Consider the following 144,179-nt stretch of genomic DNA (forward strand, 5'->3'; position numbering starts at 1 on the left):
CCGCTATGCAATCTGGTTTCAGAGCTGGTCATCGGTGCACCTCAGCCACGCTCAAGATCATAGACGATGTCATAACCGCCATCGATAAGAGACAATACTGTGCAGCCATATGCATCGACCTGGCTAAGGCTTTCGACTCTGTCAATCACCACATTCTTATCGGCAGACTCAACAAACAGCCTTGGTTTCCCAAATGACTGCCTCGCCTGGTTCACCAATTACTTCTCTGACAGAGTTCAGTGTGTCAAATCGGAGGGCCTGTTGTCCGGACCTCTGGAAGTCTCTATGGGGGTGCCACAGGGTTCAATTCTTGGGCCGACTCTTCTCTGTATACATCCATGATGTCGCTCTTGCTGCTGGTGATTCTCTGATCCACCTCTAAGCAGATGACACCATTCTGTATACCTCTGGTCCTTCTTTGGACACTGTGTTAACTAACCTCCAGACTGTAACGTGTGTCGTCGGGAGACGAGGAAGCGGACCAAAACGCAGCTGGGAGCGAATACATGTTTATTTAACACACTAGAATTAAACATGTACACAAAATCAAGTAAGAACTGCCAATACGTTACGTGCTCAAATAACAGAGGCAACAACCCACAAACATCGTGGGGGAAAAGGAACTTAAATGTGATTCCCAATCAGACTTCACAAGCGACAGCTGTCTGATTGGGAAATCACCCCCGAGCCCAACATAGAAATAAAACAAAGAAAGGCTATAACCAAAACATAGAAAATAAAGCATAGAAATGCCACACCCTGACCAAAATAGCAGAGTTCACCTGGTCAGGGCGTGACAGTACCCCCCCTCCAACGGTGCGTACTCCCGGCGCACCAAACTAAAGTCTATTAGGGGGGGACCCGGGTGGGCGCCTCACCCTCGGTGGAGGCTCTGGCCCCGGGCGTGTTTCTCCCCCTGCCTCCACCCTAGCCCTACCCCTCTGGCCCGGACTGGACCACTGTGGAGCGGCATGCTCAGGCTCCGGAGCGGAGCCGTCGACCGGAACATGATTGGGCACCGGTGGACCAGACACGGGCCGTGCCGGACTGTGGACACGCACCGTGGGCTTGGTGCGGGGAACAGGAACGGGCCGGACAGGACTGTGGACACGCACCGTGGGCTTGGTGCGGGGAACAGGGACGGGCCGGACAGGACTGGGGACACGCACCACTAACCTGGTGCGGGGAGCAGGGACGGGCCGGACAGGACTGGGGACACGCACCACTAAACTGGTGCGGGGAGCAGGGACGGGCCGGACAGGACTGGGGACACGCACCACTAACCTGGTGCGGGGAGCAGGGACGGGCCGGACAGGACTGGGGACACGCACCACTAACCTGGTGCGGGGAGCAGGGACGGGCCGGACAGGACTGGGGACACGCACCACTGACTTGGTGCGGGGAGCAGGGACGGGCCGGACAGGACTGGGGACACGCACCACTGACTTGGTGCGGGGAGCAGGGACGGGCCGGACAGGACTGGGGACACGCACCACTGACTTGGTGCGGGGAGCAGGGACGGGCCGGACAGGACTGGGGACACGCACCACTAACCTGGTGCGGGGAGCAGGGACGGGCCGGGCCGGACTGGGGACACGCACCACTAACCTGGTGCGGGGAGCAGGGACGGGCCGGACAGGACTGGGGACACGCACCACTGACTTGGTGCGGGGAGCAGGGACGGGCCGGACCGGACTGGGGACACGCACCACTGACTTGGTGCGGGGAGCAGGGACGGGCCAGACAGGACTGGGGACACGCACCACTAACCTGGTGCGGGGAGCAGGGACGGGCCGGACAGGACTGGGGACACGCACCACTAACCTGGTGCGGGGAGCAGGGACGGGCCAGACAGGACTGTGAACACGTACTGGTGACCTGAAGCGTGGAGCCGGTTTAGCCACTCGTCCTGGCTGGATGCCCATCCTAGCACGGCATGTGCTGGGCATGTCCACCGGACGCACTGGGCTGTGCGGGCGCACTGGCGACACAGCGCGCAACTCTGCATACCATGGCTTGGTGCGGGGAGCAGGGACGGGCCGGACAGGACTGGGGACACGCACCGTGGGCTTGGTGCGGGGAACAGGAACGGGCCAGACAGGACTGTGAACACGCACTGGTGACCTGAAGCGTGGAGCCGGTTTAGCCACTCGTCCTGGCTGGATGCCCATCCTAGCACGGCATGTGCTGGGCATGTCCACCGGACGCACCGGGCTGTGCGGGCGCACTGGCGACACAGCGCGCAACTCAGCATACCATGGCTCCTCCTCCAGATCTTCCCTCTGCAGGTCCTCAATCAAACGCCTCATCTCCTTCTCTTCCTCCGCCGTCATTCCCCATGAGAGCAGTGGTCTGGGCTCTTCCTCTGCCCTTCCGGACCACCCCATTAGCCCCCCCAAAAAAAATTCTTGGGGCTGTTTTCCGGGCCTCCTCGACCGCCGCCTGCGACTCCGTCTACCAGCTGGCTTTTCCTCCTCGACCTGGGAGTCCGTCCGCCAGGGTCCTTTCCCCGACATGATCTCCTCCCAGGTCCAGAACTCCTTTCCCTCGCGAGCCCATCTCTCGCGCTCCTTTTCCTCCCGCTGCTTGGTCCTGGTTCGGTGGGTTGTTCTGTAACGTGTGTCGTCGGGAGACGAGGAAGCGGACCAAAACGCAGCTGGGAGCGAATACATGTTTATTTAACACACTAGAATTAAACATGTACACAAAATCAAGTAAGAACTGCCAATACGTTACGTGCTCAAATAACAGAGGCAACAACCCACAAACATCGTGGGGGAAAAGGAACTTAAATGTGATTCCCAATCAGACTTCACAAGCGACAGCTGTCTGATTGGGAAATCACCCCCGAGCCCAACATAGAAATAAAACAAAGAAAGGCTATAACCAAAACATAGAAAATAAAGCATAGAAATGCCACACCCTGACCAAAATAGCAGAGTTCACCTGGTCAGGGCGTGACACAGACGACCTTCAATGCCATACAACTCTCCTTCCTTGGCCTCCAACTGCTCTTAAATGCAAGTAAAACTAAGTGCATGCTCTTCAACCGATCGCTGCCCACACCTACTCACCTGTCCAGCATCACGACTCTGGACGGTTCTGACTTAGAATATGTGGACAATTACAAATACCTAGGTGTCTGGTTAGACTGTAAACTCTCCTTCCAGACTCACATTAAGCATCTCCAATCCAAAATTAAATCTAGAATCGGCTTCCTATTTTGCAACAAAGCATCCTTCACTCATGCTGCCAAACATACCCTCATAAAATTGACCATCCTATCGGTCCTCGACTTCGGTGATGTCATTTACAAAATAGCCTCCAACACTCTACTCAACAAATTGGATGCAGTCTATCACTGTGCTATTCATTTTGTCACCAACGCCCCATATACTACCCACCACTGCGACCTGTACATTCTCGTTGGCTGGCCCTCGCTTCATACTCGTTGCCAAGCCCACTGGCTCCAGGTCATCTACAAGTCTTTGCTAGGTAAAGTCCCGCCTTATCTCAGCTCACTGGTCACCACAGCAGCACCCACCCAAAGCACGCGCTCCAGCAGGTATATCTCACTGGTCACCCCCAAAGCCAATTCCTCCTTCAGCCTCCTTTCCTTCCAGTTCTCTGCTGCCAATGACTGGAACGAATCGTAAAAATCACTGAAGCTGGAGACACATATCTCCCTCACTAGGTTTAAGCACCAGCTGTCAGAGCAGCTCACAGATCACTGCACCTGTACATAGCCCATCTGTAAATAGCCCATCCAACTATCTCATCCCCATACTGTATTTATTTATTTATTTATTTATCTTGCTCCTTTGCACCCCAATATCTCTACTTGCACATTCATCTTCTGCACATTTGCCGTTCCAATGTTCAATTGCTATATTGTTATTACTTCGCCATCATGGCCTATTTATTGCCTTACCTCCCTAATCTTACCTCATTTGCACACACTGTATATAGACTTTTTGTACTGTATTATTGACTGTATATTTGTTTATTCCATGTGTAACTCTGTGTTGTTGTGTGTCGAACTGCTTTGCTTTATCTTGGCCAGGTCACAGTTGTAAATGAGAACTTGTTCTCAACTAGCCTACCTGGTTAAATAAAGGTGAAATAAAAAATAAAAAATAATAATACAATTACAAAAAGGTTGGTGTGTCTGTGAAAGGCTTTGTCATGAGGAAAAAAGCTTATTTTTCGGTCGCAAACTCAATTTCCTCGGTGCACTGGAGAGACCACACTTTAAAACCCAGGTCATGAAGCTCTTTTAATTTGTCCCATGTTATCCCTACTGAACCTCTCACTCTGGTTTAGGGAGGGTGAGCCCAGATTGAAGGATCTTGACATCCCAAATAGATGGAATGGAATCTGTGTGAAGTATATAACCCTGCCTGTCTGTCCTACTGTGGACCCCTTTCAACAATTCCCTGTCAGGTTCTGTCTCATGTTCTTCTGTCATGTTATCTAGTTTCCATTTAAGAGCAAGGGAACTAGTTAGACCACACTGCTTTAGCCTCTCAATCATCAATCATCTTCTGCAAATGTTATTTCATGACTGACTGAACATGACATGTCAAAAATTGTAGATATCCATAAAAATAACTGGTGTGTATTACAGATGGTCAAGTTCCCTAAGTACTGGAAAGTCCTGAAGCAAAGAGTGAGGGCCTCAGGTTGAGGCCAGGCATTTGTGGAGGTCAAAAATAAGTCCATACAGGGCCCCATACTGTTCTCTGCACAACAATACTCAAGGCTCCTGTTTCCATGGAGCAGACCAACCCCAACACAGACTTTCCCAAGACACCTACTGTGTAGGAATGACACGGGGCTGACCTTGACCTCAGTCTAACACAGGTCTGACCTTGACCTCAGTCTAACACAGTGCTGACCTTGACCTCAGTCTAAACCTCTGGGTTGGCCCTATTTGTTGCCTTTTGGTCTAGGGAAACCCATTGCGGAAGCCTGGTGTTGAAGCCTGTTGTGGAAGCCTAGTGTGGAAGTCCGGTGTGGAAGCCGTGTGTGGAAGCCCATTGTGGATGCCCGTTGTGGAAGCCTGGTGTGGAAGCCCAGTGTGGAAGCCTGGTGTGGAAGTCCGGTGTGGAAGCCCGGTGTGGAAGCCTGGTGTAGCCTCGGCTCTGCAGCGTCATTTGTCATGGTAGTGAGGGGCCTGGCAGTACTGAGTATGTTAGCTGTATAGAGGTCCACTGTCGGGGAGAGAGAGTGATGCTTCAGGCAGGCAGACAGGCCAGGTTAGTCAGACTTCCGCTGTTGAAAGAAACTTCAGCATGTTGTTGGTTATGACAAGCTGGCCCTGTAATATGGCCCAGATAGAGTGGCTAAGTAACCCCAGACTAAGGGGGTCGATGTCTGTGGGGCGCTCCAAAAGGAACTACAACTCCTATTCATTCATATTTGGCCCGATCATGGCTTCTATGGCCCAGGTTCTAGATTTCTTAAACACTTCACATTTCATCAACGAAGAAGCCGGTGTGGTAGTTGGTTGTAAGTATCTTTGTCTACCAGGTCATTGTTTAACCTATTCTGTCAAATGATCAGTTATCATAGTACCTGAATGGCTGTACTGTAAGTCCTGTGACAGGGACATACACCTCTCCCTCATCCATCTCTCCCTCATCATCACTGGAGCGAGGGAGGCCTTCATCCATTGCCCGCTAATTAAAAGAGCTCCACTGTCACGTGGACAAGCTACTGCTCTCCTCTGTGTGGCAGCTCAGATCAGATGACTGTGATGACAGGTGATGGTGGAGTGGAGCTATAGAGCCAGGGGGCAGTGGGGTGACTTCGGGAGGGAGGGGGAGGGGGGGGTTCTACGCTCAACACCTGTTTTCTGAAACCAGAAACCCTCACGATCCACCTGGATCACCTGGACTCACCTGCACACATACACAGCACCGCCCCTCCTGACTACAAAGGTCATGTCCTAAACAGACATTTTACAGTGTCTTGAAAAATGTTTTAGTTAAAGAATGCGATAAATTCATTGGATTCACATTCTCATACTGCATATACTAGCAACATAGTCTAGCAATACACTCTTACTGATTACTACTTCAGTCACTTTCAGAAAAATATTCATCGCTGGTCACATACTAAGAGCTAAAGAAACACACTCCTTTGGAAAGAAATAACAAAGTGCCGTACCTGTGGTATTTCTGAGTCTGAGGCCTGAGTTTAAAACAGTCACAGCTAGTACATGCTTCCCAGAAAGACCCCTCGGGACACTCATCTGTCATTATAACAAGCCCTAGCTTAACATAGAACAGGGGAGTGGGGGAACGGAAGAATGAAAGAGTGGAGAACCCCCACAGGGTGAGTGTAGTGGGTGATCTGAAAGTGATGTTGGATAAACAGACAGATATGTTACGGTGTGTGTGTGTGTGTGTGTGTGTGTGTGTGTGTGTGTACGTCGTTGGATAAACACACACAGAGCTACATGTTACGGCTGTATCAGGTTGCCTGACATATTCAGTATTAAACCCCAACAGGTTGACACACACACACACACACACACACACACACACACACCACAACTTCAGAAGGCACAAAGACAGAAGTCAGGGCTAGCTTCAACCACACCTGCTTTCCCCCCATTTGGCTTAGTTCAGATTTATCATGGCATTGACTCCAGTCATACATACAGTTCTTTCGGAAAGTATTCAGACCCATTGACTTTTTCCACATTTTGATAGTTTACAGGCGTATTCTAAAATGGATAACAAAAGATAAACTTCAGCAATCTAAACACAATACACCATAATGACAAAGCGAAAACAGGTTGGTAGAATATTTTAGCAAATGTACTACAAATAAACAACATAAATACCGTATTTACATAAGTATTCAGACCCTTTGCTATGAGAAATTGAGCGGAGGTGCATCCTGTTTCCATTGATCATCATTGAGATGTTTCTACAACTTGATTGGAGTCCAGCTGTGGTAATTTCTATTTATTTGTCATGATTTGGAAAGGCACACGGCTTTCTATATAAGATCCCACAGTTGATAGTGCATGTCAGAACGAAAACCAAGCCATGAGGTCGAAGGAATTGTCCGTAGAGATCCAAGACAGGATTGTGCCTCGGCACAGATCTGGGGAAGGCTACCAAAAAAAATATTTAGAAATTATTGAAGGTCCCCAAGAACACATTGGCCTCTATAATTTTTATATGGAAGAAGTTTGGAATCACCAAGACTCTTCCTAGAGCTAGCAACCCGGCCAAAATGAGCAATTGTGGGAGAAGGGACTTGGTCAGGGAGGTGACCAAGAACCCGATGGTTACTCTGACAGAGGTCTAGAGTTCCTCTGTGGAGATGGGAGACCCTTCCATAAGGACAACCATCTCTGAAGTACTCCACCAATTAGGCCTTTATGGTAGAGTGGCCAGAGGGATGCCACTCCTCAGTAAAAGGCACATGACAGCCCGCTTGGAGTTTGCCAAAAGGCACCTAAAGATGAGAGGAAAAAACAATTTAATACATTTTGGAATAAGGCTGTGACCTAACAAAAGGTGGAAAAAGTCAGGGGTCTGAATACTTTCCGAAGGCACCATCGTATTGTACCATGTATTCATCACTCCATATGGTATGTATGGTTATGTAATGTTGCCTCCTTCTTGAGCCGCTTTATAAGTATTTCTGTTTATCAAATAAATTGATTCATTTCATATTGATTAGTTTTATTTATGCTCCAACTCCACCAATGTCCAGTGTACATGTCTGGAGTCACGTATTGAGGCCACCTTACAGTAAACAACTTATAGTATTCCCAATAACCGTACTCTGCCATGTCGACTCTGTAACATATTACCTCGACCCACCTGCCACACTTCTAAACTAACACATTACCCCCGACCCACCTGCCCCCATGGCCCACCTGCCCCCACAGCCAGCTCAGCTAATGAATAATTACTAATTGAGGCACTGACTTTTCTTCTGGCCTGTTTTTATGTTGCCCCTTTGTGCAGCACTTTGGCGTTCTGATGGCAGTAAATATTGATAACCTCCAATGCCTTGGGGAACTTTCTGTGTGTTTGGAGTTTAGCTGTTTACAGAGTGGAAGTTGGTGGTTTGTTTGGAGTCTAGCTGTGTACAGAGTGGAAGTCGGGGGTATGTTTAGGGTCTCGATGTGTACAGAGTGGGAGTCTGGGGTTTGATTGGGGTCTAGCTGTGTACAGAGTGGGAGTCTGGGGTTTGTTTGGGGTCTAGCTGTGTACAGAGTGGGAGTCTGGGGTTTGTTTGGAGTCTAGCTGTGTACAGAGTGGGAGTCGGGGGGTATGTTTGGAGTCTCGATGTGTACAGAGTGGGAGTATGGGGTTTGTTTGGAGTCTAGCTGTGTACAGAGTGGGAGTCGGGGGGTATGTTTGGAGTCTCGATGTGTACAGAGTGGGAGTCTGGGGTTTGTTTGGAGTCTAGCTGTGTATAGAGTGGGAGTCTGGGGTTTGGTGGTAGTCTAACTGTGTGCAGAGTGGGAGTCTGGGGTTTGTTTGGAGTCTAGCTGTGTACAGAGTGGGAGTGCAGCTGTGAGTGCAGATGTACATGTGAGGACAGCTGTGAGTGAGTGTTTGAGATAGAGAGAGTGGGTAAGAGACGGGCTGGATATAAAGCACAGTGGTTGGTGAAATAGTGTGTGTGTGTGTGTGTGTGTGTGTGTGTGTGTGTGTGTGTGTGTGTGTGTGTGTGTGTGTGTGTGTGTGTGTGTGTACCTCATTACACAGTCTGTAATGAGGGGGAGGGGCACATATAAACTGCTCACTGAATAGGAAAAATTGTTGTTGATTTCTTTACAGCTATTCGTTTCAGACCACCAAGGATGACTTTTTCCGGAGAAATAATACAACTATAATGTTTCTATCTGTGGATCTCTATCACCTCGTCGTTCTCTGTTGTCATACTTTCAATATATCAAACAAAACTAGGGTACAGTCAAATAACATATATTTTCAGTCTATGTTTGTCCTGAGCTATGGTATTGTATTGTACTTTCACTCTAATAGAAATACACAAGAAATCAACTAAGATGACAGTCAACAATTTGAAAAGATGTCTAGTCAAAGGTAACTCATGAGAAAAGGAGAAAGAATAACATTAGCAGACCCTTACTGTGCTGTCACCAGGGCCAGTGGGATGTCATGTCAGTCAGGACCACAGAGGATTCAGGGAGAGAGTGGCAGGGCTACACAAGGCCTGACAGAGCCTTCAGCTGACTGAGCAGGGCCCCTCTGGGGAGCCTTCCACTACCCCAGGCCACTCCAGCCTACCTGTTTAGACTACTGTCCCCCTGGTTTTCATCCCAGGGAAGGAACATGTCAGTTTAACATGAATACGGCTTTCATCAAGTGTCAGGACAAATTAAGCCTCTTCTGAAGAGGAGTTGTTTCTTCTCCTTAGGAAGGATGCGTGAAAACTACTGCAGAAGTCGAAACGCATATGTTTGGAAAGTGTCCTGCTCTCCAGATTAATTTAATTGCCCAATGTTTTGGTGTGCTGTCTAGTAGGCACAGAAGTGCCCATTGAAAAGGAGACCAGAGATATTTTTTTCCCCGAGTTGCATGCAAAACATTAGTGAAATGTTCTTTTGATCATACACAAACAATTGGGCATTTCATGAGAACCACCAATGCATCTTTAAATGCTAAACCAACAATTATTTTGACAGGGAGAGAGACACATATTTCCAATGTATTTCACAGCAGGCCAATGTCCTTCTCTGCTGTCACGATAGGGAACATATGCATGTGGTGGTGTTTGCTGCTCGGGTCCTTCAGACAGAGGCTGCATCCCAAATGGCAGCCTGTTCCCTTTATAGTGAACTACTTTTGACCAGGGCAGTGCGCTATATAGGTAATAGGCTGCTATTTGGGACAGGAGAAACACCAAAGAGAACAGAACAGAGAAAACAGAACCCTGTAGGTAGTGTAGGGCCCTCAGTCTCTTCCTGTTTTATTAATGCAGGGTCTGGAGCATGCCTCACACAGATATTTTCTCAGACGATTAAAGGGATTAACCCTTAAGAGTCTAAGCCCTGTCTAAGGTCATACCAAGGATAATTTTACAATTTGATTTAGAATTGTAAGACCAATTGAAGTAAAAGAAAATGTGAATATACATTTAATTAAGCATTTTATTTGGGCTTAGTGCTATTAGCCCATACAAATGCAATGAATAACAGATTCACTACATGGAACAACAAATAGTCCTCCAAAGAAAAATCTAAAGGAAGTTTGCTCTGAAGTGTCTATCCTACATCTGAGAGATCTAAGAAAGATTAGGAAACATTTGTTATTTCTTTCTAAATGTATTTAACCTCTTAAGATGAGTCTTGTGAGGCCTGTGGGCATCCTAGAGCTACAGACAGAAGTTGGCAGATCGGCTGTACCGACTTCAGACGAGTCCCAAGACATTTGTGGGGGTTGTAGAGAAAAACAGAGAACACGATTGTGTTTGTGAGAGTCTCATCGACCTTAGGGGGTTAAAGGGCTCTTTCCTGACATCCAGAGAAAACACAGGCTGATCTCCTCCATGTTCCTCTGCGGGGCAGGACCAAGCTGTGTGGTGGTGAGTTTGGCGCTCTGTGTGTGTGTGTGTGCGTGCGTGAATGCGTGTGTGTCTGTGTGTGAGTGTGTGTGTTTCTGTGTGTTTATGTGTGTGTGTGTACATTTCTCTGTGTGCGTCCCTCTCCGACTCAGGCCACCACAACAGTCTCTCCTCCATCCTTCAAAAGGGCTGTTCTCTGATCTGCCCGTCTCATCAGATTACTGGTGGCGGAGTGACATATCTGGAGCCCCGGCAGGTACTTCAATGGAGCGCCACATGCAGGACCCAGTTTTCTGGGGAGCCGCCTGGACTGTTTCTGCTCTGCTGTGTGGAAAACGAGAGGCAGTGTGCGTGTGGAGAGTGGAGGGTCTGTGTGATCAGAGAGGCTGAGAGGGGCTGGTGGCTTACTCAGGGCTCTGGGGGCTCTGGGGAAGAAGGGAGGGTTAATTGTGCACAGGTGACTCTGTGCAGGTGCTTCAGCACACCAGATGCTGCCCTGGCAGGCACAGACACAAACAGATGGAGGGGAGAAGAGAGACGATTTGTTTGTGTGTGTGTGTGTGTGTAAGAGAGAGAGAGAAAATAAAGACAGAGGGATAGAGACCCAGCTGAAAAAACAGCATAGACCTGCATACATTTCAGGCTGGTCCATGCTGGTCTATGCTGGTCCATGCTGGTCTATGCTGGTCCATGTTGGTCTATGCTGATCCATGTTGGTCCATGCTGGTGTATGCTGATCCATGTTGGTCCATGCTGATCCATGCCGGTCCATGCTGGTCCATGCTGGTCTATGCTGGTCCATGCTGATCCATGCTGGTCCATGGTGGTCCATGCTGGTCCATGCTGATCCATGCCGGTCCATGCTGCTCTATGCTGGTCTGTGCTGGTCCATGCTGGTCGGATGCTGGTCAAGCTGGTCGGATGCTGGTCAAGCTGGTCGGATGCTGGTCAAGCTAGTCCATGCTGGTCAGATGCTGGTCAGATGTCACCCTATTCCCTTATGTTTTTCACTCTCAGTTGCCCGTAGACAAACAAAGAAATGTGATATTCTGAGTCCATGTCAAGGCATAAATCACATTAGAAAAACTTTTTTTTAAGCCTTGAAGAAAACAATTGTCATTTTTTGTGTAATTCCCCTTTAACTGCACATCTGGCCCTTTAATTGCACATCTAGTGAGGAACGTGCCATCTAATGTGCTGTCTAATGTGTCAGTCTAGTGATGGTTCTGTACTGCTGCTACTCATTTCAAGTTAAGGTTTGTAAATAACAAATAATAGATGCACATGATATACTCACTCATGATAAACTTCTGCCAGGTAAGCCTACTTGAAGGTAACATTTAATTGAGTAGGTTTTGGAGAAAATATTTCTGGCAGCTCACAAGAAGCTTATCACTTCAACTGGCTACACACGGAGTGATGGACAAACGTGAACACCACAGAGACATACAGGGGCAATATTGCTGGAAATTAATTGGCAGATATTGCGTTATGTTTGGCTTTTTAAGCCAATGGTGGCTAACCAGGGTTGGGACAATGTTACCCTGATTAGATAGTAGCTGGGGGCTTGCTGTGTCTGATACTTGTGAGATTTGATTATGACAGTTTACAGTGGAACATGTGAAATGAATGGTCCAGCTGGTTATGCTGGCAGACCAGCCTTCATTGTGTTTTTGCTAGTGACCAGCATTCGAAAGCACAACAAAGGCTGTTCACGAAGGCTGGTCACCAGTGAAAGCACAAAGAAGGCTGGTCACCAGCCTATGCTGGTATGTGCTGTTTTTTTCAGCAGGGGAGAAGAATAGCAAAACATTAATGCCTTTCTTTCAGACTGTTTAAAATCAACCACATGCAGTCAAGCTCATTGAACAAATAGTGGTCTTGTTTTCTCTCTGTTCGTGCTGCTATTGATATTGAGCTGAATATTCTCTGACAGTGGTGGTCTGTCTCTGTCTGTCTGTACAGAACATAGCTATATCCCAAATAGCATCTTATTCCCTATGTAGTGCACTACTTTAAAGCAGGGCCCATAGGTCTTTGGTCAGAATAAGTGCACTATGAAGGAAATAAGGTTTAGGACACAAGCCCATATCACACAGTAGATGTTACGCTTTCATTTCCTCCTTCTTGCTTCGTTAACCGTTAACCTCTCCCTCCTTCAGAGAGTTAGACAAGAACATATAGCATGCATCCCAAATGGCACCCTATTCGCTATAGAGTGCACTATGTAGGGAATCGGGTGCTATTTGGGATTCAGTCTCTGTTTATGTCCCTGACAGATTTCTCTGAAGAGTCTCGCTGTCCCAGTCAGAGAGGAGTAAGAAACAGCATCCAGAATGCTAATGATTCTGACTCAACAAATGAACACACGCCTTTAGGTCTGGCTCGTGTAGTCTCCATCTCCATGACGATCAACACGGTTTAGCTTCACAGCTGTATTCATACACTTCGATGTTCAACAGACTTCTTTCTGTCTACTAAGGGCTTCCCACAGTGTCAGACAGTGACAGGCTTTCATTATGTATTCAACTCAACCGTAAGTGATTTGAAAGTGCGGGTGTTAAAACTTCTTGGGGCTATGTGGGACGTTAGCGTGCCACCCGTGGCGCACCCTATCAACAGCAGGTGCATTTCAAGAGCGGCAAATTTGAAACCAAATAAATGTCAAAATTCAAATTTCTCAAACATACAACTAACTTACAGCCTTTGAAAGATAAACATCTTCTTAATCTAACCACGTTGTCCGATTTCAAAAAGGTTTTACGGGGAAAGCATAAAGTTAGGTTATGTTAGGAGAGTACATTGATAATAGCTGTGTGTAATGCATTGTCGATTCAAAGACAGGCGTCACCAAAACCATAAAATCAGCTAAAATTATGCACTAACCTTTTACAATCTCCATCAGATGACACTCCTAGGACATTATGTTAGACAATGCATGCATTTTTAGTTCTATCAAGTTCATATTTATATCTAAAAACAGCGTTTTACTATGGCGTTGATGTTCAGGAAATCGTTTCCCTCCAATACCGGCAGTCAAGTCATGACAACAAAATAATTAATTAATATTAGAAAACATTGGTAAAATATTATATTGTCATTCAAAGAATTATAGATTTACATCTCTTGAACGCAATGGACTTGCCAGATTTAAAATTAACCTTACTGGGTAAATCACACTTTGCAATAATCTGAGCACTGCGCCCAGAAAAATACGCATTGCGATACAGACTAACCGCCATGTTGGAGAGATCTAAAATCGAAAATACTATGTAAATAATCCATTACCTTTGATTCTCTTCATCAGATGTCACTTCCAAAGAATCCCAGGTCCATAACGAATGTAGTTTTGTTCAAAAAAGCTCATCATTTATGTCCAAAAACCTCCGTGTTGTTAGCACATGATCTAAGCCAGCCGGACTTCACTTCACATCACGAACGGAAAAAATATATTTACGTTCGTTCAAACATGTCAAACGTTGTATCGCATAAATCATTAGGGCCTTTTTTAACCAGAACATGAATAAAATTCAAGGCGGACCATTGGGTTCTCTTTTAAAACGTTTCGGAATGAGAGTACCCACCATCAACTCGCGTGCAAGGTGTCTAATGGGCCATCACCGTTCCAAGGCTCTTCTTCAGTCAGATCTCACTGTAGAAGACTCAAAACACTTTGTAAAGGCTTGGGACATCTTGTGGAAGCAATAGGAAGTGCCAAAACATTCCTCACCCCCTTTGTTTTTCAATGGTATAGGCTTAAAGTCAATTCAACACATCAGGTATCCACTTCCTGTCAGAATCTGTCTCAGGGTTTTGCCTGCCAAATGAGTTCTGTTATACTCACAGACACCATTCAAACAGTTTTAGAAACTTTAGGGTGTTTTCTATCCATATATAATAAGTATATGCATATTGTAGTTACTGGGTAGGATTAGTAACCAGATTAAATCGGGTACATTTTTTTATCCAGCCGTGAAAATACTGCCCCCTATACGCTAACAGGGTGTAATTAATGTAACATCTTCTAAATTTAGGGCAGAAGAAGAGGTGGAAATGATATGATGCTGGGATTCCTTGTGCATATGAAAACCAAATTGAGAGAGAGCGAGAGATAGATTCAATCCTCACACTGTATAGCGTGATTGAAATTTAAAGGCAACGTTCCTGGGTTCACGGAGACTGCATTCACGGTAAACGCTGTGTCCTTTGTGTCCTATGTCCTTTACAAGATGGCGCCAATAGAGACGGCAGCTTCTCTTCAAGTTCTTAGGAAACTGTGCAGTATTTAGTTTTTTTTTATGTATTATTATTTCTTACATTGTTAACCCAGAAAACCTTAAGTGTTATTACATATCGCCGGGAAGAACAATTGGATATCAGAGAGACGTTACCTTAATTAACAGCACAACCAGAACTACGATCAGGAGTACGACTTTCCCAAAGCGAATTCTTTGTCCTCCCAGGGCATTTTAACTGATTCCAGAGGCCGACCCAAAACAACGCCGTCGGAGGAGAGGGTGCCGGAGCGGTCTTCTAGTGAGGCTGCTGATGCGCACACACCACCCACCGCTTCTGAGTATATTATTCAATAATGTACAGTCACTAGTTAACAAAGTCGACAAAATTAGGGCCAGAGTTGCTGTCCAAAGATATATCCGGGATTGTAACCTACTCTATTTCACGGAGACATGGCTAGTTGGGGACATGCTGTCAGAGTCCGTACTGCCAACGGGATTTTCAGTGCTTCGTGCCGACAGGAACAAACATCTCTCTGGTAAGAAGAAGGGCAGGGGTGTATGTTTCATGATTAACGACTTATGGTGCAATTGTAACAACATACAATAACTCAAGTCCTTTTGTTCACCTGACATAGAATTCCTCACAAGCAAATGCTGACCGTATTATCTCCCAAGAGAACTCTCCTCGGTTATCGTCACAGCCGTGTAAATCCCCCTGCAAGCGGATACCAAGATGGCCATCAAGGAACTCCACTGGACTTTATGCAAACTGGAAACCATATATCCTGAGGCTGCATTGATTGTAGATGGTAATTTTAACAAAGCTAATCTGAAAACAAGGCTACCTAAATGCTATCAGCATATCGATTGCAGTACACAAGCGAGTAACACACTCGACCACAGCTACTCTAACTTCTGCGATGCATACAAGGCCCTCCCCTGCCCTCCTTTTGGCAAATCTGACCATGACTCCATCTTGTTGCTCCACTCCTATAGGCAGAAACTAAAACAGGAAGCCCGTGCTTAGGTCTATCCAACGTTTATCTGACCAATCGGATTCCACACTTAAAGATTGCTTTGATCACGTGGACTGGGATATGTTGCGGGTAGCCTCAGACAATAACATTGATTTATACGCTGACTCGGTGAGCGCGTTTACAAGGAAGTGTATAGGAGATGTTGTACCCACTGTGAATATTAAAACCTTCCCTAACCAGAAACCAGGGATTGATGGCAGCATTCACGCAAAACTGAAAGCATGTACCATTGTATTTAATCATGGCAAGGTGACTGGAAATATGGCCGAATACAAATAGTGTAGTTATGCCCTCATAATGCAATAAAACAAGCAAAGCAACAAGGCAGTTAACCCACTGTTCCTAAGCCGTCATTGAAAATAAGAATTTGTTCTTAACTGACTTGCCTAGTTAAATAAAGGTAAAATAAAATAAAAATAAAAAAGCGTCAATATAGAGACAAAGTGGAGTCGCAATTCAACGGCTCAAACACGAAACAAATGTGGCAGGGTCTACAGACAATCATGGATTACAAAAGGAAAACCAGCCCTATCGCGGACATTGACGTCTTGCTCCCAGACAAATTAAACAACTTCTTTGGTTGCTACTGACATGGCGCATTACCAAAGACTTAAATATGACCTGTTAGTTACTGCTGTACTGTCGGATCTAGAAGCATAAGCATTTCGCTACACTCACAATAACATCTGCTAACTGTGTCTTTGTTGATTTGATTTGATGTCAGCTTAATAAAAAATGTCCTTCACATTTCAATAGGGTCTCTGCAACCTCTTAACCATACACATTAGCAACCAGTTCCACACAGTGTTTCAGAGCCAGGGGACATGAGGAGTGCTGTTACCAACTTCCTAATCAAATCAAATCAAATGTATTTATATAGCCCTTCTTACATCAGCTGATATCTCAAAGTGCTGTACAGAAACCCAGCCTAAAACCCTCTTAAGGCTGTGCTCTACAAGCCTCCTGGACTAGGTCCTCACCCCACAAGGGATAGCAGCAGTCCAAAAATAAGCCTTTTAGATAGAAAGCATATTTTAGCATGGTTGGAGCCTCCTTTGACATCCTGTAAGCTTGGTAGAGATGAGCAGAGACAACTAGAGAAGGTGTAGTGGGGAGATGGGAGAGGGTTTATAATTGAGGGGCTGCACACAGATCTTTGCTACGCAGGATCACCATTTTGCCTAGCTAGTTGTAGTTCTTTGCTGTGTAAATAAGCCTTTACTCAAAATCACTTTGACGCAACAGTACCTTAACACTGTAACCTCATAGGAATACATCTGCTGTACTGTTTTCCATTGAGTGACTGTTCTGAAGCTTACCAACAGGCCCACTGGTGAGGATGATAAGGCAGGATCAGGACTTCACAAATGTCATTCACCATATGTTTATAGAACTGTTTATAAAGTGTGATTAGAAATCCAACATGACTTCAAATGAAATAGACAAAATTTTAACGTACGTATGTTAAAGAGCGATGTCAAATTGATATGTTTCCCCCTGAACTCATATTGAAAACACTGAGCATGATGAAGTTTCCCTTTGAGGAACATTTGAAAGGGGAGAGGCTCTTTGGAAGCTCACAACCAGGCAGATACAAATCAAAAACACAACTTCACAATTGTTCTCTGGCTCCTTTATAAAGACACAGAGAGACACCTCCATCCACGGATGCCTCCGAGGCAAGGAAAGGCTGGATGACAGCAACTGTTTTCAGTTCACAAGGAGGCATGTTAAAGAGGAAATCTGAGAAATTGTTTGGTTAGGCCCACTAGAGGTCTCATTATAACATTAGTTGAGGAGTTGCTGTTACTGATACAACAGTTGACTCACTATGCATCCCAAATAGCACCCTATTCCCTATGGGCCCTGGTCAAATGGCACCCTATTCCCTATGGATGCTGGTCAAATGGCACCCTATTCCCATGGGCCCTGGTCAAAAGTAGTGCATTATATAGAGAATAGGGTGCCACTGGACACTTCCATTGAGTGCTATCTTTACTCTGTCTCGCTCTCTACACTGTAATTCAATCAACTCCATTAACTCAGAGTGGGGAAACTGCCCTCAGAATAACAAACCCTCGCAGGATTATAATTACAAACTCAGCAGGAAAAGAGTGCGGGAATCGCATATACAGATTCAAATGAATAACCTAAATAAACATGATAAAGAAAAAAATGTGTACAGTATAAAACAACATTCTATAAGCACAGAAAACATAAAGCATATCAACATGTATATTATATACTGCATGTGTACACCATCTTAAATAAATTAAATGTATTTTTAACTTTTCAAAATGTTTCTAGAAAAATGCAAATCTTTGAATAGCATCTGGGTTTGCTTTAAAATATGGTATAGAATCACTCAGACTTTTTATCCAAAGTCTGTGTGATTTCATATAACCTCCTATACAGTAACAACATATTTGTCTTTTGCAACACTGAAAGGTTCCAAAACAGAAAGCCCTCTGACAGGAACTACAGGGAGAGGTAGAGATGCAGTATCTCTCTGTATTAGAACCACCACATGCACTATAAGTGATAATCCGGCTCCATTTCCTTCAACCAGCCTCAGCTGATATTGGTTCTGAGACACAGTAAACACGTTAAGTATCTGGATTGCCAGTAAGAGCAGATAAGGCTTTTTCCCCGCTCTCACAGACACATAATGCCTCTAGGCTTAGTGTTGTTGCTGTCCCACGGTTATACTGCAGTGTCAACAGTCATCTGTGTTCTCTGGTCATCTGTATTCTGGGGTGGCAGGTAGCTTAGCGGTTAAGAGTGTTGGACCAGTAACTGAAAGATTGCTGGTTTGAATCCCTGAGCCGACTAGGTGGACAATCTGTTGACCAAGGCACTTAACTATAATTGCTCCTGTAAGTCACTCAATATGAGTATCTGCTAAATGACTAAAATGTAAATCCACCAACACAAAATCAGTCATCCCAACCAAACATACGTCCCGTCATCTGGTAGAACTTCATGTTGAAAGGCCTGTAGAAGTCCCGTAGCCTCTGCACCACCTCTGGGTGGATGTTGGGGTGGATCCGCCCTTTGGTTTTTCCCAGGCAGTGGGGCTTGCTGCTGCCCTCAGCCTTCTTGAGGCAGGAGAAGCCCTTGGTCTGGTTGAAGTAAAAGTGTTTGTCTGTGATGATCCTCTTGAGTCCCAGGAAGTCCTGCACCCGGCCCAGCTCTCCGGCCGGGTCGCTGATCAGACGCTCCCCGCTCACAAACAGGATCTGGCCCATGGGGAAGTACTGCAGCCAGTTGTCCAGGTGCTTGGCATAGATGCCGATCTGAATGGCGCTCCAGGACGTGTCGATGAGCCCCGTAGTCCTGTTTTTGAAGGTCAAGCTCTCGAAGGTGGGAATTTTTGGGTTCTTGGACAGCGTCTGTGTGTAGTCAGAGATGGCCCTGGTGATGGGGTCCCTCACAACCACAATCAGCTTGGTGTCCCGGGACATGGCGGAGATCCGGGCCGGGGCCTCTCTGGTCACAAAGTAGCTGGGGGTCTTCTCCATGGTGATCTGGCCCTCCAGGGTCTTGGGCATCAACTCCCTGAAGAGAGGAGAGGGATACGTTGAGAAGACAATGATTGACTGACTGTCAGACCTACGTATAAACTTTGACAAGAACAACTCTAAGTACAACAAACATGTGAGACTGAGAAAACACAAAACAAACACATCTAACACTTTATTTTCATTGGATTTGACTTGAATTTTCTTTATCATGCAGCTACAGAGTCTGCAAGCTTTAAAACCAGCCAGAAAAGCAGGGCCAAATGTACAGTATCACATCTACACTTGTTGATAGTTGTGTAGTGCGTCTGAGAGTATTGATAGATGTGTAGTGTGTCAGAGTATTGATAGCTGTGTAGTGCATCAGAGCATTGACAGTTGTGAAGTGAGTCAGAGTTTTGATAGGTGTGTAGTGCATCAGAGTATTGACAGTTGTGTAGTGCGTCAGATTATTGATAGTTGTGTAGTGCGTCTGAGAGCATTGATAGATGTGTAGTTCATTGCGACTGGACTACGATGACCACGACTGGGCTACGACGTAATCTGCTCGAGGGGGTACTTAACTGGCCTCTGCTAGCTTGCTAGCCCCGGTCTGCTAGCTTGCTAGTGACGGCCTGCTAGCTGTCTGAATCGGTGTGTCTCCTGCCAGCCCAACCACTCACTGGACCCCTGTTGATCACTCGGCTACGCATGCCTCTCCCTAATATCAATATGCCTTGTACATTACAATCATGGTTAGTGATTATTGTCTTATTTCACTGTAGAGACTCTAGCCCTGCTCAATATGCCTTAACCTACCACTTAGTTCCACCTCCCACATATGCAGTGACATCACGTGGTTTAAACGTCTCTAGAGACAATATCTCTCTCATCATTACTCAATGCCTAGGGTTACCTCCAATGTACTCACAGCCTACCATACCTCTGCCTGTACATTATGCCTTGAATCTATTCTCTCACACCCAGAAACCTGCTCCTTATACTCTCTGCTCTGAACGCACTAAACGACCAGTCCTGATAGCCTTTAGCCGTACCCTCATCCTAGTCCTCCTCTGCTCCTCTGGTGATGTAGAGGTTAATCCAGGCACTGCAGTGCCTAGCTCCACTCCTACTCCCCAGGTGCATGTTAACATTAGAAGCCTCCTCCCTAAGGTTGATTTATTCACTGCTTTAGCACACTCTGCCAACCCGGATGTCCTGGCTTAGGAAGTCCACCAAAAATCCTGACATTTTCATCCCTAACTATAACATTTTCCGACAAGATAGAACTGCCAAAGGGGGCGGTGTTGCAATCTACTGCAGAGATAGCCTGCAGAGTTCTGTCTTACTATCCAGGTCTGTTCCCAAACAATTTGAACTACTACTTTTAAAAACACATCTTTCCAGAAACAAGTCTCTGTCTACTGTTGCCGCAAGTCTACTGTTGCCGCTTGCTATAGACCACCCTCTGCCCCCAGCTATGACCTAGACATCATATGTGAATTGATTGCCCCCCATCTATCTTCAGAGCTCGTGCTACTAGGTGACCTAATTTAATTTAATTTTAATTTCACCTTTATTTAACCAGGTAGGCAAGTTGAGAACAAGTTCTCATTTACAATTGCGACCTGGCCAAGATAAAGCAAAGCAGTTCGACAACATACAAAAACACAGAGTTACACATGGAGTAAAACAACATACAATCAATGATGCAGTAGAAAAAAATAAGACTATATACAATGTGAGCAAATGATGTGAGATAATGGAGGTAAAGGCAAAAAAATGCCATGGTGGCAAAGTAAATAAAGTATGGCAAGAAAAAACACTGGAATGGTAGATTTGTAGTTTGAAGAAAGTTAAAAGTTAAAATATAAATAATATGGTGCAAAGGAGCAAAATAAATAAAATAAATAAATACAGTAGGGGAAAAGGTAGTAGTTTGGGCTCAATTAAAGATGGGCTATGTACAGGTGCAGAGATCTGTGAGCTGCTCTGACAGCTGGTGCTTAAAGCTAGTGAGGGAGATAAGTGTTTCCAGTTTTAGAGATTTTTGTAGTTCGTTCCAATCATTGGCAGCTGAGAACTGGAAGGAGAGACGACCAAAGGAGGAGTTGGCTTTAGGGGTGACCAGAGAGATATACCTGCTGGAGCGCGTGCTACAGGTGGGTGCTGCTATGGTGACCAGTGAGCGGAGATAAGGGGGGACTTTACCTAGCATCACCTAAACTGTGACATGCTTAACACGCTGGCCATCCCACAATCTAAGCTTGATGCCCTCAATTTCACACAAATTATCAATGAACCACCAGGTACAACCCCAAATCCGTAAACACGGGCACCCTCATAGATATCATCCTAATCAACTAGCCCTCCAAATACACCTCTGCTGTTTTCAACCAAGATCTCAGAGATCACTGCCTCATTGCCTGCATTCGTAATGGGTCTGCGGTCAAGCGACCACACCTCATCACTGTCAAACAGTCCCTAAAACACTTCAGCGAGCAGGCCTTTCTAAACGACCTGGCCCGGGTATCCTGGAAGGATATTGACCTCATCCCGTCAGTAGAGGATGCCTGGAAATTCTTTAAAAGTGCCTTCCTCACCATCTTAAATAAGCATGCTCCATTCAAAAAATGTAGGACCAGGAACAGAGATAGCCCTTGGTTCTCTCCAGACCTGACTGCCCTTGACTAGCACAAAAACATCCTTTGGCGTTCTGCATTAGCATCAAACAGCCCCCATGATATGCAACTTTTCAGGGAAGTTAGGAGTAAATAGATACAAGCAGTTAGGAAAGCTAAGGCTAGCTTTTTCAAACAGAAATTTGCATCATGTAGCACAAACTCAAAAAAATTCTGGGACACTGTAAAGTCCATGGAGAATAAGAGCACCTCCTCCCAGCTGCCCACTGCACTGAGGTTAGGAAACACTGTCACCACCGATAAATCCACTATAATTTAGTATTTCAATAAGCATTTTTCTACGGCTGGCCATGCTTTCCACCTGGCTACCCCTACCCCGGTCAACAGCCCTGCGCTCCCCACAGCAACTCGCCCAAACCTCACCCACTTCTCCTTCACCCAAATCCAGATAGCTGATGTTCTGAAAGAGCTGCAAAATCTGGACCCCAACAAATCAGCCAGGCTAGACAATCTGGACCCTCTCTTTCTAAAATTATCTGCCGAAATTGTTGCAAGCCCTATTACTAGCCTGTTCAACCTCTCTTTCGTATCGTCTGAGATTCCCATAGATTCGAAAGCTGCCGCGGTCATCCCCCTCTTCAAAGGGGGAGACACTCTAGACCCAAACTGCTACAGACCGATATCTATTCTACCCTGCCTTTCTAAGTTTTTCGAAAGCCAAGTTAATAAACAGATTACCAACCATTTCGAATCCCAACGTACCTTCTCCGCTATTCAATCTGGTTTCAGAGCTGGTCATCGGTGCACCTCAGCCATGCTCAAGATCCTAAACAATATCATAACCGCAATCGATAAGAGACAATACTGTGCAGCCGTATTCATCGACCTGGCTAAGGCTTTCGACTCTGTCAATCACAACATTCTTATTGGCAGACTCAACAGCCTTGGTTTCTCAAATGATTGCCTCACCTATTTCACCAATTACTTCTCTGATAGAGTTCAGTGTGTGAAATTGGAGGGCCTGTTGTCCGGACCTCTCGTAGTCTCTATGGGGGTGCCACAGGGTTCAATTCTCGGGCCGACTCTCTTCTCTGTATACATCATTGATGTCGCTCTTGCCACTGGTGATTCTTTGATCCAGCTCTACGCAGACGACACCATTCTGTATACCTCTAGCCCTTCGTTGGACACTGTGTTAACTAACCTCCAGATGAGCTTCAATGCCATACAACTCTCCTTCCGTGGCCTCCAACTGCTCTTAAATGCAAGTAAAACTAAATGCATGCTCTTCAACCGATTGCTGCCCGCACCCGCCCGCCCGTCTAGCATCACTACTCTGGACGGTTCTGAGTTAGAATATGTGGACAACGACAAATACCTAGGTGTCTGGTTAGACTGTAAACTCTCCTTCCAGACTCACTTTAAAAATCTCCAATCCAAAATTAAATCTAGAATCGCGCTTCTAAGGCACAACAAAGCATCATTCACTCATGCTGCCAAACATACCCTCGTAAAACTGACCATCCTACCGATCCTCGACTTCGGAGATGTCATTTACAAAATAGCCTCCAACACTCTACTCAACAAATTGGATGCAGTCTATCACAGTGCCATCCTTTCTGTCACCAAAGCTCCATATACTACCCACCACTGTGACCTGTACGTTCTCGTTGGCTGGCCCTGGCTTCATACTCATCGCCAAACCCACTGGCTCCAGGTCATCTACAAATCTCTGCTAGGTAAAGCCCCGCCTTATCTCAGCTCACTGGTCACCATAGCAGCACCCACCCGCTCCAGCAGGTATATCTCACTGGTCACCCCCAAAGCCAATTACTCCTTCAGCCGCCTCTCCTTTCAGTTCTCTGCTGCCAATGACTGGAACGAACTGAAAAATCACTAAAGCTGGAGACACTTACCTCCCTCACTAGCTTTAAGCACTAGCTGTCAGAGCAGCTCACAGATTACATTTACATTTACATTTAAATCATTTAGCAGACGCTCTTATCCAGAGCAACTTACAAATTGGTGCATTCACCTTATGATATCCAGTGGAACAACCACTTTACAATAGTGCATCTAAATCTTTTAAGGGGGGGTTAGAAGGATTACTTTATCCTATCCCAGGTATTCCTTAAAGAGGTGGGGTTTCAGGTGTCTCCGGAAGGTGGTGATTGACTCTGCTGTCCTGGCGTCGTGAGGGAGCTTGTTCCACCATTGGGGTGCCAGAGCAGCGAACAGTTTTGACTGGGCTGAGCGGGAACTGTGCTTCCTCAGAGGTAGGGAGGCGAGCAGGCCAGAGGTGGATGAACGCAGTGCCCTTGTTTGGGTGTAGGGCCTGATCAGAGCCTGAAGGTACGGAGGTGCCGTTCCCTCACACGGCTCCGTAGGCAAGCACCATGGTCTTGTAGTGGATGCGAGCTTCAACTGGAAGCCAGTGGAGAGAGCGGAGGAGCGGGGTGACGTGAGAGAACTTGGGAAGGTTGAACACCAGACGGGCTGCGGCGTTCTGGATGAGTTGTAGGGGTTTAATGGCACAGGCAGGGAGCCCAGCCAACAGCGAGTTGCAGTAATCCAGACGGGAGATGACAAGTGCCTGGATTAGGACCTGCGCCGCTTCCTGTGTGAGGCAGGGTCGTACTCTGCGAATGTTGTAGAGCATGAACCTACAGGATTGGGTCACCGCCTTGATGTTAGTGGAGAACGACAGGGTGTTGTCCAGGGTCACGCCAAGGTTCTTAGCACTCTGGGAGGAGGACACAAGGGAGTTGTCAACCGTGATGGCGAGATCATGGAACGGGCAGTCCTTCCCCGGGAGGAAGAGCAGCTCCGTCTTGCCGAGGTTCAGCTTGAGGTGGTGATCCGTCATCCACACTGATATGTCTGCCAGGCATGCAGAGATGCGATTCTCCACCTGGTTATCAGAAGGGGGAAAGGAGAAGATTAATTGTGTGTCGTCTGCATAGCAATGATAGGAGAGACCATGTGAGGATATGACAGAGCCAAGTGACTTGGTGTATAGCGAGAATAGGAGAGGGCCTAGAACAGAGCCCTGGGGGACACCAGTGGTGAGAGCACGTGGTGCGGAGACAGATTCTCGCCACGCCACCTGGTAGGAGCGACCTGTCAGGTAGGACGCAATCCAAGCGTGGGCCGCGCCGGAGATGCCCAGCTCGGAGAGGGTGGAGAGGATCTGATGGTTCACAGTATCAAAGGCAGCAGATAGGTCTAGAAGGATGAGAGCAGAGGAGAGAGAGTTAGCTTTAGCAGTGCGGAGAGCCTCCGTGACACAGAGAAGAGCAGTCTCAGTTGAATGCCCAGTCTTGAAACCTGACTGATTAGGATCAAGAAGGTCATTCTGAGAGAGATAGCAGGAGAGCTGGCCAAGGACGGCACGTTCAAGAGTTTTGGAGAGAAAAGAAAGAAGGGATACTGGTCTGTAGTTGTTGACATCGGAGGGATCGAGTGTAGGTTTTTTCAGAAGGGGTGCAACTCTCGCTCTCTTGAAGACGGAAGGGACGTAACCAGCGGTCAAGGATGAGTTGATGAGCGAGGTGAGGTAGGGGAGAAGGTCTCCGGAAATGGTCTGGAGAAGAGAGGAGGGGATAGGGTCAAGTGGGCAGGTTGTTGGGCGGCCGGCCATCACAAGACGCGAGATTTCATCTGGAGAGAGAGGGGAGAAAGAGGTCAAAGCACAGGGTAGGGCAGTGGGAGCAGGACCAGCGGTGTCGTTTGACTTAGCAAATGAGGATCGGATGTCGTCAACCTTCTTTTCAAAATGGTTGACGAAGTCATCCGCAGAGAGGGAGGAGGGGGGGGAGGGGGAGGAGGATTCAGGAGGGAGGAGAAGGTAGCAAAGAGCTTCTTAGGGTTAGAGGCAGATGCTTGGAATTTAGAGTGGTAGAAAGTGGCTTTAGCAACATAGACAGAAGAGGCAAATGTAGAGAGGAGGGAGTGAAAGGATGCCAGGTCCGCAGGGAGGCGAGTTTTCCTCCATTTCCGCTCGGCTGTCCGGAGCCCTGTTCTGTGAGCTCGCAGTGAGTCGTCGAGCCACGGAGCAGGAGGGGAGGACCGAGCCGGCCTGGAGGATAGGGGACAGAGAAAATCAAAGGATGCAGAAAGGGAGGAGAGGAGGGTTGAGGAGGCAGAATCAGGAGATAGGTTGGAGAAGGTTTGAGCAGAGGGAAGAGATGATAGGATGGAAGAGGAGAGAGTAGCGGGAGAGAGAGAGCGAAGGTTGGGACGGCGCAATACCATCCGAGTAGGGGCAGAGTGAGAAGTGTTGGATGAGAGTGAGAGGGAAAAGGATACAAGGTAGTGGTCGGAGACTTGGAGGGGAGTTGCAATGAGATTAGTGGAAGAACAGCATCTAGTAAAGATGAGGTCAAGCATATTGCCTGCCTTGTGAGTAGGGGGGGAAGGTGAGAGGGTGAGGTCAAAAGAGGAGACGAGTGGAAAGAAGGAGGCAGAGAGGAATGAGTCAAAGGTAGACGTGGGGAGGTTAAAGTCACCCAGAACTGTGAGAGGTGAGCCATCCTCAGGAAAGGAACTTATCAAGGCGTCAAGCTCATTGATGAACTCTCCAAGGGAACCTGGAGGGCGATAAATGATAAGGATGTTAAGCTTGAAAGGGCTGGTAACTGTGACAGCATGGAATTCAAATGAGGAGATAGACAGATGGGTCAGGGGAGAAATAGAGAATGTCCACTTGGGAGAGATGAGGATTCCAGTGCCACCACCCCGCTGGCTCGATGCTCTAGGGGTATGCGAGAACACGTGGGCAGACGAGGAGAGAGCAGTTGGAGTAGCAATGTTATCTGTGGTAATCCATGTTTCCGTCAGCACCAGGAAGTCTAGGGACTGGAGGGTAGCATAGGCTGAGATGAACTCAGCCTTGTTGGCCGCAGACCGGCAGTTCCAGAGGCTGCCGGAGACCTGGAACTCCACGTGGGTCGTGTGTGCTGGGACCACCAGGTTAGAGTGGCAGCGGCCACGCTGTGAGAAGCGTTTGTATGGCCTGTGCAGAGGGGAGAGAACAGGGATAGACAGACACATAGTTGACAAGCTACAGAAGAGGCTACGCTAATGCAAAGGAGATTGGGATGACAAGTGGACTACACGTCTTGAATGTTCAGAAAGTTAAGCTTACGTTGCAAAAATCTTATTGACGAAAATGACGAAAATGATACAGTACTGCTGGCTGGTGGAGTAGGCTAGCTAGCAGTGGCTGCGTTGTTGACTTTGTTAGAACGTGTAGCTGGCTAGGTAACCTCGATAGTTTCAGTACTACACCTTGTCATGATACAAAAGCAACTTTGTAGCTAGCTAACATAACACTAATCAAGACGTTCCTTTGTAATGTATTTAGTTTGTACAATGCTGCTCGTCGGTAATAGTTGGCTAGGTTTGGAAAAATGGCGTCGCGGGGGACGGAAATAGCTGGCTAGCTAACCTCGATAATTACCAAACTACACAATTATCAAGCTATGACAAAGACAACTATGTAGCTAGCTAGCTAACACTGCACTAGTCAAATCGTTCCGTTGTAATGTATTAGTATCTACAGCGCTGCTAGTCGGTAACGGTTGGCTAGCTAGCAGTGGGTTTGATGATGACTAGGTGTGTTGACTAAGTCTGGAGTCTGGACAACGGCGTCGCGTCGCGGCTGGCTAGCTAACCTCGATAATTACTCTAAACTACACAATTATCTTAGATACAAAGACAGCAAAGACAACTATGTAGCTAGCTAACTAACACTAACACTAACACTACACTAATCAAGTCGTTCCGTTGTAATGTAATAGTTTCTACAGTGCTGCTAGTCGGTAGAAGTTGGCTAGTTGGCTAGCTAGCAGTGTTGACTAGCTAGCTAGCAGTGTTGACTACGTTAGGAGGACGAAAATAGCTAACCTCGATAATTACTCTAATTACTCTAAACTACACAATTATCTTTGATACAAAGACGGCTATGTAGCTAGCTAAGAAAAATTGCTCAGATCAAACAAATCAAACCGTTGTAATGTAATGAAGTGTAATATTACCTGTGGAGCGAAGCGAAGTGCGACTGCTCGCTCCAAACCCTGCTAGTCTGTTCACTGAACCTGTACATAGCTCATCTGTAAATAGCCCATCCAATCTACCTCATCCCCATACTGTATTTATTTATTTATCTTGCTCCTTTGCACCCCAATATCTCTACTTGCACATTCATCTTCTGCACACTCTACCATTCCAGTGTTTAATTGCTATATTGTAATTACTTCACCACCATGGCCTATGTATTGCCTTACCTCTCTTATCCTACCTCATTTGCACATGCTGTATATAGATTTTCCTACTGTATTATTGATTGTATGTTTGTTTATTCCATGTGTAATTCTGTGTTGTTGTATGTGTCTAACCGCTTTGCTTTATCTTGGCCAGGTCGCAGTTGCAAATGAGAACTTGCTCTCAACCAGCCTACCTGGTTAAATAAAGGTGAAATAAAAAATAAATAATAAAGTATTGATAGTTGTGTAGTGCATCAGAGTATTGATAATTGTGCAGTGCGTCAGAGTATTGATAGCTGTGTAGTGTGTGGGAGTATTGATAGGTGTGTAGTGCATCAGAGTATTGATAGCTGTGTAGTGTGTGGGAGTATTGATAGGTGTGTAGTGCATCAGAGTATTGATAATTGTGCAGTGCGTCAGAGTATTGATAGCTGTGTAGTGTGTGGGAGTATTGATAGGTGTGTAGTGCATCAGAGTATTGATAGTTGTGTAGTGTGTGGGAGCGATGTCTGTTCTACGGTAGTGTTTCCTAATGCAGCCTATTCCCTGATTACATAGTGCACTACTTTTGACCAGGGCGCATCACAAGTAAAATATTGCAGTTTTCAGCTAAATTCCTTCAGTTCTACACATTTAGGCATGATTTTTGTCATGTTAATCTGATATCTGAGTGAGAATGACTAACAAAATCAATGGTGGCCCACTGGAGGTCAGGGCCCAGGGGACGTGCCTGGTCAGCATTTGGTCATGTTTACAACACGTTTAGATACCTGGCTAGACTAACTACCATTGTTAGCTGACATGTTTAATAATACAATATGGCATCTAACAAATTATAGGTAGTCAGTGAGTGACTGTCTGTGACTGACATAACAAGAGAAAACCTGCCGAATGATGAACAACCACATTTCTAAATTGCATCTGATGTATTCTACTATTCTTACTCTCAACAGTAGTTGAGACCCCGACTGAGTTCCCCAAAAAGCTTTTGTCTCTTATGCTTGGAGCCGGCCCTGAATGCCCTGTACCACTAGAAAAATACAACAGCGTTAACAACCTTTCCAAAGCAGAAAAAAACTCATCCTTCGTTCGTGACACGCAGCAGTGGAACAACATGTTTCTAAGCTTATCTGAATCTGGATCTGGAACATCATCAAATAGACTATTTTAGAACCACAATTTGATTAATTGCTGCATGGACATATTCGCTGTTTCTTGTTCAGTAGATATTAAAAATGAAAAGTGTTCGTATCAGGCCGCATAATATTGTGATTAGAGATTTTTTTTTTCTGTTTTAATATCACATTTATTGGACTCTTGATTTGGAAAAGAGAAACCCTATGTTTCGGGGCGCCTTCTAAACAGCTGCAGATGAGTGAACAGACCATAGCAGAGACATAGTAGTCACAGCAAAAGTAGTCCTGTTGGACTCAAATGCTGTTTCCACAATGGCATCACATTCCCTATATAGTACACTACTTTAGACTTCTGGTCAAAACCAGTGTACTATGTAGGGAATAGGGTGCCATTTGGGACAAACCTAGGAAATTAAATCCTGGTGATGAAAGAATACCCATAAATCCCACCTCAAATATTTACAGCAAAAAAGTTAAAGTGGGAAGGCCGCTCAGCCTTAATATTTGCTTTAACATTTTCTTTGGCAATATTTCTTAATCTGTGCGGGCCCATTTTTCACACAATCTATTCGGCCATGACACCCCACCTTTCCAGCTTCTCTCCCCTGTCTCCCCTTCCTTCTCCACCCTCGCCTCTCCTCCGCTGCCCCGAGTGCCTTCAGGACAGTGACCTGAACCAAAGCAGATAAAAGCAGCCCATGAATCATTAACGTCTCCTTCTCCCAGCCATTTAGAGCCTCTGCAGAATCCACACTTCAATTATTCATCGTAGCTCTCTCTATCACTCTGCTGGTGTGGCTCTGCTTAAAGCCCAGGGTGTGTGTGTGTGTGTGTGTGTGCTGACAAAGTGGCCTGCCTGCGCTGCTCCCATGGCAGATGCATTTTACTGTCCATGACGGAACTACTGAGCTGTGCTAGGGGAAGGAGGCGGGCCCAGCCTCTGTCAGGTCCCCTGGCTGGTCAAAATGGGGAGGAAGAAAAGATGAGAGGAGAGGAGGGTCAGGCCTACTCATCTTTTCAATCTCAGGGCCTTTATAAAGCGACACACAGCAGCAGATAGGCCTCGGCTCCCCACAGCCAATCTCCGCCACCAAACTTGCTACTTTCCTAATGTGATGGCAGCACCATTTTTCTGTCTCACAAACAGGCAGGTAAAAGATCATGCTCAGTTTAACCTCCATGCAGCTAAAGAAGACGAGGCATCTGAGATGCCACTAAAGAGATGTGTTTATCAGAGTGAGAGTGCTTCTGAGAGATTCCAGCTGTCAGACTGTGAAGTGGATGACTTCACTATGCCCTTAAGCTTCTCTCCAAGATTTTCCTCTTGCTCTGATGCTGGGAAAGTCAAGATATTTGAATAAATGTCAATATCCAGCCTGAAAACAGAGGATTTGGTTTCACCCAAAAAATGACCACGTTCGATTTGGCCAGTGTCTTTTTGGTTCCAATATCACACCTAAATGTGTTTAAAATCGTTTATGTTTTGCCAAGATTTATCCACCACAGGAGGCTACTGAGGGGAGGACTGGAAGTCAAGAATGGAGTGAATGGAACTGTATCAAACACATGGACACCATGTGTTTGATATATGTGAGACCCGTACTCCCCAATTAAGGTGCCACCAACCACCTGTGTGTTACACAGAGAGCTTTCACTTTGAAGTGTCCCTCCATGGTTTATGTGCCTCTCCTGTCCTTCAGGGTGCAGATGCTTCCAAGGTATAAAAGGCTTAGCATCCTGAGTGACTCTAACCGGGCAGCCTCATGTCACAAGATCAGGGTGAGGCAGCACACTTACACACAGTTAGTTCTCCAGTTTTAAAATATATATTTACACTAAGAGTGTTAAATCAACACTGAAAGTTTTGAGTCTGTGGACCCATTTTGACACCGGAACAGTGTTAAATTAACACACAGCCTTATTCAAATATTTCACAGAGTGTCTTGCCTTTCGAGTTTACTGTAACAGTTACCGCCCATGACTGTACTTGTTAGTGACAGAGACATGGTTGTTGCACTAATTTTCAGTCTTATGGACTTCACCAAGTGAGATCCTAAGCGAATATGTTATTGTAAAAAATATATTTACTGTATTTAACATAATACCGTACATATTTTGTGAGGACTTATTTTGAGGGCCTAGTTTTACCTTAATACTGGGGCCTAAAACTAATACACATCACTTTGAATCAAAACCACACCCATCATCATACCCATCACTATCATATTTCCCAGCATGCTCTATTGCATGCTGTATTGCAGAGAGATTTTTGAAATAGTTTGTTTCAACATCTATGTTTCTGCCTGGAATTCTTTGCCCCATCACCTCCGTGGCCTGGCTATCACCCTGGTTCATGGTCTGCTCTCCTATGTGCAGTGCAGAGTTACAACATTCTGGTAACTTTCAAAAAATTCCAGGGTTTTTCAGATATCCTGTTTGGATGAATTCAGATTTCCTGCTTATTCCCTCCTGATTCCAAGAATATTCCAATCAGGATCTCTGGAAAAACTGGGAGTTTTGGGAAAGGGGGGTACTGAAGGAGGTGCAGAGTACAGGAATGGGACTGTGGTTCTTTGAGGTTATCCACCAGCCCCTGAACATAAGCATCAGATATAAGTTGTGTTGCAAATGGCACACTGAGCCCTATGGGCCCTGGTCAAGTGTAGTGCACAGTGCACAATAAAGGAAATAGGGTGCAGTTTGGAATCCAACCACTGAGGTTAATGCAACCTGATTACAGTAAGAACAGAATCAGAATAGAATCAGTACAGTTTCAGGACAGTATCAGGATAGTATCAAGATAGTATCGGGTTAGTAACAGAATAGTATGGGTATAGTATCATGAGAGTATCTAGATAGTTTTAGGAGAGTATCAGGACAGTATCAGGACTGAATCAGATCAGTATCAGGATAGAATTAGGATAGTTTCATGAACATATCAGGAATGTATGAGAATAGTATGAGAATAGTATGAGAAAAGTATCAGAATAGTATCAGGATAGTATCAGAATAGTATCAGGATAGCATCAGAATAGTATGAGGATAATATCATGATAGTATCGGGATACTATCAGGATAGTATAAGGATAGTAGCAGGACAATAATAGAATAGTATCATGATCGTATCAGGATAGAATCAGAAGAGTATCCGGATAGTATCGGGTAAGTACCAGAATGGTATGAGGATAGTATCATGATAGTAACATGATACTATCTGGAGAGTATCAGGACATAATCAGAACAGTATCAGGATAGTATTAGGATAGTATCATGATAGTATCAGGATAGTATCAGGATACCATGATAATAGTATCTTGATAGCATCAGGATAGTAACATGACGGCATCAGGATAGTATCAGAATATTATGAGGATAGTATTATGATAGTATCGGGATACTATCAGGATAGTATAAGGATAGTATCAGGACAGTATCAGAAAAGTACGAGGATAGTATCAGGATAGAATCAGAAGAGTATCAGGATAGTATCGGGTTAGTATCAGAATGGTATGAGGATAGTATCATGATAGTATCATGTATCATGATCATGATAGTATCGGGATAGTATAAGGATAGTAATAGAAAAGTATCAAGATAGTTTCAGAATAGTATCAGGATATAATCAAAATAGTTTTAGAAAAGTATCAAGATAGTATCAGGATAGTGTCAGAAGAGAATCAGGATTGTTTCTGAATAGTATCAGGATAGTATCAGGATACTATCAGAATAGTATCAAGATAGTATCAAGATAGTATCAGAATAGAATCAGAAGAGTATCAGGATAGCATCAGGTTAGTATCAGAATGGTATGAGGATAGTATCATGATGGTATCATGTATCATGATCATGATAGTATCGGGATAGTATAAGGATAGTAATAGAAAAGTATCAAGATAGTTTCAGAATAGTATCAGGATATAATCAAAATAGTTTTAGGATAGTATCAAGATAGTATCAGGATAGTGTCAGAAGAGAATCAGGATTGTTTCTGAATAGTATCAGGATAGTATCAGGATCAGTATTATATCAGTATCAGGATAGTATAAGATAAGTTTCAAGATAGTATCATAATCGTATCAGGATAGAATCAGAAGAGTTTGAGGATAGTATCATGATAGTATCATGATAGTATCATGATACTATCAGGAGAGTATCAGGATAGAATCAGAACAATATCCGGATACCATAAGGATAGTATCATGATAGTATCAGGATAGTAACAGGATAGATAGTATGATAATATTATCAGGATCGTATGAGAAAAGTATCAGGATAGTATCAGGATAGTATCAGGATACTATCAGGATACTATCAGAATAATATCAGAATAGTATCAGGATAAAATCAGAAGAGCATTAGGATAGTATCGGGTTAGTATCAGAATGGTATGAGGATAGTATCATGATACAATCAGGAGAGTATCAAGACAGAGTCAGAACAGTATCAGGATAGTATTAGGATAGTATCATGATAGTATTAGGATAGTATCAGGATAGTATGAGAATATTATCAGGATAGTATTAGAATAGTATCATGATAGTATCAGGATAGTATGAGAATTGTATCAGGATAGTATGAGAATAGTATCAGGATAGTATCAGGATAGTATCAGAATAGTATCAAGATAGTATCAAGATAGTATCAGGGTGGTATAAGGACAGTGTCAGAAAAGTATCAATATAGTTTTAGAATAGTATCAGGATATTATCAAAATAGTTTTAGGATAATATCGAGATAGTATCATGATACTATCAGGAGAGTATCAGGACAGAATCAGAACAGTATCAGGATAGTATTAGGATAGTATCATGATAGTATCAGGATAGTATGAGAATTGTATCAGGATAGTATGAGAATAGTATCAGGATAGTGTCAGGACAGTATCAGGATACTATCGGAATAGTATCAAGATAGTATCAAGATAGTATCAGGGTAGTATCAGGGTGTATCAGAATAGAAACAGGATAGTATTGGGATAGTATAAGGATAGTATCAGAAACGTATCAAGATAGTTTTAGAATAGTATCAGGATATAATCAAAACAGTTTTAGGATAGTATCAAGATAGTGTCAGGATAGTGTCAGAAGAGTATCAGGATTGTATCTGAATAATATCAGGATAGTATCAGGATCAGTATCAGGATAGTATCAGGATAGTATCAGAAATGTATCAAGATAGTATCAGCTTAGTATCAGGATATTATCAAAATAGTTTTAGGATAGTTTCAAGATACTGTCAGAATAGTATCAGGATGGTATCTGAATAGTATCAGGATAGTATTAGGATAGTATCAGGATAGTATCAGGATAACATCAGGATAACATCAGGGTACTCTCAGGATAGTATCAGGATAGTATCAGGACAGTATCAGAAGAGTGTCAGGATAGTATCGGGTTAGTATCAGAATAGTATGAGGACAGCATCATGATAGTATCAGGATATTATCAGGATAGTATCAGGATAGTATCAAGACAGTATCAGAACAGAATCAGAACAGAATCAGAACAGTGTTAGGATAGTATCAGGATAGTATCAGAATAGTATATTAATAAACATAATAATATTCATAGCCATTAAAGTAATAAAATAAAGAACTTAATAATAACCATAACCATTACAGTAATATAATAATAAACATAGTAATAACCATAACCATTATAGTAATATAATAACGAACATGATAATTACCATAATTGTTATATAATACACATAATAATACTAACCAGAACCATTATAGTAATATATGAATATTCGGAACCATTATAGTAATATAATAATAAACATAATAATAAACATAACCATTATAGTAATATAATAATACACATAATAATAACCATAACCATTATAGCAATATAATAATATACATAATAATAACCATAACCAGTATAGTAATATAATAATACACATAATTATAACCATAACCATTATAGTAATAATTAACAGCCATAACAGTTATAGTAGTATAATAATACACATAATAATAATCATAACCATTATTGTAATACATTAATAACCATAACCAGTATAGTAATATAATAATGCACATACTAATAACCATAGACATTACAGTAACACAATAATAACCATAATAATAACCATCACCTTTATGGTAATATATTAATAACCATAACCGTTATTGTAATATAATAATAACCATAACCATTATAGTAATATAATAATAACTATAACCATGGTCTTCTACAAAGCAGAACTTTCCAGATGTTTGGCTCCCATGCATATTTCAGTATATGGAGGATTTGTAGTTTGAATAAACTCTGCAATGCTAAAGAAAGACAATCATCTCTAAATGTCTTCCCAAGGAATAAAGACTGGGGATTGAGTGGGGATAGAGTTTGAAGTTGATCCATGATAGATTCATTCACAGGTCTGGGATGACTATACATGGAAGAGAAAAGAGAGTGGCTGTTGTTCATGTAGGCTACACAAGAGCATTTATTTCAATTCCAACAGGAACAGCATGCAGTCTAATTAAACTTTATTGGCAGCGTAGGTGATGTAACGAACGAGGTACCTTCCAAGTGCCTGAGATTTACTGCATCTCCAAAGAGCTGCTTTGATGTCTTCTTTGCACTGCTAAAATATGACTCCCCATACACACTGATGCATGAAATACAGACAGCAGGCGTCAACTCATGAAACAACGTGACTACAGAGCAGAATGGAGTAAGGATATACAGTATGTAAGTCTAAGCAGTTTTTATATTAACATTTTGATGCTGAAACTCACTTCAAGATATGGCGGAAAGTGGAAAGTGAATTGACGATTTATGGTGTCAGATTTTCATTAGAAAATGAACATGACAGGTTGAGTGGGAAATTTATGAGAGCACAAACAAATAACCAACATCATTTTTATGGAGAAAGTATGTGCGACAGAACATGGCATAAATTGTACTCTGTGAGAATACCCTCATATGGTTCTACTAACTAGGCAATGTAGCCTGCCAAAACTCATTGGGGGTTACTCTATTCCCTGTTTGAACACATTCTGAAGGACAAGGTAATGCTAGAGGAGATCAGTCAATGAGTCCTTTGTAAGGTTGTCTATAAAAAGAGTACTTTGGCACAAGTGGTCTGATGCATCACGGCTTTCGTTTCCCCTGCCTCCCTCCATCCATGTTACTTCGCTTACAAAACCCATACAGCCTATATATATGTAGTGGTAAAAAGGAGGAGGAGGAGGAAGAGTGGGTAGTGGTACTGTATGATGGTGGATCCCTATTAAATACAAATATATACACTACCAATACCCATTCCTCCTCCTTCTACTCCTCATCTTCCTCTTCATTCTCCCTCCCTCCCTCCCTCCCACTACATACAATTTTTTCAGGCTGCATAGAGTACATATTGAGGTATAGCACAAATTATGAACAGAAACAAATATATAACAAACAAAACACAACTAGCAAGTAAGCAAATCCCTCCTGCTTTACTCACAGATCAATCAGAAAGGGTCTGGGGTTTGACTGGGGCTGGGTTTGGATTGGGTCTCTGGTTATACTGGGTCTGATGTTGGACTGGGTCTGTGGTTGGACTGGGGCTGGGGCTGGGTTGGACTGGGGCTGGAGTTGGACTGGGGTGGAGTTGGACTGGGTCTGGGGCTGGAGTTGGACTGGGTCTGGTGTTGGACTGGGGCTGGGGTTGGCTTGGGTCTGGGGTTGGACTGGGGCTGGAGGGTGACTGGGGCTGGGGTTGGATTGGGTCTGGGGTTGGACTGGGGCTGGAGTTGGACTGGGTCTGGAGTTGGACTGGGTCTGGAGTTAGACTGGGGCTGGGGTTGGATTGGGTCTGTGGTTGGACTGGGGCTGGGGTTGGATTGGGGCTGGGGTTGGACTGGGGCTGGGTTTGGATGATGGCTGCGTCTGGGTCTGGGTCTGGGTCTTGGGCTGGGTCTGGGGTTGGACTGGGTCTAATGTCTGGCCCAATTAATGTGTGTCTGGTGACCTGCAGAGAAGGGGGTCCCTCATTTACGTGTACAGATGTAGGATCTTAATTTGATCGTTAAATGAAAAACTGCACTAACACACGGTTAAATTAACAGTACTCCACTTTTCATTTAGCCTCATTTTGACCAGCTAATAGCCTAACCACCAATCCCGCAACGTTATGAACTAAATGTTCAAATCCTGTAGGATTATTTTTGTTGTAACAATACAGGTCATATTAAAGACCTCTCTAGGCTAGGTGGGACAGTAGCGTCCCACCTGACCAACATCCAGTGAAAGTGCAGGGCGCCAAATTCAAACTACAGAATTGTAAATATTTAACATTCTTGAAAATACACATTCAATATGTCAAAATAAAGCTTACCTTCTTGTTAATCCAGCCGCGGTGTCAGATTTCAAAAGGGCATTATGGCAAAAGCAAACCATGTGATTATCTGAGGACAGCACCCCACCATACAAATGCATAACAATAATTTTCAACCAGGCAGGTGGCAACACAAAAGTCAGAAATGACGATATAATTCATTCCTTACCTTTGAAGATCTTCTTCTGTTGGCACTCCAATATGTCCCAGAAACATCACAAATGGTCCTTTTGTTCGATAAACTCCTTTTTTTATATCCCCAAAATGTCCATTTATTTGGCGAGTTTGATTCAGAAAAACGCCGGTTACAACTCGCCCAACATGACTACAAATTATCGAATAAGTTACCTGTAAACTTTGTCCAAACATTTCAAACAACTTTCCTAATCCATCCTTAGGTATCCTAAAACGTAAATAATCGATACAATTTAAGACGGAATATACTGTGTTCAATAGCGGATAAAATCAAAGTGGAGCGAGCTACAGGTTGCGCGCCTCAAACAAAAGAGTTAACTTGGCTTGACTCTCATTCTGAATAGCCATACTTTTTCATTTCTCAAAGGAAAAACATCAACCAATTTCTAAAGACTATTGACATCTAGTGGAAGCCATAGGAAGTTTACCATAGAAACCCAATTGAAAACACAGTGAACTAAAAAAAAAAGATATTGGATGGTTTGTCCTCGGGGTTTTGCCTGCCAAATAAGTTTTGTTATACTCACGGACATAATTGTAACAGTTTTAGAAACTTTTGACTGTTTTCTATCCAAATCTACCAATTATATGCATATCCTAGCTTCTGGGCCTGAGTAGCAGGCAGTTTACTTTGGGCATGCTTTTCATCCAGACGTCAAAATGCCGCCCCCTATCCCAAATAAGTTTTAAGATCCTACATCTGTACATGTCTGTCAATGGAGGTATAGAGGCCAAAAGGCTAGTGGAATGGTCACTAAGAGCCATCCCGGTCCACTTGTCCCCATGTAGAAGCATTTGATTCTTTCTTCTATTCCAGTGTGAAGCATACTGTACATCCACTCATCCACTCCCAGAGTGTTTTCCACATGGCCGCCATGAACGGTGTTGTGACCAGATAATCATCTGGTAAGTGTCTCAGTATTTCTGCTGTTTGCAGGGGAGGGAAGGGGAGGGAGAGAATAGCTCTGCTCAGCAGACATTTTCCAGGTCACTGGTTTCTAGCTGAAGTCATGAGGAGGATGGAGCTGGGGAGAGGAGGGTTGGTCAGTGATTTAGAGTAATGACTGCTGTGTGTGGTGGTATGTCTGCCTGCGCCTGTTCTGTTGGTTCTGTTGGGCGTGCTGCTTTACTGCTCTGTCAACCTCTCTGGTAACAGTGTAGCACCTCAACTGACCCTGGAGGCAGCAAATGCCCCAGGCACTGGAACTGGGCCGGGCTGGCATAGGAGCTGTGATGTGAGAGGGGAGTATGCTATGGTGGGAGAAACACCTGTTTTCTCTAACCTCTTATGTATGTCACTAAATATCAGGGATTCCAACTGTAAAATCCAACGAATGACAAAATAAAAGGACAGGTGAGCTAGCTATAAAATTAAATGTATCTTCTTTTCATTCCAGCCCACGGTTATTTAGATATAGCTGTGCTAGTAGTTGGTGTATAAGCTATGGTACTGGGCAATGGTAGTCCAACAGCTCCGGTGGTGAGAGATCCATCCGTTTATCATGGTGGTAGGGGTCAGGGGATTACAGGTGTGAGCCTAACCCCAAATCCTACTCTCCATTTGGGTTTAGTGTCGCTCCTTGTGCCCCTGTCAGCTGTGACACACCTTGAAGGGGCTTCATTGCCAAAATCCCAAAGTATCCATTTAATATATTGTTGAACATAATATACTCTACGGGTATATCAAAGTTCAGGAGTGGGATCTCTGCTACTTTTAGAGTTATGATCCAATGTCTAAGCATTATGATTTGCTCAGCTATACCAGATATGGTCCTTATATTGCCAATTTGAAATGTCTTTCTTATGCAATTTTTTTATTTTTTTTTATTTAACTTTTATTTAACTAGGCAAGTCAGTTAAGAACAAATTGTTATTTACAACGACGGCCTAGGAACAGTGGGTTAACTGCCTTATTCAGGGACAGAAAGACATATTTTTACCTTGTCAGCTCGGGGATTCAATCTAGCAACCTTTCAGTTACTGGCCCAACACTCTAACCGCTAGGCTACCTGCCACCCCTAGACTGAGTCTAGTTGACTGGCACTTTGAAGAAAACAACATTTGACTAAAAAAATTACCTACAAACACATGAGTGATTCCATTTCTAACGAGTACAAAAAAAGATCCATAAAATGGCCTTTAGATTGACATACTAAATGGCACACTGTATATCTAAAAGCATAAAAGCATAATTGAGAAATAATGTAACAAAGTTGGCATATTTGTGACATTTTGGCCTTACCCAAGCCTACTTTAATACTCCATAGTGTTGCATCTGTAGCTACTTTAATACACCATAGTGTTTCATCTGTAGCTACTTTAATACTCCATAGTGTTTCATCTGTAGCTACTTTAATACTCTGTAGTGTTTCATCTGTACCTACTTTAATACACCATAGTGTTTCATCTGTAGCTACTTTAATACCCCATAGTGTTTCATCGGTAGCTACTTTAATACTCCATATTGTTTCATCTGTATCTACTTTAATACTTCATAGTGTTTAATCTGTAGCTACTTTAATACTCCGTAGTGTTTCATCTGTAGCTACTTTAATACTCCGTAGTGTTTCATCTGTAGCTACTTTAATACGCAATAATGTTTCACCTGTAGGTGATGTCATATGAAGCTTTACCACTGGCTCTGTAATTTGAGTAGTATTTTGAGTTCAATAAAATTATTTTCTAATATTGAAAAATATAATCAGTAATATTATGCTGAGGCATGTCAAAGCTCCGCTAGTTGTAAAGTTTTACACATAGAAATTGGCACAGTAGGCAATGTAACCGATCACAGCCCTCCTTTTAGTTCTAGCGTTGCACATCCTGCAAATCACCAGGGCGACCATTTTGAATCCATTTTCACATTCACTCTGTTAGTAATGCTTAGACATTGGATCATAACTATTAAAGTAGCAGATCCCACTTTGGAACGTTGATATGCACAGTCTATATTATGTTCAACAATATATTAAAGGGATACTTTGGGATTTTGGCAATGAAGCCCCTTCAAACTGCACGCAGAGGGATACAAATGGCATCCATGAGTTCATCTGACTCTGGGGAAGTAGGCTTAGATAAAGGGTTACATTGCCAAAAATGTGTCAAATCTCAAATTTAGTTTTTTTAATATTCAAGTTTATATTTTTCCATATGAATAAATTATTGTAATTTTGGTGGATTTAAATCTAAATACCTCTCATGTAACAGAGCAAGCAGTAAAGCTTCATAGGAGACAAATTGTTCATACATGTCACATCCTGACCATAGTAAGTGGTTATTTTCTATGGTAGAGTAGGTCAGGGCGTGACAGGGGGTGTTTGTCTATGTTTTGTATTTCTATGTTCAGTTTCTAGTTTTGTATTTCTATGTTGGTTTTGTTTGGTATGATCTCCAATTAGAGGCAGCTGGTCGTCGTTGTCTCTAATTGGAGGTCATATTTAAGTTGATGTTTGTCCCACCTGTTTTTGTGGGTGATTATTTGTGAGTAGTGTTTGTTTCTCCTCTGCGTCACGGTTTGTTATTTTGTAGATTTCAGTTATTTGATGTATTGCATAGTTTTCACAGATTAAATAAATATGTGGAACGAAACACACTCTGCACTTTGGTCCGATCCTTTCGACAACCGTGACAGAATCACCCACCACCAAAGGACCACGCAGCGTAGTATGGATCAGCAGGACAAATGGACTTGGGAGGAGATATTGGACGGGAAAGGACCATGGAGGCAGGCTGGGGAGTATCGCCATCCTAAGGAGGAGATCGAGGCAGCAAGAGCGGAGTGGCGATACTACGAGGCACTATATCCACCAAGACGCAAGTGCGAGAGGCACCCTCAAAAATTGTTTTGGGGGGGGGGGGCACACGGTGAGATTGGCAGAGTCAGGTTAGTGACCTGAGCCAACTCCCCGTGCTTACCGTGGGGAGCGAGTGACCGAGCAAGCACAGTGTTATGCGGTGATGCGCACTGTGTCGCCAGTACGCACTCACAGCCTGGTGCGCTCGGTGCAAGCTCCTCACCGTTGCCGTGCTCGAGTTGGCCGTCAGCCAGGAAGAAGTGTGCTGGCTCAGCGTATTTGGTCTCCAGTGCGTCTCTTCGGCCCAGGTTATCCTGCGCCTGCTCTACGCACGGTACCCCCCGTTCACCAGCACAGCCCAGTTCGTCCTGTACCAGCGCTCCTCCCTTGCAGGGCTCAAATAACCATCCAGCCAGGACGGGGTGTGCCAGCCCTAAGCTTCAGACCTCCAGGGCGCCTCCACGGCCCAGTATACCCTGTGCCTGCTCTGCGCACCCAGTCTCCTGTGTGTCTCCCCAGTCCGGTGAGACCGGTTCTAGCTCCATGTAGGAAGCCTCCAGTGATGATCAATGGTCCGAAGCCTCCAGTGATAATCCATGGCACGAAGCCTCCAGTGATGATCTATGGCCCGGAGCCTGTAGTGATAATCCATGGCACGAAGCCTCCTGGCAGATCTCCAAGGCATTCGTAGTCGATCACCAAACATTTCTGAAATAACCCAAAGATAATGCCTTGTGTTCCTATTTTTTTTATTCATTTCGCGTTATTGGCGGTAGGTGCACTTGATTCAGCTGCCCTGCGCGCCGGGTAGGTGAAGTGTTCCCATTTTGAACGGCATAACAAAAAGCTAAAGCAAAGTTGATACTGTGAGATTTCAAAACTTTTAAAAGCATGACTAGAGAGACTGTCTGTCATGCCTACTTCCGCTCCAGCGCTCGACGTCGCCGGTCTACTTACCACTTGTCACGCCTGACCTTGGAGATCCTTTAGTCTCTATTTTGGTTAGGTCGGGATGTGACTAGGGTGGTTTCTTTATTTCTATTTTGGCCTGGTATGGTTCCCAATCAGAGGCAGCTGTTTATCGTTGTCTCTGATTGGGGATCATATTTAAGTAGCCATTTCCCCACTGGTTTTTGTGGGATCTTATTTTGAGTAAGTGCATGCAGCACCTCTGTCATCACGGTTTGTTGTTTGTTTATTTTGGTTGTTTCTAAAGTTTCACAAAATAAATATGTGGAACTCAGAGCACGCTGCGCCTTGGTCCGTCTCTACACACAAACGTGACACCACCGGTCCTGGCAACCATTATTACCCCCAACTGCTCCCCATCGTTACACACACCTGGACCTCATCATCACCTTGATTACTCTCCATTTATTTAGCCCTCAGTAGCCTCAGTGATCAGGCAGTCTTGGTTTTGGTCACGTTCAGTACGCTTCCCCTGTTTTGTTAATCTGCCTTATTCATTAAACTCTCCTTCTTCACCTCCTTCCTGACTCAGCATATACGTTACATTGTCAAAAAATACAACAAAGAGCTGCTATTTTTATGAGTGTTTAAGTTTTTACTCAGCACTGTCCAAACTTTTTATTCAACACTTTTACGAACCATAAAACGCACATTCTATTTCCACTCACGCTACAACCAGCACTGCAGCTGTAATGAATGAGTAGGAAAGTGTATCTACTGTATAGGCTTCTGTTGTTATTATTAGTGGCTTGGGTCTTTTTTATTATCAAGGAATATTTCACTTTCTCAACATGAATTTGTGCATGAAGCAGAAATAATGTGGTGCGACTCACGTTTCACCATCAGCTGGAAGCGGAGGAAAGGTAGGGCTGAGGGATGTTGAGAGGCGGACCCTTAGTCTGCTGCTCTCTCCCTCCGCTGAGACTGTCCATCAGAGGCAGGCACCATCAGCCCAGTAAAATAAAAATAAAAATAAAATGATTTAAATGCATGCTCATTCAGCTGTGCCTCACAAGTAATACAACATCTAATATATTATAGGTGTGATCATATAGCCAACCTCAAATACTGAAATATAATAAAAAAATGGCCCGAACAATAATGCATTGGCAGGGCAATTCAAGCAAAGCCAATATGCGGTGGTATAAGGAGCACACACCCATTTTCATGGACGGTGCTGTAGTGGACCAGGTTGAGAGCTTCAAGTTCCTTGGTGTCAACATCACCAACAAACTATCATGGTCCAAACACACCAAGAAAGTCCAGAAGAGGGCACGACTAAGCCTATTCCCCCTCAGGAGAGTGAAAATATTTGGCATGGTTCCTCAGATCCTACAACTGCACCATCGAGAGCATCCTGACTGGTTGCATCACTGCCTGGTATGGCAACTGCTCGGCCTCTGACTGCAAGCACTACAGAGGGTAGTGCGTCCGGCCTAGTACATCACTGGGGCCAAGCTTCCTGCCATCCAGGACCTCTATACCAGGTGGTGTCAGAGGAAGGCCCTAAAAATTGTCAAAGACTCCAGCAACCCTAGTCATAGACTGTTCTCTTTGCTACCACACGGCAAGCGGTACCGGAGCCCCAAGTCTAGATCCAAAAGGCTTCTTAACAGCTTCTAACCCCAAGCCATAAGTCTCCTGAACAGCTAATCAAATGACCGCCAAGACTATTTGCATTGCCCCCCCCTTTTTACACTGCTGCTACTCACTGTTTATTATCTATGCATAGTCACTTTAACTCTACCTATATGTACTGTACATATTACCTCAATTACCTCGACTACTGGTGCCCCCGCACATTGACTCTGCACCAGTACCCCCTGTGTATAGCCTCGCTATTGTTATTTTACTGCTGCTATTTAATTATTTGTTACTTTTATTTGAGATTTTTTACTTATCTACTTTTTACTTAACACTTATTTGTCTTAGAACTGCATTGTTGGTTAAGGGCTTGTAAGTAAGCCTTTCACTCTACACCTGTTGTATTCGACACATTCGACATATAAAATTTGATTTGATTTGAATGTATTGGGCCTATAGCTTTCTGCACAAACTTCATTGCTACAATAATGTTTTAATTGGTTAATGTTGCAGGGGCTTACGGTTTTTATGTCATGTTAAAGAAAAATCTGAGCGGTAGATCTCGGCTTGCATTTTGAAATTGATCTTGACTCAGAAAAGGTTGGTGACAACTTGACTAATCGTTCAAGTCCTGTTGCTGCAGGATTATTTTGTTGTGACAATATAGGTCAAGTGATCTGTAGGATGTATGAAAAAACTGTCTGAGCAGAGTCAAGGGAACTTTACTTCCATCACTTAAAAACTAAAGCTGAACAAAGCACACACACACACACACACACACACACACACACACTCCACACACACACACACACACACACACACACACACACACACACACACACACACACACACTCCAAGGCTCCAAACTACCTTCTGGTGTCTATTCCCTCAAACTAATGCCTAATGCTGTACTAATTGGAGAATTCAAGCAAAGGTTCCAAACCTAACACACTATTCAAACCACACCAGAGCAGAGAAAAGCACCATTGTCTGCACAGGTTTGATTTATTCATCCTGCTCCAACAGCTTTTCATACTGCACCCGCTGGCTTTCTGTCCGACTCCCACCCGCTAGGCTTTCTGTCTGACTCTGCAAGAACTGGTCCCGGAACCGAACGCAGTCCAGCAATGTTATTTTAGGTGTATGTGATGACGCAACTCACTTGCCAGTCATGGTCGCAGAAATTTTGCGCCCTATAAGCAATATCAAAATTAGCAAATATAACCTAAGAAATAGGTTAAATTTCCAGTGATTATTACATGGCCCATTATTTTAAGCTGTCAGTATGTCACGCCCTGACCTTAGAGTTCCTTTTTATGTCTCTATTTTGGTTTGGTTAGGGCGTGAGTTGGGGTGGGCATTCTATGTTCCCTATCTATGTTTTGTATTTCTTTGGTTTTTGGCCTGGTATGGTTCTCAATCAGGGACAGCTGTCTATCGTTGTCTCTGATTGGGAGCCATACTTAGGTAGCCCTTTTTCCAACTGTCATTTGTGGGAAGTTGTCTTTGCATTGCATGTGTTTGCACGCATAGCTTTTCGTTCGTTGTATTGTTTATTGTTTTGCTGGTTCACATTTAAAATAAAGTAAGGTGAACCCAACTCACGCTGCACCTTGGTCTACCTTTAACGACGGACGTTCCAGAACTTCCCACCAAAAGAAGACCAAGCAGCGGGGTAAGGAGCTGGAGAGGAGTTATCTCAAGTCATGGACTTGGGAGGAGATTTTGGACGGACAGGGACCCTGGAGACAAGCTGGGCGATATGAGGCAAGGCAACAAAGCAGGCACGAGAGGCACACGGGGAGATTGGCGGAGTCAGGTGCTGGACCTGAGCCAACTCCCCGTGCTTACCGGCGGCAGCGTGGTACTGGTCAGGCACCGTGTTATGCGGTAAAGCGCACGCGATCTCCAGTACGCGCTCATAGCCCAGTACGTTACATCCCAGCCCCCCGCAGTGCCATGTGAGAGTGGGCATCCAGACAGGGCGGAGTGTGCCAGCCCAGCGCATCTGGTCTCCAGCACGCCGTTTCGGCCCAGGGTATCCTGCGCCGGCTCTGCGTGCTGTGTCTCCGGGGCGCTGGGAGGGCTCAGTTCGTCCTATGCCTGTGCTCCGATCGTGCTGGGCGAAAGTGGGCATTCAGCCTGGAAGACTGGTGGCAAGCCTACGCACCAGATCTCCAGTGCTCCCCCACAGCCCGGTCTATCCTGTGCCTCCTCCACGGATCAGCCCTCCAGTACGTCCTGTTCCTGCTCTCCGCACTAGCCTGGGGGTGCGTGTTACTAGTCTCGTGCCTCCAAAGCCAGTCCCACGCATCAGGCCTTCAGTGCCCTTTTTCCACCTGTCTTTTGTGGGAAGTTGTCTTTGCGTTGCATGTGTTTGCACGCATAGCTTTTCGTTCGTTGTATTGTTTATTGTTTTGCTGATTCACGTTTAAAATAAAGTAAGATGAACCCAACACACGCTGCGCCTTGGTCTTTAACAATGGACGTTACACATTATTACTAGGCTATATCATCCAAATGCTAGATGTAGTTTCAAGAGAGTTGGAAGCACTTGCACTTTTGCTTGAGCTATTTTTATAGCTTACCTTTTAGGAGTGGGACAATTTTTTAGACGGAGACATATAAGGGTGATCAATATTTATTTCTAGGCAATGTAGTAAACTATAGCCTAATCATACTTAGGAAGTACATTTCCTTGGAAGAATAAATGTCCCGTGCTTCTCTGTCCATGCATAGGCAGCAGTGGAGGCTCCTCAGACGAGCAAGGGGAGTACCATCCTCCTCAGTGAATTTCATAAAAATAGTGAAACATTAAAAAATGTTATCCTTTTTAGATAAAACTTTAATAAATATATTCAAATAAATAAGAATAATTGATTGACAATTAATTGATTAAAACAATGTTTTACAATAATGGTCTACAGTAGCCTCAGCAGCACTCTGTAGGGTAGCACCGTGGTGTAGCTGTAGGACAGCTAGTTTCCATCATCCTCTGGGTACATTGACTTCAATACAAAACCTAGGAGGCTCATGGTTCTCACCCCCTTCCATAGACTTACACTGTAATTATGACAACTTCCGGAGGAAGTCCTCCAACCTATCAGGGCTCTTGCAGCATGAACTGACATGTTATCCTGTTACGACTTCCTCCGGTCCCTCTCCTTGTTCGGGAGACGTTCGGCGGTTGACGTCACCGGTCTTCTAGCCATCGCCGATCCACCTTTCAATTTCCATTTGTTTTGTCTTGTCTTCCCACACACCTGGTTCCAATTCCATTCATTACATGTTGTGTATTAACCCTCTGTTCCCCCCATGTCCTTGTCCGGAATTGTTTATTGTAAGTGCTTATACACGTTATGTCTGGTGTGCATCAGGTTTTGTGCCCATTTATTGATTGTTCTGTTTTCCGGTGGGTTTTTACTATTAAACTGCGCTGTTAGAAACACCGTTTTTGCTCTCCTGCGTCTGACTTCTCTGTCGCCAGTACACACCCCTTACATATCCACCCAATCAAAGGATCAGAGAATGAATCTAGAGCTCTGTTCGAATACTCAAAGTTACCTCACCAACCATACCATTTGTGACGTAAATTGAGTATGTAGTATGCTTACTGGTCATAGTATGAATACAGTATATACTCATTCAGTATGTAGTATACAGTATGTTAGTATGGGTATTTGAACACCTTAGTACTGAAAGCATAATCTACATCTAGCTATCACTGCAGTGCATAACACGTGGTGAGTAGTTGACTCAAAGAGAGAGAAAGACAATAGCTGAACAGTTTTTAACAAATTAATTTATTCAAAAATGTACGAGAAGCGAGAGAGAGACAGAGAGAAAGAGAAACAGTTGAAGTCAGAAGTTTACATACACCTTAGCCAAATACATTTAAACTCTGTTTTTCAAAATTCCTGACATTTAATCCAAGTAAAAATCCTCTGTCTTAGGTCTGTTAGGATCACCAATTTATTTTAAGAATGTCAAATGTCAGAATAATAATAAGGATGAACCAGAGTTGTGGAGGTCTACAATTTTTTTTCTGAGGTCTTGGCTGATTTCTTTTGATTTTCCTATGATGTCAAGCAAAGAGGCACTGAGTTTGAAGTTATGCCTTGAAATACATCCACAAGTACACCTCCAATTGACTCAAATTATGTCAATTAGCCTATCAGAAGCTTCTAAAGCCATGACATCAATTTCTGGAATTTTCCAAGCTCTTTAAAGGCACAGTAAACTTAGTGTATGTAATCTTCTGACCCACTGGAATTGTGATATAGTGAATTATAAGTGAAATAATCTGTCTGTAAACAATTGTTGGAAAAATGACTTGTGTTGTGCACCAAGTAGAATGGGAGGCCCCGGTGCACAACTGAGCAAGAGAACAAGTACATTAGAGTGCCTAGTTTGAGAAACAGACACCTCACAAGTCCTCAACTGGCAGCTTCATTAAATTGTACTTGCAATACATCAGTCTTAACGTCAACAGTGAAGAGGCGACTCCGGGATGCTGGACTTCTAGGCAGAGTTCCTCTGTCCTGTGTCTGTGTTCTTTTTCCCATCTGAATCATTTATTTTTATTGGCCAGTCTGAGATATGGCTTTTTCTTTGCATGCCGGAGTCACCTCTTCAATGTTGATGTTGAGACAGGTGTTTTTTTTGCGGGTACTATTTAATGAAGCTGTCAGTTGAGGACTTGTGAGGCATCTGTTTCTCAAACTAGACACTCTAATGTACTTGTCCTCTTGCTCAGTTGTGCACCTGGGCCTCCTACTCCTCTTTCTATTCTGGTTAGAGCCAGCTTGCGCTCTTCTGTGGGGGAAGTAGTACACAGCATTGTATTTGATCTTCGGTTTCTTGGCAATTTCTTGCATGGAATAGCCTTCATTTCTCAGAACAAGAATAGACTAATGAGTTTCAGAAGAAAGTTCTATGTTTCTAGCCATTTTGAACCTGTAATCGAACTCACAAATGCTGATGCTCCAGATACACAACTAGTCTAAAGAAGGCCAGTTTTATTGCTTCAGAACAACAGTTTTCAGCTGTGCTAACATAATTGCAAAAGGGTTTTCTAATGATCAATTAGCTTTTTAAAATTATAAACTTGGATTAGCTAACACATTGTGCCATTGGAACACAGGAGTGATGGTTGCTGATAATGGGCCTCTGTACATCTATGTATGTCACGTCCTGACCAGTGTAGGGGTTATTTGTGATTGTAGTTTGGTCAGGACGTGGCAGAGGGTATTTGTTTTATGTGGTTCGGGGTGGTGGTTTGTTTAGAAGGGTGTTTGATTTATTATTTCCGGGTTTTGGGTTATGTTCTATGTTCTTTCTAGTTTAGTAATTTCTATATTAGGTAATTGGGTGTTGGACTCTCAATTGAAGGCAGGTGTTTGTAGTTGCCTTTGATTGAGAGTCCTATATAGAGGGATGTGTTTTGTTTGTTAATTGTGGGTAATTGTCTTTAGCACTGCTGTTAAGTGTATAGCCTGCTAAACTGTTTCCTGTTGTCGTTTCTTTGTTTATTGTTTTTCCGTGTTCACAGTCTTTATTTAAAATATATATTAAGATGAGCACGCAACCAGCTGTGCCTTGGTCCTCTCTACCCGAAGACAGCCGTTACAATGTAGATATTCCATAAAAAATATGTTGTTTCCAGTTTCAATGTTTACATTGTATTTCTGATCAATTTGATGTTATTTTAATGGACAAAAAATGTTATTTTCTTTCAAAAACAAGGACATTTCTAAGAGACCCCAAACTTTGAACTATAGTGTAGTTGTTGCATTTTTTTGAAACTTTCAATTATCCAGCAAATGCAACAAGCTAGATTAGCCTACTCAAACACCAAGCTCAAACAGAGAAAGAGGCTATGTTAGCTAGCTGGCTATGGCTATCCAACACTGGAACTCTTCCAAGTCAAGGTAAGCTTTTGGTTTTATTAATTTATTGCCACAGGGGTCCGCCGGTGTAACTGCTAAACTGCTTTCTGAATGAACACTGTACTGCATGCTAGTAGTGGGTTTACTAACACATTAGTTCTTGTAGTTCTAGTTGACTATGACATGACAATGATGTAGGCTGTGTGTAGCGGTTATCGTCATGATATGAAGGTTTGGCTTGGAAAGGTTTTTTTGCCTGGTCACAGACAGCTGATGTGTTGCGCACTAAATAAAAAAGATGAGAGGAGGAGAGCATCAAGGTAAGCTTGCGAGATGGAATTATATATATATACAACAAGCAAAGTGATCATGCTGTTTGTATGTTTATGCTATGAAAGTGAACTGTTTGCGCGTGATCAGGGGTGTATTCATTTCACCGATTCTGTTGAAAATCGGTTCTTACAACGGAAGCAAACGGAACGAAATGGGGATAAACATACCTGAATTGGTCCAATATAATACAATAGGTAATGCGTACAAAGCAGAAAGGCGACCGTTGCCAAATAGTCTGCAGGACAACAAAAACATATTCATCCCAAAGTTGTCTGACCTGACCGCCCACTTCCAACCGCAACATGAAACATGACGACCACGCAGCAATGATCTCTTTCGGGACCTGCAGCCCTCTACACCATTAGACAATCGACATTGACAAATGGATTCATGATTTTCTGCACCAGTTTAGTGAAACCTTTTTGAGTTGGGTTTAGTCTGGCAACACCCTGAAAAAGAACAGAGGAAAAATAATGTATCCCCTCCACACAAACTCATAATATGAGAAAATGAATCAATTTTGAACAGAGATGGGGAAAAAATAGAACCCTATCTGGTCTTTTAAGGTTAATATTGGGCATACATTGACGAGAGGGTGGTGTAATAATACCCTGCCTTAAAATAAAAAAATACCCAACACATACAGTAGATGTACATTTCCCTGTTAGACACACTCTGTTAGACACTCTCTGTTAGACACTCTCTGCTAGACACTCTCTGCTAGACACTCTCTGCTAGACACTCTCTGCTAGACACTCTCTGCTAGACACCCTCTGCTAGACACCCTCTGCTAGACACCCTCTGCTAGACTCTCTCTGCAAGACTCTCTCTGTAAGACTCTCTCTGCTAAACACTCTAGGTTAGACATTTTCGGCTAGACACCCTCTGTTAGACACCCTCTGTTAGACACTCTCTGAAAGACACTCTGCTAGACACTCTCTGCTAGACACCCTCTGCTAGACACCCTCTGCTAGACTGTCTGTTAGACACTCTCTGCTAGACACCCTCTGCTAGACACCCTCTGCTAGACACCCTCTGCTAGACACCCTCTGCTAGACACCCTCTGCTAGACAATCTCTGATAGACACTCTCTGATAGACACTCTCCGCTCTGCTGAGAGCTGAGTGGTTTTTGTCTCCTTTTTATTCTTCCATATTAACTACTGCCATGCGATTCAGTCATTTTTTTATAGAGTTAGCTTTCCAGCATGTTCTTGTAAAGTCATCAGTGTTTTAAGCAGACCAGTTTTTCCTGGGGGAATGTAAGTCCCCAGTTTATTAAGGGAATAATAACTAAGGCTTATCTTTGCGGTAACCCAGCCTGGTCTCATAGAAGTAACCTGCTAGTGATTTATTCAGCCACTAACTGTGAAGCAGGAAGAAGAGAGATGGACTGAGAAGACAGAGAGGCTACCTTATACACTCGATCCATCCCAGAACTCAACAACCCTTTAGACATTGAATAACAGCAGAGATGAGATGCTTAGTTCCAAACGGCACCCTTATTCCGTTTATACTGCACTTATTTTGATCAGGGTTTTTGATAGGGCTCTGGTCAAAAGTAATGCACTACATAGGGATAGGGTACCATTTGGGACTAGACCGAGTGGAGGATAGATGAGTCCCCACACTTTTAGTTCCTTACTGGAGTTCAGCATCCACTGTAGAGAGAGAGTAAACTTCCCTAATTCACTATCCAACTCAAACAAGGTCTCACTCTGTGACCGTTCTCTCCTCTCTCTCAAGGGAACGCTAAACTAGGAGCTGAACTAGGAGCTGAACTAGGAGCTGAACTAGGCTACAGTATAGGACCTGAAAGGTCATTTACCTGAGTTGAGTGTGACTGAGGACTGAGAAGATCAATCCATGTTTCGTTCCTTTAAACTGTGACCCCACAGAGTCTCAAATGTGACCCCACGGGGTCTCTGAAACAAACATAACAGAAAAAGGTATTGTTTGAACAGTTGTGTGTATGTCTGTGTCTGTGTCAGTGGAGACTGGTGGGAGGAGCTATAGCAGGACGGGCTCATTGTAATGGCTGGAATGGAATTAATGGAACGCTATCAAACACATCAAACATATAGAAACAAAATGTTTGACTCTCTTCCATTAATCTCATTCCAGCCACTACAATGAGCCGGTCCTCCTAGCTCCTCCCACCAGCCTCTTTTGTTTCGTTTTGTGTGTAGTGTATGTTATGTGCAGGTTTTAAGACATGGTGCACACACACACACACACACACACACACACACACACACACACACACACACAGTTGTAGGAGGTTTTAAATGGGGTTGAGTGAAGGAAGGCTGCAGTACATAGCTATGGGAATCAGCTTCAGCAATAGGAGGAGGACCACAGTACAGATCTATGGGAATCAGCTTCAGTAGCAGGAGGAGGGCCACAGCACAGATCTATGGGAATCATCTTCAGTAACAGGAGGAAGGCTGCAGTACAGCGCTATGGGAATCAGCTTCAGTAACAGGAGGGAGGCCACAGTACAGAACTATTGGAACAGCTTCAGTAACAGGAGGGAAGCTGCAGTACAGAGCTATGGGAATCAGCTTCAGTAACAGGAGGGAGGCCACAGTATAGAGCTATGGGAACAGCTTCAGTAACAGGAGGGAGGCTGCAGTACAGAGCTATGGGAATCATCTTCAGTAACAGGAGGAAGGCTGCAGTACAGATCTATGGGAATCATCTTCAGTAACAGGAGGAAGGCTGCAGTACAGAGCTATGGGAATCAGCCTCAGTAACAGGAGGGAGGCTGCAGTACAGAGCTATGGGAATCAGCTTCAGTAACAGGAGGGAGGCCGCAGTACAGAGCTATGGGAATCAGCTTCAGTAACAGGAGGGAGGCCACAGTACAGAGCTATGGGAATCAGCTTCAGTAACAGGAGGGAGGCCACAGTACAGAACTATGGGAACAGCTTCAGTAACAGGAGGGAGACTGCAGTACAGAGCTATGGGAATCATCTTCAGTAACAGGAGGAAGGCTGCAGTACAGAGCTATGGGAATCATCTTCAGTAACAGGAGGAAGGCTGCTGTACAGAGCTATGGGAATCAGCTTCAGTAACAGGAGGGAGGCCACAGTACAGAACTATTGGAACAGCTTCAGTAACAGGAGGGAAGCTGCAGTACAGAGCTATGGGAATCAGCTTCAGTAACAGGAGGGAGGCCACAGTATAGAGCTATGGGAACAGCTTCAGTAACAGGAGGGAGGCTGCAGTACAGAGCTATGGGAATCATCTTCAGTAACAGGAGGGAAGCTGCAGTACAGAGCTATGGGAATCAGCTTCAGTAACAGGAGGGAGGCCACAGTATAGAGCTATGGGAACAGCTTCAGTAACAGGAGGGAGGCTGCAGTACAGAGCTATGGGAATCAGCTTCAACAACATCACTATTTTGCTTCCAAGTCCGTCTCAACGGCTTGAGAAAGATAAGACACCTAAAATGGAGGCTTAATTCCCAAGCAAGTTTTCAGGGTATTGTATGTGCTTAACGTCAGCTTGGCTTGTGCGTTCAATGAAAATATTATCAAGACGTCGCTGTATATACTTTGATCCAGATCCAGAGCCTTTGGTATTAAATCCTGGCAGCAGTTTTTTGGAAAACATCACTGAGAGTCAGTTGCTGTAAATTGAGCCTGTTTCAGAGAGTGATCGTTTGAATTTCACGGGATTTTAAAGTGTGATTTTCAAATAAAATGTCATACACATGGGAGCATAATTAAGTGGGAATTAGTAGAAGGCTGTTAGTAGAAGGCTGTTCCTCTGTAATTACCCATGATAAAAGGAAACCGCTTCTGTCTTCAGGAACATTACCATGGTATTTCCACCCCACTCAAATATTGCATCTAAATATTCTATTCCAGTCTTTGGTGAATGTATCTAACTGCCACTACAAGCTATCACTGAAAGACATCTGTTTCAAGACATTTTTTGGCCAGCACAGATCCTCAATACCATCCTCGACCCCATCCTCCATGATGTTTAGAATTACAAGACAGAGGAAGAAATAGAAGCAGTTAAGCTTCAGGAAGATCCCACAAAAAGCTTGTGATTTATAAATATTAGTGCTAACTGAGTCTGATAGCAGATTACCCCTCTGTGAGTCAATATGTGTTTTCTCTGATTCTCTGAGTGAATTTCTAGAATATATCCGTAAAAATATGCGCTGCCAGAAAGATAATCCAATCCTCCTTATCTGGGTACAGTGTGATGCAGTCTCTTACTTCTACATCCACAGTAGAGCTTTATATTGAGAGAATATAAGTTGTATCCACTGTATGTATGCTGTTTACTTTTCTGCTGCTGAATGTTCTGGGTGTGGGGGGGGGCGTTCCAATCATCTCTCATAGCTTCCTGTCTGATTGTGGTGGGGTTCTGGTTCATCCTCTTTGATCGTCTGTGTTTTAGGAGGTTCACTAAATACATGACTGAAGAGGAGGAGAGTATAAAGGCTTGTTTAGAAGTTTAATCTCAGCCCATTCTGTTTCCTTTCAATGGTTCAGTAGAGGGGTGTCTACCCCGGCCACTGCTTCATCGTTCCTCTCTCCCAACCCCTTCCTCTATGATCTTAAAGGTATTCCAGCGTGCAGAGGCCCTATTGGTCTGGGTACCAGACCTGTTATGCTAACATTCCACCCCATGTTATGTTCATGCAAATATTTACACATGTTAAGTTTGCTAAAAATAAACGCAGTCGACAGTGAGAGGATTTTCAATTTTTTGCTGAGTTCATATCTTTATCACACTGGAGTTATATTCCATGAAGGTGGAGCTCCAGCAAATATGAAGGAATTACTGTCGCTGGAGTTATATTCCATGAAGGTGTAGCTCTAGTAAATATGATGGAATTACTGTTACAGTTTCCTACTGTCACGTCCTGACCCTTGTAAGAGGTCATTTTCCATAGTAGCGGGGTCAGGGCATGACAGGTGGGTGTTTTGGGTGGTTTTGGTTTTCTGTTTCTATGTGGGGTTCTCTAGATTTCTATTTCTATGTTTTTGTTTTCTATGTTTTGGCCAGGTATGGTTTCCAATCAGAGGCAGCTGTCTATCGTTGTCTCTGATTGGAAGCCATACTTAGGCAGCCTGTTTTTCATGTGTGGGTGTGGGTAGTTGTTTTCCGTTTTGTCAAAGTGTACCTTACAGAACTGTTGTCGGTCGTTTTGTTGTTTTGTTCAAGTGTCTTCATTAAAAGTCAAATATGAGCACTATACACGCTGCGCCTTGGTCTCCTTTAGACGACCCTTGTTACAGAACTACCCACCATGACTGGATCAAGCGGCGTGCCTGGGCAGAAATGGACACCTGGTCACATACGGAGTGGATGGAGAGGAGGAACTGGACTTGGGGCCAGGTAATCGATAGATATCGGAGCCTACCTGGGAAAAACGAGAGGCAGCCCCCCCCACATGGGTAGTTTGGCTGGGCCAGGGGTGAGGCCTGAGTCAACTACCCGTGCTTTTTGTGGTGAGCATGTGCCTGCCTCTTGCACTCTCTCTCCAGTGCGCCTCCATAGCACAGTACGTCCTGTGCCTGATCCTCGCGCTCTCCCTCCAGCGCGCCTCCAGAATCCAGTACATCCTGTGCCTGTTCTTTGCACTCTCCCTCCAGTGTGCATCCAAACCCAATACGGACGGTGCCTGCTTTGAGCACATGGCCCTCAGTGTGTCTCCCCAGTCCGGTGAGACCGGTTTCCTGCTCCACGTACAAAGCCTCCAGTGATAATCAATGGTCCGACGCCTGTAGAGATGATCCATGGCACTAAGCCTCTAGTGATGATCCATGGCCCGGAGCCTGTAGGGATATTCCATGGCACAAAGCCTGAAGAGGTAATCCATGGCCCGGAACCTGAAGAAATAATCCTTGGCAAAAAGCCTGGTGGGATTATAAATGGTCCGGAGTCTGTAGGGATATTCCATGGCACAAAGCCTGAAGAGGTAATCCATGGCCCGGAACCTGAAGAAATAATCCTTGGCAAAAAGCCTGGTGGGATTATAAATGGTCTGGAGCCTGTAGGGATAAACCATGGCATGAAGCCTGTAGCAATAATCCATGGCCCGGCACCTACAGAGATAATCCATGGCTAGAAGCCTCCAGTGATGATCCTTGGCACGGAACCTGTAGAGATGATCCATGGCATGGAGCCAGCAGCAACGGTCACTAGTCCGGAACCTATTACAACGCCTCCCAGTCCGGAGCCTCCAGTGGCGCTCCCCAGTCCAGAGCCTCCAGCGGCGCTCCCCAGTCCGGAGCCTCCAGCGGTGCTCCCCAGTCCGGAGCCTCCAGCGGCGCTCCCCAGTCCGGAGCCTCCAGCGGCGCTCCCCAGTCCGGAGCCTCCAGCGGCGGTCCGCAGCCCAGAGCCTTCAGCGGCGGCCCGTAGGTCAGAACCTCCAGCGGTGATCTACAGCACAGAGCTTCCGGTAACGATCTACAGTCCGATTCCTCCGATAATGATCCACAGGCCAGTGTTACAGAAGCGGAGGGATCTGCGGGCGGAATGGGGGTTACACCCTGAGCCGGAGCCACCTCCGTTGCTGGAGGATCGGAGGGAGAGGAAGGTTCTGGGTGTAGTACATGAGCCGCCATAGACTTTTGTCACCCTCCCTGCCCTCCCTTTGTGTTTGGGGTTGTTTTTGTTGGGTTTTGTTTGGGTGCAGTCGGAGTCTCCACCTTTGGGGGGGGGGGGGGGTGATGTCACGTCCTGACCCTTGTAAGAGGTCAGTTTCCATAGTAGAGTGGTCAGGGTGTGACAGGTGGGTGTTTTGGGTGGTTTTGGTTTTGTGTTTCTATGTGGGGTTCTCTAGATTTCTATTTCTATGTTTTTGTTTTCTATGTTTAGGCCAGGTATGGTTTCCAGTCAGAGGCAGCTGTCTATCGTTGTCTCTGATTGGAAACCATACTTAGGCAGCCTGTTTTTCATGTGTGGGTGTGGGTAGTTATAGTAGTTGTTTTCCGTTTTGTCAAAGTGTACCTTACGGAACTGTTGTCGGTCGTTTTGTTGTTTTGTTCAAGTGTCTTCATTAAAAGTCAAATATGAGCACTATACACGCTGCACCTTGGTCTCCTTTAGACGACCCTTGTTACACCTACGAAAAAACATGTGAGAAGGTGTTTCTGTCATTGCCGATTCACATCAACAAAGTGAATAAAGTCTAAGGTTTTCTCTCACAGAGAATATATATATTTGCACGGCCGGATAAAAAACATACCCGATTTAATCTGGTTACTACTCCTGCCCAATAACTAGAATATGCATATAATTGTTTGATTTGGATAGAAAACACCCTAAAGTTTCTAAAACTGTTTGAATGTTGTCTGTGAGTATAACAGAACTCATTTGGCAGGCCAAAACCTGAGAAGATTCCAAACAGGAAGCGCTCTCTCTGACTATTTCTTGGCCTTCTTGATCATCTCTAACCAAAACAGGGGATCTCTGGCATAACGTGACATTTTCTAATGCTCCCATAGGCTCTCAGAAGGCGCCAGAACGATGAATGGTGACTTTGCAGGCCATGGCTGAAAAACAGTAGCGCATTTGGATAGTGGTCCATCTGAGAACAATGAGACTGTGTCTTGAACGCGCGAACAAAACGCCGCTATTTGGATATAACTATGGAATATTTGGAACCAAACCAACATTTGTTATTGAAGTAGAAGTCCTGGGAGTGCATTCTGACGAAGAACAGCAAAGGTAATCCAATTTTTCTAATAGTAATTCTGAGTTTGGTGAGTACCACACTTGGTGGGTGTCAAAATAGCTAGACCGTGATGGCGAGCTATCTACTCAGAATATTGCAAAATGTGCTTTCACCAAAAAGCTATTTTAAAATCTGACACCGCGATTGCATAAAGGAGTCTGTATCTATAATTCTTAAAATACTTGTTATGTTTTTTGTGAACGTTTATCGTGAGTAATTTAGTAAATTCACCGGAAGTGTTCGGTGGGAATGCTAGTTCTGAACGTCACATGCTAATGTAAAAAGCTGTTTTTTGATATAAATATGAACTTGATTGAACAAAACATGCATGTATTGTATAACATAATGTCCTAGGAGTGTCATCTGATAAAGATCATCAAAGGTTAGTGCTGCATTTAGCTGTGGTTTTGTTTTTTGTGACATTATATGCTAGCCTCTTGTCGGGCTCGTCCCGTATGCGGGACGGACATCCAGCGGACATCCAGCGAAAAATCCTATCGCCATTAGCATAACAAAACGTAATATATATTTTTTTCAAATATAGGACTATGTTATATCGTTTTATAGATACACCTCTCCTGAATCGAACCACGTTGTCCGATTTCAAAAAGGCTTTACAGCAAAAGCAAAACATTAGATTATGTTAGAGGAGTATATCGTAAAAGTAGCCACATAGCCATTTTCCGACCAACCACATGCATCACAAATAACCAAAAAACAGCTAAATCCAGCACTAACCTTTGACAATCTTCATCAGATGACACTCCTAGGACATCATGTTACACAATACATGCATTCTTTTGTTCGATAAAGTTCATATTTTATATATAAAAACAGCATTTTACATCGGCGCGTGACGTTGACTAACTATTTTCCCTCAAATGCATGCAGTGAAACAGCGCTACAATTTACTAAATTACTATTCGAAAAAAATTTTAAAATGTAATATTGTCATTCTAAGATTTATAGATGAATATCTCTTGAAAGCACCTGTAATGCCAGATTTAAAATAACTTTACTGGGTAATCACACTTTGCGATAAAAGGGGATGCGATACTCAGAAAATAGGCTACCGTTACAGGTCAGCGCCATCTTGGAACAATCGCATATCAAATCTACTCTCCTATACTATTGTCAATAATCCCTTACCTTTGATTATCTTCATCAGGAAGCACTTCCAGGAATCCCAGGTCCACAACAAATGTATTTTTGTTCGAAAAAGTTAATCCTTTACGTCCCAATAGCTTGTTCTTGTTAGCGCGTTCTGAAGGCTGCTCCAAAACTTCCGTTGGCCGTGGGACTCCTCTTTCAATAAAATGAATTTTTTTACATTTAGGTTCGTTCAAACATGTCAAACGCTGTATAACATAAATCTTTAGGGCCTTTTTCAACCAGAGCTCCAATAAGATTCAAGGGGGACGATTGCATTGTCTTTCTAAACGTTTCGAAAGGGGAGGGTAGCCAGGGGCGCCGGCGTCATAATGCTGATGGCCCTCCTCATGTGACCACTTTCCACAGCGTCTCATTCAGTCAGTTTTCACAGTAGGAGACTCAAACCACTTTGTAAAGACTGGGGACATCTAGTGGAAGCAATAGGAAGTGCTCCATGAACCATTGCTCACGGTGTGATTTATAGGCAAAGTGATGAAGTTGAGTCCTCAATTCAGAATTCCACATCCTGTTACGATCGGTCTCGGGGTTTTGACTGCCATATGAGTTCTGTTATACTCACAGACACCATTCAAACAGTTTTGGAAACTTTAGGGTGTTTCTATCCACAAGTATTAATTATATGCATATCCTAGCTTCTGAGTTTGAGTAGAAGGCCGTTTAAAATGGGCACGAATTCTTTTCCAAAATCGCTGTAGCGCCCCCTATCCTAGGCGACCGACAAGAGGCTAGCTTGAAAATTGGGTGTCTGATTATTTCTGGCTGGGTACTCTGCTGACATAATCTAATGTTTTGCTTTTGCTGTAAAGCCTTTTTGAAATCGGACAGTGTGGTTAGATAAAGGAGAGTCTTGTCTTTAAAATGGTGTAAAATAGTCATATGTTTGAAAAATTGAAGTTTTCGGATTTTCGAGGACTTTGTATTTCGCGCCACACCCATCATTGGATATTGGAGCAGGTGTTCCGCTAGCGGAACGTCTAGATGTAAGAGGTTTTAATAAACCAACATTGCCATTTTGTTTGTTTTTTCAAGTTGTCCGTAACTTGTTTTGTACATAGTGTTGCTGCTACCATCTCTTATGACCGAAAAGAGCTTCTGGACATCATAACTGTGATTACTCACCTCAAATTGGACGAAGAGTTTTTCTTCAGTGAGTCGGATGGGAGGGATATACTACAGACACCTGACCAGGCCCAGATACCCGTCATTCGCTGGAAAAGGAAACTGACATTTTGTGGAAAAAGATCAGGGTGCCTTGTGAGGATCAGGCGACAAGTGTCTAATCTGCCTTTGCCTTCCGTCCTTCTAGCTAAAGTTCAATCGCTGGAAAATAAATGGGAAGAACTGAAAGCATGTATATCCAATCAACGGGACATTAAAAACTGTAATATCTTATGTTTCACAGAGTCGTGGCAGAACAACAACATTAAGAACATACAGCTGGCGAGTTATACACTCTTTTGGCAGGATAGAACAGCAGCCTCTGGTAGGACACGGGGCTGGAGCCTATGCATATATGTAAATATATTTTTTAAAACGCGTACAAAGCTCTCATTCGCACTCCATTTTGCAAATCTGACCACAATTCTATCCTCCTGATTCCTGCTTACAAGCAACAATTAAAGCACGAAGCACCAGTGACTCGGTCTATATAAAAGTGTTCAGATGAAGCAGATGCTAAACTACAGGACTGTTTTGCTAGCACAGAATGAAATATGTTCCGGGATTCATCTGATGGCATTGAGGAGTACACCACATCATTCACTGGCTTTATCAATAAGTGCATTGAGGACATCGTCCCCATAGTGACTGAACGTACATACCCCAACCTGAAGCCATAGATTACAGTCAACATTCACACTGAGCTAAAGGGTAGAGCTGCCGCTTTCAAGGAGCGGGACGCTAACCCGGAAGCTTATAAGAAATCCCACTATGCCTTCCGACGAACCATCAAAAAGGCAAAGCGCCAATACAGGACTAAGATCGAATCGTACTACACCGGCTCCAACGCTCGTTGGTTGTGGCAGGGCTTGCAAACTATTACAGACTACAAAGGGAAGCACAGCCGAGAGCTTCCCAGTGACACGAGCCTACCAGACAAGCTAAATAACTTCTACACTCGCTTCGAGGCAAGTAACACTGAAACATGCATGAGATCATCAGCTGTTGCGGACGACTGTGTGATCACGGTATCCATAGCCGATGTGAGTAAGACCTTTAAACAGGTCAACAGTCACAAGGCCGAGGAGCCAGACGAACTACCAGGATGTGTGCTCCGAGCATGCGCTGACCAATTGGCAAGTGTCTTCACTGAAATGTTCAACCTCTCCCTGTCTGAGTCTGTAATACCAACATGTTTCAAGCAGACCACCATAGTCCCTGTGCCCAAGAACACTAAGGTAACCTGCCTAAAGGACTACCGACCCATAGCACTCATGTCTGTAACCCTGAAATGCTTTGAAAGGCTGGTCATGGCTCACATCAACACCATTATCCCAGAAGCCCTAGACCCACTCCAATTTGCATACCACACCAACAGATCCACAGATGATGCAATCTCTATTGCACTCCACAATGTCCTTTCACACCTGGACAAAAGGAACATCTATGTGAGAATGCTATTCATTGACTACAGCTCAGTGTTCAACACCATAGTGCCCTCAAAGCCCATCACTAAGCTAAGGACCCTGGGACTAAACACCTCCCTCTGCAACTGGATCCTGGACTAACAGGCGGGCCGCCCCCAAGCGGTAAGGGTAGGTAACAACACATCCGCCACGCTGATCCTCAACACGGGGGCCTCTCAGGGATGCGTGCTCAGTCCCCTCCTGTACTCCCTGTTCACTTATGACTGCACAGCCAGGCACGACTTCAACACCATCATTAAGTTTGCTGATGATACAGGTTGAGAGCTTCAAGTTCCTTGGCATCCACATCACCAACAAACTAACGTGGTCCAAGCACACCAAGACAGTCGTGAAGATGGCTCGACAAAACCTATTCCCCCTCTGGAGACTGAAAAGATTTGGCATGGGTCCTCAGATCCTCAAATGGTTTTACAGCTGCGAGAGCATCATGACGGGTTGCATCACTGCCTGGTATGGCAACTGCTCAGCCTCCGACCGCAAGGCACTGCAGAGGGTAGTGCGTATGGCCCAGTACATCACAGTTGCGAAGCTTCCTGCCATCCAGGACCTCTATACCAGGCAGTGTCAGAGGAAGGCCTGAAAAATTGTCATAGACTCCAGCCACCCTAGTCATAGACTGATCTCTGTCTGCTACCGCACGGCAAGCGTTACTGGGGCGCCATGTCTAGGTCCAAGAGGCTTATCAACAGCTTCTATCCCATTTCATGAGACTCCTGAACATCTATTCAAATGGCTACCCCCCCCTTCTACATTGTCACTACTCTCTGTTATTATCTATGCATAGTCACTTTAATAACTCTACATACATGTACATATTAGCTCAATTACCTCAACACCGGTGCCCCCGCACATTGACTCTGTACCGCTGCCTGTGGTATATAGCCCAGCTATTGTTATTTACTGCTGATCTTTAATTACACTGCGTGCACAATTTTTAGGCAAATTGTATTCCTCTGGATTCATTTTATTGTTGAACAAACACAATGCTCTCAGTCAATCCAAAATGTTATTGAATCTCAAACCTGAATGTTTAACAAAGGAAAAGTGAGTTTTGTCTTTCTCAGGGAAATATATAAGTGTGCACAATTATTAGGCAACTATTAGTGTGCAATATTATTAACTATTAGTGTGCAATATTATTTTGTAACTAAATTACAAAAATAATTTCTCTCAACTCACGTGTTTATTCTCAATTTTTAGAGTAAGTTTAACAGATAAGTAACACAAAATGACAATTATATTACATTTTTGACCTTTCAAAAATATTCAGTAACCAATATAGCCACCCTTATTTTCAATAACTGCCACGAGCCTTCCATCCATGGTGTCTGTCAGTTTCTTGATCTGTTCATGATCAATTTTCGCTGAAGCAGCAACCACAGCCTCCCAAATGCTGTTCAAAAAGTTGTATTGTCTTCCATCACTGTAAATCTCACGGTTGAGAAGGGCCCACAAGTTCTCAATAGGATTTAAGTCAGGTGAGGAAGGGGGCCAGGTCATTATTTAGGCATCTTTGAGGCCCTCTCTGGCTAGCCAAGCAGTGGAGTACTTGCATGCATGTGATGGAGCATTGTCCTGCATAAAGATCATGGCCTTCTAGAATGCTGAGGACTTCTTCCTGTACCACTGTTTGACGAAAGAATCTTCCAGAAACACCCAGTAGGTTTGGGAGTTGAGTTTCAGTCCAACCCGAAAAGGTCCAACTACCTCACCCTCAATGATAGCAGCCCATACCAGTACCCCTCCTTCACCTTGCTGGCACCTGACTCAAAGTGGTGCCTGTGTCCATTACTGATCCAGCCACGGGCCCATCTATTTGGTCCATCAAGAGTCACTTTAATTTCATCTGTCCATAAAACCTTTGAAAAATCTGTCTTCAGGTATTTCTTTGCCCAATCTTGATGCTTCAACTTGTGAATCTTATTCAGTGGTGGTCTTGTTTCAGTCTTCTTGACCTTGGCCATGTCTCTGAGCACTTGACACCTTGTACTTCTGAACACTCCAGGTAGGTTGCAGTTCTGGAATACGGTGGCACTGGAGGATAATGGGTTCCTGGTAGTTTGACGTTTAATTCTTCTCAAGTCTTTTGCAGTTAATTTGCGCCTTTTCTTCCCCATGCATTTTTTGGCGCCCCAGTTGACTATTCGCAACAAAACGTTTGAATGTCCGGTGGTCACACCTCAATAGTTTAGCTATTTAAAGAGTGTCGCATCCGTCTGAAAGGCATTTTACATTTTTGGCTTTTCAGCGTCAGTTACATTTATTTTTTGGCCCATTTTACCTGAGGTAATGAGGCTGCCTAATAATTATGCACACCTTGATATAAGGTGTTATTCACTTTCGCCACACCCTCCCTCATTACACAAATACATATCACCTGAAAATTATTAAATCCAATAAGCATTCAAGTTTATATGGTTTGGAGTTTGAAAATGTGAATAGAAACAATGATATGATCAGAATACTCACTTGCCTAATAATTGTGCACGCAGTGTAATTTGTATTTTTATCTCTTACTTTTTTTGGTATTTTCTTAAAACTGGGCTTGTAAGGTAAAATGCATTTGTACCTGTTTGTATTTGGAGCATGTGACAAATACCATTTGATTTGATTTATAGAGAAGGGAACTGATGACTGGTTGAAAGAAATGGATAATAAGAATATTGTGGGAGCTGTACTGTTAGATTTCAGTGGTGCCTTTGATATTATTGACCATAACCTGTTGTTGAGAAAACTTATGTTTTAAGGCTTTTCAACCTCTGCCATATTGTGGATTCAGCACTGTCTATCTAATAAAACTCAACTGGTTTTCTTCAATGGAAGCTTCTCTAATGTCAAACATGTAAAGTGTGGTGTACCGCACTATAATTATTATTATGAACAAAACAAATCCAAAAACAGAAATATACAAACAAGAGTACATAAACCTAACAGACTTATTACAAATCAAGATACTTTTTCAATTTGTCAAAAAGTTTTATGGTATGTATTGCTTTTTTGTTTGTACACTTACTAATTTCAAAATATAAATATTATTTTATCTTAAACAATGTGAAGAGGGGTTTGTTATTCATCCACGTCATTTTATGGTTAAAGAATCTGCCATGAAAAATAAACAAATGAACAACGAAAGTTAAGTCAAGGTCCATATCATTTGGATCAAAATAAAACATAATATCAGTCTTTCAAATTAACATTAATAATAGTTTATTTTAAAATAAAATCTTCTAACTCACTCCAAAATCTCCCACAAATACACATTTGTTATCAATAGCTATTTTGAATCTGTGTATAATAAAGATCTTTACAGGGGTGCTTGACTGCTGTCGTTAGTACAGAATGCTCAGATCAACCCTTAAATTGTAAACTGTCATGGTCAAAACATAGAAATTCAATGGTTGTAAAGATGGGGAGAGGTATGTCTGTAAAAAAAAGATACTCTGCTATTTTGACACTACACTCCAAAAAGCAAGTCCTGCAGGCTCTAGTTTCATCTTATCTTGATTATTGTCCAGTTGTGAGGTCGAGTGCTGCAAGCAAATACCTACTTAAGCTGCAGCTGGCCCAGAACAGAGCGGTACTCTTATATTAGCAGAGTGCTAATATAAATACTATGTATGCCAGTCTGTCTTGTCTAAGAGTTGAGGAGAAACTGACTGCATGACTTCTTATTTTTATAAGAAACATTAATGTGTTGAAAATCCCAAATTGTTCGCATAGTCAACTTACACATAGCACTGACACACACACTTACCCCACCAGACATGCCACCAGGGGTCTTTTCACATTCCCCACATCCAGAACAAATTCAAGAAAGCGTACAGTATTATATAGAGCCATTATTGCATGGAACTCCGTTCCATCTCATATTGCGCAAATTAACAGCAAACCTCGTTTAAAAAAACAGACAAAGCAACACCTCACAGCACAAAGCCTCTCCCCAATTTGACCTAGACAGTTTGGATATATATATTGATATGTAGGCTACATGTGTCTTTTTTAAATTGATGTAGTTCTGTCCTTCTCTATTATTGTTCGGTATTATGTCATGTTTCCTGCTTTGTGTGGACCCCAGGAACAGCTAATGGGGATCCTAATAAAATAGCAAATACCAAAAAATGCCCTCACCCTCCATCCCCCCACTCTTCCCCCCCTCCCCCGCTCCTCATCTTCCATCCCCCCACTCCTCACCTCCACTCCTCATCCTCTATCCCCCACTCCTCATCCTCCATCCCCCCACTCCTCACAATCCACTCCTCATCCTCTATCCCCCACTCCTCACCCTCCATCCCTCACTCCTCACCCTCCCTCTTCATCCTCCATTCCCCCACTCCTTACCCTCCATGCCCCCACTCCTCACCCTCCATCTCCCCACTCTCCATACCCCACTTCTCATCCCACATCCCCCACTCGTCACCCTCCATCCCCCAACTCCTCACCCTCCACCCACACTCCTCACCTGCCATCCCTCCACCTTCCTGGCATCACTCCCTCTGGAAGCAGCTCTAGAGAGGGGTTCAGATTAGCATGTCTAAAACTGGCTTCTTATCGCTTCTCTCGTCATTACACCCACGCCAGGCTTCTCATTACACCCACGCCAGGCTTTTACCCTCTCTCTGAGAGAGAGAGAGAGAGAGAGAGAGAGAGAGAGACTCTCTCTACTGGATCCAGACAGTCACAAACATTCTTTTCAGCTTTAACATCTGAAACGTGTTTCCGTTTAACATTGGGAGGAATAAATCAAGAGATGCGGTAATAATAATTACTAAATTAATGTATTCTTAAATGTAGCACTGCATGGAGGGTTGGCAGTGGTGGGGGAGGCAAGCAGGGTTAACAACAAGGTTGGATGCACGATTTCCATTCTGAGCCCCCTGCATTATCCATTCAGTTAATAGCCCGGGAAAAAAGGAACTTAAAGCACCTCTTTTGTTTCTGTCGAGGCAGCTAACAGTGGTGCTGGCCCTGTGCATAACGAACAGGTGATTATGAGGTATGAGAAGGGGGGGCCCATGCTATCATGATAACAGTAAGTAATGCCAATAGAGGGACAAGGAGGAGAAGGGAGGAGAGGATGGAGTAAAGGAGGGAGGAAAGGAAGGAAGGAGAGGGTGTCCACTGCGGAACAAGTCTACTGTAGAATGTCACAGTTGGTAAAATGACACAAATGGCTAAAGCAGAACCAGGCTGGGCAGCAGTTGACTGGGCTCCAGCCCAACAGACAGACTCAATAGACCCTGGTAAGAACCTGAAAGCCACAGCACCTTATCGGCAGGCTAAACTGACCATGTATGCATCCCAAATGGCACCCTATTCCCTATGTAGTGCACTACCTTTGACCAAGGACCATATGGCTCTGGTCAAAAGTTGTGCCCAATATAGGTAATAGGATGTAATCTGGGGTGTAGCCTATACCATCTGGGATGCAGCCTATGCAAACAATAGATAGACAGGATTGTGAGTTTCTTTGCAGAGCTACCCCATAAAGAAGAAAACACCTGCAAAGCAAAGTGGACAAAGAAATGAATAAAAACATTATCTTTAGCTCTCATGCTCTGCACCAGCATCTAATGGGTTAACCCTCACAACACATGGTACGCAAAGTTGACAGGGTCCTTTAACATGAACTACTAGGCTATAGATGAACAGTTATCTGAGGGATGTTTCCCTTCATTCATTTACCAGCAGGTCTCTGTATTTATGTATGACCTTATAATATTCAGTCCCTTGTAACTGTCTGCCTGTATTATCTGGCTAGTAACTAATTCTGACCAACCCAGCACACACACACCCTGATCTCTGGTGAGAAGGTGATCATATGTGCACACACACACACACACACACACACACACACACACACACAGGCACATGCACAGGCATGGATGTACACACACACTGCTCCCTATATGTTGCCAGCATGATGCTAAATGAGGTGTTCAAGAAGCATCGGACAGCTTCTTGATGATTCATATTATCAATCAGGGTGTCATTTATTTATTTTTTCACGTTGATGTAATGGTCCTAAAACATATTAACATCGAGGGAGTATTCTGGAGAGGGATAATGTGTGAATATTTTAAGTGTTATTGAGTCAAACTCTGCCATCCTTGAATGACGTCTTCCATACCACACAGTATACCCCCATTAATAAATATACTCCATCAGAACTGTGATTAGAAAATGTTTTAAGTAGTGTGGAAAGAAAAAAATAATTGGCTATGGTACAAAATAATATGAGCGTCACGACTTCCGCCGAAGTTGGTGCCTCTCCTTGTTCGGGAGGCGTTCGTCACCGGCTTTCTAGCTGCCACCGATCCATGTTTCTTTGTCGATTGGTTATGTCTTGATTGTTCACACCTGGTTCCCATTTGGTTATGATTACTTCCCTATTTAAACCCTCTGGTCATCATAATGTTTTGTGCGTTATTGTTTTACTGTTGGTATTGTTCGTTGTGTTTGTAGTTCTTGTTTTCCCTGCGTGGATTTTGTATACTGAATTTTTATTTGAGTAAATTACTTAATTTTTACTCAGTTCGGTGTCCTGCGATTGACTCCTTTCCTCATCACCTATACACTGACAATGAGTACAAGACCAGAATGCATAGTACCATTAATATTCATGATAAATGAATCACATTGGCATTTACATTAGTGTTCCAACATGTAAATACTAAACATTCAGTATTGGAAGAAGGAATTTGTGCATCAGGACAGTACCTTGGGGCTAGAGACTATACGTGTGGAAATGTCATGTGAAATCATGTGATTTTGCACATGTGCAATCAGATTGTTTTTCCATTAGGGATGTTTCCGTAAGTGACTCAATGCATTATTTAAAGATACTTTCTGCTGTAATGCGCATGGAGGTGATCACTAGGAGAGTTAGACATGAACAGGACTACCACATGGCAGATCCAAAAAGGTTTGTGGGATAGGGAAAGTCTGCTGGGTTTAAGCCTTGGCAGAGCAGAGCAGACCTCGGTTAAAGTAGAAGCCAGTTGGACAGAAGAGAAAAGGAGAAAGAGAAAGAGAGGAGAAACATAAGAGATAAACAGGGCAGTAAAAGGAATGATTCACTGGTGCTGGCTAAGTGGAAAATAATATGATGTAATGAATGGTATGTCAGAAACAGCCCGGCCCATGGCCTCCTGAGTGGCGCAGGGATCTAAGTCACTGCATCACAGTGCTAGCTGTGCCACTAGAGATCCTGGTTTGAGTCCAGGCTCTGTCGCAGCCTGCTGCAACCGGGAGACCAACAGGGCGGCACACAATTGGCCCAGCGTCGTCCAGGTTAGGGGAGGGTTTGGTCGGCAGGGATGTCCTTGTCCCATCGTACTCTAGGGACTCCTGTGGCGGGCCGAGCGCATGCACGCTGACAGGGTCGCAGGTGTACGGTGTTTCCTCCGACGCATTGGTGTGGCTGGCTCCCAGGTTAAGTGGGTATTGTGTCAAGAAGCAGTGCGGCTCGGTTGGGTTGTGTTTTGGAGGACGCAGGGCTCTTGACCTTCGCCTCTCCCGAGTCTGCACGGGAGTTGCAGCAATGAGACAAGACTGTAACTACAAATTGGAAACCATGAAATTGGGGAGAAAAAGGGTAAAAAAATTAAAATAACTGCCAGGCCCAATGCCCAATGAAGCAGGAGGTGTAGAGTGGTGTGTCCGTGCTTGTGAATGTGTGTGTGAGAGGAGGTTCCCCCACATTAGCCCGCCCATTACCGCTGGCCGGGAGGAGGGTGAAGTGAAAACCCAATGGCAGGCATCATGCTTAGGGGGACACTACTCCTGAGACATCACAGTGACCATCTAAAATAATGCTAATTTCAACTGTCTCTTTCTCAGCAGGCAAACTAATCATTGGTTGGGAAGGATCTCTACAACCTAATCAATACTGAGCTTCTCAAGGAGGACCGCCCATAATAAGAATGTAGTTCATGGTGAAAGTTCTCAATCACCCACTGATTGGTTCATCAAAGCTGACTTACAACTCAATAAGGTGTGAAACAATACAAACACACTATCAAGCATACACACAGAGTAACTGCTAACTGGTTTTAGTTAACGCTAGAATCCTTCATTGAAACATAACAAAGCAGCCGTCACCAAGCCTCTGTTTGGGCAAAAAGCTGAAAGACGGGCCTGGAGAAATGTAACAACTATCAAATTCATAAACAGAGCTATGGATGCAAGGACTGACCATCCATGATATCAACATTCTATTTTTAACCATGTTTTGAAGCTATAAATTGTTTGTTTAAATTTACATTGTTTACAAACATTGGAGCAAAGCAAGCTTATATTTTGGGTTCTGATGGGGTACAACAGTTAAACTACCTGGTTTTAGTTTAAGCTAAAAGCATACATTTTTAGGTCCAGAAATGTATGTAGCAACAAAGGATTTTAGCTTTAAGGAGGTCCAACTAGAAGCACATTTTTATATAGAAATATAAAAAATTACATTTCCAAGACCCTCAGTGGTGATATGCAATTAAAAATAATATTTCTCTCTCTCTCCAAACACTGTAATGTAAATGTAATAACCAGCTATGAAAAAAATCTGTTTCATGACTTAAGATAATAATGTGAAAAAAACGATTTGATTAAATGGATTCCATTTGTTATTGCTAAATAATTGGATTTAGAATCTTTTTTCACTGTAAGAAAATGTTTCCTCAGTTACCAAAGTGAGATAAATACATCTGACCTCGGCCAAGTGATTTCTTGGCTTTTATTCAGTTACTCACTTTTCATTTGACTTATTTCCCAACATATTATACATTCATAGATTTGGAACGAAACATCATATTGTGTTTTTACACAGTGTAACGCTATGCTGTTTGGCACACGGAAATCTTTTGTAGCACTCTTTCACCATTTCCACCCTCATTCATTGAAATCCCCCAGAAAGGGATATGTTATGTTTACTGTCAGAGACAAATATTTATCTAAGAGATAAATAGACAGACAAATAATGAGATTCCTTCCCTCCTTACATTCTGCCCTCTGTGATAGAGAGTTGGTTATTAATGACCCTAGGCCAAGGCCTTGCTTGGCTCAGACAGAGATAATGTAAGAAACAGTGAAGAATGTGTCGACGTGAGAAACAGTGAGGATCAACTAAGGCCGTCAATGTGTGGGAACAACATGGGATACGCAGTGGGGAGCCTTGAACTCTCATTTGTGTTAATAAAACGTATCTAAATTGTTTGTGTAATGAAATGAACGTTGTCAGGGCCAGGGGGGCCTGGGGGACATCAATTAAGCAGATAAGGAAATTAAAATAAATCCCTTCTGATGGTGACTTGCCGGCTGGTCGCTGTGCCGACTGCACATCCAGTAAACAACAGGGAGGAAACAGGAAGCAGGAAGTAATTTTGCTGAGCGATTTGATCTTTAAGACATCGGGCAGCAGCCTAGATACTAGTCTGTCTACTAGTCTGTCTATAGTCTGTCCTCTCTTCAGGACAGCTTTTACTACTTACTCATCAGAGATCAACAGTGTGGTCATACTGTGTCTGTCTCTTAAAATGACTTGATCCTTGAGGCCATGACACCATACATGAGTTTACATAATATAATGATGATAGTGAGTGAGGTAATAGTCTATAGATGTAAATGTAAATGTGTGGGGACACAGATTGACAGAGTGAAACGGGTTAGAGACCAAGAGGACAGGATCAGCTTTTCCTCTCCCAACCATAACCTTAACCATTAGTGAGCAAAATGCCAAACTGACCCAAGATCAGTGTCTAGGGGTAACTTCACCGTAGTGTGTCCCCTGAGTGGGGATTTCTGGGATGTGTAGAAGTGGGTGGTGGAGATGATTACAGCATCTGCTGAATGGGCCGCGATCCACAGTTAAGGCGAGGCAATGCAACAACCAATGGTTGAGTGCCACGTCATCGACTGTGTTATCAACTGACAGATTTTTATAACATGTGACGTGGTAAGCTGATACTTAAAATACCTATCCAGGCATTGTAACATCAGCAACTTCTAAGCTCTGGAATGCTGCCAATAATGCAGGTCACCTAATTGGCTGAATTAATAATGTATGGCGGTGTGTTTGGGGAGGAGGTGGTGGTGAGAGCCAACATAGTTCAGAAAGAGGAACTACCACTGCTGCTGAACTTGTTCTAGGTACTGTCGTAGGAGAGAACTGGAGTTGATAGGCGGAGTTGACAGGCAGAGTTGATAGGTGTGACAAAGGAATGAATGGGACACGAGGGTAAGAACATTTTTATTTTACTGCGAACGTGAATTAATTGCCGTTCTCAAGGTGTCCATTGTCAAGACGATGCATAAAAACCAGCTAATAAAAACGCCCTCTCTTCCTGTCTCTAGGAGTCAGCACCTTAGATCCATTGTTTTCCCCTCCATTCAAAATGTCACGTGCGCTCCCTCTCCGGCCTCTAGGTCACCAGGCTGCTCGTTATGGCGCCCACCTGTCACCTTTGTTACGCCCATCTGCACATAATGACACTCACCTGGACTCCATCACCTACTTGATTACCTGCCCTTTATGTCACTCCCTTTGGTTTCTTCCCCAGTGGTCATTGTTTCTGTATCTGTCTCATGTTGGTGCGCTGTTTGTGTTTCTTGTTGTGTTTGTTTATTTATTAAATGTATTCACTCCCTGAACATGCTTCCCGACTCTCAACGTACATCATTACAACAAACAAAAAGGATCAACATTATTCGAAGGATTTTCAGGGGTGGTTTAAAGCATTTGTTGTCAAGACACAAGGGGACTGAAAATGATGGATGTTGAACACAAAAGAAAAACAAAAGAATAATAAAAAAATTCATAAGTTGGCATGTGTTCTAAATGACAAAATTCTAAAAATGATAATGGATATTAACTGAAATTATCCAATATAATTTCTTGCAATAGCTCTTTGTGATTGAAAAAAAATATTTCTCTCAAAATTGTGATTCCTAAAAGATGTGTCTAGAGATTTTGGTCAAATCTGTAAGATTTGTCGAAAATGTATCAGGAATGAGCAGGGTCAGCTATACCAAGCCTACCAGCGTTTTTCCCCTTGCTCCTGTCTTTTTCTAGTTCCTGTTTTCTAGTTTTCCTGGTTTTGACCATTCTGCCTGCCCTGACCCCTGCTGTTCTCTACCTTATGGACTCTGATCTGGATTACTGACCTCTGCCTGTCCTTGTCCCCAGACGAACGGCTATACTTCACACGAAAAGTTACCTGTATTGCGAGGTTCCTGATAATTTTGTGGCCACCTGTCCACTAAAAGACCAGGCTCACCAGTTGGAGCAAGTACTCTGGTGGGCCATATGGAAAACTTTTCCTCTCCCCTTACTCGCACCCCTTTTCAAGCCATCTTGCTGTGGGGGAACCACTCAAAATCACTCCGGGTACTCATCGACTCTGGGACCGATGAGAGCTTTATCGATGCTACCCTGGTGTCCGAGCTGGGCATCCCCACTCAGCCCCTCTCCATTCCCATGGATGTTAGAGCACTGGACGGGCGCTCTATAGGCCAGGTCACCCACAATACCACCCCTATCAACCTACGTGTGTCAGGGAACCATAGCGAGACGATCAAATTCCTGCTTATTAAGTCTTCTCAGGTTCCCGTGGTATTGGGATTCTCTTGGCTCCAGCGACACAATCCCCTTATTGACTGGTCTGCTGGTGCCATCATGGGCTGGAGCCCTATCTGCCACACTCATTGCCTGAAGTTAGCGCAGCCTGCCCTGGGACGTCTTCCTGGGTACTCGGAAATTGCCCCGGACCTCTCCACCATTCCCGCAGAGTACCAGGAACTCCGGGAGGTGTTCAGTAAGGCCCGGGTCACTTCGTTTCCACCGCACTGACCATATGACTGCGGGATCAACCTTCTCCTAGTCACCACTCTGCCCCGGGACGACTGTACTCTCTGTCGCTGTCGGCTCCGGAGACCAAGGCTATAGAGACCTACATTGTGGAATCCCTAGCTGCAGGGTTCATCCGTCCTTCTGCCTCCCCTGTCAGCGCAGGGTACTTCTTTGTGGAGAAGAAGGACAAAACCCTGTGCTCGTGCATCGACTACCGGGGCTCCGCATTTGTCACATGCACGATCTGTGTGCAGAACAAGACTCCCCGGCAAGCTCCGGCTGGTCTCCTTCAACCTCTGGTTGTTCCTCACCGTCTCTGGTCTCACATATCACTGGACTTTGTCACGGGTATCCTCCCGTCTGATGGCAGCACCACTATCCTGACAGTAGTGGACCGGTTATCTGAAGCCGCCCACTCTCCCCAAGCTACCTTCTGCTAAAGACTCTCCATGGACTCCAATACCGTTGGCCCGGATATTTGTCCGCCGCTGTCGTCGTACCTGGAAGAGAGCTCGGTCAGCTCTTCTCAAGAACACCTCCAGGTATCAATGACAAGCGGATCGCCACTGGACCCCGGTATCGTCTCGGGCAGAGGGTATGGCTGTCCACCCAAGATCCGCCCCTCCGGGTGGAGTCCTGCAAACTTCACCCCGGTTTTTCTGCCCTTTCCCCATCTCCAAGATCATTAGCCCCTCTGCTGTTCGTCTTCTGTTACCTCGTACCCTCTGTATACAAACCACTTTTCATGTGTCTATGATCAAACCCATGTCTCACAGCCCTTTGTCTCCCGTTTCCTGTTTCAATTCTGTCTGCCCTGACCCTGAGCCTGTCTGCCGTTCTATACCTTGTCACACCAACCTGGATTATTGACCTCTGCCTGCCCTGACCCCGAGACTGCCTGCTGTTCTGTACCTTATGGACTCTGATCTGGATTACTGACCTCTGCCTGTCCTTGACCTGTTGTTTTGCCTGCCTCCTGTTCTTGTAATAAACTTTGGTACTTCGACACTGTCTGCATCTGGGTCTTCTCCTGAAATGTGATAATATTTAAATAATCAAATGTTATAATTAAACAATCAAGGCCTTTAAACAGTAGTTGGACAATTATTGGAAAAATGAAATACCTTTTATGGAGTCTGACAGAGTTTAGATACCCCATTTTTATAATTATCCCTCATATTTTCTTCTCTTAATTTCTCTGCAGTATCACAGCCTATCCAAGCCTCTTGCTCTGATCCGAGCTTCATTTATTAGTATGCAATAGCTCATATTTAGGAGAAAGGAGAGACAGAGCCCTATGACACCAGGACCAAGAAGTCAGACCACATCACCCTCACACTTTAAATGTATGTTCTTTCTTTTTTCTCAGTAGAGCTCTGAGATAACTCTAATGAAAGTGCTATGCAAATTCAATGTATAATAATAATTATTATTATTACTACATTGCAGAAAGTACCTATTTCGTTCAGGAACTGGATCTCTGGAACATTGAAGATGTTCCTTGTCTCTATCACCATCTGGGTACAGCGACATGCTTTTGTGGCAGCAGCAATCTCCCCCTGCCTCAGCCTCATGTCTAGTCAGGGCTAGTTACATTAGCAATTACAAATGTTCAGGTTAAAATTCATTGAATTACTTGGTGGCTTCCCCCGTGCCCCACTGTGGCCAGATCTATCACATCCTGGGAGCCAGAGAGACCCTGAATCACCACACACACACGCATGCGCATACGCAATCACACAAAACACACACACACACACACACACACACAACAGCGCCTCTTCAACCTCAGAAGGCTGAAGAAATGTGGCTTATCACCCAAAATCCTGACTAACTTTTACAGATCTACAATCGAGAGCATCCTGTCTTGCTGTATCACAGCCTGGTATGGCAACTGCTCCACCCTCAACCGCAAGGCTCTCCAGAGGGTAGTGCGGTCTGCACAATGCATCACCAGTGGCAAACTTCCTACCCTCCATGTCACTTATAGCACCCGATGTCACAGGAATGCAAAAAAGATAATCAAAGACAACAACCACCCGAGCCACTGCCTGTTCACACCGCTACCATCCAGAAGATGAGGTCAGTACAGATGCATCAAAGCTGGGACGAGAGACTGAAGAACAGCTTCTATCTCAAGGCCATCAGACTGCTAAACAGCAATCACTAACTCAGAGAGGCTGCTGCCTACATGGAGACCCAATCACTGGCCACTTTAACAAATGGATCACTAGTCACTTTAACAGTGACACTTTAAATAATGCCACTTTAATAATGTTTACATATCTTCTGTTACTCATATGAAATGTATATACTGTATTTTATACATCTATTGCACCTTGCCTATGCAGGTTGGCCATCGCTCATCCATATATTTATATGTACATATTCTCATTCACCCCTTATATATTTGTGTGTATTAGGTAGTTGTTGGGGAATTGTTAGATTACTTGTTAGATATTACTGCACTGTCAGAACCAGAAGCACAAGAATTTCTCTACACTCGCATTAACATCTGCTAACCATGTGTATGTGACCAATAAAATTTGATTTGATTTGACACAATAAAAAAATCAATAAAGAAATCAATAAAAAAAACCTTTTCTAACACATTTTTCTCTTTAATAATCAAGCCACTGTATGGCACTGGGGGAGTCAGCAAGGATCTTCTATCCTTTTTCTTTCAAAGGATTAAAATAAGGCAACGAATGAAGAAGAAACAGAGCCGTTGTGGCTCTGTGTATAAATGTATGAGAGATCAAGGGTAAACATAGGCCTGTACACAAACCTCTAACATTCACCGACACAGCTCTGTTTTCCAATATACTAACAAGCTTTCCATAGTTAATCTCGTAAACCCGACCCTAGGCAAAGTGACGTAGCATTGATACACTGTGGGATGCAACAAGTCTGCCTATGGAGGTTATAATATGACTGACTGTCTCTTAAAACATGTCGATTTATTTTATTTCAGTCCAATACAATACATATTGTGAACAGCTGGGTTTCTACTTGAGAGAAACCCAAGTATGTCTTTCAGAAACCACAAATGTAATGAATCTATGGTGCTTCTGTTTTATAAAATGCCTTTCAGGCCAGATAAAAACGCAGTCCGTCTTTCTCTCCTCGTTCTCTCGCTCCATTGCACCATATTCCCTACATAGGGCATTACTTTTGACAAGAGCCCTGGCCTAAAGTAGTGCACTATATATGGATTAGGGTGCCATTTGGGACACACACCATATTAGAAAATATGCAGGCTTTCTGGCCAAACAGACAGCTATGATAGCGCTGCCAAACCCTAATCTCCTAGATGTTCTCTTTCTTACACAGCAGTCCACTCTACCGTTATTTACTTGGCTTCTGCACATTGGACGATTGTGAACGAGACATCACTCAGTAAAACAAGGAGGATCAAAAGCACACTTGATTCTAAAAGTAGTGCAGGGTTAAGTGAATTTCAGAGATACCACCATTAGCTAGAGTTGAATATGAAAGTACAGCAACTCAACTATTAGCTAATCATGTGTTTCAATTCCAAACTTTAATCAATCCCTTATCAGTGGTTCCCAAACTGTGGGTCGGAGGGGGTGCGGGGTCCACCCAAAAATGTAAATAAAATAAAAAATAAAATATATATATATACACTGCTCAAAAAAATAAAGGGAACACTAAAATAACACATCCTAGATCTGAATGAATGAAATAATCTTATTAAATACTTTTTTCTTTACATAGTTGAATGTGCTGACAACAAAATCACACAAAAATAATCAATGGAAATCCAATTTATCAACCCATGGAGGTCTGGATTTGGAGTCACACTCAATATTAAAGTGGAAAACCACACTACAGGCTGATCCAACTTTGATGTAATGCCCTTAAAACAAGTCAAAATGAGGCTCAGTAGTGTGTGTGGCCTCCACGTGCCTGTATGACCTCCCTACAACGCCTGGGCATGCTCCTGATGAGGTGGCGGATGGTCTCCTGAGGGATCTCCTCCCAGACCTGGACTAAAGCATCCGCTAACTCCTGGACAGTCTGTGGTGCAACGTGGCGTTGGTGGATGGAGCGAGACATGATGTCCCAGATGTGCTCAATTGGATTCAGGTCTGGGGAATGGGTGGGCCAGTCCATAGCATCAATGCCTTCCTCTTGCAGGAACTGCTGACACACTCCAGCCACATGAGGACTAGCATTGTCTTGCATTAGGAGGAACCCAGGGCCAACCGCACCAGCATATGGTCTCACAAGGGGTCTGAGGATCTCATCTCGGTACCTAATGGCAGTCAGGCTACCTGTGGCGAGCACATGGAGGGCTGTGTGGCCCCCCAAAGAAATGCCACCCCACACCATGACTGACCCACCACCAAACCGGTCATGCTGGAGGATGTTGCAGGCAGCAGAACGTTCTCCACGGCGTCTCCAGACTCTGTCACGTCTGTCACATGTGCTCAGTGTGAACCTGCTTTCATCTGTGAAGAGCACAGGGCACCAGTGGCGAATTTGCCAATCTTGGTGTTCTCTGGCAAATTCCAAACGTCCTGCACAGTGTTGGGCTGTAAGCACAATCCCCACCTGTGGACGTCGGGCCCTCATTCCACCCTCATGGAGTTTGTTTCTGACCGTTTGAGCAGACACATGCACATTTGTGGCCTGCTGGAGGTCATTTTGCAGGGCTCTGGCCAGTGCTCCTCCTGCTCCTCCTTGCACAAAGGCGGTCCTGCTGCTGGGTTGTTGCCTTCCTACGGCCTCCTCCACGTCTCCTGATGTTCTGGCCTGTCTTCTGGTTGTGCCTCCATGCTTTGGACACTACGCTGACAGACACAGCAAACCTTCTTGCCACAGCTCGCATTGATGTGCCATCCTGGATGAGCTGCACTACCTGAGCCACTTGTGTGGGTTGTAGACTCCGTCTCATGCTACCACTAGAGTGAAAGCACCGCCAGCATTCAAAAGTGACCAAAACATCAGCCAGGAAGCATAGGAACTGAGAAGTGGTCTGTGGTCACCACCTACAGAACCACTCCTTTATTGGGGGTGTCTTGCTAATTGCCTATAATTTCCACCTGTTATCTATTCCATTTGCACAACAGCATGTGGAATTTATTGTCAATCAGTGTTGCTTCCTAAGTGGACAGTTTGATTTCACAGAAGTGTGATTGACTTGGAGTTACATTGTGTTGTTTAAGTGTTCCCTTTATTTTTTTGAGCAGTGTATATACAGTACCATTCAACATTTTGGACACACCTACTCATTCAAGGGTTTTTCTATATTTTACTGTTTTACATTGTAGAATAATAGTGAAGACATCAAAACCATGAAATAGCACATATGGAATCATGTAGCAACCAAAAAAGTGTTTTTTATTTATATATTTTATATGTGTGATTCTTCAAAGTAGCCACCTTTTGCCCATCTTAATTGGGTTGAGGTCAGATGATTGTGGAGGCCAGGTCATCTGACTCCATCACTCTCCTTCTTGGTCATATAGCCCTTACACAGCCTGTGTTTTGGGTCACATGATTCCATATGTGGTATTTCAGACTTTTGATGTCTTCACTATAATTCTACAATGTAGAAAATAGTAAAAATAAAGAAAAACCCTGGAATAAGTAGGTGTGTCCATACTTTTATACTGTGTATATATACAGTTGAAGTTGGAAGTTGTCACAACGTCGACTGAAGGTGGCGCCTCTCCTCGGCCGGGCGGAGCTCGGCGGTCGTCGTCGCCGGCCTATTAGCTGCCACCGATCCTCTTTTCATTTTCTTTTGGTTAGGTCTGGTTAATGTGTGTACCTGTATCGTGTTAGATCGTTAGTGGGGGGGGGGGTATTTAGTCTTTCTGTTTAGGTTTGGGTATTGTGCGTGATTGTTTTTTGTCTGGTTCGGTTAGGTTGAGGTTAAGGTTTTTTCCTCTGCCTTTTGTGTATGTAAGGCTACGCAGTTTTCGGGCTATTCTGTGTTTGTATTTTTGCCCTGCCTACATGTTGTTGGCAGTTTTTGGACTATTGCCTATTAAACGTGTGTTGACGGACCTTGGTCTCCTGCGCCTGACTTCACCACTCCTGCTGCTTTGAGTCCCCTGACTGAAGTTTACATACACTTAGGTTGGAGCCATTAAAACTTGTTTTTCAACCACTCCACAAATGTCTTGTTAACAAACTATAGTTTTGGCAAGTTGGTTAGGACATCTACTTTGTGCTTGACACAAGTCATTTTTCCAACAATTGTTTACAGACAGATTATTTCACATATAATTCACTGTATCACAATTCCAGTGGGTCAAAAGTTTACATACACTAAGTTGACTGTGCCTTTAAAGAGCCTGGGAAATTCCAGAAAATGATGTCATGGCTTTAGAAGCTTCTGATAGACTAAATTACATAATTTGAGTCAATCGGAGGTGTACCTGTGGATGTATTTCAAGGCCTACATTCAAATTCAGTGCCTCTTTGCTTGACATCATGGGAAAATCAAAAGAAATCAGCCAAGATCTCAAAAAAAATATTGTAGACCTCCACACGTCTGGTTCATCCTTGGGAGCAATTTCCAAACACCTGAAGGTACCACGTTCATCTGTACAAACAATAGTACGCAAGAATAAACATCATGGACCACGCAGCCATCATACCACTCAGGAAGGAGACACGTTCTGTCTTCTAGAGATAAACATACTTTGTTGCGAAAAGTGCAAATCAATCCCAGAACAACAGCAAAGGACCTTGTGAAGATGCTGGAGGAAACAGGTACAAAGTATCTATATCCACAGTAAAACAAGTCCTATGTCAACATAACCTGAAAGGCCGCTCAGCAAGGAAAAAGCCACTGCTCCAAAACGCCATAAAAAAGCCAGACAAAGATCATACTTTCTGGAGAAATGTCCTCTGGTCTGATGAAACAAAAATATAACTGTTTGGCCATAATGTCCATCGTTATGTTTGGAAGAAAAAAAGAGGAGGCTTGCAAGCCAAAGTACACCATCACAACCGTGAAGCACAGGGGTGGCGGCATCATGTTGTGGGGGTGCTTTGCTGCAGGAGGGACTGGTGCACTTCACAAAATAGAGGGCATCAGGAGGATGGAAAATTGCATGGATATACTGAAGCAACATCTCAAGACATCAGTCAGGAAGTTAAAGCTTGGTCGCAAATGGGTCTTCCAAATGGACAGTGACCCCAAGAACACTTCCAAAGTTGTGGCAAAATGGCTTAAGGACAACAACGTCATGGTATTGGAGTGGCCATCACAAAGCCCTGACCTCAATCCTATAGAAAATGTGTTGGCAGAACTCAAAAAGCGTGTGCGAGCAAGGAGGCCTATAAACCTAACTCAGTTACACCAGCTCTGTCGGGAAGAATGGGCCAAAATTCACCCAACCTATTGTGGGAAGCTCATGGAAAGCTACCCGAAACGTTTGACCCAAGTTAAATAATTTAAAGGCAATGCTACCAAATACTAATTGAGTGTATGTAAACTTCTGACCCACTGGGAATGTGATGAAAGAAATAAAAACTGGAATAAATCATTCCCTCTACTATTATTCTGACATTTCACATTCTTAAAATAAAGTGGTGATCCTAACTGACCTAAGACAGGGAATTTTTACTAGGATTAAATGTCAGGAATTGTGAAAAACTGAGTTTAAATGTATTTGGCTGAAGTGTATGTAAACTTCCCACTTCAACTGTGTATTTTTTTAACTGCCAAGTTTTCTTTGCACCCCATGACAATGTGTAGAATTGCAGGAAAATTGCTTTAAACCTGCAATTTTCTCTCCACCAACAAGAGGGGTGTGAACAGTTTGTGTCGTGAACAGTGCTTGTGCCCACAGAAATATACCCACAGTGAAGAGGATGACTGTTTGTCCCTACAGGTTCTGCGACAGGACTTACTGCTAGACTCTATCAGATACTCTCTAGCCGACACCTGCATGGTGGCTGTTTTGGCAGTGTTTGGGGTGGAACTGCGTTAGAGCTGTCAAATCCACAAGCGGCTCCCGGCATTATACCTAAAGCGGACATTGCCATTGGTTGCACCAAGTCGCATTAAGAGAAATCCCACGCAGTCTTGTTTACAAGTTTGAACACTGGAATGTGAAATAATCTACACATTGATTAAGCTGATACAAATCCTAATTATCTTGTCTGTGATTTTGTATTTGAGGGTCATCATTTCAATATGGCCCACACTTTCTTGTTCTGATCTTCTAACGTGATGGGTGTGGCTTCCTGACAATGATCACTAGAGCAGCTGCTCGCTGATTTGACGGATCTAAAGCAGTTACACCTCCAACACAAAAATAAGCTATGCAGGTGTTGGCTTTCGCCGGTTAACGATTGATCTGATTGAATCTAGGCCTTACTCAAATACAGTCTGACTGTATGGTACATCCCTAGTGTGCTCGTACAGTAGATAGAGGTTGTGCAGTTGGTGTATGTCTGAGGAATAGAGGGTTTTCTCTCCATTCTCTAGCAGAGTCTGGCCTGCAGAAAGGAGCAGGGGAGGTCCAGACTCTGCCAGAGCGCCTGGCTGGCTCTCCACATGCCCCTCTGGAGCAGGAGGGGGAAAGGAAGTATGGTTTGAAGGTTTGTAGGCATTCTATTGCAACACGGACGGCTGCAGATAACACACACATGGCAAATATGTCAGCATCCAAGCCTCCAGGGAGGCAGGGAGGCGGCAAGCACTAAAAGAAGAGTGTGTTGTTTTCATGTTTGAACAGATGAATAGGACCAGTGGAGGAGAAGAGAGCAACAACTTCACTGTAGAGGTAATTAAGGAGCTGTGGACTTGTAACCTCTTGAGAAGTAATTATTAATCTGACCAAAACTGCTGTTAATTTTTACAGGCACTCCAAAAACTGTGCCAAATAGCTGGACACATTGGAAGAGTGGCAAAGTCATTATGGTCAAAACTGAAAACAGAACACTCAAGAGTTGAGGGCTTCCTACATTTTATTAGTTGCCAGGCTTTCCAAAGCTCCGGGTTCTCTCTCTCTCTCTCTCTTCTCCCCCCACCTCTTTTTTTTCTATTTCATGGAAAACACGGTGGACGGCTCCCTGTCCTGTGATAAAGCTGTTGCCTGTGTGATGGGAGAGAGAGATCCATCATACCGAGGCGGAGAGTTTATTACATAATACGTATGTATCACGCATCATTTACCCGGCCTTCTCTCTAACTAAATAACACGGTTTTGGCTCACCTCTATGTGCAAAAATATTGCAGCTTTCTGGCTAAAGAAATTCTCCGTTTGCATAAATGTTTTTGTTACTTTAGCGGTTTGTTTAGTGGAGAGACCATAGAGACCATGCATATAGCCTCAAGCGCTCTCAGAGGCTGTGGTCCAAACACTTAAAAGACACACCCTATCCCCTCAGCCCTTAAATTAAATGGACACTTCTGATGACGTATCATGAGCATCACTGACGAGTAAACACTTGCAGAGTAAGGGGCGAGGGAGGAAGGAATGATTTTTAAATGGACCACCCTTGGCCTGAAATCTGTCACTCGTTTATCCCACAATGATTGTGATTTCAGCCACCGGTGGCTTGCTTTATATGCGCTACATTCAGTTATGAGTGCATGTCAACTTATATTAAATATATAATTATTAATATACGACTACTGTATGATAGCTACCAAATTAATTTGCTAACTAACGTTAGCCTGCCTAGCTGGATAACCAAACAAAAACATATTTACTTTTTCCATAGTAGCAAAATGTCAAACTTATTTTGCATTTGTTTTTACTTACACTTGTATGTTGACTTCACTATTGATGTTGTTTTTAAGTTTTCGCTGACTTTTCTTAGCGGATGTACAGTAGTTGTAAATTGAATTAAGGGGAGTTTCAGGCCCCGGAGTGAACACAATTGTACACTCGCAAAGCCGACTAAAAACGAGTGACGAGGGGCTTACGTTGCAAACTTCCCTTGCTTGACTAATCATTTGGATCACCCTCCATGATGGTGACGGGGATTCCCCCAAGGGCATAAGGCGAGGGTAAGTGGACGAGGGTGTGTCTTTCAAGTGTTTGGACCACAGCCAGAGACTTGAACGCAACTATTCTCCCATGCCAAATGATAGGTTTAAGATTTCACTTTACTCCCATCCTTCTCGGGTTGCCAGAAAAACTGAAATACCAGAGGAGGGAAGTATTAATGGCAGTGAGTGAAATTACTGACATGGGTCCTTTTCATTCAGACTCATATCAAGTGGATACACTGATTTATAAGAGAAGTGCCACAGACGGAGCTCAAGAAGAATAAATAACTTGACATTTACGGACATGCCCTGAAAAAGTAACGCTATGACTATAACTGATGTTCCCTGAAGGAGGGAAATAAGGTACAGCATACTATGGGGAGTCACACTCTCGCGACTTCAGTTGAAGGAACTATAATCACGCCTGACAAGGCCAATGAAATCCACGCCTTGCTGGAAGCCCAGCCTAATAAGCGTGAGGCACGGATTCATTCCTTCAATTTAATAATGTTCTCCACCGAGCCCAGGAACAGCCGGCGCAGGGCCAAACCGGTCTACAACTACTGTTCCCTCCTTCAGGGAACAGTAGTTGTAGTCATAACATTACGTTCCCTTTCAGTCAGTCAACTTTGGTAAAACATTCTACGGGGAAATATAATCACGCCCCAAGCCAACCCCAACGGATACTAAATGAAAGGGCTATCTGATCCCGCCAGATATGGCAAAATGGGTATTGCGGGAAACGGCACTGCCTAGTGACTTTCCCCTTTCCCAGTCGTAGGCACACTGTGTGCTATACTGGGAGAAGTGACATCCAAGTGATCAAATTTCACACGATTGTGTGGTGATGCCCAACTTGCAACGGCACAAATATCTCCTCCAGTTAACCCTTTAAGCAAAGCCCAAGATGCTGCCAGACCCCTGATGGAATGGGCCCAAACACCTCTAGGTAACCCTTGCCCCTTGATGCTATATTCCAGGGAGATCCAGTGGGAGAGATGCTGCATAGAGAGCACCTTGCTGCGAGCTGGATTAGAAAAACAGACAAAAAAATTGGGCACATAACCAGGGTCCTTCAATGTTTTTATTTAACTAGGCAAGTCAGTTAAGGACAAATTCTTATTTAGAATGGCGGCCTAGGAACAGGGGGTTAACTGCCATATTCTGGGGCAAAATGACAGATTTTCAGATCTTCATATTCACCGACTCCAGAGGCTCAAAGGGGGCTGCACACAGTGCTTCCAAATCCAGCGCCAAGTCCCATGTGGGCGCAATAGGTTTAGATACCGGTCTGAGAGGACGTACACCTTTCAGTAACCGCACAACCAAGTGGTGGGCCCCCGGTGTGGCTCTGTCAATTTCCACACGGTACGCTGGGATAGTGGTCATGTAAACTTTGAACATGGAGGATTCCTGCCCCTGCTCGAAAAGCTCCAGTAGGAACATAAGGATGTCCCTCACAGAGCACTGAAAAGGAACCAGTCCTTTATCTTGGCACCAGAGCTCAAAGCTTGCCACTTATACCCATACAGCCCTATCATGGAGGGAGCCCTTGCGGACTGAATGGTAGATATAGCATTTGGAGGTACAACTCTTGGCATCAGATTGACCCTCTCAGGGGCCATGCCCATAGGAATCAAACCACCGGCCTCGCATGCCAAACCTACTCCTAGGAGTTGGAGTTGCCATGGGTCCCCACCTAAAAGGCTAATGATCTCCATGAACCAAGGCTCCCTGGGCCAACAGAGAGCCACAATAATCAATGGTAAGCCCTCCGGGTGCACCCTCTCCAACATGGACTGAATCAGAATCACTGGCAGAAACACATAAAGGAAGGTTTGAGGCCACTGGTGCATCAGAGCGTTCATTCCCAACGGGGAACTCTGGTCCCTCATTCGAGAAAAATTGACGACGCTCTGCATTTTCTCGTGTTGTGGAAATATCTGCGTCGGCCCTGTCACACCTCTCCCATATCTGTACAAACACCCAGGGGTGAAGTCTCCACTCCTGAGGGCCTCCTGAGGGCCCCACCTCCAAGACATACAAGACAACAACGTGACTATCATTGGGGCATGGTCACAAACCCCAACCCAGCTTGTTAGCCTTCGTTGTTTTGGTCGCATTATAGCCATCTTACTTTTTAATATAGCCAGGCCAAGCAATTCCAAGGAAAACAATTTCTTAATGATTAGGAAACTTATGAGAATTATACAAACTTCAGCACACAACATCCAAGGAGTGAGCACACTCAACCACTTTAGTTGGCACAACATAAGACAGTCTCATGTTACAGTTGTTTGTTTTAGTAGCTTGATTTTATCCTGTTCACAATGAGATGAAGTGTGGAATAATTGAAGGAATGAATCCGAGCCTCACTTATCACCTGTGGAAAGTGGGGCTTCCAATCAGGCATGATTGTAGGGCCTTCAACCGGGCCTTCAACCGAGAGTGTGACTTCCCATAGTATGTTGTACCGAAGTTGACAGAAATGTTGATGAAACATGGTGAAGCTCCAAAATTGCCTACCCTGGAAGCCTATATTTCAGACATAAGGAAGTGGATGGTGGCAAATGTTCTAATTTTAAACTCGGACAAAACAGAGATGCTAGTTCTAGGTCCCAAAAAACAAAGGGATCTGCTGTTTGATCTGACAATTAATCTTGTTGCTTATACAGTCGTCTCAAATAAAACTGTGTTTGAGCGTTACTCTGGTCCCTGATCTCTCTTTTGATGAACAAATCAAGTATATTTCAAGGGCAGCTTTTTTCCTTCTTCGTAACATTGCAAAAGTCTGAATCTTTCTGTCAAAACATTATGCAGAAAAGCTAATCCATGCTTGTCACTTTTAGATTGGACTACTGCAATGGTCTATGATAAATAAACTTAAGTTATAGCTAAATACAGCTGCTATAATCTTGAGTAGAACCAAAACATTTGATCATATTACTCCAGTGCTAGCTTCTCTGCACTGGCTTCCTGTTAATGCTGGGGATGATCTCAAGGTTACCTGCTAACCTACAAAGCAATACATGGACTTTCTCCTACTTTTATCTCTCCGATTTGGTCCTGCCGTACATACCTACATATATGCTACGGTCACAAGACCCAGGCCTCCTTATTGTCCTTAGAATTTCTAAGTTAACAGCTGAAGGTAGGGCTTCCTCCTATAGAGCAACATTTTTATGGAATGGTCTGCCTATTCAATGTGAGAGATGGAGACTCTGTCTCGACCTTTAAGTCTTTACTGAAGACTCATCTCTTCAGTAGTGTCACACCCTGATCTGTTTCACCTGTCCTCGTTATTGTCTCCACTCCCTCCAGGTGTATTTATCCCTGTGTTCCCTGTCTCTCTGTGCCAGTTCGTCTAGTATGTCTAAGCCTACCAGCATTTTTTCCCGTTTTCCTGCTTTGCCTTTTCTCCTTTTTCTAGTCCTCCCGGTTTTGACCCTTGCCTGTTCTGGACTCTGTACCCACCTGTCTGACCATTCTGCCTGCCCTGACCTCGAGCCTGCCTGCCACTCTGTACCTCCTGGACTCTGATCTGGTTATGACCTTTTGCCTGTCCACAACCATTCTCTTGCCTATTCCCTTTGGATTTATTAAACATCTTAAACTCCAAACATCTGCCTCCTGTGTCTGCATTTGGGTCTCGCCTAGTGTCATGATAAGTAGGTCCTATGATTGAGCGCAGTCTGGACCAGGGTTGCGAAGGTGAACGACAAGGCCCTGGAGTGACAAACTGTCGTTACTGTCTCTGCCTAGCCGGCTCTCCTCTCTCCACTGGGATTCTTTGCCTCTGACCTTATTACGGAGGTTGAGTCATTGGCTTACTAGTGCTTTTCCGGGCCTTACCTAGGATGGATGCATCACGTGGTGCCAGGTTTTTTCGCTATACTCGACTTGAGTGGGTTGAGTCACTGACATGATCTCCTGTCCAGTTTAGCACCCCTTCGGTCTTGTGCGGTGAAGGAGATCTCCATGGTCTATACTCAGCCTTGTCTCAGGGTAGTAAATTGTTGGTCTGCTGATATCCATTTAGTCATGTGGGTGCTGTGCTTTGGCAAAGTGGGTGGGGTTATATCCTTCCTGGATGGCCCTGTCTGGGGGTATTGTCGTACACTTAGTCTATGTGTAGGGGGATAAGGTCAGTATGTCCTATCTGGTGAAATTCTCCTGCCTTATCTGGTGTCCTGAGTGAACTTAAGTGCTCTTTCTCTCTCTCTTTCTCTCTCTCTCTCTCTCTCTCTCTCTCTCTCTACCTCTCTCTCTCTCTCTCTCTACCTCTCTCTCTCTACCTCTCTCTCTCTACCTCTCTCTCTCTACCTCTCTCTCTCTACCTCTGAATGCTCAACTATGAAAAGCCAACAGACATTTACTCCTGAGGTGCTGACCTTTTGCACTCTCTACAACCACGGTGATTAATATTTGACCCTGCTGGTCATCTATGAACGTTTGAACATCTTGAAGAACGATCTGTCCTTAATGGCCAGGTACTCTTATAATCTCTACCCGGCACAGCCAGAAGAGGACTGGCCACCCCTTAGAGCGTGATTACTCTCTAGGTTTCTTCCTATGTTCCTGCCTTGCTGGGGAGTTTTTCCTAGCCACCGTGCTTCTACATCTGCATTGCTTGCTGTTTGTGGTTTTAGGCTGGGTTTCTGTACAGCACTTTGTGACATATGCTGATGTAAAAAGGGCTTTACAAATACATTTGATTGATTGATTGATTAATTGATTGATTGATTGATTCACTATCGTTCTATTTAGGAGTTACACATATTGCCTTACAGTGGAACAGAGTTGCAGACTTGTAGGCAAAGGCTAGAGAGGTCTAATGTTGGGATATTGCTTCAGTAAATTGCTTCAGCTCTATAACATTTCAAACAGTCAGATTAGAGTTGCAGGTCTTGTACTTTTGTTGGCCTAAAAAAATGTTTCCTTTTGTAATCTGAGTCCTAGCACAGATAATGCTAAGTACTGTAACTCATACCCCATAAACAAGACCAACAGCTGTTTAACTGAAGTGGTCTAAAGTTCGGAAAGGGACAAACAGGTTTCTGCCTGACTAGTGTACGCAAATCTCCAAAGCAAATAAACAATAAGCAGAATGCAGCAAGAAGTGTAACTCTATTCCCAACATGACCATCTGCTGTCTGCTATAGTGACGTCTGAACTCTGTGAGGTGGCACATTCTGTTGGTAGCCATCTAGGTGGCCCTTGCTGACCTAACCCTGATCAATTATACTTTCTCTCATCAAAGCCTCTCAGCAGTCCCAGGCTTCGGACATTTGTACCAAAGTTACCATTAGACCCCCACGGGGACGAACGACAGATTGATGGAGAGACAACAAACAGGTTGTTATTTTGGTTGCCTTGGTCCGTCAGACCGTCAGTCAGGTGAAAACATCAGGTGTGAGTGTCGGGGGATTCTGAGGGTGTCTGAGGAGCACCCTGTACCTCCTGCCTGTCCTCACACTCCCATTCCCTACATGCCAGAGAGCAGCTGCTGACAGCCAGGACTGCGGCCCAACCTACGCTGCCTCCTCTATATGGGGGCCTCCTAGGGGTGTGCAGGGGTGGTGGTGTGGGTTCGAAGTGTGCGTGTGTATGTGTGTGTGTGTGTGCGTGTGTGCATGGTGTTGGTGGGTTACATTCCTCCAGCGGGAGATGAGGGGCCTTGTGTCCCATTATACAATTATAGTCCATAATAATCACTTTACAACCCTGACGTGGGCAGGGGCTCATGCTCAGGAGGTCTCTCTATCTCTCACTCTTTCTCTCTCTCAATTCAATTTCAATTTCAATTTAAGGGCTTTATTGGCATGGGAAACATATATTTACATTGACAAAGCAAGTGAACTAGATAATAAACAAAAGTGAAATAAACTATAAAACTTTACATTAAACATTACACTCACAAAAGTTCCAAAAGAATAAAAACATTTCAAATGTCATATTATGTGCAAATATTTAAAGTACAAAAATAAATAAACATAAATATAGGTTGCATTTACAACCTATATTTACCTGCCACCCCTGAGTTTTAAATGTACAACATTTAAAACTTCAAGGGTGGCAGGTAGCCTAATGGTTAGAGTGTTGGACTTGTAACTGAAATGTTGCAAGATCAAATCTCTGAGCTGACAAGGTAAAGATCTGTTGTTCTGCCCCTGAACAAGGCAGTTAACCCACTGTTCCTAGGCTGTCATTGAAAATAAGAATTTGTTCTTAAGTGACTTGCCTAGTTAAATAAAGGTAAAAAAAGAACTGGTTGCCCTTTTCTTGTGGCAACAGGTCAATAATCTTGCTGCTGTAATGGCACACTGTGCTATTTCACCCAGTAGATAGAGTTGATCAAAATTGGGTTTGTTTTCAAATTCTTTGTGGATCTGTGTAATCTGAGGGAAATATGTGTCTCTAATATGGTGATACATTTGGCAAGAGTTTAGGAAGTGCAGCTCAGTTTCCACCTCATTTTGTGGGCAGTGTGCACATAGCCTGTCTTCTCTTGAGAGCCAGGTCTGCCTACGGTGGCCTTCTTCAATAGCAAGGCTATGCTCACTGAGTCTGTACATAGTCAAAGCTTTCCTTAATTTTGGGTCAGTCACAGTGGTCAGGTATTCTGCCACTGTGTACTCTCTGTTTAGGGTCAAATAGCATTCTAGCTTGCTCTGTATTTTTTGTTAATTCTTTCCAATGTGTCAAGTTCTTATCTTTTTGTTTCTCATGATTTGGTTGGGTCTAATTGTTTTGCTGTCCTGGGGCTCTATGGGGCCTGTTTGTGTTTGTGAACAGAGCCCCAGGACCAGCTTGCTTAGGGGACTCTTCTCCAGGTTCATCTATCTGTAGGCTTTTTTATGGAAGGTTTGGGAATCGCTTCTCTCTCTCTCTCTCTCCCTCTGGGGATCTGTTACCACCCTGTCCATCACTGTTCTGGGTACTTCAATGCAGCTTTGTGTTTCCCAGTAAACCAGTAGACCAGCATCTTCATGCCAAGGAAAAATCAACTGAGCCATAGTATTGAATCTATACCAAACACCCAGAGAGACTGTACCGTATGTGAGTGAGAGAGAAAGCCGTAGTATTGCATCTATATCAAACACCCAGAGAGATCATACTGTACGTGAGTGAGAGAGAGAAATACAGAAAAAGAAAGGGAAGAGAGAGACAGTGGACATTGAGCCCATTTTCAACTCAATGGCTCTGTTTAAAACTGGAAGGAATATGTCATAGTTGGACTCTTGACCAAGCCAGATCAAAGACCAATGTCGACTGCCAGCTGTACACTGCGGATGCATACAGCACATATGTAGCAAGTACACACACGCATGCACACATACACACACACACAAACACACACACACACGCTCACGCACACACACGTGCACGCATGCACGCACACACGCACGCACGCACACACGCACGCACACGCGCAAACACACATACACACACGCACATACACACATGCACACACACATAAACAAACGGGTAGGACTCCATGTTTCAGCTGGTGTCCTGCATTCACATGACTCTCAGTCAGCCAGGTACAGAGCCACTGGAGGAGGGGGGTGGGGGGGTGCACACCATATCTCATTTCTGGAGGACGTCAAGAAGTCAAGACACTACTTGAGTACAGAGATAACTGCCTGCCTGCTTTATCATCACTTGTGACAAAGTACAAGGGTAGACCTACTATTACTGAACCTTACAGTCTGTTTCAGACTACCACAATAAAGGCTAACTAATTCATTTCTGGACTACAGATAATTGCAAAGTCCCATAAATGCATTGTTTCTGTGGGCCTGTATAAACTTTGCTATAATGGAAAACTCTAGAAATTCCTCCCACCACTCAAGGCATCCACAGTAATAGAGAAAACTGCTGAGATGCTTCTCCTCCCCACCAATAAGCTGCCAGCCTTTCCTTTCTACAGATCCTCCAGACCTCTTCACAGGCCCAATGATGAGTGAGATGTCTGACAGCAACAAACAAGGCTACACTCTCAACTGTGCCACCCATTTAATTTATACCTAACCTTGACAAAATATGAACAACTTGGAAGTGGAGCTCAAAGCAAATGTTGGGAATTTAAACCACTTCTCACCAACAGCTCTGATGACTGAGTGAATGTATTTTCTTGGTGCAACTTTTCATACATGGAACAGCATCAGTGAAGCTCTTTGGCTTGACCACTAGACTGATCTAGGAAAGAATGATAATCACAAAAAAGTTATACAAATTAATGTTTCAAAAATTCATACATGGGAGGAGAAAGTAATATTCCACATATTTACATCTGGATCTTGTAATGTATGCCTGGCATTTTGAGCACAAACCAGCATTACATACTTTGATATTTGCACCGTCTACCTCCACATCTGACGGCCTCTCACCACAGGCCACTACAGGGACAGGGCCAGCCAGAAGAACAGAGAGTAGCACTACAGAAAATCCACAAAGAACCGTTCAATACGGGTCCCGACTGGGTCACTGTTTTTATTACCAAGAATACTTTTAGTGCCATTAATGAATTTACTATAAAATACAGCCAGTTCAGTTAACAGGGAAAGGCCAGTTCAGTTAACAGGGAAAGGCCAGTTCGATTAACAGGGAAAGGCCCGTTCGATTAACAGGGAAAGGCCAGTTCAGATAACAGGGAAAGGCCAGTTCGATTAACAGGGAAAGGCCAGTTCGATTAACAGGGAAAGGCCAGTTCAGTTAACAGGGAAAGGCCTGTTCGATTAACAGGGAAAGGCCAGTTCGATTAACAGGGAAAGGCCAGTTCAGTTAACAGGGAAAGACCTGTTCGATTAACAGGGAAAGGCCAGTTCGATTAACAGGGAAAGGCCAGTTCGATTAACAGGAAAAGGCCTGTTCGATTAACAGGGAAAGGCCAGTTCGATTAACAGGGAAAGGCCAGTTCGATTAACAGGAAAAGGCCTGTTCGATTAACAGGGAAAGGCCAGTTCGATTAACAGGGAAAGGCCAGTTCGATTAACAGGAAAAGGCCTGTTCGATTAACAGGGAAAGGCCAGTTCGATTAACAGGGAAAGGCCAGTTCGATTAACAGGAAAAGGCCTGTTCGATTAACAGGGAAAGGCCAGTTCGATTAACAGGGAAAGGCCAGTTCAGTTAACAGGGAAAGACCTGTTCGATTAACAGGGAAAGGCCAGTTCGATTAACAGGGAAAGGCCAGTTCGATTAACAGGGAAAGGCCCGTTCGATTAACAGGGAAAGGCCAGTTCAGTTAACAGGGAAAGGCCAGTTCAGTTAACAGGGAAAGGCCAGTTCAGTTAACAGGGAAAGGCCAGTTCAGTTAACAGGGAAAGGCCAGTTCAGTTAACAGGGAAAGGCCAGTTCGATAAACAGGGAAAGGCCAGTTCTGTTAACAGGGAATGACTAGTTCGATTAACAGGGAAAGGCCAGTTCAAGTAACAGGGAAAGACCAGTTCAGTTAACAGGGAAAGGCCAGTTCGATAAACAGGGAAAGGCCAGTTCAGTTAACAGGGAAAGGCCAGTTCGATTAACAGGGAAAGGCCAGTTCAAGTAACAGGGAAAGGCCAGTTCAAGTAAAAGGGAAAGGCCTGTAAACTGTTAGTGTCTTAACGACCGTTCCACAGGTGCATGTTCATTAAGTGTTTATGGTTCATTGAACAAGCATGGGAAACAGTGTTTAAACCCTTTACATTGAAGATCTGTGAAGTTATTTGGATTTTTATGAATTATCTTTGGTGTCCTGAAAAAGAGACGTTTCTTTTTTTGCTGAGTTTATATGACCCGTTTTAGGAAACTAGGCGTATATCGCATGTCACTACTTCATAGGAGGGCTGTTTGAACAGAAATGCCTTTTCAAACACAGAAATGCCTTTTCGAACACAGAGTTATCTTTAAAAGACAGGGTCCTGAAAAAGGGACATTTCTTTTTTTGCTGAGTTTATGTATGGGATGGAGTGCAATACGGGATGGAGTAAACTATGCATGGGATATAGTATACTATGGGATGGAGTATAATATGGGATGGAGTATAATATGGGATGGAGTATACTATGAATGTGATGGAGTATACTATCGGATGGAGTTTACTATGTATGTAATGTAGTATACTATAGGATGGAGTATAGTATGTATGGGAAGAAGTGTAGTATGGGATGGAGTACACTATCTATGGGGTAGAGTATACAATGGGATGGAGTAAACTATGGGATGGAGTAAACTATGGGATGGAGAACACAATGTTTGAGTTGGAGTATACTATATATGTGATGGAGTATTCTATGGAATGAGCATACTACATATTGGTTGGAGTATACTAAGTAAGGGCTGGAGTATACTATGTATTAAATATACTATATTATGGGATGGAGTATACAATGTATGGGGTGAAGTGTACTATGTGATGGAGTACACTAAGTGTGAGTTGGAGTATAGCATGTATGTGATGGAGTATACATTGGGATGGAGAAAACTATGTATGGGATGAAGTGTAGTATGGGATGGAGTATACTATATATGGGATGGAGTATAACATGGGATGGATTATTCTATGGGATGAAGTAAACTATTGAATGTAGAATACTGTGGGATGGAGTAAAGTATGGGATGGAGTAAACTATGGGATGAAGTATACTATGTATGACTTGGAGTATACTATGTATGTAATGGAGTATGCTATGGGATGGAGCATACTACATATGGGATGGAATCAGAATCAGAATCAGAATTTCACATTGAGCTAGCTAAATAAGGCAGGTCGTAGCTAGTGTTTCTATATGGATATAGAAAAGGTATAACGTTTTAGATATGACTTGCTCGTGGCTCAATTCATACCTGCATGCTACCGATTGTATACTCCTAAGTAAGGGCTGGAGTATACTATGTATTAAATAGAGCATATTACGGGATGGAAAATACAATGTATGGGATGAAGTGTACTATGGGATGGAGTATACTATATATGGAATGGAGAACGCTATGGGATGGACTATAATATGTATGTGAAGGAGCACACTATATATGGGATGGCTCATACTAAGTATTGGATGGAGAATACTATGTACGGGATGGAGTATACTACTTTATAATCCATCCAATACATAGTACTCCAATCTATAGTATTCTCCATCTCATGTATATTATACTCCATCCCATATTATACTTAAACCAATACAAAGTATACTATATACCATATATAGTAAACTCCCTCCCGAAGTACACTCCATCCCATATGTTGTATACTCCTTCCCACACATACTATACTCCATCACATGGTACACTCCATACCATACACAGTATACTCCATACCATACTTAGCATACTCCATGAACATAAATAGTATACTACATACTATACATAGTAAACTACATAATACACATAGTATACTCCATCCCATACGTAGTATACTCCATCCCATACTTTGTATACTCAATCCCATACATACTATAAGCATATTATGGGATGGAGTCTACTATGCATTACCGGAGTGTATTATGGGATGTAGTACAGAATGTATGGGATGGAATATACTATGGGATTACGTATACTATATATGAGATGGAGTATAATATGGGATGGAGTATTCAATGTATGGGATGGAGTATACAACAGGATGGAGTATCCCATGGGATGGAGTGTTCTATGGGATGAAGAAAACTATTGGATGTAGAATACTGTGGGATGGAGCAAACTATGGGATGGAGTATACCATGTTTGAGTTGGAGAATACTATGAATGTGATGGAGTATACTATGGGATGGAGCATACTATGTATGTGATAGAGTGTATTAAGTAAGGGCCGGAGTAAACTTTGTATTAAATATAGTATATTATGGGATGGAGTATACCATGTATGGGATGAAGTGTACAATGGGATGGAGTATACTATATATGGGATGGAGAACACTATGGGATGGAGAATAGTATGTGATGGAGTATACTATATCTGGGATGGCGTATATTAAGTATTGGATGGAGCATACTTTGTATGGGACGGAGAACAGTATTTATAGGATGGAGTATAACACTTTATAATCCATCCAATTCATAGTATACTCTATTCTGTATACTCTAACCCGTACATAGTGTACTCCATCCCTAAGTATACTCCATCCCATATGTTGTATACTACTTCCCATACATACTATACTCCATCACACACATAGCATATTCCATCCCACAAATAGTATACTACATCCCGTTAATAGTACGCTACATCATATATGTAGTATACTCCAAAACCTAAATAGTATACTCTATCCCATGGTATACACCATCCCATACATTGTATACTCCATCACATACATACTATACACCATCCCATACATAGTATACTACATCACATACATACAGTAATATACTCCATCCCACACTCTGTAAACTAATTCCCATACTCCATCCCATTAATAGTATACTCCATCTCATACACAGCATACTCCATCCCATGGTATAATCCATCCCATACATAGTTTACTCCAACCCATACTTAGCATACTCCATTTACATAAATAGTATACTACATCATATACTTAGTAAACTCCATCTCATATGTAGTATACTCCATCCTATACGTAATATACTCCATCACATAAATAGTATAATCCAAATATAATCCATCACATAAATAGTATAATCCACCTCATACATTGTATACTCCACCCCATAGTATACTCCATCCCATACATTGTATACTCTATCCCATACATAATATACTACATCCCATACTAAGCATATTATGGGATGGGGTATACAATGTGTTAATGGAGTATACTATGGAATGGAGTATACTATGGGATGAAGTATTCTATGTATGAGATGGAATATAATATGGGATGGAGTATAACATGGGATGGAGTGTACTACTATGTATGGGATGTAGTATACTATGTACGGGATGGAGTATACCACGTATGGGATGGAGTGTACAGTGTGATATAGTACACTATGGGATGGAGTACACTATGGGATGGAGTATACTATGGGATGGAATATACTATGGGATGGAGTATAATATTGGATGTAGTACATTATGTGATGGAGTATACTACGGGATGGAGTATACTATGTGATGGAGTTTACTACGGGACAGAGTATACTATGGGATGGATTTTAATATGAATTGGATGGACAATACTATGGGATGGAGTATATTATGTGATGGATTTTAATATGTATTGGATGGAGCATACTATGGGATGGAGAAAATTATGTGATGGAGTATACAATGAGATGGAGTATACTATTGGATTGAGAATACTATGGGATGGATTTTAATATTTATGTGATGGACAATAACATGGATGGAGTATAATCTGGATGGAGTATACTATGGGATGTAGTATACTATGTATGGGATATAGTGTACTATGGGATGGATTATACTATGTATGGTTTAGAGTATACTATGTGATGGAGTATATCATGGGTTAGAAAATACTATGGGGTGGAGTATAGTATGGAATACAGTGTATTATGTGATGGAGTACGTTATGGAATGGAGTACACTATGGGATGACGAATATTACGGGATGGTGAATAATATGTATGGGATGGAGTATACTATGGGATGGATGATACTATGGAATGGATTATAATATGTATGGGATGGAGTATAACATGGGATGGAGTATACTATGCATTGGATGGAGTATACTATGGGATGGAGTATACTATGGGACAGAGTATACTATGGAAAGGATGGAGTATACAATAGGATGGAGTTTTCTATGTATGGGATGGCGTATTATATGTATGGGATTGAGAATAACATGGGATGGAGTATACTATGGGATAGAGTATACTATAAGATATAGAATACTAAGGGATGGACCGCTAGTGGAATTCCTGCGATAGAGTAACGGTTAATGTGAATGGATGTTAATTATTTGACTCTACCTGTATTTGACATTGTGTGGATATTTCAATGAACAGTAGATGGTTTAATTTTATTTTTGGCTGTGAAACGAGGCTACTCAGGCAGGAAAAAAAACTCACACAGATGTATAAAATCTGTTGGAAAATATAAATGGACTGTTTGAAAATCTGAAAAAATAAATAAATATAAATATACAATATATATATCTTTTTTTTAATGTGAATCACATTTTTATTTGGCAAATCCCCGAGAACACCCCCAGTTTAGGAATAACTGGAGGATAATATTGGATGGAGTATAATATATATGGGATGGAGTATACTATGTATGGGATGGAGAATACTATGTATGGGATGGGGTGTACTATGGGATAGAGTATGCTATGGGATAGAGTATACTATGGGATGGATTATAATATATATGGGATGGAGTATATTATGTATAGTATGGAGTATAATATGTGATGGAATATACTATAGGATGGGAAAACTATTTATGGGATGGAGTATACTTTGGGATGGAGTATACGATGTATGGGATTGAGTATACTATGGGATGGAGTATACTAAGTACGAGATGGAGCATACTATGTGATTGAGAATACTATAGGATGGAGTATAGTATCTATGGGATGGAGTATACTATGGGATAGAGTATACTATGTATGGGATAGAGAATACTATGGGATGGAGTATACCGTGTATGGGATGGAGTATACTGTGTATGGGATGGAGTATACTATGGGATGGAGTATACTATGGGATGGGGTATGCTATGTGGTGGAGTATACTATGTATGGGATGGAGTATACTATGAATAGGATGGAGTATATTATGGGGTGGAGTATGCTATATATGGGATGGAGTATATTATGTATAGTATGGAGTATAATATGTGATGGAATATACTATAGGATGGGTATACTATTGATGGGATGGAGAATATTTTGGGATGGAGTATACTATGTATGAGATTTAGTAAACTATGGGATGAGTATACTATATATGAGATGGAGTACACTATGTGATTGAGAATACTATAGGATGGAGTATAGTATCTATGGGATGGAGTATACTATGGGATGGAATATATGATGTATGGGATGGAGTAAACTATGGGATGGAGTATACTGTGTATGGGATGGAGTATACTATGTATGGGGTGGAGTATACTATGTATAGGATGGAGTATACTATGGGGTGGAGTATAATATGTATGGGATGGAGTATACTATGGGATGGAGTATACTATGTATGGGATGGAAAATGCTATGGGATGCAGTATACTATGTATGGGATGGAGTATACTATGGGGTGGAGTATACTGTACAAGGGATGGAGTATACAGTGTATGGGAGGGAGTATACTATGGGATGGAGTATACTATGTATGGGATGGAGTATACTATGGGCTGGAGTATACTATGTACGGGATGGAGTATAAAATGGGATGGATTATAATATATATGGGATGGAGTACATTATGTATAGTATGGATTATAATAAGTGATGGAATATACTATAGGATGGGTATACTATTTATGGGAAGGAGTATACTATGGGGTGGAGTACACTATGGGATGGAGTATACTATGTATGGAGAGGAGTATACTATGGGATGGAGTATACGATGTATGGGATGGAGTATACTATGGGATGGAGTATACTGTGTATGGGATGGAGTATACTATGTATGGGGTGGAGTATACTATGTATGGGATGGTGTATACTATGGGATGGAGTATAATATGTATGGGAAGGAGTATACTATGGGGTGGAGTATACCGTACATGGGATGCAGAATACAGTATACTATGGGATGGAGTATACTATGGGATGGAGTATACTATGTATGGGATGGAGTATACTATGGGATGGAGTATACTATGTATGGGCTGGAGTATACTATGTACGGGATGGAGTATAAAATGGGATGGATTATAATATATATGGGATGGAGTACATTATGTATAGTATGGATTATAATATGTGATGGAATATACTATAGGATGGGTATACTATTTATGGGATGGACTATACTTTTGGATGGAGTATACTATCTATGGGATTGAATATACTATGTGATTGAAAATACTATAGGATGGAGTATAGTATGCATGGGATGGAGTATACTATGGGAAGGAGTAAACTATGTATGGGGTGGAGAATACTATGGGATGGAGTTTACTGTGTATGGGATGGAGTATACTGTGTATGGGATGGAGTATACTATGGGATGGGGTATACTATGTGGTGGAGTATAGTATGTATGGGATGGAGTATACTATGTATAGAATGGAGTATACTATGGGGTGGAGTATACTATGTAGTGGATTATACTATGTATGGGATGGAGTATACTGTGGGGTGGGGTATACTATGGGGTGGAGTATACTATGGGATGGAGTATACTATGTATGGGATGGAGTATACTATGTATGGGATGGAGTATACTATGTATGGGGTGGAGTATACTATGGGATGGAGTATACTATGTATGGGGTGGAGTATACTATGTATAGGATGGAGTATACTATGGGGTGGAGTATAATATGTATGGGATGGAGTATACTATGGGATGGAGTATACTATGTATGGGATGGAGTATACTATGGGATGCAGTATACTATGTATGGGATAGAGTATACTATGGGGTGGAGTATACCGTACATGGGATGGAGTATACAGTGTATAACCTATGTTATACAATACATGCATGTTTTGTTCAATCAAGTTCATATTTATATCAAACACCAGCTTTTTACATTAGCATGTGACTAGCATGTGACTAGCATTACCACTGAAAACTTCCGGTGAATTTACTTAATTACTCACGATAAACGTTCACAAAAAACATAACAATTATTTTAAGAATTATAGATACAGAACTCCTCTATGCACTCGCTATGTCCGATTTTAAAATAGCTTTTCGGTGAAAGCACATTTTGCAATATTCTATGTAGATAGCCTGGCATCACAGGGCTAGCTATTTAGACACCCACCAAGTTTAGCCCTCACCAAAGTCAGATTTACTATAAGAAAAATGTTATTACCTTTGCTGTTCTTCGTCAGAATGCACTCCAAGAACTTCTACTTCAATAATAAATGTTGGTTTGGTTCAAAATAATCCATAGTTATGTTCAAATATCCTCTGTTTTGTTCGTGCATTCAAGACACTATCCGAAGGGTAAATAAGGGTGACGCGCCCGAAGCGTTTTGTGACAAAAAACATCTATATATTCCATTACCGTACTTCGATGCATGTCAACCGCTGTTTAAAATCAATTTTTATGCCATTTTTCTCGTAAAAAAGCGATAATATTCCGACCGGGAATCTGTGTTTTAGTACAAAGAGAGAGAAAATAAAAACATGGGTTGCCTCGTGCACGCGGCTCAGCTCATTGTCCTCTGATAGACCACTTACCAAAGGCGCTAATGTTTTTCAGCCAGGGGCTGGAATTACATCATTCAGCTTTTTCCCGGGTTCTGAGAGCCTATGGGAGCCGTTGGAAGTGTCACGTTACAGCAAAGATCCTAAGTTTTCAATAAACAGAGTCAAGAAGCTCAAGGAATGGTCAGAGAGGGCACTTCCTGTACAGAATCTTCTCAGGTTTTTGCCTGCCATATGAGTTCTGTTATACTCACAGACACCATTCAAACAGTTTTAGAAACTTTAGGGTGTTTTCTATCCAAAGCCAATAATTATATGCATATTCTAGTTTCTGGGCAGTAGTAATAACCAGATTAAATCGGGTACGTTTTTTATCCGGCCGTGTAAATACCCCCCCCTAGCCCTAACTGGTTTAAAATAATTGTTATGTATTTTGTCAACGTTTATCATGAGTAATTTAGTAAATTCACCATTTGTTTTCGGTGGGTATGCTAGTTCTGAAAATCACATGCTAATGTAAAAAGCTGGTTTTTGATATAAATATGAACTTGATTGAACAAAACATGCATGTATTGTATAACATAATGTCCTAGGAGTGTCATCTGATGAAGATCATCAAAGGTTAGTGCTGCATTTAGCTGTGGTTTGGGTTTTGTGACATTATATGCTAGCTTGAAAAATGGGTGTGTGATTATTTCTGGCTGGGTACTCTCCTGACATAATCTAATATTTTGCTTTCGTTGTAAAGCCTTTTTGAAATCAGACAATGTGGTTAGATAAAGGAGAGTCTTGTCTTTAAAATGCTGTAAAATAGTCATATGTTTGAAAAATGGAATAGTCTATCCTCAACAGGTTAAACAAAATAAATCGACGTCAACCAACAGTTCCGTAAGGACACAAGGACTATACGAAAAACAACTACCCACAAAAACCATGAGGAAAAAAACCCTACTTAAATATGATCTCTAATCAGAGGCAACGAGATTCAGCTGCCTCCAATTAGAGATCAACCCAAAATACACAACATAGAAATATAAGATCTAGTATAAACACATAGAAACAGATAACATAGAACATAAACCAAAAACACCGAAACACACAAAAGATACACCCCCTGCCACGCCCTGACCAAACTACAATAACAAATAACCCTTTTTACTGGTCAGGACGTGACAGTGATGAGAATACTATAGGATGGAGTATAGAATGTATGGGATGGAGTATACTATGGGATGGAGTATACTATGTATGGGATGGAGAATACTATGGGATGGAGTATACCGTGTATGGGATGGGGTATACTATGGGATGGAGCATAATATGGGATGGAGTATACTGTGTATGGAATGGGGTATACTATGGGATGGAGGATACTATGGGGTGGAGTATACTATGGGATGGAGTATACTATGTATGGGATGTAGTATACTTTGGGGTGGAGTATACCGTACATGGCATGGAGTATCCTGTGTATGGGATGGAGTATACGATGTATGGGATGGAGGATACAATGGGATGGAGTATACTGTTTATGGGATGGAGTATACTATGAGATGGAGTATACTATGTATGGGATGGAGTATACTATGGGGTGGAGTATACTATGTATGGGATGGAGAATACTATGGGATGGAGTATACCGTGTATGGGATGGGGTATACTATGGGATTGAGTATAATATGGGATGGAGTATACTGTGTATGGAATGGGGTATACTATGGGATGGAGGATACTATGTATGGGATGGAGTATACTATGTATAGGATGGAGTATACTATGTGGTGGGGTATACTATGGGGTGGAGTATACTATAGGATGGAGTATACTATGTATGGGATGGAGTATACTATGGGGTGGAGTATACTATGGGATGGAGTATACTATGTATGGGATGGAGTATACTTTGGGGTGGAGTATACCATACATGATATGGAGTATACTGTGTATGGGATGGAGTATACTATGAGATGGAGTATACTATGGATGGGATGGAGTATACATGGGGTGGAGTATACTATTGGATGGAGTATACTATGGGGTGGAGTATACTATGGGATGGAGTATACTATATATGGGATGGAGTATACTATGGTGTGGAGTTTACTATGTATGGGATGGAGTATACTATGTATAAGATGGAGTATACTATGGGGTGGAGTATACTATGTATGGGATGAAGTATACTGTGGGGTGGGGTATACTGTTTGGTGGAGTATACTATGGAATGGAGTATACTATGGGATTGAGTATACTATGTATGGGATGGAGTGTACTATGGGGTGGAGAATACTGTGTATGGGATGGAGTATACCGTGTATGGGATGGGGTATACTATGGGATTGAGTATAATATGGGATGGAGTATACTGTGTATGGAATGGGGTATACTATGGGATGGAGGATACTATGTATGGGATGGAGTATACTATGTATAGGATGGAGTATACTATGTGGTGGGGTATACTATGGGGTGGAGTATACTATAGGATGGAGTATACTATGTATGGGATGGAGTATACTATGGGGTGGAGTATACTATGGGATGGAGTATACTATGTATGGGATGGAGTATACTTTGGGGTGGAGTATACCATACATGGCATGGAGTATACTGTGTATGGGATGGAGTATACTATGGGACGGAGTATACGATGTATGGGATGGAGTATACCATGGGATGGAGTATACTGTGTATGGGATGGAGTATACTATGAGATGGAGTATACTATGGATGGGATGGAGTATACTATGGGGTGGAGTATACTATGTATGGGATGGAGTATACTATGTATAGGATGGAGTATACTATGGGGTGGAGTATACTATGTATGGGATGGAGTATACTGTGGGGTGGGGTATACATGGGGTGGAGTATACTATTGGATGGAGTATACTATGGGGTGAAGTATACTATGGGATGGAGTATACTATATATGGGATGGAGTATACTATGGTGTGGAGTTTAATATGTATGGGATGGAGTATACTATGTATAAGATGGAGTATACTATGGGGTGGAGTATACTATGGGATGGAGTATACTATGGGGTGGAGTATACTATGGGATTGAGTATACTATGTATGGGATGGAGTGTACTATGGGGTGGAGTATACTGTGTATGGGATGGAGTATACTATGGGATGGTTTATACTATGTATGGGATTGAGTATACAATGTATGGGATGGAGTATACTATGGGATGGGGTGTACTGTGTATGGGATGGAGTATACTATGAATGGAGTATACTATGGGATGGATATACTATGTATGGGATGGAGTATACTATGGGATGGAGTATACAATGTATGGGATGGAGTATACAATGTATGGGATGGAGTATACTATGGGATGGGGTGTACTGTGTATGGGATGGAGTATACTATGGATGGAGTATACTATGTATGGGATGGAGTATACTATGGGATGGAGTATACTATGTATGGGATGGAGTATACTATGGGATGGGGTATACTGTGTATTGGATGGAGTATACTATGGATGGATTATACTATGTATGGGATGGAGTATACTATGGGGTGGAGTATACTATGTATTTTCTATTAAATATGATGGAAATAATGACAATGTATATTGGGAACTCCTACACAAACAATGACAACGTTACTTGTGGATTTGGGGGCTTCAATATGTCTGTCTATGTTTCCACTGGGGAAGCAGGATGAACACAGACGGCTAGATGTTGTTGTAACCACGTCACATTAGGGCTGAGAAGTGTTCAGCTTTGCCACACACACACACACACACACACACACACACACACACACACACACACACACACACACACACACACACACAGACAGTAATGAAAATAATCACATAAATCCAGCAAATTGGCCACAGTGATTATCTATAGAAAACCACGGCCTTGTTCCCACTACCACCGAGACCATATTTCTATAACAGTTAACAGTTAACAGTTTCTATAACAGTTATAGAAAGATGGTCTAGAATTGTGAAACAATACACAAACAATATAGGATTATTAAGAGTGTCTTGACGAGTAGTGTGAATTAACAGTGTCTTGACAAGTTGCATGAATTAACAGTGCCTTGACAAGTAGAATGAATTAACAGTGCCTTGACAAGTAGAATGAATTAAAAGTGTCTTGACGAGAAATGTGAATTAATAGTGTTTTGACAGGTAGCATGAATTAACATTGTCAATACAAGTAGATTGAATTAAAAGTATTGGCAAGTACACTGAATTAACAGTCCGTTGACAAGTAGAATTATTTAACAGTGTCGTGACAAGTAGAATTAATTAACAGCGCCTTGAAAAGTAGATTTATTTAACAGTGTCTTGACAGGTAGAATGAATTAACAGTGTCTTGACAAGTAGAATGAATTAACAGTGTCTTGACAAGTAGAATTATTTAACAGTGTCGTGACAAGTAGAATGAATTAACAGTGCCTTGAAAAGTAGATTTATTTAACAGTGTCTTGACAGGTAGAATGAATTAACAGTGCCTTGACAAGTAGAATGAATTAACAATGCCTTGACAAGTGGAATGAAATAATAGTGCCTTGACAAGTAGATTTATTTAACAGTGTCTTGACAAGTAATATGAATTAACAGTGTCTTGACAAGTAGTATGAATTAACAGTGCCTTGACAAGTAGATTTATTTAACAGTGTCTTGACAAGTAGAATGAATTAACAGTGTCTTGACAAGTAGATTTATTTAACAGTGTCTTGACAAGTAGAATGAATTAACAGTGCCTTGAAAAGTAGATTTATTTAACAGTGTCTTGACAGGTAGAATGAATTAACAGTGTCTTGACAAGTAGAATGAATTAACAGTGTCTTGACAAGTAGAAATATTTAACAGTGTCGTGAGAAGTAGAATGAATTAACAGTAACTTGAAAAGTAGAATTATTTAACAGTGTCTTGACAGGTAGAATGACTTAACAGTGTCTTAACAAGTAGAATTAATTAACAGTGTCTTGACAAGTAGAATTATTTAACAGTGTCTTGACAAGTAGTATTAATTAACAGTGTCTTGACAGGTAGAATGAATTAACAGTGTCTTGACAAGTAGAATGAATTAACAGTGCCTTGACAAGTAGAATGAATTAACAGTGTCTTGACAAGTAGAATGAATTAACAGTGCCTTGACAAGTAGAATGAATTAACAGTGTCTTGACAAGTAGAATGAATTAACCGTGTCTTGACAAGTAGAATTTATTAAAAGTGTCTTGACAAGTAGATTTATTTAACAGTGTCTTGACAAGTAGAATGAATTAACAGTGTCTTGACAAGTAGAATGAATTAACAGTGTCTTGACAAGTAGAATGAATTAACAGTGTCTTGACAAGTAGAATTTATTAAACGTGTCTTGACAAGTAACATGAATTAACAGTGTCTTGACAAGTAGAATGAATTAACAGTGTCTGGACAAATCAAATGAATTGACAATGGCTTGACAAGTATAACTAATTTACTATTTCTTGATAAGTAGTATGAATTAACAGTGTCTTGACAAGTACATTTAATTAAGAGTGTCTTGACAAGTATAAATAATTAACAGTGTGTTGACAATTAGCATGGATAAATTAACAGTGTCTTGACAAGTAGAATAAATTAACAATGGCTTGACAAGTTTCAGGAATTAACAATGTCTGAACAAGTAAAATGAATGAATAGTGTCTTGACAAGTAGGATGAAGTAACAGTGTCTTGACAGGTAGAATCAACTAAAAGTGTCTTGACAAGTAGAATGAATTAACAACGTCTTGACAAGTGGTGTGAATTGACAGTGTCTTGACAAGTAAAACGAATTAATGGTGTCTTGACAAGTGGTGTGAATTAACAGTGTCTTGACAAGTAGAATGAACTAACAGTGCCTTGACAAGTAGTGTGAAATAACAATGTCTTGACAAGTAGCATGAATTAACAGTGTCTTGAAAAGTAGAATGAATTAACAGTGCTTGAAAAGTATAATGAATTAACAGTGCTTGAAAAGTATAATGAATTAACAGTGTCTTGACAAGTATAATGAATTAACAGTGTCTTGACAAGTATAATGAATTAACAGTATCTTGACAAGTAGTATGAATTAACAGCAGAGATGGGACCAAGTCATTGTTTTACAAGTCACAAGTAAGTCTCAAGTCTTAGCACTCAAGTCCCAAGTCAAGTCCAAAGTCAAGACTGGCAAGTCCAAGTCAAGTCTCAAGTCTAGACCAACAAATCTCGAGTCAAGTCTCAAGTCCTAAACTTTGAGTTTCGAGTCCTAAACATGTCATAATGTGCTTTTCACAAAATGTAATAGCATTTCATAGTTTTAACAAGAGTAATAGTTAGTATATTACATTTACGCAAATGACGAATGCTTTTAAAAATATATGTATTACTTTCCAAATAAACGTTATATTTCCAAGGAAATACATGGGTAGCCATAAGAAAGATCCCCTCCCCCCATAGAGATCGACTATCGAGGATCGCTATGGGGCGCAATCGGGCGATGTAGGCTTGTACACAATCGCCCAAGCTTAACACACACACACACACACACTGTGTGTGTGGTTACAGTAGGCTAACATATGTCAATGGCTTTAGGAACAGCAGTAACATCAGGCAGGATTTAGGCTACCAACAGCCAAGCCAGTTGTAGCTCAATCTTGGGTGCAATGATCATGTTCCCACACTGACTGACTGTGTGGTGGCTCATTGATTTAACATTACTTTAGCCAACATGCTACACTAGCAAAGTTATGAACTTACCGTTCTTTGTGCAGCTTCACATGTCGAACAAAGTTGGAAGTTGATGTGCCTCCTTCTGTCATTTTCTTCCTGCATGTTTTGCAAGTTGCAATCCGTTTTTTGTTGATACAACGTAGTCTTTATATCCGTAAATAATAATTTTGGGTATCATCTTTCCAAGGGCTCCATCTGAATTCACTCGCCGACGTTCCTCTGCACTGCCACGCACAACTTTTTCTCAACTGGCACAATTTGATTGGCTGCTGTCCGATTCAAACTGTAATCCGTTAAATTAAGAGTTGATGCGCTGCACACTTTTTTTAATAGCATAATTTTTTATATTTGGTCTTGGGGAGGGTATCAAGTCAGTTCGAGTCAAAAGGCTCAAGTCCAAATTAAGTCACGAGTCATTGGTGTTAAAATCAAAGTCGAGTTGCAAGTCATCATATTTGTGACTCGAGTCTGACTCGAGTCCAAGTCATCTGACTCGCGTCCACACCTCTGATTAACAGTGTCTTGACAAGTAGCATGAATTAACAGTGTCTTGACAAGCGGAATGAATTAACAGTTTCTTGACAAGTAGGATGAATTAATAGCGCTGGACCGTTTGTTTCCTTATTTCTTATTCATTTGCACACATCCATCAAATTGGTGTCTGTTGTACAATCTGTGGAACATTGTTTTTGCCATTCCATTCAGCAGTTCAAAAGACAAAAAAAGAGAAGGAAAACATTTCCAGAGCTTTTTGGTACTTCCAATCAAAAGCGTCCACACACAGACTATTAATAAAGGGTCTCTCTCTCAGACTCCCTGAAACAGAGTTGACAGGAGTGTTCCTCCACACAGCAGATCCACTCCCTCAGGTTGACTAGTCAGTCACGTTGTTGTAGCTCTTCTTTATGTCTTCTGCTCCGGCCATTTCAATACAAGGGCCCGTTCCCCATTTTAATGGAAGGCACTAAGCGTAACTGGCCCTGACGTTGAGTTTTTTCAGTTTCTCCTTGAAGCCCATGGACCTAATTCCATGCAATAGCATCTTGGCACCTCCTCGGAAAAGATGGAACCTTCATGTATATACACTCCCACAATGAATGAGTAGGTAAACAGAAGGGTGTGAAAGAGTGATGGCCAAAAGATAGAGTATTCACTCTCAGAGAGGCACAAAGAGGGATGTATCTGTGTGTGGGGAGAGGGTAGGAGTGCTAATGTATGAGAGGGGGCTAAGGCTGGAAGGGGAGTTTGGGGGAGTTAGAGGGAGGGGCCCGGGTGAGAGCAAAAGTTTCTCCAGGCTTTTAAAGTGAGCTGCTTGGTGTTAACTCAATCAAAAGGTGAATTATAACTCTGGAGACACTCAGGTAACCCTTCATTATAACCCTAATCCTTCTTACAACCCTTAGCCTTCTTACTAACAGAGCTGCAGTGTGGGCAATGTCCCGTTACACACAGACACAGTGAGAGGGGAGAGACATTATTCCCCGGAGAGAGAACATACACACACACACACACACAGACACACACACACACACGAAAATGAAGCTACTGATAAAAATCAATCACAAATCCATTTAACACAGAGAGAGAAAAGTGAGATAAAATACGCTAACTCTCAAAGAAGAGAGGGGATTGAGGGGGAGCGATTGTCTGTGTGTATTTATGTGTATCTAGAGTTTGTTCAGAATATTTATTTCAGGTCAGAAATACTCTATCAGCACTTTAATAAAGTGCTACTCACTTTGGAAGCGGCACTTTGCTTGTTACTTAAATCTGGGCCTTTTCCATATAATCCTTGAAATTGAAAATGTTTACTTTTAGCTCCCAATTCAACTGTTGATGTTGAATAGGCCTATGAAAAACAGTTGTTCTATTGTATTTTTTTTAAATATTCTTTTATATTAAATTCTTTACAAGTCAGCAGTTAGGTAAAACATTTTACATTGAATGTATTTACTTTATTTCATATGGAAAGTGTCCTGATTTATGTTATTGGTCATATATTTCTTTAGGAAACTTTTTTAGATACATTGTATAAGGTGATATTATAGCAGAGCTCTGCCACTAAGCCTAGACAGTAGATTAGTTTAACAAAATTCACCAAGATAAGTTTTGATAAATTAATAAAATATTTACTTATTGCTTAGGTTGGCTACTTAGGCATGTAAACTACTGTTACAAATGAACATGTAAACAATATATAATTGGGTAGGACAACCACCTCATTAGTCTATAGGTCATAATTATGCAGTGTTCATTTTAGGCTACAGAAAATATTGAATGAATCCATAGTGAATTACAAGTTATATTTTGGTGTGATTAGAGCTTTCCCACAACTTTGACACTGGTTGAACAGCTGAATAAAGTAGAACTATAGAGCACCAGGTTGTCCATGATTTACAAGTTAATATCTTTATATATATATATATATATATATAGTAATCAAAAGATGATCATATACTGTAATAAAAGGCAATTCAAACAGAAAATGCAACAAAGTAATAGCAAAGAAGCGTGCTATAAAACCTGGGCCATTTGAATTATTCCAATGGTGAACAAGTGTTGCCAGTGAGAGGCACTGGCGTTGCGTTTAACAGCACAACTTTGAAAACTTTTCAGCAAACACTATTTAACTCAGCAGTTAGTTTTGGAAAAGTATACATAAGGCACAGGCTGCACATAATCTTATAATATTACTACTAATACTACTACTACTACTCATAATAATAATAACAATAAAAGTATTATTATTTCACCTATATTTAATTTTTTTTTTTACATTTACCTGTACCACTCCAGTCCGTTCTCGTAGTTACGGTCGAAGAAGTGCGGTTCGGCTCCCACGGCTCTAAGGTCTGGGTGTACGCGGAGGAACTCGAGTAGCGCGCGCGTCCCTCCTTTCTTTACCCCGATGATTAGCGCCTGGGGCAGCTCCTTTCTCCCCTCTCCAAGCGGACTGAGTTTACCGGTACTTCCAGTCTTCACTGTAAACCGATGTGACAATCTTTTCGAAGAAACGATGTCATCCAAAGAAAGCTGTATATCACGCGCCAATTCCCGGTTCTCGCTATCGCTGTCCACCTGAGGTCCCGGTTTGTACAAAACCTGTCCCTTATCAGTATCGTCGAACCGGGAGTCCTCAGAGATCCATTTAGTGTCGTCAGCGCTCTCGTAGCTCAAGCGTGCCTTGGACTCCGTGGTCCATTTCTTTAACAGTCCTTTCCTCCTCAGCGACTTCAAGTCTTGTAGTTCCGATGTGAAGAAGCCCACGACTTGGCTGGAGTCTTTCACCAGCGTGGGCATGCTGCTACAGCGGTCCGTGAGACAGTGGAGGAGGTACAGGGAGGTGAGGAGAGAACACAGCATGACCACGAATTTCTTGAAAATGCTTCGGGACAGGGGGTCCGAATAGACCCTTCTAAAAGCCATAACGGTCCTTGGGTCGCCGGTTCAGGAGCCACAGCCATGCTAAGCAGACATTCTTGGGTCTTGCCATTAAGAAATAGAGAGGACAGCTCTTAGGCTACCGGAGCTCGCTACGCATCCAGCAGTGGATTAGACCTTGCACGAGCATCACACCAAAATAACCCTCACATGTGTCCCAGAGCTCGAGTTGTTATTCTCCTTATAATGAATAATATTGTAAGTCTATGTCAACATAAAAAAAAGGTTGAATATGCAGTGCAATTCTAAATGTCAAATTCTGTTTATATAGGCTAGCAATCCCGCATAAAACGAATCCTTTATTAAGAAAACAGAATTATAAGTAGCCTAGCCACGACTAAAAGATGACATGTAGGCTATGTTTGTTTATTGTTTAAATGAAATGACCATGCTTAATGCCAGGTCAAAAAGACAAGGCAATGGTAACTTCAGCACCTCTGTCTACTCCACATTGCGGTTGTTGTATCAAACTTCTGCAAAACATCAGAGAGGAAGAATGTCATGTCTTCTGCCACATCTTCTGCCACACACACACACAGTTACATATTGCTATGCTTGTGGGGACCAAATAATTGATTCCCATCCAAAATCATATTTTCCCTAACCTTAACACTTAACCTAACCCTGACCTTAACCCTAAACCTAACATTAACTCCAAAGCCCTAACCCTAAAATGATACCTAACCCTATACCTAACCTGAACCCCAACCTTAATTCTAATCTTAACCCTAATTGTAACCCTAAACCTAACCCCTAAGCATAAAATAGCATTTTACATCGTGGGGACCGACAAAATGTCCCCACTTATCCGAATGTTACATGTTTTACTATCCTTGTGAGGACTTTTAATACCCACAAGGATAGTTCAAGAAAAACACACACAGACACACACACACACACACACACACACACACACACACACACACACACACACACACACACACACACACACACACACACACACAGTTGTATTAAGTCATTGTTAACATTTTCCTTATAGTATAATTAAATGACTGTGGTTTACCCTTGTTCTGGAGCTAAAATTTGAGTCAACCTAAGAACGATTGGGACTGTCTCTCCATCACTCTCCTTAGATTTTCCATTTCCCAACAGTCACACGTAAACTCAATCCTCTCTCTGCGTCAGGCCACCTAAGAAGATGGCCTCCATTGTAAACTTTCTGTCTCTCTGTCTTATAATACAGAGCGGAACAGCAGAAAGTAAAATAATGATAACAGGCACATTATTACTTTACAAGTGAACAAGAACCAAATGTTTCCCATCTGCTGTCAGCCATTTGTGTATTAGCATGAGAATGCCTGGGCAGTGCTTCAAGGCTGCACAGCTCACTGGTCGAGAAAGAGGACAGATACCACAGAGACCATTACACAGGGCTGTATTACTAATGCCAGATGCGCCTACAATACAGTCGGTGCCGCCTGCCTTATTTACCTTCCTAAAGAAGGAGGGTGCTTCCTGGGCCCCCATGCCGCTCCGCGGATGCCCGTGGGTCAAATCACATCGTTACCATCAGGATGGAGGAATGCAATGAGAGAGAGAAAGATAATCAAATCAAATGTTATTTGTCACATGCGCCGAATACAACAGTTGTAGACCTTATCGTGAAATGCTTATTTACGACACCTTAACCAACAATGCAGAGTTTTAAAAAGGTAAGTAAGAAAAATTTGCTATATAAACTAAAGGAAAATAACAATAACTATAACGAAGATACAGTGCAATTGGAAAGTATTCAGACTCCTTGACTTTTTCAAATTTTTGTTACTTTACAGCCTTATTCTAAAATGTAATGAATTGTTTTGTTCCCTCATCAAAGGAAATATCACATTTACATAAGTATTCAGACCTTTTACTCAGTACTTTGTTGAAGCACCTTTTGAAGCCATTACAACCTCAAGTTTTCTTGGGTATGACACTACAAGCTTGGCACACTTGTATTTGCAGAGTTTCTCCCATTCTTCTCTGCAGATCCTCTCGAGCTCTGTCAGGTTGGATGGGGAGCGTTGCTAAACAGCTATTTTCAGCTCTCTCCAGAGATGTTCGATCGGGTTCAAGTCCGTGCTCTGGCTGGGATACTCAAAGACATTCAGAGACTTGTCCCGAAGCCACTCCTGCGTTGTCTTGGCTGTGTGCTTAGGGTTGTTGTCCTGTTGGAAGGTGAACCTTCACCCCAGTCTGAGGTCCTGAGCGCTCTGGAACAGGTTTTCATCAAGGATCTCTCTGTACTTTGCTCCGTTTATCTTTTACCTCAATCCTGACTAGTCTCCCAGTCCCTACCGCTGAAAAACATCCCCACAACATGATACTTCCACCACCATGCTTCACCGTAGAGATGGAGCCAGGTTCCTCCAGACGTGACGCTTGGCATTCAGGACAAATAGTTCAATCTTGGTTTCAACAGACCAGAGAATCTTGTTTCTCATGGTCTGAGAGTCTTTAGGTGACTTTTGGCAAACTCCAAGAGGGCTGTCATGTGCCTTCTACTGAGGAGTGCCTTCCGTCTGGCCAATCTGGGTGTGAGAAGAGTGTGAAGGAATGTGAATGCATGTGTGTGTGTGTTTGTGTGTTTGTCCATGTTTGTGTGTGTGTTGGAGTGTCAGTGTATTATGTGTGGGTGTGTGGTTGTAGTCCACTGAGTGTACATTGAGCCTGTGCAACAAAGTCAGTGCAATTTTTTTTAATAGATAATAAGAAAATAGGGGTCGGGGGGTCAATGCAAATAGTCTGGGTAGCCATTTGATTAACTGATCAGCAGTCTTATGGCTTGGGGGTAGAAGTTGTTAAGGTTCATTTTTGTCCCAGACTTGCCATGCGGTAGCAGAAAGAACAGTCTATGACTTGGGTGGCTGGAGTCTTTGACAATTTTTAGGGCCTTCCTCTGACAGGGTCTGGACGGTAGGGAGCTCGGACCCAGTGATGTACTGGGTCATACGCACTACCCTCTGGAGCGCCATTGCGGTTGGATGCTGAGCAGTTTCCATACCAAGAGGTGAGGCAAACCAGTTAGGATGCTCTCGATGGTGCAGCTGTATACATTTTTGAGGATCTGGGTGAACACAGTACAGGAGGGGACTAAGCACGCAGCCCTGAGGGGCCCCTGTGTTGAGGGTCAGCATGGTGGATGGGTTGTTGCCTACCCTTACCACCTGGGGCAGCCCATCGGGAAGTTCCAGGATCCAGTTGCAGAGGGAGGTGTTCAGTCCCTGGGTCCTTAGCTTACTGATTAGCTTGGAGGAGTAAAAGAGTTTGATGGTGCTGGAGAAGAAGGTGCATGTTTTACGTGCCCCCAGCTGATTGTGTTTTTTTGTTAGTTTATTTGCCACCCACTAATGCTGATGCTCCAGACACTCAGTTGTATTGCTTCTTTAATCAGGACAACCGTTTTCAGCTGTGCTAACATAATTGCAAAAGGGTTTTCTAATGATCAATTAGCCTTTTTAAATGATAAACCTGGATTAGCTATCACAACGTGCCATTGGAACACAAGAGTGATGGTTGCTGATAATGGGCCTCTGTACGCCTAAGTAGATATTCCATAAAAAAACAGCTGTTTCCAGCTACAATAGTCATTTACAACATTAACAATGTGTACACTGTATTTCTGATCAATTTGATGTTATTTTAATGGAGAAAAATTAGCTTTTCTTTCAAAAACAAGGACATTTCTAAGTGACCCCAAACTTTTGAACGGTAGAATGTATTCACCCCCTTAGCATTTTTCCTATGTTGTTGCCTTACAGTGGTTCCTCCTTTAAAAGTTGCGAGCTTACACCATGAGACTTAGAGGTACCCAGCATCATGGTTTCATTGCTCCAGACTACCACAAAGGGGATTTCGACCACTTATAATGCATTTGGGTCTCATGGTTTTTACATGACCAATCATATCCCATGGTTCCAATGATGAGTTTGACGCAAGCCACCCGTCCCTGGTGACTTTCTTCAGCAACAATGGCTGACAAAACATTATACGGGGGAAACAAATGTAAGTCATTATAGCGTCATAATGAGTCAATCAAAATATGTACAATTGATAAGAATGTGTTATTTAATGTAGAGATAAACGATTGTGCATATTTATTTACGAAAATCGCTATTTAGCAAGTTTTTTTTCAGTCATATCCAATACCAGGTGTATCAAACTCCATTATTTGAAGGATGCTGTGTTTGCATGTATGCAATTATACACTTCAACAGTGTTTACCACACCTGCTCCTGGGACATCAAGGATTACACATTGTAACTATACAATAGACTAGAACAATGATTTAAGTAAAGGCTGATTTGTAATTCATATATTCAGAAGAAAAAAAACAGTACATCCTGCCAGCACGCCCACAGCGTGCTGAATGACGCGTGGAAGAGAGCGAGGGACGAGATGGGAGTAACAATCCAGGCTATTTGCTCTTAGACCGGCATAATAATGTAAAGAAACAAGCAGGGAGCAGGATTCGAACCCTCAACATTCAAGCCCGAAGTCCAGCACGCTATCGACTGTGCCTAAATGTATTAGCCCTGCTCAATATGCCTTAACGAACCATGTTGTTCCACCTCCTTCATATGCGATGACATCACCTGGTTTAAACGTTTCTAGAGACTATATCTCTCTCATCATTACTCAATGCCTAGGTTTACCTCCAATGTACTCACATCCTACTACACTATGCCTTGAATCTATGCTATTGTGCCCAGAAACCTGCTCCTTTTACTCTCTGTTCCGAACGTGCTGGCCGGCCAGTTCGTATAGCCTTTAGCCGTACCCTTATCCTACTTCTCCTCTGTTCCTCTGGTGATGTAGAGGTTAATCCAGGTCCTGCAGTGCCTAGCTCCACTCCCACTCCCCAGGTGCTCTCATTTGTTGACTTCTGTAACCGTAAAAGCCTTGGTTTCATGCATGTTAACATTAGAAGCCTACTCCCTAAGTTTGTTTTACTCACTGCTTTAGCACAACCCGGATGTCTTAGCCGTGTCTGAATCCTGGCTTAGGAAGACCACCAAAAACCCTGAAATCTCCATCCCTAACTATAACATTTTCCGCCAAGATAGAATTGCCAAAGGGGGCGGTGTTGCAATCTACTGCAAAGATAGCCTGCAGAGTACTGTATTACTATCCAAGTCTGTACCCAAACAATTAGAGCTTCTACTTTTAAAAATCCACCTTTCCAGAAACAAGTCTCTCACCGTTGCCGCTTGCTATAGACCATCCTCTGCCCACAGCTGCGCTCTCGACACCATATGTGAATTGATTGCCCCCCATCTATCTTCTGAGCTCGTGCTACTAGGTAACCTAAACTGGGACATGCTTAACACCCCGGCCATCCTACAATCTACCGTAAATTCCGGACTATAAGCCGCAACCTTTTCCCCACGCTTTGAACCTCGCGGCTTAAACAATGACGCGGCTAATATATGGATTATTCCAACTTTCACATTTTTTTTCTCAAAAAAAAACACATTCTGTGACGTGCTCAGTTTTTTGGCGGCAAGAAGCTTTCATTAGACCAATGAAATTGCCGAACGGGTTAAGGTCAAACAACTTTTTTGTTTACTGTTTAGATTAAATTGAGTGCTCTCAAACTTCCCATCATTCTGATTACGGTAGTCATTTTGTAACCCCCATCATGGCAAAGACACAGAGAAATGCATATGATGCAGCTTTCAAGTTGAAGGCGATTGATCTGGCTGTTGGAAAAGGAAATAGAGCTGCTGCACAGGAGCTTGGTCTTAAGGGTGAGAAATGGACAGAGGACAACTGAACTGCACATGACCTGGTTAAACTGATAACAGGAAAGAGGGCCCTTCCTAGGCCTCTCTAATCTGGGGAGGAGAGGAATGGCGAGAAACTGCCAAGGCTGGAAGAAAAGTGTGTGTGTGCGTCTGTGCGTGTGTGCGTGTGTGTGTGTGTGTGTGTGTGTGTGTGTGTGTGTGTGTGTGTGTGTGTGTGTGTGTGTGTGTGTGTGTGTGTGTGTGTGTGTGTGTGTGCGTAGGTGGGGATGAGAGTTATAAAATGACTGTGTATACATTTTTGACGGGAGAACGTTCTCTGAATAAAGAGTTTACCTTTTGCAGTATGAGACTTTGCCTAATTCTTATTTTGAACCCGGAACTTACAACCCCGGGTGAATTGGTCAAAGCTATAAAATAGTTCAATTAGAACATTGGGGTAAAATTCTCGTGACACTAACCTCCAGACGAGCTTCAATGCCATACAACTCTCCTTCCGTGGCCTCCAACTGCTCTTAAATGCAAGTAAAACTAAATGTATGCTATTCAACCGATCACTGCCCGCACCTGTCTGCCCGTCCAGCATCACTACTCTGGACGGCTCTGTCTTAGAATATGTGGACAACTACAAATACCTAGGTGTCTGGTTAGACTGTAAACTCTCCTTCCAGACTCACATTAAGCTCACATCTCCAATCCAAAATTAAATCTAGAATCGGCTTCCTATATCGCTACAAAGCATCTTTCACTCATGCTGCCAAACATACCCTCGTAAAACTGATCATCCTACTGATCCTCGACTTCGGCGATGTCATCTATAAAATAGCCTTCGACACTCTACTCAACAAATTGGATGCAGTCTATCACATTGCCATTCGTTTTGTCACCAAAGCCCCATACACTACCCACCACTGCGACCTGTACGCTCTCGTTGGTTGGCCCTCGCTTCATACTCGTCGCCAAACCCATTGGCTACAGGTTATCTACAAGTCTCTGCTAGGTAAAGCCCCGCCTTATCTCAGCTCACTGGTCACCATAGCAGCACCCACTTGTAGCATGCGCTCCAGCAGGTATATCTCACTGGTCACCCCCAAAGCCAATTCCTCCTTTGGTCGCCTTTCCTTCCAGTTCTCTGCCGCCAATGACTGGAACAAACTGCAAAAATCACTGAAGCTGGAGACTCATATCTCCCTCACTAGCTTTAAGCACCAGCTGTCAGAGCAGCTCACAGATCACTGCGCCTGTACTTAGCCCATCTGTAAATAGCCCATCTATCTACCTCATCTCCATACTGTATTTATTTTATTTATCTTGCTCCTTTGCACCCCAGGATCTCTACTTGCACATTCATCTTCTGCACATCTACCATTCCAGTGTTGAATTGCTATATTGTAATTACTTTGCCACCATGGCCTATTTATTGCCTTAACTCCCGTATCTTACCTCATTTGTTTTATTTTTTCTACTGTATTATTGACTACATGTTTTGTTTATTCCATGTGTAACTCTGTGTTGTTGTATGTGTCGAATTGCTATGCTTTATCTTGGCAAGGTTGCAGTTGCAAAGGAGAACTTGTTCTCAACATGCCTACCTGGTTAAATAAAGGTGAAATAAAAAAATAAAATAAAAAATTAATTGGGATTGGGGCCGATTGTGGCTAAAAACACTTTATCAATTGGAATCTTTAACATGTTGAAAGGGGAAAAAGTATTATTATTCATTTTTCACAAGCGTAGCAGGATGGGCTATTAGCTGAACAATAGACTATTCAGCCTTTACTAAAGAATTGTCTAATAGCCAAGCTAGGTGTGAACCCCCCCCCCCCCCCCCCCCCCCCCAACTTGCAACAAATAATTTCTATCTATCTTTCCACATCAACATAAACATGTATATACCTACACACATTTTTTTTGCTACGTTTCTATATGAGAGAGAGAGAGACAGAGAGAGAGAGAGAGAGAGAGAAGAAAGAAAGAAAGAAAGAAAGATATGGGGCTCTTCCTCTTTCATGGCTGCATATCTTACCCCATAGATTTGCTGCTTCCTTATGCAGGAGTACAGTCGAGTAAGACACAGATTTTGTAGTGATTCAGGAGAACTATCCATCTAGCAGCTTTTCTATATTTTTCGAGACTTAGCCTGTGTGATCTGGGGTTTGTCTTTGTAACATAGTCATTTGGAGAATGTAAAATGTTTGTTCAAGGAGTGCAAGGATACACATTTTCTTAAAAAACAAAAAACAGCATTTAGAGTGTAATTATACACTCAGACTTTGGTGCTTAAGCAAAAATGTGCAAACAGTCTAGAAGGCATGTAAGAACGAAATCCCACTTTCATCTTTGCTATTTATCCAAATTACTGTACTATGGTTACATCGACGGAGCCTTGTTGGAATCTTGGATGTAGAGTTGAGTTTTAAGTTTAAAGAGAGCGCAAAACACAAAGCTGTTTATTATCCTCAGAATAAAGACTTACACTTTACTTTGCATACTGAATAAATTCAAAGGGCCACGGCGAGGCAAAGTCAACACTGTCCACAAAGAAGACAAATACCAAAATCATTAAATAATCTGTCCCTGATTGTTGTTTTAAGTTATAGTTCTACAGATGTTTATGTTTTCCTGTTAATAATACAATGTATTAATAATGAAACCGTGGTTGCGCCAACATTATTGCATTGGCCCAGTAGTCTTGGTACAGCAAGGAGACTGGGGCTATGTCCAAAATGGCACCCAATTCCTTATATAGTGCACTACTTTTGATCAGGGTTCATAGGGCTCTGGCCAAAAGTAGTACACTAAAGCCTAAAGGGCCTTGGTCAAAAGTAGTGCCCTGTACACTGAGTGTATAAAACATTAGGACACCTTCCTAATATAGAATTGCCACCCCTTTTGCCCTCAGAACAGCCTCAATTCGTCAGGGCACAGACTCTACAAGCGTTCCACAGGGATGCTGGCCCATGTTGACTACAATGCTTCCCACAGTTGTGTCAAGTTGGCTGGATGTACTTTGGGTGGTGGACCATTCTTGATACACATGAGAAACTGTTGAGCGTGAAAAACCCAGCAACGTTGCAGTTCTTGACAAATACTGATGCACCTGGTACCTACTACCATACCCCGTTCAAAGGCACTTAAATATTTTGTCTTGTCCATTCACCCTCTGAATGGCACACATACACAATCCATGTCTCAATTGTGTCAAATCTTAAACATCCTTCTTTAACCTGTCTCCTCCCCTTCATCTACGCTGATTGAAATGGATTTAACAAGTGACATCAATAAGGGATCATAGCTTTCACCTGGATTCACCTGGTCAGTCTGTGTCATGGAAAAAGTGGTGTTCTTAATCTTTTGTATAATTGTGTATAATGTCAGTGTATAGTGAACAGGGTGCCATTTGAGATGCGGACTGTGCGTCTCAGGCCTGCATATCATTGTCAGCTTTATGAGATTTGGGACCTGTCTGTCACAAGAGACATCTTTACTGCCACATACTGCTGGAGGTTTCTGGAAATTCTAGGCTGTAAAACAGAAATACTAATTTCATCAGAAATGTTGACAACAACACAACTCCCTGGTGGGATTTGGATGTGGTCAGACGTTTCCTACTGTTAGAAGATGCTGAACAGCTTCCACCCCCAAGCCATAAAACTGCTAAATAGTTAGTTAAATAGTTAACCAAATAGCTGCCCAGACTATCTGCATTGGTACTTTTTAAAAACTTTTTGACTAATCACATAAACTGCTGCTACTGTTTATTATCTATCCTGTTTGTTGCCTAGTCACTTTATTCCTAGTTATATGGACATATCTACCACAATTACCTTGTACCCCTGCACATTAAGTTGGTACTGGTACCCTGTGTATGAAGCCAAGTTAACATTACTCATTGTGTATTTATTATTACTTTTATTATAAAGCATTTTACTTTTCTATTAGTTCTCTATTTTCTTTCTCTGCATTGTTAGTCTACCTGTTATTTACAAAGCATGTGACACATACAAATTGATTTGATTGGATTTGAGGATGACACACAGGATAAATAAGTCTGAGGCCTACACAGTGTAAACATTGTTATACGAATATACTACCATTAAAAACTTTTACAAATGGATGAATTTAAATTATGATCCACAATATGTTCCCTGGGGTGAGTTATGAGCAACATTAAACACTTTCCAAACAAGCTCAGTATTTGTTCTTTGGCTGAAACAGAGCAACTCAGCAATAAAAAAAAGGAAAACGTGAATTGAAGTGGCATCGTACACTTAAGAGTTCAATTAAGACAGTTAGTAAGAGCTAAGTAAAAGACAGAGCTTAAAATGTCACCCAGTGTGATATCATACCCTCTTCAGCACCCAGTAATGAACTACATTATATTATGTGAGTGGTGATTAAAGCAGACCTGACTTCAAATAGTATTTGAAATCTGTTGTTATAGTCTGTCTGGAGTGCCAGATGGTTTTGCCCTTTTGTAACTATTCTTTTGGTTCCAATGCTCCAGGCAAGCTCAATCAAGCCCAGCTAAAGTACTTAAAATGATTTCAAATAGTATTTGAACCCAGGTCTGGATTAAAGTAACAGGCTTCAGGGAATAATGAAATCCATCTTTCCTGATACACAACATATTTATCACATGATATGATACCAACATATCATTCACTGTATATCCTGGTGGGCAGACCTAAAGTGTTGCATAGCTGCGTATTGCAGGCTTTTTTTCTGTGGAGACAGGGAGGAAATCTATTGGGTTGTATATACACAGCTGTGGGCCAGTCACTGGGGTGGTGTTTTCACTGTCATCATCTTGGCCTGAATAGGAGGAAGGGTTCCTATTAAGTAACCACGGAAACACAAATAAATCAAACTCTAAATCAGATTACTGCTCAAGTGAAGTTGATTGTTTTGCCATGGATTTACAATACGATTTACAATGTCTTTACTATACGTCAAAAACAATATAATTAATCTGTGAGTTATCTTGAAAGTTTGTAACTGTGTGTGTGAGCGGTAGGCACTCGGCAGGGGATTAAAGATGCTACTTGATCAGAAAGATTCTTTTTTTAGAATGGGAGGATATGGTGGAGGTCCGTTCACTACTTCCCATGGACTCTAAAGGTCTATAGCTCATCAATTTAAAGAGGTCTTCAAAAAGATCTAGAATGTTTGATTTATTTTTGTTTGCATGACCTGTAACACAGTGTCACAAATATATATTTTATGAAGCAAAGTACCCTGCAATTTTCGTCAGTTGAATTAGGTTAAAAGGATCGGACTCTTTTTTTCCAATTTTTGCCTCAAATGACATAACCAAATCTAACTGCCTGTAGCTCAGGACCTGAAGCAAGGATATGCGTATTCTTGATATAATTTGAAAGGAAACACTTTGAAGTTTGTGGAAATGTGAAATTAATGTAGGAGAATAGAACACATTAGATCTGGTAAAAGATAATACAAACAAGAAATTAGGCTTTTTATATATATTGTTTTGTTCCAACATCTTTGAAATGCAAAGAGAAAGACCATAATGTAATATAGGAGTTTAGGCACAATATAGATTTTGGCCACTAGATGGTAGCAGTGTGTATGCAAAGTTTCAGATTGATCCAGCGAAGCATTGCAATACTACACAATTTTTTTATCAAGTCTGCCCAAATGTGCCGAATTGATCAATTAATACATTTTCAATTACATAACTATAGAGAACATCGAAAAATTATGTGGGAATACAAAATTGCAGTTTATACACTCCCAGGAATGTCATACATGATGGATCATTAACTTACGCACTAACTTTCACACATCTAGATGGCCAGGCACGGTGGGTGTGGAGACAGAGACAGTAGGGGTTCAAACTGTAGAACCCAGTTCCTACATTTGAATATAAAAATGGATTTTATCAAACAAAACTATGCTACATTTTATCTCTGAGACCCTCAGGATGACAAATCAGAGCAAGATTACTGAATATAAGTGCATTATTTACCTTCAGAGGTGAATGTATCAAACAGGTTGCTGTGATAATTTGTTTCTTGTTGTTATGCACTCTCCTCACACAATAGCATGGTATTTTTTCACTGTAATAGCTACTGTAAATTGGACAGTGCAGTTAGATTTAAAAAAAGTTAAGCTTTCTGGATTTTTATTGTGCAACTGGAAAGCACTGGTTGTTTATTAAAGAGCAGCTGGACAGCACTGGTCGATTATTATAGTGTAGCTGGACAGTGCTGTAGGTCCATTATAGTGCCGCTGGACAGAGCTGGTGGTCCATTATAGTGTATCTCAAAAGCGCTGGTGGGTTATTATAGTGCAGCTGGAAAGCGCTGGTTGGTCATCATAGTGCAGCTGGAAAGTGCCATTGGTCCATTATACTGCAGGTGGACAGAGCTGATGGTCCATTATTGTTTAGCTGGACAGAGCTTTTGGTCCATTACAGTTTAGTCGGACAGTACCGGTGGTCCATTATAGTGCAGCTGGACAGAGCTGGTGGTCCATTGTAGTGCAGCTGGACAGAGCTTTTGGTCCATTACAGTTTAGTCGTACAGTACCGGTGGTCCATTATAGTGCATCTGGACAGTGCTGGTGGTTTATTGTAGTGCAGCTGGACAGAGCTTTTGGTCCATTATAGTTTAGCTGGACAGAGCTGGTGATCCATTATACTGCAGCTGGACAGAGCTGATGGTCCATTATAGTGCAGCTTGAAAGAGCTGGTGGTCTAATATAGTTCAGCTGGAAAGAGCTGATGGTCCATTATAGTGCAGCTGGACAGAGCTGATGGTCCATTATAGTGCAGCTTGAAAGAGCTGCTGGTCTAATATAGTTCAGCTGGACAGAGCTGGTGGTCTATTATAGTGCAGCTGGAAAGAGCTGGTGGTTCATTATAGTGCAGCTGGAAAGAGCTGGTGGTTCATTACAGTGCAGATGGAGAGAGCTGGCGGTCCAATATAGTTCAGATGGACAGAGCTGGTGGTCCATTATAGTGCAGCTGGACAGAGTTGGTGGTCCATTATAGTGCAGCTGGACAGAGCTGCTGGTCCATTATAGTGCAGCTGATGGTTCATTATAGTTCAGCTGGACAGAGCTGGTGGTTGATTATCGTGCAGCTGGACAGAGCTGGTGGTTGATTATCGTGCAGCTGGACAGTGAAGGTGGTTGATTATCGTGCAGCTGGACAGAGCTGGTGGTTGATTATAGTGCAGCTGGACAGAGCTGGTGGTTGATTATCGTGCAGCTGGACAGTGCAGGTGGTTGATTATCGTGCAGCTGGACAGAGCTGGTGGTTGATTATTGTGCAGCTGGACAGAGCTGGTGGTTGATTATCGTGCAGCTGGACAGTGCAGGTGGTTGATTATCGTGCAGCTGGACAGAGCTGGTGGTTGATTATTGTGCAGCTGGACAGAGCTGGTGGTTGATTATAGTGCAGCTGGACAGAGCTGGTGGTTGATTATCGTGCAGCTGGACAGTGCAGGTGGTTGATTATCGTGCAGCTGGACAGAGCTGGTGGTTGATTATAGTGCCGCTGGACAGAGCTGGTGGTCCATTATAGTGTATCTCAAAAGCGCTGGTGGGTTATTATAGTGCAGCTGGAAAGCGCTGGTTGGTCATCATAGTGCAGCTGGAAAGTGCCATTGGTCCATTATACTGCAGGTGGACAGAGCTGATGGTCCATTATTGTTTAGCTGGACAGAGCTTTTGGTCCATTACAGTTTAGTCGGACAGTACCGGTGGTCCATTATAGTGCAGCTGGACAGAGCTGGTGGTCCATTGTAGTGCAGCTGGACAGAGCTTTTGGTCCATTACAGTTTAGTCGTACAGTACCGGTGGTCCATTATAGTGCATCTGGACAGTGCTGGTGGTTTATTGTAGTGCAGCTGGACAGAGCTTTTGGTCCATTATAGTTTAGCTGGACAGAGCTGGTGGTCCATTATAGTGCAGCTGGACAGAGCTGGCGGTCCATTATAGTGCAGCTGGACAGAGCTGGTGATCCATTATAGCGCAGCTGGACAGAGCTGATGGTCCATTATAGTGCAGCTTGAAAGAGCTGGTGGTCTAATATAGTTCAGCTGGACAGAGCTGATGGTCCATTATAGTGCAGCTTGAAAGAGCTGGTGGTCTAATATAGTTCAGCTGGACAGAGCTGGTGGTCTATTATAGTGCAGCTGGAAAGAGCTGGTGGTTCATTATAGTGCAGCTGGAAAGAGCTGGTGGTTCATTACAGTGCAGATGGAGAGAGCTGGCGGTCCAATATAGTTCAGATGGACAGAGCTGGTGGTCCATTATAGTGCAGCTGGACAGAGTTGGTGGTCCATTATAGTGCAGCTGGACAGAGCTGCTGGTCCATTATAGTGCAGCTGGTGGTTCATTATAGTTCAGCTGGACAGAGCTGGTGGTTGATTATAGTGCAGCTGGACAGAGCTGGTGGTTGATTATCGTGCAGCTGGACAGAGCTGGTGGTTGATTATCGTGCAGCTGGACAGTGAAGGTGGTTGATTATCGTGCAGCTGGACAGAGCTGGTGGTTGATTATAGTGCAGCTGGACAGAGCTGGTGGTTGATTATCATGCAGCTGGACAGTGCAGGTGGTTGATTATCGTGCAGCTGGACAGAGCTGGTGGTTGATTATCATGCAGCTGGACAGAGCTGGTGGTTGATTATAGTGCAGCTGGACAGAGCTGGTGGTTGATTATCGTGCAGCTGAACAGAGCTGGTGGTTGATTATCGTGCAGCTGGACAGAGCTGGTGATTGATTATAGTGCAGCTGGACAGAGCTGGTGGTTGATTATAGTGAAGCTGGACAGAGCTGGTGGTTGATTATAGTGCAGCTGGACAGAGCTGGTGGTTGATTATAGTACAGCTGGACAGAGCTGGTGGTTGATTATAGTGCAGCTGGACAGAGCTGGTAGTTGATTATCGTGCAGCTGGACAGAGCTGGTGGTTGATTATCGTGCAGCTGGACAGAGCTGGTGGTTGATTATCGTGCAGCTGGACAGTGCAGGTGGTTGATTATCGTGCAGCTGGACAGAGCTGGTGGTTGATTATCGTGCAGCTGGACAGAGCTGGTGGTTGATTATAGTGCAGCTGGACAGAGCTGGTGGTTGATTATAGTGCAGCTGGACAGAGCTGGTGGTTGATTATAGTGCAGCTGGACAGAACTGGTGGTTGATTATCGTGCAGCTGGACAGAGCTGGTGGTTGATTATAGTGCAGCTGGACAGAGCTGGTGGTTGATTATCGTGCAGCTGAACAGAGCTGGTGGTTGATTATCGTGCAGCTGGACAGAGCTGGTGGTTGATTATAGTGCAGCTGGACAGAGCTGGTGGTTGATTATAGTGCAGCTGGACAGAGCTGGTGGTTGATTATAGTGCAGCTGGACAGAGCTGGTGGTTGATTATAGTGCAGCTGGACAGAGCTGGTGGTTGATTATCGTGCAGCTGGACAGTGCAGATGGTTGATTATCGTGCAGCTGGACAGAGCTGGTGGTTGATTATAGTGCAGCTGGACAGAGCTGGTGCTTGATTATAGTGCAGCTGGACAGAGCTGGTGGTTGATTATAGTTTAGCTGGACAGAGCTGGTGGTTTATTGTAGTGCAGCTGGACAGAGCTGTTGGTCCATTGTAGTTTAGCTGGACAGAGCTGGTGGTCCATTATAGTTTAGCTGGACAGAGATAGTGGTCCATTATAGTTTAGCTGGACAGAGATGGTGGTCCATTATAGTTTAGCTGGACAGAGATGGTGGTCCATTATAGTTTAGCTGGACAGAGCTGGTGGTCCATTATAGTTTAGCTGGACAGAGATGGTGGTCCATTATAGTTTAGCTGGACAGAGATGGTGGTCCATTATAGTTTAGCTGGACAGAGATGGTGGTCCATTATAGTTTAGCTGGACAGAGATGGTGGTCCATTTTAGTTTAGCTGGACAGAGATGGTGGTCCATTATAGTTTAGCTGGACAGAGATGGTGGTCCATTATAGTTTAGCTGGACAGAGATGGTGGTCCATTATAGTTTAGCTGGACAGAGATGGTGGTCCATTATAGTTTAGCTGGACAGAGATGGTGGTCCATTATAGTTTAGCTGGACAGAGATGGTGGTCCATTATAGTTTAGCTGGACAGAGATGGTGGTCCATTATAGTTTAGCTGGACAGAGATGGTGGTCCATTATAGTTTAGCTGGACAGAGCTGGTGGTCCATTATAGTTTAGCTGGACAGAGCTGGTGGTACATTATAGTGCAGCTGGACAGAGCTGGTGGTCCATTATAGTTTAGTTGGACAGAGCTGGTGGTACATTATAGTGCAGCTGGACAGAGCTGGTGGTACATTATAGTGCAGCTGGACAGAGCAGGATGTCCAATACATTACACCTGGACAGAGCTGTTGGTTAATTGTAGTGCAGCTGGACAGAGCTGGTGGTCCATTATAGTTTAGCTGGACAGAGATGGTGGTCCATTATAGTTTAGCTGGACAGAGCTGGTGGTACATTATAGTGCAGCTGGACAGAGCAGGAGGTCCAATATATTACACCTGGACAGAGCTGTTGGTTAATTGTAGTGCAGCTGGACAGCAGTGGTTTTTCATGATAGAGCACCTGGACAGCTTTAGTGGATTTTTATTGTGCAACTGGAAAGCACTGGTTGTTTATTAAAGAGCAGCTGGACAGCACTGGTCGATTATTATAGTGTAGCTGGACAGTGCTGTAGGTCCATTATAGTGCAGCTGGACAGAGCTGCTGGTCCAATATTGTGCATCTGGAAAGCGCTGGTTGGTCATTATAGTGCAGCTGGACGGAGCTGGTGGTCCATTATAGTTTAGTCGGACAGTACCGGTGGTCCATTATAGTGCATCTGGACAGCGCTGGTAGGTCATTATACTGCAGCTGGACAGAGCTGGTGGTCCATTATAGTGCAGCTGGACAGTACCGGTGGTCCATTATAGTGCAGCTGGACAGAGCTGGTGGGTCATTATAGCGCAGATGGAAGAGCTGGTGGTTCATTTTAGTGCAGATGGAGGAGCTGGTGGTTCATTCTAGTGCAGCTGGACAGCGCTGGTGGTTCATTGTAGTGCAGATGAATTAGCTGGTTGTTCATTGTAGTGCAGATGGATTAGCTGATTTTCATTATATTGCAGCTGGACAGAGCTGATGGTCCATTATAGTGCAGCTTGAAAGAGCTGGTGGTCTAATATAGTTCAGCTGGACAGAGCTGATGGTCCATTATAGTGCAGCTGGACAGAGCTGATGGTCCATTATAGTGCAGCTTGAAAGAGCTGCTGGTCTAATATAGTTCAGCTGGACAGAGCTGGTGGTCTATTATAGTGCAGCTGGAAAGAGCTGGTGGTTCATTACAGTGCAGATGGAGGGAGCTGGCGGTCCAATATAGTTCAGATGGACAGAGCTGGTGGTCCATTATAGTGCAGCTGGACAGAGTTGGTGGTCCATTATAGTGCAGCTGGACAGAGCTGCTGGTCCATTATAGTGCAGCTGGTGGTTCATTATAGTTCAGCTGGACAGAGCTGGTGGTTGATTATCGTGCAGCTGGACAGAGCTGGTGGTTGATTATCGTGCAGCTGGACAGTGAAGGTGGTTGATTATCGTGCAGCAGGACAGAGCTGGTGGTTGATTATAGTGCAGCTGGACAGAGCTGGTGGTTGATTATCGTGCAGCTGGACAGTGCAGGTGGTTGATTATCGTGCAGCTGGACAGAGCTGGTGGTTGATTATTGTGCAGCTGGACAGAGCTGGTGGTTGATTATAGTGCAGCTGGACAGAGCTGGTGGTTGATTATAGTGCAGCTGGACAGTGCAGGTGGTTGATTATCGTGCAGCTGGACAGAGCTGGTGTTTGATTATAGTGCCGCTGGACAGAGCTGGTGGTCCATTATAGTGTATCTCAAAAGCGCTGGTGGGTTATTATAGTGCAGCTGGAAAGCGCTGGTTGGTCATCATAGTGCAGCTGGAAAGTGCCATTGGTCCATTATACTGCAGGTGGACAGAGCTGATGGTCCATTATTGTTTAGCTGGACAGAGCTTTTGGTCCATTACAGTTTAGTCGGACAGTACCGGTGGTCCATTATAGTGCAGCTGGACAGAGCTGGTGGTCCATTGTAGTGCAGCTGGACAGAGCTTTTGGTCCATTACAGTTTAGTCGTACAGTACCGGTGGTCCATTATAGTGCATCTGGACAGTGCTGGTGGTTTATTGTAGTGCAGCTGGACAGAGCTTTTGGTCCATTATAGTTTAGCTGGACAGAGCTGGTGGTCCATTATAGTGCAGCTGGACAGAGCTGGCGGTCCATTATAGTGCAGCTGGACAGAGCTGGTGATCCATTATAGTGCAGCTGGACAGAGCTGATGGTCCATTATAGTGCAGCTTGAAAGAGCTGGTGGTCTAATATAGTTCAGCTGGACAGAGCTGATGGTCCATTATAGTGCAGCTTGAAAGAGCTGGTGGTCTAATATAGTTCAGCTGGACAGAGCTGGTGGTCTATTATAGTGCAGCTGGAAAGAGCTGGTGGTTCATTATAGTGCAGCTGGAAAGAGCTGGTGGTTCATTACAGTACAGATGGAGAGAGCTGGCGGTCCAATATAGTTCAGATGGACAGAGCTGGTGGTCCATTATAGTGCAGCTGGACAGAGTTGGTGGTCCATTATAGTGCAGCTGGACAGAGCTGCTGGTCCATTATAGTGCAGCTGGTGGTTCATTATAGTTCAGCTGGACAGAGCTGGTGGTTGATTATAGTGCAGCTGGACAGAGCTGGTGGTTGATTATCGTGCAGCTGGACAGAGCTGGTGGTTGATTATCGTGCAGCTGGACAGTGAAGGTGGTTGATTATCGTGCAGCTGGACAGAGCTGGTGGTTGATTATAGTGCAGCTGGACAGAGCTGGTGGTTGATTATCGTGCAGCTGGACAGTGCAGGTGGTTGATTATCGTGCAGCTGGACAGAGCTGGTGGTTGATTATAGTGCAGCTGGACAGAGCTGGTGGTTGATTATAGTGCAGCTGGACAGAGCTGGTGGTTGATTATAGTGCAGCTGGACAGAGCTGGTGGTTGATTATAGTGCAGCTGGACAGAGCTGGTGGTTGATTATAGTGCAGCTGGACAGAGCTGGTGGTTGATTATCATGCAGCTGGACAGAGCTGGTGGTTGATTATAGTGCAGCTGGACAGAGCTGGTGGTTGATTATCGTGCAGCTGAACAGAGCTGGTGGTTGATTATCGTGCAGCTGGACAGAGCTGGTGATTGATTATAGTGCAGCTGGACAGAGCTGGTGGTTGATTATAGTGAAGCTGGACAGAGCTGGTGGTTGATTATAGTGCAGCTGGACAGAACTGGTGGTTGATTATAGTGCAGCTGGATAGAGCTGGTGGTTGATTATCGTACAGCTGGACAGAGCTGGTGGTTGATTATAGTGCAGCTGGACAGAGCTGGTGGTTGATTATCGTGCAGCTGGACAGAGCTGGTGGTTGATTATCGTGCAGCTGGACAGAGCTGGTGGTTGATTATCGTGCAGCTGGACAGTGCAGGTGGTTGATTATCGTGCATCTGGACAGAGCTGGTGGTTGATTATCGTGCAGCTGGACAGAGCTGGTGGTTGATTATAGTGCAGCTGGACAGAGCTGGTGGTTGATTATAGTGCAGCTGGACAGAGCTGGTGGTTGATTATAGTGCAGCTGGACAGAACTGGTGGTTGATTATCGTGCAGCTGGACAGAGCTGGTGGTTGATTATAGTGCAGCTGGACAGAGCTGGTGGTTGATTATCGTGCAGCTGAACAGAGCTGGTGGTTGATTATCGTGCAGCTGGACAGAGCTGGTGGTTGATTATAGTGCAGCTGGACAGAGCTGGTGTTTGATTATAGTGCAGCTGGACAGAGCTGGTGGTTGATTATAGTGCAGCTGGACAGAGCTGGTGGTTGATTATAGTGCAGCTGGACAGAGCTGGTGGTTGATTATCGTGCAGCTGGACAGTGCAGATGGTTGATTATCGTGCAGCTGGACAGAGCTGGTGGTTGATTATAGTGCAGCTGGACAGAGCTGGTGCTTGATTATAGTGCAGCTGGACAGAGCTGGTGCTTGATTATAGTGCAGCTGGACAGAGCTGGTGGTTGATTATAGTGCAACTGGACAGAGCTGTTGGTCCATTGTAGTTTAGCTGGACAGAGCTGGTGGTCCATTATAGTTTAGCTGGACAGAGATAGTGGTCCATTATAGTTTAGCTGGACAGAGATGGTGGTCCATTATAGTTTAGCTGGACAGAGATGGTGGTCCATTATAGTTTAGCTGGACAGAGCTGGTGGTCCATTATAGTTTAGCTGGACAGAGATGGTGGTCCATTATAGTTTAGCTGGACAGAGATGGTGGTCCATTATAGTTTAGCTGGACAGAGATGGTGGTCCATTATAGTTTAGCTGGACAGAGATGGTGGTCCATTATAGTTTAGCTGGACAGAGATGGTGGTCCATTATAGTTTACCTGGACAGAGATGGTGGTCCATTATAGTTTAGCTGGACAGAGATGGTGGTCCATTATAGTTTAGCTGGACAGAGCTGGTGGTCCATTATAGTTTAGCTGGATAGAGCTGGTGGTCCATTATAGTTTAGCTGGACAGAGATGGTGGTACATTATAGTGCAGCTGGACAGAGCTGGTGGTCCATTATAGTTTAGCTGGACAGAGCTGGTGGTTGATTATAGTGCAGCTGGACAGAGCTGGTGGTTGATTATAGTGCAGCTGGACAGAACTGGTGGTTGATTATCGTGCAGCTGGACAGAGCTGGTGGTTGATTATAGTGCAGCTGGACAGAGCTGGTGGTTGATTATAGTGCAGCTGGACAGAACTGGTGGTTGATTATCGTGCAGCTGGACAGAGCTGGTGGTTGATTATAGTGCAGCTGGACAGAGCTGGTGGTTGATTATCGTGCAGCTGAACAGAGCTGGTGGTTGATTATCGTGCAGCTGGACAGAGCTGGTGGTTGATTATAGTGCAGCTGGACAGAGCTGGTGTTTGATTATAGTGCAGCTGGACAGAGCTGGTGGTTGATTATAGTGCAGCTGGACAGAGCTGGTGGTTGATTATAGTGCAGCTGGACAGAGCTGGTGGTTGATTATCGTGCAGCTGGACAGTGCAGATGGTTGATTATCGTGCAGCTGGACAGAGCTGGTGGTTGATTATAGTGCAGCTGGACAGAGCTGGTGCTTGATTATAGTGCAGCTGGACAGAGCTGGTGCTTGATTATAGTGCAGCTGGACAGAGCTGGTGGTTGATTATAGTGCAGCTGGACAGAGCTGTTGGTCCATTGTAGTTTAGCTGGACAGAGCTGGTGGTCCATTATAGTTTAGCTGGACAGAGATAGTGGTCCATTATAGTTTAGCTGGACAGAGATGGTGGTCCATTATAGTTTAGCTGGACAGAGATGGTGGTCCATTATAGTTTAGCTGGACAGAGCTGGTGGTCCATTATAGTTTAGCTGGACAGAGATGGTGGTCCATTATAGTTTAGCTGGACAGAGATGGTGGTCCATTATAGTTTAGCTGGACAGAGATGGTGGTCCATTATAGTTTAGCTGGACAGAGATGGTGGTCCATTATAGTTTAGCTGGACAGAGATGGTGGTCCATTATAGTTTAGCTGGACAGAGATGGTGGTCCATTATAGTTTAGCTGGACAGAGCTGGTGGTCCATTATAGTTTAGCTGGACAGAGCTGGTGGTCCATTATAGTTTAGCTGGACAGAGATGGTGGTACATTATAGTGCAGCTGGACAGAGCTGGTGGTCCATTATAGTTTAGCTGGACAGAGCTGGTGGTACATTATAGTGCAGCTGGACAGAGCTGGTGGTACATTATAGTGCAGCTGGACAGAGCAGGATGTCCAATATATTACACCTGGACAGAGCTGTTGGTTAATTGTAGTGCAGCTGGACAGAGCTGGTGGTCCATTATAGTTTAGCTGGACAGAGATGGTGGTCCATTATAGTTTAGCTGGACAGAGCTGGTGGTGCATTATAGTGCAGCTGGACAGAGCAGGATGTCCAATATATTACACCTGGACAGAGCTGTTGGTTAATTGTAGTGCAGCTGGACAGCAGTGGTTTTTCATGATAGAGCACCTGGACAGCTTTAGTGGATTTTTATTGTGCAACTGGAAAGCACTGGTTGTTTATTAAAGAGCAGCTGGACAGCACTGGTCGATTATTATAGTGTAGCTGGACAGTGCTGTAGGTCCATTATATTGCAGCTGGACAGAGCTGCTGGTCCAATATTGTGCATCTAGAAAGCGCTGGTTGGTCATTATAGTGCAGCTGGACGGAGCTGGTGGTCCATTATAGTTTAGTCGGACAGTACCGGTGGTCCATTATAGTGCATCTGGACAGCGCTGGTAGGTCATTATACTGCAGCTGGACAGAGCTGGTGGTCCATTATAGTGCAGCTGGACAGTACCGGTGGTCCATTATAGTGCAGCTGGACAGAGCTGGTGGGTCATTATAGCGCAGATGGACAGAGCTGGTAGTCTATTATAGCGCAGATGGACAGAGCTGGTGGTTCATTATAGTGCAGCTGGACAGCACTGGTGGTTAATTATAGCGCAGATGGACAGAGCTGGTGGTCCATTATAGTGCAGATGGACAGAGCTTGTGGTCCGTTATAGTGCAGATGGACAGCGCTGGTGGTCCATTATAGTGCAGATGGAGAGGCTGTTGGTCCATTATAGTGCAGCTGGACAGCGCTGGTGGTTCAATGTAGTGCAGATGGAAGAGCTGGTGGTTCATTTTAGTGCAGATGGAGGAGCTGGTGGTTCATTCTAGTGCAGCTGGACAGCGCTGGTGGTTCATTGTAGTGCAGATGAATTAGCTGGTTGTTCATTGTAGTGCAGATGGATTAGCTGATTTTCATTATCGTGCAGCTGTGGGAGCTAGTGGTTCATTGTAGTGCAGATGGATTCGCTGGTTGTTCACTATGGTGCAGCTGGAGGAGCTGGTGGTTCATTGTAGTGCAGAATATTAGCTGGTTGTTCATTATGGTGCAGCTGGAGGAGCTGGTGGTTCATTGTAGTGCAGATGGATTAGCTGGTTGTTCATTATAGTGCAGCTGGAGAGCTGGTGGTTCATTGTAGTGCAGATGGGTTAACTGTTTGTTCATTGTAGTGCAGCTTGAGGAGCTGGTGTTACATTATAGTGCAGCTAGTGGAGCTGGTAGTCCATTCTGGGATTTTTGTTGTATTTCAATTTTTAAAGGCTTAGGACTGACTGAAAACTAGCATTTTTTCTTGCTGTTTTTCTCATATCTAATGAATGAAGACAAATATGATCAATTTAGGCAGTCATTTGTTGAATCAGTTGTTTTTCTTCCTGAATTAAATGATTGCGTTGCTTCACTGTGACTCAGGAGTAGGGTTGAATAATAATAATAAGGTAATTGATGAAATATCATGCAACATGTATGAAATTGTATTAGTTTTATGTTATGGATGTGGATGTGGAAATGAGGGTTTAAGCCAGCTGTCTTTAGCTAACATAACTAGTGCTGAGGGATTAGGACTTTTTGAGGTTGGCTCGGTTTCAGTTCAGTTATTAACAAATATTCACAGTTTTTTCGATTTCGTTTTAGATTTTTTTAAATTACATTAAATGCACTATGCATTACATGGATTGAATCCTGTAACACTGAATAAAACAATGAATACAATCCCTATGATGGTAGTGACTGCCCATTACTCCTTATCCCTTATTAACCATAATTTATTCACATTACTTTACATTAATAAAACATTTCAGTTGTTGTGTATTTACATTTGTTTTATATGATGACTTTATTATTTCATTCCAAGTCATCATCTCATCTCTATAGAGCTGCTCCCTACTGTATGCTGTCTGACAAAATCACTATTTTAGTAGTTCTTCAAAGTAAATAATACATGCTTTTATGACTGCTGAATACCAACTATCAATCACTTAGATCATGTATTTTCAGGAAAAGCAATTGCTCTTTATCCTTCTGGATCTAGCTTTCTTCTCTCCCTCTCCATGTTTGGCCCACACCACAGATAATCCATTATATTGGCCAGATACTCTAGTCACCGCTCAAACAATGAAAATAAAATGTCTTCAAAAATGGAAGGAGTAGGGAGGAGCCAAGATCAGGTGGGACCATTCTAGCCAATGAAAGGGCAGGTATATATGTGTGAACAACAGGCACAACTACATTATAAAGTGTTTTTTCTCAAAGGATGTCACTTGTCCTACTTATATCAGTACACTTGTAACAACCTAAGCAATATGAAAAGTATATTTGATCGAATAAGTCACACAGAAAAGAAGCCATTACATTTTTTGTTAACAAAATTCGACACTCTCATTGACATCCATAAAAAAACTCCTCGCTTGGTTAGCGAAAAAAATTGAAAAAACGCCACATGTTGGAGAAGACTAGGTTTGGGTCCAGTTATCCCTCTCTGCCCACACTAATCTAACGTAGCAGATGTAAAAGAAACACACTGACTGGGGAAGTAGGCACGCAATGGATTATGGTCATTGTATTTAATGATGACATTTTCTGCACTTAACTATGTAGAATATTAGCCTATTGGAAACTACAACTCCCGACTACATCTCTTCTAAAAAAATAGATGAATGGAATTCAAGTAATTGATCCGACGTGGTGTAAAAAATAATTACAACATTTTGGTTAATCGTTCAGCACTAAACAGAACAGAAGTCTTACCCACCATAGATGACATCATATGATTGAGCCCCATTACAATAACAGTCAAGAATTAGCTTGAACAGTATATATTTTGATAAACATTATCTTTCCTTAGTTGGACATGGTCTCTTACCTATTTCCTTTACATGAGCTCCTATGAGTGTACTTCAAAAGAAGCCTGAGGTGTTCAGGTGAAGTATAGTTTTCACTGGTAGGCCTGGACTGAGGTGCTAGACCAGTCAATCCCAACATTTCTGTTGATGATGGACACCTGAGAGTCCAGACAAGCTCCAAGACAAACACACTTCTCAGTCTGTGTGATTATTTTGCCACAGTAACAATAATTATCTGTGAAAGCAAAGACAGCGGAGACTGGGGTGAGGGGCCAGCTGCAGTCAAACTGAAGGATCTGAAGGTGTCAGGCATGATACAGTATATGGGTAGATGGGAGACCAGGATCTGGTGCTGCTGTGTTTACAGACTCACCCAACAACCCCCATCCTCCCCCGTTCTCCCCCATAATGAACTCCCTCAAGGGTATATGGGCAGGAGAGATGCTGAAGATAGAGAGAGATGGGGCTCTATATCTGGACATGGAGGATTTTGCCTTACCTCTGGTGAGAGGTCTAATCTTAATAAAATTAAAGACAAAAAACGATGGTTTAATTGAGAAGTAGGCATTGGTCTGAAGCCAATAAAGAAAGAAAATTCACATGAGCACCACAATACCAACTCCACCCATGCTCTACCAAGGTTTTCCAGCACACTGCTTTGACCTACCACAATAGCTATGTTGGTCTATGGTACTTTAAACAATGTGTATGAAGGTTGCTTAGGATTCAAACCTTCTCAAAGAGTCTAATTCATACTCTTAAAGGAGATGCTCCCACATTAATGTGATTTGAACTGCATACAAGTTAATGTATTGTATTCCTGACACACCACACCAATCCCGTTCCACTACCTTTCAAGCTTTTATTTATTATATGAAAGCAAACTTTGCTTTTATACAAGACCCCAGGCTCTGGGTATTGCTTCATAGACATGACTATTTGCATTTATGCAAAACTTTTGGATTCTCCATTTAAAGAGGGGAGGGGGTGAATATCATCCAGTCAGTGACTCAAAATACTTAATAAGTTGGCTGAGTGAGCATTTAGAAATAAATATTTTGGAAAAAAATCTGGGGGAGTTCCCCCAGACCCCCCTCCATTTTTTTTGATTTGTTTATTGGCAGTTCCCACAAAGGGGACCTACGCCAACGTCTTTTGAACGTTTTTATTTTTATTTGTTTGGTGCGGTCCAGTCCGGCCTTGATTTCGACGTCCACGGATGGGACTCCCTAAATCACGGCACTTCGATACAAGTGACATCTTGTAGCAGGTTAGGAGAGCATTTTTGCTAACCCTAACCCTTTTCCTAAACTTAACCCAATTCTCCTAACCTGCTACTTAAAGCATCCCAACCTGCTGCGTTAATCATCCTAACCTGTTGCGTATATTCTTCCAACATGTTATGAAAAAGTTGTAGCTATATCAATGTGCGGTGTTTTTAGAGAATCTCGTTCACGGATGTTGATTTTTGTTCTGGTCCGGACCCAATCTGAACCAATCATAGATGTCTATGATTTACAAGTTTGTACAGCTAGCTAGCTATGCTTTATGGAAGAATGTAGCTAGCTAGGCTATATTGTCAACACTGAGTTGGTGATATACAGCTATGGTACAGTCTCGTTGGCTTGTAGCTACAGTGAGGGGAAAAAGTATTTGATCCCCTGCTGATTTTGTACGTTTGCCCACTGACAAAGAAATGATCAAATCAAATCAAATCAAATGTATTTATATAGCCCTTCGTATATCAGCTGAAATCTCAAAGTGCTGTACAGAAACCCAGCCTAAAACCCCAAACAGCAAGCAATGCATGTGAAAGAAGCATGGTGGCTAGGAAAAACTCCCTAGGAAAAACTCCCTAGAAAGGCCAAAAACCTAGGAAGAAACCTAGAGAGGAACCAGGCTATGAGGGGTGGCCAGTCCTCTTCTGGCTGTGCCGGGTGGATATTATAACAGAACATGGTCAAGATGTTAAAATGTTCATAAATGACCAGCATGGTCAAATAATAATAATCATAGTAGTTGTCGAGGGTGCAACAAACACGTCCGGTGAACAGGTCAGGGTTCCGTAGCCGCAGGCAGAACAGTTGAAACTGGAGCAGCAGCATGGCCAGGTGGACTGGGGAAAGCAAGGAGTCATCATGCCAGGTAGTCCCGAGGCATGGTCCTAGGGCTCAGGTCCTCCGAGAGAAAGAAAGAAAGAGAGAAACAGAGAATTAGAGAGAGCATATTTAAATTCACACAGGACACCGGATAAGACAAGAGAATACTCCAGATGTAACAGACTGACCCTAGCCCCCCGACACATAAACTACTGCAGCATAAATACTGGAGGCTGAGACAGGAGGTTTCAGAAGACACTGTGGCCCCATCCGATGATACCCCCCAGACAGGGCCAAACAGGCAGGATATAACCCCACCCACTTTGCCAAAGCACAGCCCCCACACCACTAGAGGGATGTCTACAACCACCAACTTACCGTCCGAAGACAAGGCCGAGTATAGCCCACAAAAATCTCCGCCATGGCACAACCCAAGGGGGGGGCACCAACCCAGACAGGAAGACCACGTCAGTGACTCAACCCACTCAAGTGACGCACCCCTCCCATGGACGGCATGGAAGAACACCAGTAAGTCAGTGACTCAGCCCCTGTAATAGGGTTAGAGGCAGAGAATCCCAGTGGAAAGAGGGGAACCGGCAAGGCAGAGACAGCAAGGGCGGTTCGTTGCTCCAGCCTTTCCGTTCACCTTCACACTCCTGGGCTAGATAATACTTAATCATAGGACCTACTGAAGAGATAAGTCTTCAGTAAAGACTTAAAGGTTGAGACTGAGTCTGCGTCTCTCACATGGGTAGGCAGACCATTCCATAAAAATGGAGCTCTATAGGAGAAAGCCCTACCTCCAGCCGTTTGCTTAGAAATTCTAGGGACAATTAGGAGGCCTGCGTCTTGTGACCGTAGCGTACGTGTAGGTATGTACGGCAGGACCAAATCGGAAAGATAGGTAGGAGCAAGCCCATGTAATGCTTTGTATGTTAGCAGTAAAACCTTGAAATCAGCCCTTGCCTTAACAGGAAGCCAGTGTAGGGAGGCTAGCACTGGAGTAATATGATAACATTTTTTTGGTTCTAGTCAGGATTCTAGCAGCCGTATTTAGCACTAACTGAAGTTTGTTTAGTGCTTTATCCGGGTAGCCGGAAAGTAGAGCATTGCAGTAGTCCAGCCTAGAAGTAACAAAAGCATGGATTCATTTTTCTGCGTCATTTTTGGACAGAAAGTTTCTGATTTTTGCAATGTTACGTAGATGGAAAAAAGCTGTCCTTGAAACAGTCTTGATATGTTCTTCAAAAGAGAGATCAGGGTCCAGAGTAACACCGAGGTCCTTCACAGTTTTATTTGAGACGACTGTACAACCATCCAGATTAATTGTCAGATTCAACAGAAGATCTCTTTGTTTCTTGGGACCTAGAACAAGCATCTCTGTTTTGTCCGAGTTTAAAAGTAGAAAGTTTGCAGCCATCCACTTCCTTATGTCTGAAACACAGGCTTCTAGCGAGGGCAATTTTGGGGCTTCACCATGTTTCATTGTAATGTACAGCTGTGTGTCGTCCGCATAGCAGTGAAATTTAACATTATGTTTTCGAATGACATCCCCAAGAGGTAAAATATATAGTGAAAACAATAGTGGTCCTAAAACGGAACCTTGAGGAACACCGAAATGTACAATTGATTTGTCAGAGGACAAACCATTCACAGAGACAAACTGATATCTTTCCGACAGATAAGATCTAAACCAGGCCAGAACTTGTCCATGTAGACCAATTTGGGATTCCAATCTCTCCAAAATAATGTGGTGATCGATGGTATCAAAAGCGGCACTAAGATCTAGGAGCACGAGGACAGATGCAGAGCCTCGGTCTCAAATTCATGATCAGTCTAGAATTTTAATGGTAGGTTTATTTGAACAGTGAGAGACAGAATAACAACAAAAATATCCAGAGAAACGCATGTCAAAAATGTTATAAATTGATTTGCATTATAATGAGGGAAATAAGAGCAATTGCTTCTACCTGAAAATACATGATCTAAGTGATTGATAGTTGGTATTCAGCAGTCATAAAAGCATGTATTATTTACTTTGAAGAACTACTAAAATAGTGATTTTGTACAACTGGCTCGTTGGCAAGCTAACTGGCTATAATAGCAGCCAAGGACATTCGCTAGCTTATTTGTTTGTGCTCTGATTTAGTTTACACAGATGACTTTAGCCATATGAAAAACCTTCCATAGCAAAATATACCTAGCAAGCTAGCTTCCTTTGCTTCTCATCTACTGGTGTTAGCTAATGTTAGCTAGCTACAACTGCTAGCCTGCTACTAGCTAGCTGCTGCTGTTGCACACAAACCAATTTTTTTTGTCCATGTTATATAACACATCATTGGTTCTTAATGGACTGAAATGTGCACGAGAGCGATAAATTATACATTTAATAAAAACTGTTGCATCTACAAACATATTCAGTCCAAATGGATCCAAGTCTAATTGTCACCTTATGGACTCTGTAGCCAACTTTAATTCGAATTCTAGAATTTCAGCTAGGTTTGGGAAAAAAAATGTGTCTGACGACCCTAATGCTAATGACTTTAAAAATCCGGTATAGTGGTTCTCTGTAACCATTCTGACGAGAGACAGGGAGGGTGTTGTGTACCTCCAATCAAGTTGATTTGCTGATTTTCCTCGACATTGGTGTCATATTGGCTTAGACATAATCGTAGGGAGATTTGAATTTAACATTGAGCTTCAATCAATCCCTACTATAGCGTGACGGTAATTAATCCAAATTTTGATTTCCAATGTAAGAAAAAGATAAGAAACTGTTATTGTTCTATAAGTGAGAGTATGAGGATTAGAATTCAGTCATAGGTGTATGGGAAGAGATGACTCTATGGCTCCCCAACTTCTGTTAGTCAGAACTGTATAGAAAGTCTATGAACGTATGTAACAATAGATTATTATAACATAGATTATTGTAACACAGATTATTGTAACATAGATTATTCTCCAGTATTGTTTTTACCTCTACACCTATCTCTCTATCCCTCTCTCTCGCTCCTCAGTCAATCTCAGTCTCTGTTTGAAGGAGACCCTGGAACGCTGGAATTGAAACCCCACACTATGAAAACACCTGAGCTCTCCCGGTCTCTGTGGAAACACACTAAGGTTATGAAAACAGGGTTGATTGGCAGCAGAGTGTGTGTGTGTGTGTGTTGGTGTATGTGTCTGTGTTTGGGGTGATGTCTGGTGGGGTGATTGGCTGTGTGCGCGTGTTTGAGGTGATGTCTGGTGGGATAGCGTTACAACTGTACTCTATGGGCAACCGCATGTGGACACCTGCTCGTCGAACATCTCATTCCAAAATCATGGGCATTAATATGGAGTTGGTGGTGCTTTTGCTGATACAACAGCTTCCACTCTTCTGGGAAGGCTTTACACTAGATGTTGAAACATTGCTGCAGGGACTTGCTTCCATTCAGCCACAAGAGCATTAGTGAGGTAGGGCACTGATGTTGGGTGACTAGGCCTGGCTTGCAGACGGCGTTCCAATTCATCCCAAAGGTGTTCGACAGGGTTGAGGTCAGGGCTCTGTGCAGTCCAGACAACTTCTCCCACACCAAACTCGACAAACCATTTCTGTATGAACCTCGCTTTGTGGTCAGGGGCATTGTTATGCTGAAACAGGAAAAGGCCTTCCCCAAACTGTTGCCACAACGTTGAAAGCACAGAATCATCTGGAATGTCATTGTATGCTGTCGCGTTAAGATGTCCCTTCACTGGAACTAAGGGGCCTAGCCTGAATCATGAAAATCAGCCCCAGACCATAATTCCTCCTCCACCTAACTTCACAGTAATTACTATGCATTCGGGAAGGTAGCAATCTCCTGGTATCCACCAAACCCACATTCGTACGTCGGACTGCCAGATGGTGAAGCGTGATTCAACACTCCAGAGAACGTGTTTCCACTGCTTCAGAGTCAAATGGCGGCGAGCTTTACACCACTCCAGCCAACAATTGGCATTGCGCATGGGGATCTTAGGCTTGTGTGCAGCTGCTTGGCCATGGAAACACATTTTATGAAGCTCCCAACGAACAGTTTTTGTGCTGACGTTGCTTCCAGAAGAAGTTTGGGACTCGGTAGTGAGTGTTGCAACTGCGACAAGCAATTTGAGCTGTTATTGCACCTAGATGTTTCCACTTCACAATAACAGCACTTACAGTTGACCGGGAAAACTCTAGCAGGGCAGAAATTTGACGAACTGACTTGTTGGAAAGGTGGCATCCTATTACGGTGCCAGGTTGAAAGTCACTGAGCTCTTCAGTAAGGCCATTCTACTGTCAAAGTTTGTCTATGGAGATTGCATGGCGGTGTGCTCGATTTTATACACCTTTCAGCAACGTGTGTGGATGAAATAGCCAAATCCACTAATTTGAAGTGGTGTCCACATACTGCTGTGTACGTATATATTGTATCATCAAGTGTTTTTGAGTATGTTGAAATAGCATGGTTGTATAACTGCAAAAACCTATAACTCCATTACTTAATGACATTAATGAATGAGGTGGCGCTTGATGTGTTAAAAGCTTATGAGAAGGAAATTATGTTCCAGAGGTTATTTTTCATCATCGTCAATTGGGCAATAAACTCACCATCACTCACTGGCCGATAAGCTTCCGCTCACCATCTTTCATGTTTAAGCGTGAATCCAGCTAACCCCTCGCCTTTCGCCTCACAATATTTACATTCTGGAGAAGCCGGCTTGGTCATTCGGTAAATAGTGAACACTATTTGTTAACGTCAGCATCTGCGGCCTGGAATAAGTTTAGCCTTCCTTTATTTACCTACAGTCTAAGGCACTGCATCTCAGTGCTTGAGGCATCACTACAGTCCCTGGTTCAAATCCAAACTGAATCACATCTGGCCGTTCTTAACAGACTTGCCTAGTTAAATAAAGGTTAAATAAAGAAAATAAAAAATAAAAATAGTCAAGGGCAGAGCCAGTTTATTCCAGCTATGTGTCTGAATGGTGGGTGCCAAGTGTAGAAGTTCTGTAGTCTTGGAGTTGTCTTTGTGACCAAGATACTGTCCAAGATGTCTTACTCCAGGCTTTGAACAATGACCACATTATCAGTTTATGTCTTACTCTTACCCAGGAGAGTGGATGCTACTTGGAACTCCTGGAGTTTTTATAGGTTTAATGCTCAGACAACTTGGGGGGCCAAATAAAACCACCCGCGAGCCAAATTCAGCCTGCGGGCCGCCAGTTGGGGAACCCTGTTTTATCGCATCCACTCCTGTACGTGTACATCTTACTGGTATATAAAATGTTTATACTACTATCTTTGAAATATCCTCTGAAATTGCTGGTGGTATACCAACATGGGTTCTATTGAAGAGATAAGTGTAACTGTCTCAGGATGCGTGTTGGAACCCCTTCTGCCCTCAGAATAGCCTCAATTCATCAGGGCATGGACTATAAGGTGTTGAAAGTGTTCCACAGGGATGCTGGCCAATGTTGACTCCAATGTTTCCCACAGTTAAGTCAACTTGGCTGGATGTCCTTTGGGTAGTGGACCATTCTTGATACACACGGGAAACTGCCGAAACTGCCAATCCATGTCTAAATTGCCTCAAGGTTGAAAAAAAATATTCTTTAACCTGTCTCCTCCCCTTCATCTACACTGATTGAAGTGGATTTAACAAGTGACATCATTAAGGGATCATAGCTTTTACCTGGATTCATCTGGTCAGTGTATGTCATGGAATGGTTTGTACATTCAGTGTATATCGCTGATGAGTCTCCTAGCGACAAGAGAAAATTGTTTGGTACATGCATAAACATTAAGACAGGGCAGACTCCAGTAAAAATGTGGTCATTGGCAGCTAGACAAATATAGAAGTCCTTCCTAATAATGTATACTTATTGTTTGCATTAGTTTGGTACTCTATGTTTGTTTGCTAACTATAGGATACATGCTGTGTATGTGTGTTTGATTGTTGTAATTTAGTCCTTTATTGGTCTGAATGCTTTTATAAAGACAGTATTTTGAACTCGAAAGGGCTAAAAAGTCTCAATGGCTGACAAGAAAACTGTAAATAAATGAATCCATTAAAACCAAGCTTTCATTACAAGGGCACTTGAATTATTTCATTTAAGTGGTAAGATTACTTATTTATTCTCTTTGTGTCTCTAATGTCTCCCTGTGGAACCTAACGACTTCAACTGGAGAAGTATCATCATACCAAGTAAGTAATGACAATTGTCTAACCACCAACTAAATTCCATGGGATTCTAACCACCTTCTAACCCCCATGGGATTCTAATCACCTTCTTACCCC

At 43.2% G+C, this 144,179-nt stretch overlaps 1 protein-coding gene across 1 annotated transcript; it reads right to left on the reverse strand.

Moving 5' to 3' along the window:
• Positions 1–18,106: 18,106 nt before the first annotated feature.
• On the reverse strand, positions 18,107–111,270 carry LOC115152875 (heparan sulfate glucosamine 3-O-sulfotransferase 3A1-like). Its single transcript, XM_029697765.1, has 2 exons — positions 110,581–111,270; positions 18,107–19,396 (listed from the first exon to the last, which is right to left on the reverse strand). Exons 1-2 carry the CDS (start codon positions 111,222–111,224, stop codon positions 18,775–18,777), a joined length of 1,266 nt encoding a protein of 421 aa, XP_029553625.1. The 5' UTR covers positions 111,225–111,270; the 3' UTR covers positions 18,107–18,774.
• Positions 111,271–144,179: the final 32,909 nt, after the last annotated feature.

The sequence above is a fragment of the Salmo trutta genome, chromosome 18 (genome assembly GCF_901001165.1).
Source record: "Salmo trutta chromosome 18, fSalTru1.1, whole genome shotgun sequence".
Classification (NCBI taxonomy): domain Eukaryota; kingdom Metazoa; phylum Chordata; class Actinopteri; order Salmoniformes; family Salmonidae; genus Salmo; species Salmo trutta.

Bases quoted from the DNA above. Each gene is read 5' to 3' on its own strand.
- LOC115152875 (XM_029697765.1), bottom strand. From the start codon at position 111,224: ATGGCTTTTAGAAGGGTCTATTCGGACCCCCTGTCCCGAAGCATTTTC. The intron at 19,397-110,580 runs GTAAATGTAAAA...TCCTCTCTTCAG, and splicing joins AACGGACTGGAGTGGTACAG to GGAGTTGATGCCCAAGACCC.